This window comes from Melospiza melodia, chromosome 4 (assembly GCF_035770615.1).
Source record: "Melospiza melodia melodia isolate bMelMel2 chromosome 4, bMelMel2.pri, whole genome shotgun sequence".
In the NCBI taxonomy this organism is placed as follows: Eukaryota; Metazoa; Chordata; class Aves; order Passeriformes; family Passerellidae; genus Melospiza; species Melospiza melodia.
Window position 1 is genome coordinate 32,370,307 of NC_086197.1, and position 144,179 is coordinate 32,514,485.

Sequence of the window (144,179 nt, forward strand, 5' to 3'; positions counted from 1 at the left end):
GTCACAATCCTGCCTATCGTAGCCTTTCAGGAGCCAGCCGGTCACTCCCAGCCATAGGCCCCCAGACACAAACCTCGGCCCGTTTCCCTGGCAAACAAAAGTAAGCTGCCACGCTTCTGGATGGCAGATTGCAGGAAACACTTGGTACTATCAAACCAGCCCAACTTGGGACTGGTGCCACCTTGGGTCTGGGAACCATCCTGCGTATCGTGGATTCTAAGGAGCCAGCCGGCCACTCCCAGCCACAGGCCCCCAAACACAAACAACGACGCTTTTCCCTGGAAAACAAAACTCGCCTGCCAACTTTTTGATGGCAGATTGCAGGAACCACTTGGTACTATCAAACCAGCCCAACTTGGCACTGGTGCCACCTTGGGTCTGGGAACCATGCTGCGTATCGTGGATTCTAAGGAGCCAGCCGGCCACTCCAGCCACAGGCCCGCAGACAAAAACAACGGCGCTTTTCCCGGGAAAACAAAACTCGCCTGCCGACTTTTTGATGGCAGATTGCAGGAGCCACTTGGTACTATGAAATCAGCCGAACATGGCACTGGTGCCACCATGGGTCTGGTCACCATCCTGCCTATCGTAGCTTTTCAGGAGCCAGCCGGTCACTCCCTCCCATAGGCCCCGAGACACAAAGCTCGGCCCGTTTCCCTGGCAAACAAAAGTAAGCTGCCCCGCTTCTGGATGGTAGATTGCAGGAACCATTTGCTACAATCAAACCAGCCCAACTTGGCACTGGTGCCACCTCAGGTCTGGGTACCATCCTCCGTATTTTGGATTCTAAGGAGCCAGCCGGCCACTCCCAGCCACAGGCCCCCAAACACAAACAACGGCGCTTTTCCCTGGAAAACAAAACTCGCCTGCCAACATTTTGATGGCAGATTGCAGGAGCCACTTGGTACTATCAAACCAGCCCAACTTGGCACTGGTGCCACCATGGGTCTGGTCACCATCCTGCCTATCGTAGTTTCTCAGGAGCCAGCCGGTCACTCCCTTCCATAGGCCCCCAGACAAAACCTCGGCCCGTTTCCCTGGCAAACAAAAGTAAGCTGCCCCGCTTCTGGATGGCAGATTGCAGGACGCACTTGGTAGTATCAAACCAGCCCGACTTGGCACTGGTGCCACCTCAGGTCTGGGAACCATGCTGCGTATCGTGGATTCTAATTAGCCATCTGGCCACTCCCAGCCACAGGCCCCCAAACAAAAACAACGGCGCTTTTACCTGGATAACAAACTCGCCTGCCAACTTTTTGATGGCAGTTTGCAGGAGCCACTTGGTACTATCAAACCAGCCCAACTTGGCACTGGTGCCACCATGGGTCTGGTCACCATCCTGCCTATCGTAGCTTTTCAGGAGACAGCCGGTCACTCCCAGCCATAGGCCCCCAGACAAAAACCTCGGCCCTTTTCCCTGGCAAACAAAAGTAAGTTAACCCGCTTCTGGATGGCAAATTGCAGGAGACACTTTTCACCATCAAACTAGCCTGACTTGGCACTGGTGTCACCTCTGGTCTGGGAACCATCCTGCCTGTCGTGGATTCTAATCAGCCAGCCGGCCACTCCCAGCCACAGGCCCCCAAACACAAACAACGGCGCTTTTCCCTGGGAAACAAAACTCGCCTGCCAACTTTTTGATGGCAGATTGCAGGAGCCACTTGGTACTATCAAACCAGCCCAACTTGGCACTGGTGCCACCATGGGTCTGGTCACAATCCTGCCTATCGTAGCCTTTCAGGAGCCAGCCGGTCACTCCCAGCCATAGGCCCCCAGACACAAACCTCGGCCCGTTTCCCTGGCAAACAAAAGTAAGCTGCCACGCTTCTGGATGGCAGATTGCAGGAAACACTTGGTACTATCAAACCAGCCCAACTTGGGACTGGTGCCACCTTGGGTCTGGGAACCATCCTGCGTATCGTGGATTCTAAGGAGCCAGCCGGCCACTCCCAGCCACAGGCCCCCAAACACAAACAACGACGCTTTTCCCTGGAAAACAAAACTCGCCTGCCAACTTTTTGATGGCAGATTGCAGGAACCACTTGGTACTATCAAACCAGCCCAACTTGGCACTGGTGCCACCTTGGGTCTGGGAACCATGCTGCGTATCGTGGATTCTAAGGAGCCAGCCGGCCACTCCAGCCACAGGCCCGCAGACAAAACAACGGCGCTTTTCCCGGGAAAACAAAACTCGCCTGCCGACTTTTTGATGGCAGATTGCAGGAGCCACTTGGTACTATGAAATCAGCCGAACATGGCACTGGTGCCACCATGGGTCTGGTCACCATCCTGCCTATCGTAGCTTTTCAGGAGCCAGCCGGTCACTCCCAGCCATAGGCCCCCTGACACAAAGCTCGGCCCGTTTCCCTGGCAAACAAAAGTAAGCTGCCCCGCTTCTGGATGGCAGATTGCAGGACGCACTTGGTACTATAAAACCAGCCCGACTTGGCACTGGTGCCACCTCAGGTCTGGGAACCATCCTGCGTATCGTGGATTCTAAGGAGCCAGCCGGCCACTCCCAGCCACAGGCCCCCAAACACAAACAACGGCGCTTTTCCCTGGAAAACAAAACTCGCCTGCCAGCTTTTTGATGGCAGATTGCAGGAGCCACTTGGTACTATCAAACCAGCCTAACTTGGCACTGGTGCCACCTTGGGTCTGGGAACCATCCTGCCTATCGTAGCTTTTCAGGAGCCAGCCGGTCACTCCCAGCCATAGGCCCCGAGACACAAAGCTCGGACCGTTTCCCTGGCAAACAAAAGTAAGCTGCCCCGCTTCTGGATGGCAGATTGCAGGAGCCACTTTGCACCATCATACTAGCCCGACTTGGCATTGGTGCCACCTTGGGTCTGGGAACCATCCTGCGTATCGTGGATTCTAAGCAGCCAGCCGGCCACTCCCAGCCACAGGCCCCCAAACACAAACAACGGCGCTTTCCCCTGGAAAATAAAAACTCGCCTGCCAAATTTTGACGGCAGATTGCAGGAGCCACTTGGTTTTATCAAATCAGCCCAACTTGGCACTGGTGCCACCATGGGTCTGGTCACCATCCTGCCTATCTTAGCTTTTCAGGAGCCAGCCGGTCACTCCCAGCCATAGGCCCCCAGACAAAAAGCTCGGCCCGTTTCCCTGGCAAACAAAAGTAAGCTACCCCGCTTCTGGATGGCAGATTGCAGGAGCCACTTTGCACCATCAAACTAGCCCGTCTTGGCACTGGTGCCACCTCTGGTCTGGGAACCATCCTGCGTATCGTGGATTCTAATTATCCAGCCGGCCACTCCCTACCACAGGCCCCCAAACACAAACAACGGCGCTTTTCCCTGGAAAACAAAACTGGCCTGCCAACTTTTTGATGGCAGATTGCAGGAGCCACTTGGTACTATCAAACCAGCCCAACTTGGCACTTGTGCCACCATGGGTCTGGTCACAATCCTGCCTATCGTAACTTTTCAGGAGCCAGCCGGTCACTCCCAGCCATAGGTCCCCAGTTACAAACCTCGGCCCGTTTCCCTGGCAAACAAAAGTAAGCTGCCCCGCTTCTGGATGGCAGATTGCAGGAGCCACTTGGTACTATCAAACCAGCCCGACTTGGCACTGGTGCCACCTCTGGTCTGGGACCCATCCTGCGTATCGTGGATTCTAAGGAGCCAGTCGGCCACTCCCAGCCACAGGCCCCCAAACACAAACAACGGCCCGTTTCCGTGGCAAACAAAAGTAAGCTGCCCCGTTTCAGGATGGCAGATTGCAGGAACCACTTGGCAGTATCAAACCAGCACAACTTGGCACTGGTGGCACCTCTTGTCTGGTAACCATGCTGCGTATCGTGGTTTCTAAGGAGCCAGCCGGGCACTCCCAACCACAGGTCCCCAAACAAAAACAATGGCGCTTTTCCCTGGAAAACAAAACTCGCCTGCCAACTTTTTGATGGCAGATTGCAGGAGCCACTTGGTACTATCAAACCAGCCCAACTTGGCACTGGTGCCACCATGGGTCTGGTCACCATCCTGCCTATCGTAGCTTTTCAGGAGCCAGCCGGTCACTCCCAGCCATAGGCCCCGAGACAGAAAGCCCGGCCCGTTTCCCTTGCAAACAAAAGTAAGCTGCCCCGCTTCTGGATGGCAGATTGCAGGAGCCACTTTGCACCATCAAACTAGCCCGACTTGGCACTGGTGCCACCTTGGCTCTGGGAACCATGCTGCGTAACCCGGATTCTAAGACGACAGGCAGCCACTCCCAGCCACAGGCCCCCAAACACAAACAACGGCGCTTTTCCCTGGAAAATAAAAACTCGCCTGCCAAATTTTGACGGCAGATTGCAGGACCCACTTGGTACTATCAAATCAGCCCAACTTGGGACTGGTGCCACCATGGGTCTGGTAAACGTCCTGCGTATCGTGGATTCTTAGGAGCCAGCAGGCCACTCCTAGCCACAGGCCCCCAAACAAAAACCTAGGCCTATTTCTCTGGCAAACAAAAGTAAGCTGCCCCGCTTCTGGATGGCAGATTGCAGGAGACACTTGGGACTATCAAACCAGCCCAACTTGGCACTGGTGCCACCTTGGATCTGGGAACCAGGTTGTGTATCGTGGATTTTCAGGGGCCACCCGGCCACTCTCAGCCATATGTCCCCAAACAGAAACCTCGGCCCGTTTCTCTGGCAAACAAAACTCAACTGCCCCTCTTCTGGATGGCAAATTGCAGGATGAACTTGATACTAAAACCACAGGCCGACTTGGTAGTGGTGACACCTTGGGCCTGGGAACCATCATGCGTATCGAGCATTTTAAGGAGCCAGCCGGCCACTCCCAGCAATATGCCCCCAAAAACAATCCACGGAATTTTTCTCTGGCAAACAAAAATCAGCTGCCCCGCTTCTGGATGGCAGATTGCAGGAGCCACTTTGCACCATCAAACCAGCCCGACTTGGCACTGGTGCCACCTTGCATCTGGGAACCATGCTGCCTAGCGTGGATTTTCAGGGGCCAGCGGGCCACTCTCAGCTATATGCCCCCAAACAAAACCCACGGCCCGTTTCCCTGGCAAACAAAAGTAAGCTGCCCTGCTTCTGGATGGCAGATTGCAGGAACCACTTGGTAGTATCAAACCAGCCCGACTTGGCACTGGTGCCACCTTGGGTCTGGGAACCATCCTGCGTATCGTGGATTCTAAGGAGCCAGCCGGCCACTCCCAGCCACAGGCCCCCAAACACAAACAACGGCGCTTTTCCCTGGAAAACAAAACTCGCCTGCCAACTTTTTGATGGCAGATTGCAGGAGCAACTTGGTACTATCAAACCAGCCCAACTTGGCACTGGTGCCACCATGGGTCTGGTCACCATCCTGCCTATTGTAGCTTTCCAGGAGCCAGCCGGTCACTCCCAGCCATAGGCCCCCAAACACAAACCTCGGCCCGTTTCCCTGGCAAACAAAAGTAAGCTGCCCCGCTTCTGGATGGCAGATTGCAGGAGCCACTTGGTACTATCAAACCAGCCCAACTTGGAACTGGTGCCACCTTGGGTCTGGGAACCATGCTGCGTATCGCAGATTCTAAGGCGCCAGTCGGCCACTCCCAGCCACAAGCCCCCAAACACAAACAACGGCGCTTTTCTCTGGCAAACAAAACTCAACTGCCCCTCTTCTGGATGGCAAATTGCAGGACGCACTTGGTACTATAAAAACAGCCCGACTTGGCACTGGTGCCACCTTGGGTCTGGGAACCATCCTGCGTATCGATCTTTTTAATGAGACAGCCGGCCACTCCCAGCGATATGCCCCCAAACACAACCCACGGCCCTTTCCTCTGGCAAACAAAACTCAGCTGCACCGCTTCTGGATGGCAGATTGCAGGAGCCACTTGGTACTATCAAACCAGCAAGACTTGGCACTGGTGCCACCTTGGGTCTGGGAACCATCCTGCGTATTGTGGATTGTCAGGAGCCAGCTGAACATTCTCGGCCACAGACCCCAATCAAAAACAACGGCCCGTTTCACAGGCAAACAAAACTCAGCTGCCCCGCTTCTGGATGGGAGATTGCAGGAGGCACTTGACACTGTGAAACCAGCCCCACTTGGCACTGGTGCCACCTTGGGTCTGGGAACCATGCTGCGTATCATGGATTTTCAGGAGCCAGCCGGCCACTCCCAGCCATAGGCCCCCAAACAAAAACCATAGCCTTTTTCTCTGGCAAACAAAATTCAGCTGCCCCACTTCTGGATGGCAGATTGCAGGAGCCACTTGGGACTATCACACCAGCACAACATGGCACTGCTGCCACCTTGGATCTGGGAACCATCCTTCCTATCGTGGATTTTCAGGGGCCAGCCGGTCACTCTCAGCCATAGGCCCCAAACACAAACCACGGCCCTTTTCTCTGGAAAACAAAACTCAACTGCCCCTCTTCTGGATGGCAGATTGCAGGAGCCAGTGGGTACTATGAAACTAGCCCTACTTGGCACTGGTGCCACCTTGGGTCTGGGAACCATGCTGCGTATCATGGATTTTCAGGAGCCAGCCGTCCACTGCCAGCCACAGGCCCCGAAACACAAACAACAGCCTTTTTCTCTGGCAAACAAAATTCAGCTGCCCCGCTTCTGGATGGCAGATTGCAGGAACCACTTGGTACTAACAAACCAGCCCGACTTGGCACTGGTGCCACCTTGGGTCTGGGAACCATCCTGCGTATCGTGGATTCTAAGGAGCCAGCTGGCCACTCCCAGCCACAGGCCCCAAAATACACACAACGGAGCTTTTCCCTGGAAAACAAAACTCGCCTGCCAACTTTTTGATGGCAGATTGCAGGAGCCACTTGGTACTATCAAACCAGCCCAACTTGGCACTGGTGCCACCATGGGTCTGGTCACCATCCTGCCTATCGTAGCTTTTCAGGAGCCAGGCGGTCACTCCCAGCCATAGGCCCCCAGACACAAACCTCGGCCCGTTTCCCTGGCAAACAAAAGTAAGCTGCCCCGCTTCTGCATGGCAGATTGCAGGTGCTATTTAGTACTATCAAACCAGCCCGACTTGGCACTGGTGCCACCTCTGGTCTGGGAACCATCCTGCCTATCGTGGATTTTCAGGGGCCAGACGGCCACTATCAGCCATATGCCCCCAAAAACAAACCACGGCCCTTTTCTCTGGTAAACAAAACTCAACTGCCCCTCTTCTGGATGGCAAATTTTAGGACGCACTTTGTACTACGAAAACCGCCCGACTTGGCACTGGTGCCACCTTGGGTCAGGGAACCATCCTGCCTATCGTAGCTTTTCAGGAGCCAGCCGGTCACTCCCAGCCATAGGTCCCCAGACAAATACCTCGGCCCGTTTCCCTGGCAAACAAAAGTAAGCTGCCCCGCTTCTGGATGGCAGATTGCAGGAGCCACTTGGTACTATCAAACCAGCCCAACTTGACACTGGTGCCACCTTGGCTCTGGGAACCATGCTGCGTAACCCGGATTCTAAGACGACAGGCAGCCACTGCCAGCCACAGGCCTCCAAACAAAATCAACGGCGCTTTTCCCTGGAAAACAAAACTCGCCTGACAACTTTTAGATGGCAGATTGCAGGAGCCAGTTGGTACCATCAAACCAGCCCAACTTGGCACTGGTGCCACCTTGGGTCTGGGAACCATCCTGCCTAATGTTGCTTTTCAGGAGCCAGCCGGTCACTTCTAGCCCTAGGCCCCCAGTCATAAACCTCGGCCCGTTTCCCTGGCACACAAATGTAAGCTACCCCGCTTCAGGATGGCAGATTGCAGGAGCCACTTTTCACCATCAAACCAGCCCGACTTGGCACTGGTGCCACCTTGGGTCTGGGAACCATCCTGCGTATCGTGTGTTCTAAGGAGCCAGCTGGCCACTCCCAGCCACAGTCCCCCAAACACAAACAACGGCGCTTTTCCCTGGAAAACAAAACTGGCCTGCCAACTTTTTGATGGCAGATTGCAGGAGCCACTTGGTACTATCAAACCAGCCCAACTTGGCACTGGTGCCACCTTGGGTCTGGGAACCATCTAGCCTACTGTTGCTTTTCAGGAGCCAGCCGGTCACTTCTAGCCCTAGGCCCCCAGTCATAAACCTCGGCCCGTTTCCCTGGCACACAAATGTAAGCTACCCCGCTTCAGGATGGCAGATTGCAGGAGCCACTTTTCACCATCAAACCAGCCCGACTTGGCACTGGTGCCACCTTGGGTCTGGGAACCATCCTGCGTATCGTGTGTTCTAAGGAGCCAGCCGGCCACTCCCAGCCACAGTCCCCCAAACACAAACAACGGCGCTTTTCCCTGGAAAACAAAACTGGCCTGCCAACTTTTTGATGGCAGATTGCAGGAGCCACTTGGTACTATCAAACCAGCCCAACTTGGCACTGGTGCCACCATGGGTCTGGTCACCATCCTGCCTATCGTAGCTTTTCAGGAGCCAGGCGGTCACTCCCAGCCATAGGCCCCCAGACACAAACCTCGGCCCGTTTCCCTGGCAAACAAAAGTAAGCTGCCCCGCTTCTGCATGGCAGATTGCAGGTGCTATTTAGTACTATCAAACCAGCCCGACTTGGCACTGGTGCCACCTCTGGTCTGGGAACCATCCTGCCTATCGTGGATTTTCAGGGGCCAGACGGCCACTATCAGCCATATGCCCCCAAAAACAAACCACGGCCCTTTTCTCTGGTAAACAAAACTCAACTGCCCCTCTTCTGGATGGCAAATTTTAGGACGCACTTTGTACTACGAATACCGCCCGACTTGGCACTGGTGCCACCTTGGGTCAGGGAACCATCCTGCCTATCGTAGCTTTTTAAGGAGCCAGCAGGCCACGCCCAGCCATATAGCCCCAAAAACAAACCACGGACCATTTCTCTTGGAAACAAAAATCCGCTGCCCCGCGTCAGGATGGCAGATTGCAGGAGCCACTTTGCACCATCAAACCACCCCGACTTGGCACTGGTGCCATCTTGGATCTGGGAACCATCCTGCCTATCGTAGCTTTTCAGGAGCCAGCCGGTTACTCCCAACCATAGCCCCCAGACAGAAAGCTCTGCCCGTTTCCGTGGCAAACAAAAGTAAGCTGCCCCGCTTCTGGATGGCAGATTGCAGGAGCCACTTGGTACTATCAAACCAGCCCAACTTGGCACTGGTGCCACCATGGGTCTGGTCACCATCCTGCCTATCGTAGCTTTTCAGGAGCCAGCCGGTCACTCCCAGCCATAGGCCCCCAGACAAATACCTCGGCCCGTTTCCCTGGCAAACAAATGTAAGCTGCCCTGCTTCTGGATGGCAGATTGCAGGAGCCACATGGTACTATCAAACCAGGCCAACATGGCACTGGTGCCACCTTTGCTCTGGGAACCATCCTGCCTATCGTGGATTTTCAGGCGCCAGCCGGCCACTCTCAGCCATATGCCCCCAAACACAAACCACGGCCCTTTTCTCTGGTAAACAAAACTCAACTGCCCCTCTTCTGGATGGCAAATTGCAGGACGCACTTGGTACTACGAAAACAGCCCGACTTGGCAGTGATGCCACCTTGGGTCAGGGAACCATCCTGCGTATCGATGTTTTTAAGGAGTCAGCCGGCAACGTCCAGCCATATACCCCCAAAAAAAACCCACGGAACCTTTCTCCAGCAAGCAAAAATCCGCTGCCCCGCGTCTGGATGGCAGATTGCAGGAGCTATTTAGTATTATCAAACCAGCCCGACTTGGCACTGGTGCCACCATCGGTCTGGTCACCATCCTGCCTATCGTAGCTTTTCAGGAGCCAGCCGGTCACTCTCAGCCATAGGCCCCAAACACAAACCACGGCCCTTTTCTCTGGAAAACAAAACTCAACTGCCCCTCTTCTGGATGGCAGATTGCAGGAGCCACTGGGTACTATGAAACCAGCCCTACTTGGCACTGGTGCCACCTTGGGTCTGGGAACCATGCTGCGTATCATGGATTTTCAGGAGCCAGCCGTCCACTGCCAGCCACAGGCCCCGAAACACAAACAACAGCCTTTTTCTCTGGCAAACAAAATTCAGCTGCCCCGCTTCTGGATGGCAGATTGCAGGAACCACTTGGTACTAACAAACCAGCCCGACTTGGCACTGGTGCCACCTTGGGTCTGGGAACCATCCTGCGTATCGTGGATTCTAAGGAGCCAGCTGGCCACTCCCAGCCACAGGCCCCAAAACACACACAACGGCGCTTTTCCCTGGAAAACAAAACTCGCCTGCCAACTTTTTGATGGCAGATTGCAGGAGCCACTTGGTACTATCAAACCAGCCCAACTTGGCACTGGTGCCACCATGGGTCTGGTCACCATCCTGCCTATCGTAGCTTTTCAGGAGCCAGCCGGTCACTCCCAGCCATAGGCCCCCAGACACAAAGCTCGGCCTGTTTCCCTGGCACACAAAAGTAAGCTACCGCACTTCTGGATGGCAGATTGCAGGAGCCACTTTGCACCATCAAATCAGCCCAACTTGGCACTGGTGCCACCTTGGCTCTGGGAACCATGCTGCGTAACCCGGATTCTAAGACGACAGGCAGCCACTGCCAGCCACAGGCCTCCAAACAAAATCAACGGCGCTTTTCCCTGGAAAACAAAACTCGCCTGACAACTTTTAGATGGCAGATTGCAGGAGCCAGTTGGTACCATCAAACCAGCCCAACTTGGCACTGGTGCCACCTTGGGTCTGGGAACCATCCTGCCTATTGTTGCTTTTCAGGAGCCAGCCGGTCACTCCTAGCCCTAGGCCCCCAGTCATAAACCTCGGCCCGTTTCCCTGGCACACAAAAGTAAGCTACCCCGCTTCAGGATGGCAGATTGCAGGAGCCACTTTTCACCATCAAACCAGCCCGACGTGGCACTGGTGCCACCGTGGGTCTGGGAACCATCCTGCGTATCGTGTGTTCTAAGGAGCCAGCCGGCCACTCCCACCAACAGTCCCCCAAACACAAACAACGGCGCTTTTCCCTGGAAAACAAAACTCGCCTGACAACTTTTTGATGGCAGATTGCAGGAGCCACTTGGTACTATCAAACCAGCCCAACTTGGCACTGGTGCCACCATGGGTCTGGTCACCATCCTGCCTATCGTAGCTTTTCAGGAGCCAGCCGGTCACTCCCAGCCATAGGCCCCCAGACACAAACCTCGGCCCGTTTCCCTGGCAAACAAAAGTAAGCTGCCCCGCTTCTGCATGGCAGATTGCAGGTGCTATTTAGTACTATCAAACCAGCCCGACTTGGCACTGGTGCCACCTCTGGTCTGGGAACCATCCTGCCTATCGTGGATTTTCAGGCGCCAGACGGCCACTATCAGCCATATGCCCCCAAAAACAAACCACGGCCCTTTTCTCTGGTAAACAAAACTCAACTGCCCCTCTTCTGGATGGCAAATTTTAGGACGCACTTTGTACTACGAAAACCGCCCGACTTGGCACTGGTGCCACCTTGGGTCAGGGAACCATCCTGCCTATCGTAGCTTTTTAAGGAGCCAGCAGGCCACGCCCAGCCATATAGCCCCAAAAACAAACCACGGACCATTTCTCTTGGAAACAAAAATCCGCTGCCCCGCGTCAGGATGGCAGATTGCAGGAGCCACGTTGCACCATCAAACCACCCCGACTTGGCACTGGTGCCATCTTGGATCTGGGAACCATCCTGCATATCGTAGCTTTTCAGGAGCCAGCCGGTTACTCCCAACCATAGGCCCCCAGACAGAAAGCTCTGCCCGTTTCCCTGGCAAACAAAAGTAAGCTACCCCGCTTCTGGATGGCAGATTGCAGGAGCCACTTGGTACTATCAAACCAGCCCAACTTGACACTGGTGCCACTTTGAGTCTGGGAACCATGCTGCGTAACGTAGATTCTAAGGCGCCAGGCGGCCACTCCCAGCCACAGGCCCCCAAATACAAACAACGGCGCTTTTCCCTGGAAAACAAAACTCGCCTGCCAGCTTTTTGATGGCAGATTGCAGGAGCCACTTGGTACTATCAAATCATCCCAACTTGGCACTGGTGCCACTATGGGTCTGGGAACCATCCTGCCAATTGTACCATTTCAGGAGCCAGCCGGTCACTCCCAGCCATAGGCCCCCATCACAAACCTCGGACCGTTTCCCTGGCAAACAAAATTAAGCTGCCCCGATTCTGGATGGCAGATTGCAGGAGCCACTTGGTAGTGTCAAAACAGCCCGACTTGGCACTGGTGCCACCTTGGGTCTGGGAACCATCCTGCGTATCGTGGATTCTAAGCAGCCACCCGGCCACTCCGTGCCACAGGCGCCCAAACACAAACAACGGCGCTTTTCCCTGGAAAACAAAATTCGCCTGCCAACATTTTGATGGCAGATTGCAGGAGCCACTTGGTACTATCAAACCAGCCCAACTTGGCACTGGTGCCACCATGGGTCTGGTCACCATCCTGCCTATCGTAGCTTTTCACTAGCCAGCCGGTCACTCCCAGCCATAAACCCCCAGACACAAACCTCGGCCCGTTTCCCTGGAAAACAAAAGTAAGCACCCCCGATTCTGGATGGCAGATTGCAGGAGCCACTTGCTAGTATCAAATTAGCCCAACTTGGCACTGGTGCCATCATGGGTCTGGTAAACATCCTGCCTATCTTAGCTTTTCAGGAGCCGGCCGGTCACTCCCTGCCATAGGCCCCCAGAGAAATACCTCGGCCCGTTTCCCTGGCAAACAAAAGTAAGCTGCCCCTCTTCTGGATGGCAGATTGCAGGAACCACTTGCTACTATCAAACCAGCCCAACTTGGCACTGGTGCCACCTTGGCTCTGGGAACCATGCTGCGTAACGTAGATTCTAAGAGGACAGGCGGACACTCCCAGCCACAGGCCTCTAAACAAAAACAACAGCGCGTTACCCTGGAAAACAAAACTCGCCTGCCAACTTTTTGATGGCAGATTGCAGGAGCCACTTGGTACTATCAAACCAGCCCAACTTGGCACTGGTGCCACCATGGGTCTGGTCACCATCCTGCCTATCGTAGCTTTTCAGGAGCCAGCCGGTCACTCCCAGCCATAGGCCCCCAGACAAATACCTCGGCCCGTTTCCCTGGCAAACAAAAGTAAGCTGCCCCGCTTCTGGATGGCAGATTGCAGGAGCCACATGGTACTATCAAACCAGGCCAACATGGCACTGGTGCCACCTTGGCTCTGGGAACCATCCTGCCTATCGTGGATTTTCAGGCGCCAGCCGGCCACTCTCAGCCATATGCCCCAAAACACAAACCACGGCCCTTTTCTCTGGTAAACAAAACTCAACTGCCCCTCTTCTGGATGGCAAATTGCAGGACGCACTTGGTACTACGAAAACAGCCCGACTTGGCAGTGATGTCACCTTGGGTCAGGGAACCATCCTGCGTATCGATGTTTTTAAGGAGTCAGCCGGCAACGTCCAGCCATATACCCCCAAAAAAAACCCACGGAACTTTTCTCCAGCAAGCACAAATCCGCTGCCCCGCGTCTGGATGGCAGATTGCAGGAGCTATTTAGTATTATCAAACCAGCCCGACTTGGCACTGGTGCCACCATCGGTCTGGTCACCATCCTGCCTATCGTAGCTTTTCAGGAGCCAGCCGGTCACTCTCAGCCATAGGCCCCAAACACAAACCACGGCCCTTTTCTCTGGAAAACAAAATTCAACTGCCCCTCTTCTGGATGGCAGATTGCAGGAGCCACTGGGTACTATGAAACCAGCCCGACTTGGCACTGGTGCCACCTTGGGTCTGGGAACCATGCTGCGTATCATGGATTTCCAGGAGCCAGCCATCCACTGCCAGCCACAGGCCCCGAAACACAAACAACAGCCTTTTTCTCTGGCAAACAAAATTCAGCTGCCCCGCTTCTGGATGGCAGATTGCAGGAACCACTTGGTACTAACAAACCAGCCCGACTTGGCACTGGTGCCACCTTGGGTCTGGGAACCATCCTGCGTATCGTGGATTCTAAGGAGCCAGCTGGCCACTCCCAGCCACAGGCCCCAAAACACAAACAACGGCGCTTTTCCCTGGAAAACAAAACTCGCCTGCGTCCTTTTTGATGGCAGATTGCAGGAGCCACTTGGTACTATCAAACCAGCCCAACTTGGCACTGGTGCCACCATGGGTCTGGTCACCATCCTGCCTATCGTAGCTTTTCAGGAGCCAGCCGGTCACTCCCAGCCATAGGCCCCCAGACACAAAGCTCGGCCTGTTTCCCTGGCAAACAAAAGTAAGCTGCCCCGCTTCTGGATGGCAGATTGCAGGATCCACTTGTTATTATCAAACCAGCCCGACTTGGTACTGGTGCCACCTCTGGTCTGGGAACCATCCTGGGTATCGTGGATCCTAAGGAGCCAGCCGGCCACTCCCAGCCACAGGCCCCCAAACAAAAACAACGGCGATTTTCCCTGGAAAACAAAACTCGCCTGACAACTTTTTGATGGCAGATTGCAGGAACCACTTGGTACTATCAAACCAGCCCAACTTGGCACTGGTGCCACCTTGGGTCTGGGAACCATGCTGCGTATTGTGGATTCTAAGGAGCCAGCCGGCCACTCCAGCCACAGGCCCGCAGACACAAACAACGGCGCTTTTCCCTGGAAAACAAAACTCGCCTGCCAACATTTTGATGGCAGATTGCAGGAGCCACTTGGTACTATGAAATCAGCCGAACATGGCACTGGTGCCACCATGGGTCTGGTCACCATCCTGCCTATCGTAGCTTTTCAGGAGCCAGCCGGTCACTCCCAGCCATAGGCCCCCAGACACAAAGCTCGGCCCGTTTCCCTGGCAAACAAAAGTAAGCTACCCCGCTTCTGGATGGTAGATTGCAGGAAACATTTGCTACAATCAAACCAGCCCAACTTGGCACTGGTGCCACCTCAGGTCTGGGAACCATCCTGCGTATTTTGGATTCTAAGGAGCCAGCCGGCCACTCCCAGCCACAGGCCCCCAAACACAAACAACGGCGCTTTTCCATGGAAAACAAAACTCGCCTGCCAACATTTTGATGGCAGATTGCAGGAGCCACTTGGTACTATCAAACCAGCCCAACTTGGCACTGGTGCCACCATGGGTCTGGTCACCATCCTGCCTATCGTAGTTTTTCAGGAGCCAGCCGGTCACTCCCTGCCATAGGCCCCCAGACAAAACCTCGGCCCGTTTCCCTGGCAAACAAAAGTAAGCTGCCCCGCTTCTGGATGGCAGATTGCAGGACGCACTTGGTAGTATCAAACCAGCCCAACTTGGCACTGGTGCCACCTCAGGTCTGGGAACCATGCTGCGTATCGTGGATTCTAATTAGCCATCCGGCCACTCCCAGCCACAGGCCCCCAAACAAAAACAACGGCGCTTTTCCCTGGATAACAAACTCGCCTGCCAACTTTTTGATGGCAGATTGCAGGAGCCACTTGGTACTATCAAACCAGCCCAACTTGGCACTGGTGCCACCATGGGTCTGGTCACCATCCTGCCTATCGTAGCCTTTCAGGAGCCAGCCGGTCACTCCCAGCCATAGGCCCCCAGACACAAACCTCGGCCCGTTTCCCTGGCAAACAAAAGTAAGCTGCCCCGCTTCTGGATGGCAGATTGCAGGAACCACTTTTCACCATCAAACCAGCCCGACGTGGCACTGGTGCCACCTTGGGTCTGGGAACCATCCTGCGTATCCTGTGTTCTAAGGAGCCAGCCGGCCACTCCCAGCCACAGGCCCCCAAACACAAACAACGGCGCTTTTCCCTGGGAAACAAAACTTGCCTGCCAAGTTTTTGATGGCAGATTAGTGGAGCCACTTGGTACTATCAAACCAGCCCAACTTGGCACTGGTGCCACCATGGGTCTGGTCACCATCCTGCCTATCGTAGCCTTTCAGGAGCCAGCCGGTCACTCCCAGCCATAGGCCCCCAGACACAAACCTCGGCCCGTTTCCCTGGCAAACAAAAGTAAGCTGCCCCGCTTCTGGATGGCAGATTGCAGGAACCACTTGGTACAATCAAACCAGCCCAACATGGCACTGGTGCCACCTTGGGTCTGGGAACCATCCTGCGTATCGTGGATTCTAAGAAGCCAGCCGGCCACTCCCAGCCACAGGCCCCCAAACACAAACAACGACGCTTTTCCCTGGAAAACAAAACTCGCCTGCCAACTTTTTGATGGCAGATTGCAGGAACCACTTGGTACTATCAAACCAGCCCGACTTGGCACTGGTGCCACCTTGGGTCTGGGAACCATGCTGCGTATCGTGGATTCTAAGGAGCCAGCCGGTCACTCCAGCCACAGGCCCGCAGACAAAAACAACGGCGCTTTTCCCTGGAAAACAAAACTCGCCTGCCGACTTTTTGATGGCAGATTGCAGGAGCCACTTGGTACTATGAAATCAGCCGAACATGGCACTGGTGCCACCATGGGTCTGGTCACCATCCTGCCTATCGTAGCTTTTCAGGAGCCAGCCGGTCACTCCCAGCCATAGGCCCCCTGACACAAAGCTCGGCCCGTTTCCCTGGCAAACAAAAGTAAGCTGCCCCGCTTCTGGATGGCAGATTTCAGGACGCACTTGGTACTATAAAACCAGCCCGACTTGGCACTGGTGCCACCTCAGGTCTGGGAACCATCCTGCGTATCGTGGATTCTAAGGAGCCAGCCGGCCACTCCCAGCCACAGGCCCCCAAACACAAACAACGGCGCTTTTCCCCGGAAAACAAAACTCGCCTGTCGACATTTTGATGGCAGATTGCAGGAGCCACTTGGTACTATCAAACCAGCCCAACTTGGCACTGGTGCCACCATGGGTCTGGTCACCATCCTGCCTATCGTAGCTTTTCAGGAGCCAGCCGGTCACTCCCAGCCATAGGCCCCGAGACACAAAGCTCGGACCGTTTCCCTGGCAAACAAAAGTCAGCTGCCCCGCTTCTGGATGGCAGATTGCAGGAGCCACTTTGCACAATCATACTAGCCCGACTTGGCACTGGTGCCACCTTGGGTCTGGGAACCATCCTGCGTATCGTGGATTCTAAGCAGCCAGCCGGCCACTCCCAGCCACAGTCCCCCAAACACAAACAACGGCGCTTTTCCCTGGAAAATAAAAACTCGCCTGCCAAATTTTGACGGCAGATTGCAGGAGCCACTTGGTACTATCAAATCAGCCCAACTTGGGACTGGTGCCACCATGGGTCTGGTCACCATCCTGCCTATCGTAGCTTTTCAGGAGCCAGCCGGTCACTCCCAGCCATAGGCCCCCAGACAAAAACCTCGGCCCGTTTCCCTGGCAAACAAAAGTAAGCTGCCCTGCTTCTGGATGGCAGATTGCAGGAACCACTTGGTACTATCAAACCAGCAAAACTTGGCACTGGTGCCACCTTGGGTCTGGATACCATGCTGCGTATCGTGGATTCTAAGGAGCCAGCCGGCCACTCCCAGCCACACGCCCCCAAACACAAACAACGGCGCTTTTCCCTGGAAAACAAAACTCTCCTGCCAACTTTTTGATGGCAGATTGCAGGAGCCACTTGGTTTTATCAAATCAGCCCAACTTGGCACTGGTGCCACCATGGGTCTGGTCACCATCCTGCCTATCTTATCTTTTCAGGAGCCAGCCGGTCACTCCCCGCCATCGGCCCCCAGAGAAAAACCTCGGCCCGTTTCCCTGGCAAACAAAAGTAAGCTACCCCGCTTCTGGATGGCAGATTGCAGGAGCCACTTTGCACCATCAAACTAGCCCGTCTTGGCACTGGTGCCACCTCTGGTCTGGGAACCATCCTGCGTATCGTGGATTCTAATTAGCCAGCCGGCCACTCCCTACCACAGGCCCCCAAACACAAACAACGGCGCTTTTCCCTGGAAAACAAAACTCGCCTACCAACTATTTGATGGCAGATTACAGGAGCCACTTGGTACTATCAAACCAGCCCAACTTGGCACTGGTGCCACCATGGGTCTGGTCACAATCCTGCCTATCGTAACTTTTCAGGAGCCAGCCGGTCACTCCCAGCCATAGGTCCCCAGTCACAAACCTCGGCCCGTTTCCCTGGCAAACAAAAGTAAGCTGCCCCGCTTCTGGATGGCAGATTGCAGGAGCCACTTGGTACTATCAAACCAGCCCGACTTGGCACTGGTGCCACCTCTGGTCTGGGACCCATCCTGCGTATAATGGATTCTAAGGAGCCAGTCGGCCACTCCCAGCCACAGGCCCCCAAACACAAACAATGGCGCTTTTCCCTGGAAAACAAAACTCGCCTGCCAACTTTTTGATGGCAGATTGCAGGAGCCACTTGGTACTATCAAACCAGCCCAACTTGGCACTGGTGCCACCATGGGTCTGGTCACCATCCTGCCTATCGTAGCTTTTCAGGAGCCAGCCGGTCACTCCCAGCCATAGGCCCCGAGACAGAAAGCCCGGCCCGTTTCCCTGGCAAACAAAAGTAAGATGCCCCGCTTCTGGATAGCAGATTGCAGGAGCCACTTGGTACTATCAAACCAGCCCGACTTGGCACTGGTGCCACCTCTGGTCTGGGAACCATGCTGCGTATCGTGGATTTTAAGGAGCCAGTCGGCCACTCCCAGCCATACGCCTCCAAACACAAACAACGGTCCATTTCCCTGGCAAACAAAAGTAAGCTGCCCCGCTTCTGGATGTCAGATTGCAGGAACCACTTGATGCCAAGTTGGGGTGGTTTGATAGTACCAAGTGGCTCCTGCAATCTGCCATCAAAAAGTTGGCAAGCGAGTTTTGTTTTCCAGGGAAAAGCGCCGTTGTTTGTGTTTGGGGGCCTGTGGCTGGGAGTGGCCAGCTGTCTCCTTAGAATCCACGATACGCAGGATGGGTCCCAGACCAGAGGTGGCACCAGTGCCAAGTCGGGCTGGTTTGATGGTGCAAAGTGACTCCTGCAATCTGCCATCCAGAAGCGGGGTAACTTACTTTTGTTTCCCAGGGAAACGGGCCGAGATATTTGTCTGGGGGCCTATGGCTGGGAGTGAGCAGCTGGCTCCTGAAAAGCTACGATAGGCAGGATGGTGACCAGACCCATGGTGGCATCAGTGCCAAGTTGGGCTGGTTTGATAGTACCAAGTGGCTCCTGCAATCTGCCATCAAAAAGTTGTCAGGCGACTTTTGTTTTCCAGGGAAAAGCGCCGTTGTTCTTGTTTAGAGGCCTATGGCTGGGAGTGGCCGGCTGCCTCCTTTGAACCCAGGATACGCAGGATGGTTCCCAGAGCCAAGGTGGCACCAGTGCCAAGTTGGGCTGGTTTGATAGTACCAAGTGGCTCCTGCAATCTGCCATCCAGAAGCGGGTCAGCTTACTTTTGTTTCCCAGGGAAACGGGCCGAGGTTTGTGTCTGGGGGCCTATGGCTGGGAGTGACCGGCTGGCTACTGAAAAGCTACGATAGGCAGGATGGTTACCAGACTCATGGTGGCACCAGTGCCAAGTCGGGCTGGTTTGATAATACTAAATAGCTCCTGAAATCTGCCATTCAGACGCGGGGCAGCGGATTTTTGTTTGCTGGAGAAAAGTTCCGTGGTTTGTTTTTGGGGGTATATGGCTGGACGTGGCCGGCTGGCTCCTTAAAAAGATCGATACGCAGGATTGTTCCCTGACCCAAGGTGGCATCACTGCCAAGTCGGGCTGTTTTCGTAGTACCAAGTGCGTCCTGCAATTTGCCATCCAGAAGAGGGGCAGTTGAGTTTTGTTTGCCAGAGCAAAGGGCCGTGGTATGTGTTTGGGGGCATATGGCTGAGAGTGGCCGGCTGGCGCCTGAAAATCCACGATAGGCAGGATGGTTCCCAGAGCCAAGGTGGCACCAGTGCCATGTTGGCCTGGTTTGATAGTACCATGTGGCTGCTGTAATCTGCCATCCAGAAGCGGGGCAGCTTACTTTTGTTTGCCAGGGAAACGGGCCGAGATATTTGTCTGGGGGCCTATGGCTGGGAGTGACCGGCTGGCTCCTGAAAAGCTACGATAGGCAGGATGGTTACCAGACCCATGGTGGCACCAGTACCAAGTTGGGCTGGTTTGATAGTACCAAGTGGCTCCTGCAATCTGCCATCAAAAATTTGGCAGGCGAGTTTTGTTTTCCAGGGAAAAGCGCCGTTGTTTTTGTTTAGAGGCCTGTGGCTGGGAGTGGCCGCCTGTCCTCGTAGAATCTACGTTACGCAGCATGGTTCCCAGAGCCAAGGTTGCACGAGGGCCAAGTCGGGCAGGTTTGATAGTACCAAATGCATCCTGCAATCTGCCATCCAAAAGCGGGGCAGTTTACTTTGGTTTGCCAGGGAAACGGGCCGAGGTTTGTGTCTGGGGGCCTATGGCAGGGAGTGACCGGCTGGCTCCTGAAAAGCTACGATAGGCAGGATGTTTACCAGACCCATGGTGGCACCAGTGCCAAGTTGGGCTGATTTGATAGTACCAAGTGGCTCCTGCAATCTGCCATCCAGAATCGGGGCAGCTTACTTTTGTTTTCCAGGGAAACGGGCCGAGGTTTGTGTCTGGGGGTCTATGGCTGGGAGTGACCGGCTGGCTCCTGAAAAGCTACGATAGGCAGGATGGTGACCAGACCCATGGTGGCACCAGTGCCAAGTTGGGCTGGTTTGATAGCACCAAGTGGCTCCTGCAATCTGCCATCAAAATGTTGGCAGGCGAGTTTTGTTTTCCAGGGAAAAGCGCCGTTGTTTTTGTTTGGGGGCCTGTGGCTGGGAGTGGCCGGCTGGCTCCTTAGAATCCACGATATGCAGGATTGTTCCCAGACCCATGGTGGCACCAGTGCCAAGTCGGGCTGGTTTGATGGTGCAAAGTGGCTCCTGCAATCTGCCATCCAGACGCGGGGCAGCGGATTTTTGTTTCCATGAGAAATGATCCGTGGTTTGTTTTTGGGGGTATATGGCTGGGCGTGGCCGGCTGGCCCCTTAAAAAGCTCGATATGCAGGATGGTTCCCTGACACAAGGTGGCACCAGTGCCACGTCGGGCGGTTTTCGTAGTACAAAGTGCGTCCTAAAATTTGCCATCCAGAAGAGGGGCAGTTGAGTTTTGTTTGCCAGAGAAAAGGGCCGTGGTTTGTTTTTGGGGGCATATGGCTTAGAGTGGCCGGCTGGCCCCTGAAAATCCACGATAGGCAGGATGGTTCCCAGACCAGAGGTGTCACCAGTGCCAAGTCGGGCTGGTTTGATAGTACTAAATAGCTCCTGCAATCTGCCATGCAGAAGCGGGGCAGCTTACTTTTGTTTGCCAGGGAACCGGGCCGAGGTTTGTGTCTGGGGGCCTATTGCTGGGAGTGACCAACTGGCTCCTGAAAAGCTACGATAGGCAGGATGGTGACCAGACCCATTGTGGCACCAGTGCCACGTTGGGCTGGTTTGATAGTACCAAGTGGCTCCGGCAATCTGCCATCAAAAAGTTGGCAGGCGAGTTTTGTTTTCCAGGGAAAAGCGCCGTTGTTTGTGTTTGGGGGCCTGTGGCTGGGAGTGGCCAGCTGGCTCCTTAGAACCCACGATACGCAGGATGGTTCCCAGACCAGAGGTGGCACCAGTGCCAAGTTGGGCTGGTTTGATGGTGCAAAGTGGCTCCTGCAATCTGCCATCCAGAAGTGGGGCAGCTTACTTTTGTTTGCCAGGGAAACAGGCCGAGGTTTGTGTCTGGGGACCTATGGCTGGGAGTGACCGGCTGGCTCCTGAAAAGCTACGATAGGCAGGATGGTGACCAGACCCATGGTGGCACCAGTGCCAAGTTGGGCTGGTTTGATAGTACCAAGTGGCTCCTGCAATCTGCCATCAAAAAGTTGTAAGGCGAGTTTTGTTTTCCAGGGAAAAGCGCCGTTGTTTGTATTTGGGGGCCTGTGGCTGGCAGTGGCCGGCTGGCTCCTTTGAACCCACAATACGCAGGATGGTTCCCAGACCCAAGGTGGCACCAGTGCCAAGTCGGGCTGGTTTGATACTACCAAGTGCGTCCTGCAATCTGCCATCCAGAAGCGGGGCAGCTTAATTTTGTTTGCCAGGGAAATGGGCCGTGGGTTTTGTTTGGGGGCCTATGGCTGAGAGTGGCCGGCTGGCTCCTGAAAATCCACGCTAGGCAGCATGGTTCCCAGATGCAAGGTGGCACCAGTGCCAAGTCGGGCTGGTTTGATGGTGCAAAGTGGCTCCTGCAATCTGCCATCCAGAAGCGGGGCAGCTGATTTTTGTTTGCCAGAGAAAAATTCCGTGGATTGTTTTTGGGGGCATATTGCTGGGAGTGGCCGGCTGGCTCCTTAAAATGCTCGATACGCATGATGGTTCCCAGGTCCAAGGTGTCACCACTACCAAGTCGGCCTGCGGTTTTAGTATCAAGTTCATCCTGCAATTTGCCATCCAGAAGAGGGGCAGTTGAGTTTTGTTTGCCAGAGAAACGGGCCGAGGTTTCTGTTTGGGGACATATGGCTGAGAGTGGCCGGCTGGCCCCTGAATATCCACGATACACAGCATGGTTCCCAGATCCAAGGTGGCACCAGTGCCAAGTTGGGCTGGTTTGATAGTACCAAGTGTCTCCTGCAATCTGCCATCCAGAAGCGGGGCAGCTTACTTTTGTTTGCCAGAGAAATAGGCCTAGGTTTTTGTCTGGGGGCCTGTGGCTAGGAGTGGCCGGCTGGCTCCTAAGAATCCACGATACGCAGGATGTTTCCCAGACCCAAGGTGGCACCAGTGCCAAGTCGGGCTGGTTTGATAGTATCAAGTGGCTCCTGCAAACTCCATCAAAAAGTTGGCAGGCGTGTTTTGTTTTCCAGGGAACAGCGCCTTTGATTTTGTTTGGGGGCCTGTGGCTGGGAGTGGCCGGCTGGCTCCTTAGAATCCACGATACGCAGGATGGTTCCCAGACCCAAGGTGGCACCAGTGCCAAGTCGGGCTGGTTTGATTACACCAAGTGGCTCCTGCAATCTGCCATCCAGAAGTGAGGCAGCTAAGTTTTGTTTGCCAGAAAAAAGGGCCGTGGTTTTTGTTGGGGGCCTGTGGCTGGGAGTGGCCGGCTGGCTCCTTAGAATCCACCATACGCAGGATGGTTCCCAGACCCAAGGTGGCACCAGTGCCAAGTCGGGCTGGTTTGATAGTCCCAAGTGGCTCCTGCAAACTGCCATCCAGAAACGGGGCAGCTGAGTTTTGTTTGCCAGGGAAATGGGCCGTTGTTTGTGTTTGGGGGCCTGTGGCTGGGAGTGTTCGGCTGGTTCCTGAATATGTACGATACGCAGGATTGTTCCCAGACCCAAGGTGGCACCAGTGCCAAGTCGGGCTGGTTTGATGGTGCAAAGTGGCTCCTGCAATCTGCCATCCAGACGCGGGGCAGCGGATTTTTGTTTCCATGAGAAATGATCCGTGGTTTGTTTTTGGGGGTATATGGCTGGGCCTGGCCGGCTGGCTCCTTAAAAAGCTCGATATGCAGGATGGTTCCCTGACACAAGGTGGCACCAGTGCCACGTCGGGCGGTTTTCGTAGTACAAAGTGCGTCCTAAAATTTGCCATCCAGAAGAGGGGCAGTTGAGTTTTGTTTGCCAGAGAAAAGGTCCGTGGTTTGTTTTTGGGGGCATATGGCTGAGAGTGGCTGGCTGGCCCCTGAAAATCCACGATACACAGGATGGTTCCCAGATCCAAGGTGGCACCTGTGCCAAGTCGGGCTGATTTGATAGTACTAAGTAGCTCCTGCAATCTGCCATCCAGAAGCGGGGCAGCTTACTTTTGTTTGCCAGGGAAACGGGCCGAGGTATTTGTCTGGGGACCTATGGCTGGGAGTGACCGGCTGGCTCCTGAAAAGCTACAATAGGCAGGATGGTTCCCAGAGCCAAGGTGGCACCAGTGCCAAGTTGGGCTGGTTTGATAGTACCAAGTGGCTCCTGCAATCTGCCATCCAGAAGCAGGGCAGCTGAGTTTTGTTTGCCAGAGAAAAGGGCTTGGTTTGTGTTTGGGGGCATATGGCTGTGTGTGGCCAGCTGGCTCCTTAAAATGCACGATATGCAACATGGCTCCCAGACCCATAGTGGCACCAGTGCCAAGTCGGGCTGGTTTGATAGTACCAAGTGGCTCCTGCAATCTTCCATGATCACGTGGAGAAATACTTTCTGGTTTCAGCCTCATGCTCTTTCTTCTCTCCCTCAACTTCTCTATCACCTCTCATCTGGTTCACATGCGCTGTCTTCAAGGTCCACAGGCTACTTTTCACAGAATCTTCTGGCCTGATGAAGTAAGAATGATGAATAGAACAGAGCTGGGATCTATTTTCCAGTTTGGATAAAATGCATTCTGCACACAAATCCAAGGAGAACGGGCTGCCCCGATGCCCAGAAAATCTTTCACTCCTGCTAGTGTTCTACGTCAACCGCAACTTAGTCTGAAAGAAAAGCTTTTTCTCTGAGAGCATCTGAGAGGTTTGCATGAAGCACTGATATCTGACATATGCAATTTTGAATAGGAGAGGAAAAAGAAAATGGCAAGGAGTTTTTAATTTTAGTGGTTTCAATTTTAATTTCCGTGCACTTTTTCAAAACTTGTCAGCTCAAATGCCCATCAACATCTTTTAGTCATCTGTAAGTCAGTATTCATATAAAATGTGCTTCAAATCCAAAGAATTTCAAATTTGCACTCCAAGCTTCTATGCCTAGATTTATGATTTCCTACACATATTAGATGAAAGGAAGGCCTTTTTTACTGTGGGAGTGCTGGAACACTGGAACAGGTTGCCCAGAGAAGTTGTGGGTGTCCCATCCCTGAAAGTATTCAAGGTCACCTTGGACGGGGCTTGGAGCAGCAACAAAGGAGAAGCTTGATGGTAGAGAAACAAAGTTGGACTATAGAAGAAACTCGGATTGAAGTATAGGATCAAGTTTTCTCTCAGCTCTTGGGGTAAATTCAAAGTTGTACAAAATGACATTTATCTGTGCTATTCACTACTGTAACAGAAAGTTTCATGAAAACTGTACAGAAGATAGTAAATTTTAAAAGAGATAAGAATTACAGCATAAAATCCATGGGATAGGTTACAACATGAGACACTCTCTAAGAGAAAATCTCTTTGTTTCAGCACTTCATCGGGGTAAGATTTCATGAAGTGCCAAAGAAGGCGGCAAAATATCATTCGGGACATTATTTACTGGAATTCAGCCTGGCCATTAGTAGGAACTGCCTTTGAACATATCATGTAGATATACCACACACACTTTCCCTTCACTGAAAAATTACTGTTTACAACAAATAAGCAATTGACGATCAAAATTGATTGAAAGCATCTTAAACATGTCAAGTATTTCATTGTAGATGATCTGTGATCCAAATGCTTCTTCCACCTTCGAGAGGGACAGAAGAATTCTTCCATATCATGATGGTTTAAAATTGTATCAACCAATGTTTTCTGCTGAAAAGATATCATCTATTTTTTTCTATTTTTGGAAGAAAATATTCCTAGACATACAACAGGTGAGAACTAAGTAATTTTAAAGAAACAAATGAAATGAAAATATTCTGTAAATAGAATGAAATGAAAAGCTGTGTTTTAAATAGGAGCTAAATATTAAACAGAATTTTTGTACCAGGCATTTGAATTACTGCACCAGCTCTTTTGCCCATCAAGAGAGGCATTTAGCATTTCAGTCTTTTCCAAGGTGTTCATGATCTGCTATGCTGATCTCTGTGTGTGCCTAGGTGTGTGTGGAGGGGGGGGCATATGAAGGGGAGTGTGTATGTTTGCTTTACAATTGTTGTGGCAGATTCATGCCTCAGCTCCACATTTTGTTTTAAAAAGGTCACACCGAGTGGATATGAAGTTTACTATCAACAAGAGATCGATTCCCAAATCATCCATTTGACTCTCCCTTATAAATCATGTGCTTTGTTGCATATTTTATCAAATATACTTTCAAGCCAGATGGAGGAAGGAGGATGTGGGAATCCCTCCACCATCTTGCAACTTTTATGTAAGTAGGTTTTCAAGAAAATCATCATTTCTCTTTTAAATATGTCTGGAACAGGCATGATGGTAGTGTCAACCTGTTGGAGTTTTTGTTGCTGGAAGAAGTTGTACAAAAGGATTGGTTTTTACATTGACCAGTTACTGAATCAAGCGCAGGAATACATTGGAAATTTAGCTGGGGGTTCCTTTTCCCAGCAGACTACTTCTAGAACGAGCTTGTACACTGAAGCTGACTCTTTTGCTCTCTTTTTGTTTCTTTCCTATTTTCTTGGCTTCTTTGCCACTATCTAGACAATTTTGGAACTTTGTTCCCAACTAAAATGGTTTCAATAGTCTGATTGTGATCATACATTTTTACAAGGAATTTTTAAAATCTTTCCTCGAGTCCAGAAAGTCAAGGACTTAGATCTTTTTCTTCCCTTATCAATATTGCCATGAAATTGATAAATAAAGACCAACTCTTTATTTTTGTTTTTAACCCACGTAGATAATTCCCATCCATTAATCCATTTTGTGGACCAATAGCTGCCATTCTGATGGAAGCTGTCACTTCTTAACAATAGGCATTCTGTGACTATGTTGACTGCACTTTGGGTGAAGATCCTAACTGGTCTTAGATATACATAGGGAGAAATTTGCTCAGCCAGTGTCAGTCTTAAGCATGCGTATCAGAAGATCTTTCTAGAGCTGGGAATTTTCCCATGAAAGGGATTCAGTTAGGGAAGAGACACTTGTGCCAGAGTTTTACATTCTTCTTGAACACTGCTTAAGGAACTTAGATGCCATGTCCATTTGGATCTCTGTCTGCACAGAACTTTGTCATGCCAGCGCTTTGAAATGCATCTTGAAGAGAATTCACTAGCACAGAATGAAAGAGAGTGGAAGGGGTTGGTGGGGCTAACCAGGCCCAACCCCCCTGCCTAAACCAGGATACCTAGAGCCTCTTGCCCAGGATTCTATCTGGGTGTACTTTTAATGTCTTCGAAGATCCAGGCTCCACAATCTTTCTGGGCAGTCTGTGCCGTGGTTCAGTCACCCTGACAGTAAAGAAACATTTACTGATGTTCAAAGGCAATCTCCTGTATTTCAGTGTGTGCCCACTGCCTCTTGTCTTTTCCCTCAGCATCACTGAAAAGACACTGATTCCCTCCCCTTTGCACTATTGCTTCCATATGTATGTGTGATGCCATGTAGAGGTATGTCAAAAACCTCCCTGAAGCCCAGGCAGATAATATTCCCTTCATCTACCAGTCAAGTTGATTCATCAGAGGAGTTTAAAGTGATGTTCAGCATGAAATTCCCCTGAAAAATCATGCTAACTACATTATTTGGTCATCTGTCATGTGCCTGGCAAGGATTTCCAGGAAGAGCTGCTTCATCAACTTCCTGGGGATAAAAAAGAGGCTGGCTGGTTTGTACTATGGCGAGTCCTCTTAATTGCCTTTTTTGAAGATGGGTGTCATTTGCTAACATCCACTCTTTTGCTCCTCTTCTCATCTACACCTCGGCAAAAAGCTTTTCCACTATGTCTGGCTAGGAAAAACTGTGCCAGCACAGAAAACATCTCCCATCGTGTTCTAGAAGTTGCACGGATGTCTGCCAAGTGTTTGGCAGGAAGAAAAGAAAAGTTGTCCAAAACAGCTTCCAATCGAATGTTCCTGTGATTGGAAAAGTCAGGAGAGTGCAAAGGTACTGTTTTCTATCAGTTGGCAAGGTGCGCACACAATCCCAGTGTTGTACAGCTTGCTTCTTCACCTTCCCGAAGCTGCCGCTCTCGCCGGCTGCCGGAGCCCAAGAAGCGGCTTCTTCGCGCAAAGACGATTGTGCCGCTCACAGTGCTCTCCTTAGCGCGGCTTCTGCCGAAAGACGCCCGGCAGCGGCTCTTACCTCCGGAGAGCATCCTACCTTCGTCTTTCGCGTCTTATGTAGTCTACATCTTAGCAAAACGCTTCTCCACTATGTCTGGCTAGGAAAAACTGTGCCAGCACAGAAAACATCTCCCATCGTGTTCTAGAAGTTGCACGGATGTCTGCCAAGTGTTTGGCAGGAAGAAAAGAAAAGTTGTCCAAAACAGCTTCCAATCGAATGTTCCTGTGATTGGAAAAGTCAGGAGAGTGCAAAGGTACTGTTTTCTATCAGTTGGCAAGGTGCGCACACAATCCCAGTGTTGTACAGCTTGCTTCTTCACCTTCCCGAAGCTGCCGCTCTCGCCGGCTGCCGGAGCCCAAGAAGCGGCTTCTTCGCGCAAAGACGATTGTGCCGCTCACAGTGCTCTCCTTAGCGCGGCTTCTGCCGAAAGACGCCCGGCAGCGGCTCTTACCTCCGGAGAGCATCCTACCTTCGTCTTTCGCGTCTTTTGTAGTCTACATCTTAGCAAAACGCTTTTCCACTATGTCTGGCTAGGAAAAACTGTGCCAGCACAGAAAACATCTCCCATCGTGTTCTAGAAGTTGCACGGATGTCTGCCAAGTGTTTGGCAGGAAGAAAAGAAAAGTTGTCCAAAACAGCTTCCAATCGAATGTTCCTGTGATTGGAAAAGTCAGGAGAGTGCAAAGGTACTGTTTTCTATCAGTTGGCAAGGTGCGCACACAATCCCAGTGTTGTACAGCTTGCTTCTTCACATTCCCGAAGCTGCCGCTCTCGCCGGCTGCCGGAGCCCAAGAAGCGGGTTCTTCGCGCAAAGACGATTGTGCCGCTCACAGTGCTCCCCTTAGCGCGGCTTCTGCCGAAAGACGCCCGGCAGCGGCTCTTACCTCCTGAGAGTGGCAGCTTCGGGAAGGTGAAGAAGCAAGCTGTACAACACTGGGATTGTGTGCGCACCTTGCCAACTGATAGAAAACAGTACCTTTGCACTCTCCTGACTTTTCCAATCACAGGAACATTCGATTGGAAGCTGTTTTGGACAACTTTTCTTTTCTTCCTGCCAAACACTTGGCAGACATATCTGCAACTTCTAGAAAACGATGGGAGATGTTTTCTGGGCTGGCACGGTTTTTCCTAGCCAGACATAGTGGAAAAGCGTTTTGCTAAGATGTAGACTACATAAGACGCGAAAGACGAAGGTAGGATGCTCTCCGGAGTTAAGAGCCGCTGCCGGGCGTCTTTCGGCAGAAGCCGCGCTAAGGAGAGCCCTGTGAGCGGCACAATCGTCTTTGCGCGAAGAAGCCGCTTCTTCGGTTCCGGGAGCCGGCGAGAGCGGCAGCTTCGGGAAGGTGAAGAAGCAAGCTGTACAACACTGGGATTGTGTGCGCACCTTGCCAACTGATAGAAAACAGTACCTTTGCACTCTCCTGACTTTTCCAATCACATGAACATTCGATTGGAAGCTGTTTTGAACAACTTTTCTTTTCTTCCTGCCAAACACTTGGCAGACATCCGTGCAACTTCTAGAACACGATGGGAGATGTTTTCTGTGCTGGCACAGTTTTTCCTAGCCAGACATAGTGGAAAAGCGTTTTGCTAAGATGTAGACTACAAAAGACGCGAAAGACGAAGGTAGGATGCTCTCCGGAGGTAAGAGCCGCTGCCGGGCGTCTTTCGGCAGAAGCCGCGCTAAGGAGAGCACTGTGAGCGGCACAATCGTCTTTGCGCGAAGAAGCCGCTTCTTGGGCTCCGGCAGCCGGCGAGAGCGGCAGCTTCGGGAAGGTGAAGAAGCAAGCTGTACAACACTGGGATTGTGTGCGCACCTTGCCAACTGATAGAAAACAGTACCTTTGCACTCTCCTGACTTTTCCAATCACAGGAACATTCGATTGGAAGCTGTTTTGGACAACTTTTCTTTTCTTCCTGCCAAACACTTGGCAGACATCCGTGCAACTTCTAGAACACGATGGGAGATGTTTTCTGTGCTGGCACAGTTTTTCCTAGCCAGACATAGTGGAAAAGCGTTTTGCTAAGATGTAGACGACAACAGAGGCTAAAGAGTGGATGTTAGCAAATGACACCCATCTTCAAAAAAGGCAATTAAGAGGACTCGCCATAGTACAAACCAGCCAGCCTCTTTTTTATCCCCAGGAAGTTGATGAAGCAGCTCTTCCTGGAAATCCTTGCCAGGCACATGACAGATGACCAAATAATGTAGTTAGCATGATTTTTCAGGGGAATTTCATGCTGAACATCACTTTAAACTCCTCTGATGAATCAACTTGACTGGTAGATGAAGGGAATATTATCTGCCTGGGCTTCAGGGAGGTTTTTGACATACCTCTACATGGCATCACACATACATATGGAAGCAATAGTGCAAAGGGGAGGGAATCAGTGTCTTTTCAGTGATGCTGAGGGAAAAGACAAGAGGCAGTGGGCACACACTGAAATACAGGAGATTGCCTTTGAACATCAGTAAATGTTTCTTTACTGTCAGGGTGACTGAACCACGGCACAGACTGCCCAGAAAGATTGTGGAGCCTGGATCTTCGAAGACATTAAAAGTACACCCAGATAGAATCCTGGGCAAGAGGCTCTAGGTATCCTGGTTTAGGCAGGGGGGTTGGGCCTGGTTAGCCCCACCAACCCCTTCCACTCTCTTTCATTCTGTGCTAGTGAATTCTCTTCAAGATGCATTTCAAAGCGCTGGCATGACAAAGTTCTGTGCAGACAGAGATCCAAATGGACATGGCATCTAAGTTCCTTAAGCAGTGTTCAAGAAGAATGTAAAACTCTGGCACAAGTGTCTCTTCCCTAACTGAATCCCTTTCATGGGAAAATTCCCAGCTCTAGAAAGATCTTCTGATACGCATGCTTAAGACTGACACTGGCTGAGCAAATTTCTCCCTATGTATATCTAAGACCAGTTAGGATCTTCACCCAAAGTGCAGTCAACATAGTCACAGAATGCCTATTGTTAAGAAGTGACAGCTTCCATCAGAATGGCAGCTATTGGTCCACAAAATGGATTAATGGATGGGAATTATCTACGTGGGTTAAAAACAAAAATAAAGAGTTGGTCTTTATTTATCAATTTCATGGCAATATTGATAAGGGAAGAAAAAGATCTAAGTCCTTGACTTTCTGGACTCGAGGAAAGATTTTAAAAATTCCTTGTAAAAATGTATGATCACAATCAGACTATTGAAACCATTTTAGTTGGGAACAAAGTTCCAAAATTGTCTAGATAGTGGCAAAGAAGCCAAGAAAATAGGAAAGAAACAAAAAGAGAGCAAAAGAGTCAGCTTCAGTGTACAAGCTCGTTCTAGAAGTAGTCTGCTGGGAAAAGGAACCCCCAGCTAAATTTCCAATGTATTCCTGCGCTTGATTCAGTAACTGGTCAATGTAAAAACCAATCCTTTTGTACAACTTCTTCCAGCAACAAAAACTCCAACAGGTTGACACTACCATCATGCCTGTTCCAGACATATTTAAAAGAGAAATGATGATTTTCTTGAAAACCTACTTACATAAAAGTTGCAAGATGGTGGAGGGATTCCCACATCCTCCTTCCTCCATCTGGCTTGAAAGTATATTTGATAAAATATGCAACAAAGCACATGATTTATAAGGGAGAGTCAAATGGATGATTTGGGAATCGATCTCTTGTTGATAGTAAACTTCATATCCACTCGGTGTGACCTTTTTAAAACAAAATGTGGAGCTGAGGCATGAATCTGCCACAACAATTGTAAAGCAAACATACACACTCCCCTTCATATGCCCCCCCTCCACACACACCTAGGCACACACAGAGATCAGCATAGCAGATCATGAACACCTTGGAAAAGACTGAAATGCTAAATGCCTCTCTTGATGGGCAAAAGAGCTGGTGCAGTAATTCAAATGCCTGGTACAAAAATTCTGTTTAATATTTAGCTCCTATTTAAAACACAGCTTTTCATTTCATTCTATTTACAGAATATTTTCATTTCATTTGTTTCTTTAAAATTACTTAGTTCTCACCTGTTGTATGTCTAGGAATATTTTCTTCCAAAAATAGAAAAAAATAGATGATATCTTTTCAGCAGAAAACATTGGTTGATACAATTTTAAACCATCATGATATGGAAGAATTCTTCTGTCCCTCTCGAAGGTGGAAGAAGCATTTGGATCACAGATCATCTACAATGAAATACTTGACATGTTTAAGATGCTTTCAATCAATTTTGATCGTCAATTGCTTATTTGTTGTAAACAGTAATTTTTCAGTGAAGGGAAAGTGTGTGTGGTATATCTACATGATATGTTCAAAGGCAGTTCCTACTAATGGCCAGGCTGAATTCCAGTAAATAATGTCCCGAATGATATTTTGCCGCCTTCTTTGGCACTTCATGAAATCTTACCCCGATGAAGTGCTGAAACAAAGAGATTTTCTCTTAGAGAGTGTCTCATGTTGTAACCTATCCCATGGATTTTATGCTGTAATTCTTATCTCTTTTAAAATTTACTATCTTCTGTACAGTTTTCATGAAACTTTCTGTTACAGTAGTGAATAGCACAGATAAATGTCATTTTGTACAACTTTGAATTTACCCCAAGAGCTGAGAGAAAACTTGATCCTATACTTCAATCCGAGTTTCTTCTATAGTCCAACTTTGTTTCTCTACCATCAAGCTTCTCCTTTGTTGCTGCTCCAAGCCCCGTCCAAGGTGACCTTGAATACTTTCAGGGATGGGACACCCACAACTTCTCTGGGCAACCTGTTCCAGTGTTCCAGCACTCCCACAGTAAAAAAGGCCTTCCTTTCATCTAATATGTGTAGGAAATCATAAATCTAGGCATAGAAGCTTGGAGTGCAAATTTGAAATTCTTTGGATTTGAAGCACATTTTATATGAATACTGACTTACAGATGACTAAAAGATGTTGATGGGCATTTGAGCTGACAAGTTTTGAAAAAGTGCACGGAAATTAAAATTGAAACCACTAAAATTAAAAACTCCTTGCCATTTTCTTTTTCCTCTCCTATTCAAAATTGCATATGTCAGATATCAGTGCTTCATGCAAACCTCTCAGATGCTCTCAGAGAAAAAGCTTTTCTTTCAGACTAAGTTGCGGTTGACGTAGAACACTAGCAGGAGTGAAAGATTTTCTGGGCATCGGGGCAGCCCGTTCTCCTTGGATTTGTGTGCAGAATGCATTTTATCCAAACTGGAAAATAGATCCCAGCTCTGTTCTATTCATCATTCTTACTTCATCAGGCCAGAAGATTCTGTGAAAAGTAGCCTGTGGACCTTGAAGACAGCGCATGTGAACCAGATGAGAGGTGATAGAGAAGTTGAGGGAGAGAAGAAAGAGCATGAGGCTGAAACCAGAAAGTATTTCTCCACGTGATCATGGAAGATTGCAGGAGCCACTTGGTACTATCAAACCAGCCCAACTTGGCACTGGTGCCACCTTGGGTCTGGGAGCCATGTTGCATATCGTGCATTTTAAGGAGCCAGCTGGCCACACACAGCCATATGCCCCCAAACACAAACCAAGGCCCTTTTCTCTGGCAAACAAAACTCAGCTGCCCTGCTTCTGGATGGCAGATTGCAGGAACCACTTGGTACTATCAAACCAGCCCAACTTGGCACTGGTGCCACCATGGGTCTGGTCACCATCCTGCCTATTGTAGCTTTTCAGGAGCCAGCCGGTCACTCTCAGCCATAGGCCCGCAAACACAAACCTCGGCCCGTTTCCCTGGCAAACAAAAGTAAGCTGCCCCGCTTCTGGATGGCAGATTGCAGGAGCTACTTAGTACTATCAAATCAGCCCGACTTGGCACAGGTGCCACCTTGGATCTGGGAACCATCCTGTGTATCGTGGATTTTCAGGGGCCAGCCAGCCACTCTCAGCCATATGCCCCCAAAAACAAACCACGGCCCTTTTCTCTGGCAAACAAAACTCAACTGCCCCTCTTCTGGATGGCAAATTTTAGGACGCACTTTGTACTACGAAAACCGCCCGACGTGGCACTGGTGCCACCTTGTGTCAGGGAACCATCCTGCATATCGAGCTTTTTAAGGAGCCAGCCGGCCAGGCCCAGCCATATACCCCCAAAAACAAACCACGGACCATTTCTCATGGAAACAAAAATCCGCTGCCCCGCGTCTGGATGGCAGATTGCAGGAGTCACTTTGAACCATACAACCAGCCTTACTTGGCACTGGTGCCACCTTGTATCTGGGAACCATCCTGCCTATCGTTGATTTTCAGGGGCCAGCCTACCACTCTCGGCCATAGGCCCCCAAACACAAACCACAGCCCTTTTCTCTAGCAAACAAAATTTAGCTGCCCCGCTTCTGGATGGCAAATTGCAGGAGCCACGGGGTACTACAAAAACAGCCCGACTTGGCACTGGTGCCACCTTGCGTCTGGTTACCATGCGGCGTATCGTGCATTTTAAGGAGCCAGGTGGCCACTCCCAGCCATATGCCCCCAAACACAACCCACGGCCCTTTTCTCTGGCAAACAAAACTCAGCTGCCCCGCTTCTGGATGGCAGAGTGCAGGAGACACTTGGTACTATCAAACCAGCCCGACTTGGCACTGGTGCCACCTTTGGTCTGGGAACCATCCTGCGTATTGTGGATTGTCAGGAGACAGCCGACCACTCTCGGCCACAGACCCCAATCAAAAACAAAGGTCCGTTTCCCTGGCAAAAAAAACTCAGCTGCCCCGCTTCTGGATGGGAGATTGCAGGAGGCACTTGACACTGTCAAACGAGCCCCACTTTGTACTGGTGCCACCTTGGGTCTGGGAACCATGCTGCGTATCGTGGATTTTCAGGAGCCAGCCGGCCACTGCCAGCCACAGGCCCCCAAACAAAAACCACAGCCTTTTTCTCTGGCAATAAAAACTCAGCTGCCCCGCTTCTGGATGGCAGATTGCAGGAGCCACTTGGTACTATCAAACCAGCCCGACTTGGCACTGGTGCCACCTTGGGTCTGGGAACCATCCTGCCTATCGTGGATTTTAAGGAGCCAGCCGGCTACTCCCAGCCACAGGCCCCCAACAAAAACCACGGCCCTTTTTTCTCGCAAACAAAACTTAGCTGCCTCACTTCTGGATGGCAGATTGCAGGAGTCACTTGGTGTAATCAAACCAGCCCGACTTGGCACTGGTGCCACCTTGGGTCTGGGAACCATCCTGCGTATCGTGGATTCTAAGGAGCCAGCCGGCCACTCCCAGCCACAGGCCCCCAAACAAAATCAACGGCGCTGTTCCCTGGAAAACAAAACACGCCTGCCAACTTTTTGATGGAGTTTGCAGGAGCCACTTGGTACTATCAAACCAGCCCAACTTGGCACTGGTGCCACCATGGGTCTGGTAAACATCCTGCGTATCGTGGATTCTTAGGAGCCAGCCGGCCACTCCTTGCCACAGGCCCCCAAACAAAAACCTAGGCCTATTTCTCTGGCAAACAAAAGTAAGCTGCCCCGCTTCTGGATGGCAGATTGCAGGAGACACTTGGGACTATCAAACCAGCCCAACTTGGCACTGGTGCCACCTTGGATCTGGGAACCATGCTGTGTATCGTGGATTTTCAGGGGCCAGCCGGCCACTCTCAGCCATATGCCCCCAAACAGAAACCTCGGCCCGTTTCTCTGGCAAACAAAACTCAACTGCCCCTCTTCTGGATGGCAAATTGCAAGATGAACTTGATACTAAAACCGCAGGCCGACTTGGTAGTGGTGACACCTTGGGCCTGGGAACCATCATGCGTATCGAGCATTTTAAGGAGCCAGCCGGCCACTCCCAGCAATATGCCCCCAAAAACAATCCACGGAATTTTTCTCTGGCAAACAAAAATCAGCTGCCCCGCTTCTGGATGGCAGATTGCAGGAGCCACTTTGACCCATCAAACCAGCCCGACTTGGCACTGGTGCCACCTTGCATCCTGGAACCATGCTGCCTAGCGTGGATTTTCAGGGGCCAGCGGGCCACTCTCAGCTATATGCCCCCAAACAAAACCCACGGCCCGTTTCCCTGGCAAACAAAAGTAAGCTGCCCCGCTTCTGGATGGCAGATTGCAGGAACCACTTGGTAGTATCAAACCAGCCCGACTTGGCACTGGTGCCACCTTGGGTCTGGGAACCATCCTGCGTATCGTGGATTCTAAGGAGCCAGCCGGCCACTCCCAGCCACAGGCCCCCAAATACAAACAACGGCGCTTTTCCCTGGAAAACAAAACTCGCCTGCCAACTTTTTGATGGCAGATTGCAGGAGCAACTTGGTACTATCAAACCAGCCCAACTTGGCACTGGTGCCACCATGGGTCTGGTAACCATCCTGCCTATTGTAGCTTTTCAGGAGCCAGCCGGTCACTCCCAGCCATAGGCCCCCAGTCACAAACCTCGGCCCGTTTCCCTGGCAAACAAAAGTAAGCTGCCCCGCTTCTGGATGGCAGATTGCAGGAGCCACTTGGTACTATCAAACCAGCCCGACTTGGCACTGGTACCACCTTGGGTCTGGGAACCATGCTGCGTATCGCAGATTCTAAGGCGCCAGTCGGCCACTCCCAGCCACAAGACCACAAACACAAACAACGGCGCTTTTCTCTGGCAAACAAAACTCAACTGCCCCTCTTCTGGATGGCAAATTGCAGGACGCACTTGGTACTATCAAACCAGCACGACTTGGCACTGGTGCCACCTTGGGTCTGGGAACCATCTTGCGTATTGTGGATTGTCAGGAGCCAGCTGGACACTCTCGGCCACAGACCCCAATCAAAAACAACGGCCCGTTTCACAGGCAAACAAAACTCAGCTGCCCCGCTTCTGGATGGGAGATTGCAGGAGGCACTTGACACTGTGAAACCAGCCCCACTTGGCACTGGTGCCACCTTGGGTCTGGGAACCATGCTGCGTATCATGGATTTTCAGGAGCCAGCCGGCCACTCCCAGCCATAGGCCCCCAAACAAAAACCACAGCCTTTTTCTCTGGCAAACAAAATTCAGCTGCCCCGCTTCTGGATGGCAGATTGCAGGAGCCACTTGGGACTATCACACCAGCACAACATGGCACTGGTGCCACCTTGGATCTGGGAATCATCCTTCCTATCGTGGATTTTCAGGGGCCAGCCGGTCACTCTCAGCCATAGGCCCCAAACACAAACCACGGCCCTTTTCTCTGGAAAACAAAACTCAACTGCCCCTCTTCTGGATGGCAGATTGCAGGAGCCACTGGGTACTATGAAACCAGCCCTACTTGGCACTGGTGCCACCTTGGGTCTGGGAACCATGCTGCGTATCATGGATTTTCAGGAGCCAGCCGTCCACTGCCAGCCACAGGCCCCGAAACACAAACAACAGCCTTTTTCTCTGGCAAACAAAATTCAGCTGCCCCGCTTCTGGATGGCAGATTGCAGGAACCACTTGGTACTAACAAACCAGCCCGACTTGGCACTGGTGCCACCTTGGGTCTGGGAACCATCCTGCGTATCGTGGATTCTAAGGAGCCAGCTGGCCACTCCCAGCCACAGGCCCCAAAACACACACAACGGCGCTTTTCCCTGGAAAACAAAACTCGCCTGCCAACTTTTTGATTGCAGATTGCAGGAGCCACTTGGTACTATCAAACCAGCCCAACTTGCCACGGGTGCCACCATGGGTCTGGTCACCATCCTGCCTATCGTAGCTTTTCAGGAGCCAGCCGGTCACTCCCTGCCATAGGCCCCGAGACACAAAGCTCGGCCCGTTTCCCTGGCAAACAAAAGTAAGCTGCCCCGCTTCTGGATGGCAGATTGCAGGAGCCACTTGGTACTATCAAACCAGCCCGACTTGGCACTGGTACCACCTTGGGTCTGGGAACCATCCTGCCTATCGTGGATTTTAAGGAGCCAGCCGGCTACTCCCAGCCACAGGCCCCCAACAAAAACCACGGCCCTTTTTTCTGGCAAACAAAACTTAGCTGCCTCACTTATGGATGGCAGATTGCAGGAGCCACTTGGTGTAATCAAACCAGCCCGACTTGGCACTGGTGTCACCTTGGGTCTGGGAACCATCCTGCGTATCGTGGATTCTAAGGAGCCAGCCGGCCACTCCCAGCCACAGGCCCCCAAACAAAATCAACGGCGCTGTTCCCTGGAAAACAAAACACGCCTGCCAACTTTTTGATGGAGTTTGCAGGAGCCACTTGGTACTATCAAACCAGCCCAACTTGGCACTGGTGCCACCATGGGTCTGGTAAACATCCTGCGTATCTTGGATTCTTAGGCGCCAGCAGGCCACTCCTAGCCACAGGCCCCCAAACAAAAACCTAGGCCTATTTCTCTGGCAAACAAAAGTAAGCTGCCCCGCTTCTGGATGGCAGATTGCAGGAGACACTTGGGACTATCAAACCAGCCCAACTTGGCACTGGTGCCACCTTGGATCTGGGTACCATGTTGTGTATCGTGGATTTTCAGGGGCCAGCCGGCCACTCTCAGCCATATGTCCCCAAACAGAAACCTCGGCCCGTTTCTCTGGCAAACAAAACTCAACTGCCCCTCTTCTGGATGGCAAATTGCAGGATGAACTTGATACTAAAACCGCAGGCCGACTTGGTAGTGGTGACACCTTGGGCCTGGGAACCATCATGCGTATCGAGCATTTTAAGGAGCCAGCCGGCCACTCCCAGCAATATGCCCCCAAAAACAATCCACGGAATTTTTCTCTGGCAAACAAAAATCAGCTGCCCCGCTTCTGGATGGCAGATTGCAGGAGCCACTTTGCACCATCAAACCAGCCCGACTTGGCACTGGTGCCACCTTGCATCTGGGAACCATGCTGCCTAGCGTGGATTTTCAGGGGCCAGCGGGCCACTCTCAGCTATATGCCCCCAAACAAAACCCACGGCCCGTTTCCCTGGCAAACAAAAGTAAGCTGCCCTGCTTCTGGATGGCAGATTGCAGGAACCACTTGGTAGTATCAAACCAGCCCGACTTGGCACTGGTGCCACCTTGGGTCTGGGAACCATCCTGCGTATCGTGGATTCTAAGGAGCCAGCCGGCCACTCCCAGCCACAGGCCCCCAAACACAAACAACGGCGCTTTTCCCTGGAAAACAAAACTCGCCTGCCAACTTTTTGATGGCAGATTGCAGGAGCAACTTGGTACTATCAAACCAGCCCAACTTGGCACTGGTGCCACCATGGGTCTGGTCACCATCCTGCCTATTGTAGCTTTCCAGGAGCCAGCCGGTCACTCCCAGCCATAGGCCCCCAGACACAAACCTCGGCCCGTTTCCCTGGCAAACAAAAGTAAGCTGCCCCGCTTCTGGATGGCAGATTGCAGGAGCCACTTGGTACTATCAAACCAGCCCAACTTGGAAATGGTGCCACCTTGGGTCTGGGAACCATGCTGCGTATCGCAGATTCTAAGGCGCCAGTCGGCCACTCACAGCCACAAGCCCCCAAACACAAACAACGGCGCTTTCTCTGGCAAACAAAACTCAACTGCCCCTCTTCTGGATGGCAAATTGCAGGACGCACTTGGTACTATAAAAACAGCCCGACTTGGCACTGGTGCCACCTTGGGTCTGGGAACCATCCTGCGTATCGATCTTTTTAATGAGACAGCCGGCCACTCCCAGCCATATGCCCCCAAACACAACCCACGGCCCTTTCCTCTGGCAAACAAAACTCAGCTGCACCACTTCTGGATGGCAGATTGCAGGAGCCACTTGGTACTATCAAACCAGCAAGACTTGGCACTGGTGCCACCTTGGGTCTGGGAACCATCCTGCATATTGTGGATTGTCAGGAGCCAGCTGAACATTCTCGGCCACAGACCCCAATCAAAAACAACGGCCCGTTTCACAGGCAAACAAAACTCAGCTGCCCCGCTTCTGGATGGGAGATTGCAGGAGGCACTTGACACTGTGAAACCAGCCCCACTTGGCACTGGTGCCACCTTGGGTCTGGGAACCATGCTGCCTAGAGTGGATTTTCAGGAGCCAGCCGGCCACTCCCAGCCATAGGCCCCCAAACAAAAACCACAGCCTTTTTCTCTGGCAAACAAAATTCAGCTGCCCCACTTCTGGATGGCAGATTGCAGGAGCCACTTGGGACTATCACACCAGCACAACTTGGCACTGCTGCCACCTTGGATCTGGGAACCATCCTTCCTATCGTGGATTTTCAGGGGCCAGCCGGTCACTCTCAGCCATAGGCCCCAAACACAAACCACGGCCCTTTTCTCTGGAAAACAAAACTCAACTGCCCCTCTTCTGGATGGCAGATTGCAGGAGCCACTGGGTACTATGAAACTAGCCCTACTTGGCACTGGTGCCACCTTGGGTCTGGGAACCATGCTGCGTATCATGGATTTTCAGGAGCCAGCCGTCCACTGCCAGCCACAGGCCCCGAAACACAAACAACAGCCTTTTTCTCTGGCAAACAAAATTCAGCTGCCCCGCTTCTGGATGGCAGATTGCAGGAACCACTTAGTACTAACAAACCAGCCCGACTTGGCACTGGTGCCACCTTGGGTCTGGGAACCATCCTGCGTATCGTGGATTCTAAGGAGCCAGCTGGCCACTCCCAGCCACAGGCCCCAAAATACACACAACGGCGCTTTTCCCTGGAAAACAAAACTCGCCTGCCAACTTTTTGATGGCAGATTGCAGGAGGCACTTGGTACTATCAAACCAGCCCAACTTGGCACTGGTGCCACCATGGGTCTGGTCACCATCCTGCCTATCGTAGCTTTTCAGGAGCCAGCCGGTCATTCCCAGCCATAGGTCCCCAGAAAAATACCTCGGCCCGTTTCCCTGGCAAACAAAAGTAAGCTGCCCCGCTTCTGGATGGCAGATTGCAGGAGCCACTTGGTACAATCAAACCAGCCCAACTTGACACTGGTGCCACCTTGGCTCTGGGAACCATGCTGCGTAACCCGGATTCTAAGACGACAGGCAGCCACTGCCAGCCACAGGCCTCCAAACAAAATCAACGGCGCTTTTCCCTGGAAAACAAAACTCGCCTGACAACTTTTAGATGGCAGATTGCAGGAGCCAGTTGGTACCATCAAACCAGCCCAACTTGGCACTGGTGCCACCTTGGGTCTGGGAACCATCCTGCCTATTGTTGCTTTTCAGGAGCCAGCCGGTCACTTCTAGCCCTAGGCCCCCAGTCATAAACCTCGGCCCGTTTCCCTGGCACACAAATGTAAGCTACCCCGCTTCAGGATGGCAGATTGCAGGAGCCACTTTTCACCATCAAATCAGCCCGACGTGGCACTGGTGCCACCTTGGGTCTGGGAACCATCCTGCGTATCGTGTGTTCTAAGGAGCCAGCCGGCCACTCCCAGCCACAGTCCCCCAAACACAAACAACGGCGCTTTTCCCTGGAAAACAAAACTGGCCTGCCAACTTTTTGATGGCAGATTGCAGGAGCCACTTGGTACTATCAAACCAGCCCAACTTGGCACTGGTGCCACCATGGGTCTGGTAACCATCCTGCCTATCGTAGCTTTTCAGGAGCCAGGCGGTCACTCCCAGCCATAGGCCCCCAGACACAAACCTCGGCCCGTTTCCCTGGCAAACAAAATAAGCTGCCCCGCTTCTGCATGGCAGATTGCAGGTGCTATTTAGTACTATCAAACCAGCCCGACTTGGCACTGGTGACACCTCTGGTCTGGGAACCATCCTGCCTATCGTCGATTTTCAGGGGCCAGACGGCCACTATCAGCCATATGCCCCCAAAAACAAACCACGGCCCTTTTCTCTGGTAAACAAAACTCAACTGCCCCTCTTCTGGATGGCAAATTTTAGGACGCACTTTGTACTACGAAAACCGCCCGACTTGGCACTGGTGCCACCTTGGGTCAGGGAACCATCCTGCCTATCGTAGCTTTTCAGGAGCCAGCCAGTCACTCCCAGCCATAGGTCCCCAGACAAATACCTCGGCCCGTTTCCCTGGCAAACAAAAGTAAGCTGCCCCGTTTCTGGATGGCAGATTGCAGGAGCCACTTGGTACTATCAAACCAGCCCAACTTGACACTGGTGCCACCTTGGCTCTGGGAACCATGCTGCGTAACCCGGATTCTAAGACGACAGGCAGCCACTGCCAGCCACAGGCCTCCAAACAAAATCAACGGCGCTTTTCCCTGGAAAACAAAACTCGCCTGACAACTTTTAGATGGCAGATTGCAGGAGCCACTTGGTACCATCAAACCAGCCCAACTTGGCACTGGTGCCACCTTGGGTCTGGGAACCATCCTGCCTATTGTTGCTCTTCAGGAGCCAGCCGGTCACTTCTAGCCCTAGGCCCCCAGTCATAAACCTCGGCCCGTTTCCCTGGCACACAAATGTAAGCTACCCCGCTTCAGGATGGCAGATTGCAGGAGCCACTTTTCACCATCAAACCAGCCCGACGTGGCACTGGTGCCACCTTGGGTCTGGGAACCATCCTGCGTATCGTGTGTTCTAAGGAGCCAGCCGTCCACTGCCAGCCACAGTCCCCCAAACACAAACAACGGCGCTTTTCCCTGGAAAACAAAACTGGCCTGCCAACTTTTTGATGGCAGATTGCAGGAGCCACTTGGTACTATCAAACCAGCCCAACTTGGCACTGGTGCCACCATGGGTCTGGTAACCATCCTGCCTATCGTAGCTTTTCAGGAGCCAGGCGGTCACTCCCAGCCATAGGCCCCCAGACACAAACCTCGGCCCGTTTCCCTGGCAAACAAAAGTAAGCTGCCCCGCTTCTGCATGGCAGATTGCAGGTGCTATTTAGTACTATCAAACCAGCCCGACTTGGCACTGGTGCCACCTCTGGTCTGGGAACCATCCTGCCTATCGTGGATTTTCAGGCGCCAGACGGCCACTATCAGCCATATGCCCCCAAAAACAAACCACGGCCCTTTTCTCTGGTAAACAAAACTCAACTGCCCCTCTTCTGGATGGCAAATTTTAGGACGCACTTTGTACTACGAATACCGCCCGACTTGGCACTGGTGCCACCTTGGGTCAGGGAACCATCCTGCCTATCGTAGCTTTTTAAGGAGCCAGCAGGCCACGCCCAGCCATATAGCCCCAAAAACAAACCACGGACCATTTCTCTTGGAAACAAAAATCCGCTGCCCCGCGTCAGGATGGCAGATTGCAGGAGCCACTTTGCACCATCAAACCACCCCGACTTGGCACTGGTGCCATCTTGGATCTGGGAACCATCCTGCCTATCGTAGCTTTTCAGGAGCCAGCCGGTTACTCCCAACCATAGGCCCCCAGACAGAAAGCTCTGCCCGTTTCCCTGGCAAACAAAAGTAAGCTACCCCGCTTCTGGATGGCAGATTGCAGGAGCCACTTGGTACTATCAAACCAGCCCAACTTGACACTGGTGCCACTTTGGGTCTGGGAACCATGCTGCGTAGCGTAGATTCTAAGGCGCCAGGCGGCCACTCCCAGCCACAGGCCCCCAAATACAAACAACGGCGCTTTTCCCTGGAAAACAAAACTCGCCTGCCAGCTTTTTGATGGCAGATTGCAGGAGCCACTTGGTACTATCAAATCATCCCAACTTGGCACTGGTGCCACTATGGGTCTGGGAACCATCCTGCCAATTGTACCATTTCAGGAGCCAGCCGGTCACTCCCAGCCATAGGCCCCCATCACAAACCTCGGCCCGTTTCCCTGGCAAACAAAATTAAGCTGCCCCGATTCTGGATGGCAGATTGCAGGAGCCACTTGGTAGTGTCAAAACAGCCCGACTTGGCACTGGTGCCACCTTGGGTCTGGGAACCATCCTGCGTATCGTGGATTCTAAGCAGCCACCCGGCCACTCCGTGCCACAGGCGCCCAAACACAAACAACGGCGCTTTTCCCTGGAAAACAAAACTCGCCTGCCAACATTTTGATGGCAGATTGCAGGAGCCACTTGGTACTATCAAACCAGCCCAACTTGACACTGGTGCCACCTTGGCTCTGGGAACCATGCTGCGTAACGTAGATTCTAAGAGGACAGGCGGACACTCCCAGCCACAGGCCTCTAAACAAAAACAACGGCGCGTTACCCTGGAAAACAAAACTCGCCTGCCAACATTTTGATGGCAGATTGCAGGAGCCACTTGGTACTATCAAACCAGCCCAACTTGACACTGGTGCCACCATGGGTCTGGTCACCATCCTGCCTATCGTAGCTTTTCAGGAGCCAGCCGGTCACTCCCAGCCATAGGCCCCCAGACAAATACCTCGGCCCGTTTCCCTGGCAAACAAAAGTAAGCTGCCCCGCTTCTGGATGGCAGATTGCAGGAGCCACATGGTACTATCAAACCAGGCCAACATGGCACTGGTGCCACCTTGGCTCTGGGAACCATCCTGCCTATCGTGGATTTTCAGGCGCCAGCCGGCCACTCTCAGCCATAGGCCCCCAAACACAAACCACGGCCCTTTTCTCTGGTAAACAAAACTCAACTGCCCCTCTTCTGGATGGCAAATTGCAGGACGCACTTGGTACTACGAAAACAGCCCGACTTGGCACTGATGCCACCTTGGGTCAGGGAACCATCCTGCGTATCGATGTTTTTAAGGAGTCAGCCGGCAACGTCCAGCCATATACCCCCAAAAAAAACACACGGAACTTTTCTCCAGCAAGCAAAAATCCGCTGCCCCGCGTCTGGATGGCAGATTGCAGGACCTATTTAGTATTATCAAACCAGCCCGACTTGGCACTGGTGCCACCATCGGTCTGGTCACCATCCTGCCTATCGCAGCTTTTCAGGAGCCAGCCGGTCACTCTCAGCCATAGGCCCCAAACACAAACCACGGCCCTTTTCTCTGGAAAACAAAATTCAACTGCCCCTCTTCTGGATGGCAGATTGCAGGAGCCACTGGGTACTATGAAACCAGCCCGACTTGGCACTGGTGCCACCTTGGGTCTGAGAACCATGCTGCGTATCATGGATTTTCAGGAGCCAGCCGTCCACTGCCAGCCACAGGCCCCGAAACACAAACAACAGCCTTTTTCTCTGGCAAACAAAATTCAGCTGCCCCGCTTCTGGATGGCAGATTGCAGGAACCACTTGGTACTAACAAACCAGCCCGACTTGGCACTGGTGCCACCTTGGGTCTGGGAACCATCCTGCGTATCGTGGATTCTAAGGAGCCAGCTGGCCACTCCCAGCCACAGGCCCCAAAACACACACAACGGCGCTTTTCACTGGAAAACAAAACTCGCCTGCCAACTTTTTGATGGCAGATTGCAGGAGCCACTTGGTACTATCAAACCAGCCCAACTTGGCACTGGTGCCACCATGGGACTGGTCACCATCCTGCCTATCGTAGCTTTTCAGGAGCCAGCCGGTCACTCCCAGCCATAGGCCCCCAGACACAAAGCTCGGACCGTTTCCCTGGCAAACAAAAGTAAGCTGCCCCGCTTCTGGATGGCAGATTGCAGGATCCACTTGTTATTATCAAACCAGCCCGACTTGGTACTGGTGCCACCTCTGGTCTGGGTACCATCCTGGGTATCGTGGATCCTAAGGAGCCAGCCGGCCACTCCCAGCCACAGGCCCCCAAACAAAAACAACGGCGATTTTCCCTGGAAAACAAAACTCGCCTGACAACTTTTTGATGGCAGATTGCAGGAACCACTTGGTACTATCAAACCAGCCCAACTTGGCACTGGTGCCACCTTGGGTCTGGGAACCATGCTGCGTATTGTGGATTCTAAGGAGCCAGCCGGCCACTCCAGCCACAGGCCCGCAGACACAAACAACGGCGCTTTTCCCTGGAAAACAAAACTCGCCTGCCAACTTTTTGATGGCAGATTGCAGGAGCCACTTGGTACTATGAAATCAGCTGAACATGGCACTGGTGCCACCATGGGTCTGGTCACCATCCTGCCTATCGTAGCTTTTCAGGAGCCAGCCGGTCACTCCCAGCCATAGGCCCCCAGACACAAAGCTCGGCCCGTTTCCCTGGCAAACAAAAGTAAGCTGCCCCGCTTCTGGATGGTAGATTGCAGGAACCATTTGCTACAATCAAACCAGCCCAACTTGGCACTGGTGCCACCTCAGGTCTGGGAACCATCCTGCGTATTTTGGATTCTAAGGAGCCAGCCGGCCACTCCCAGCCACAGGCCCCCAAACACAAACAACGGCGCTTTTCCCTGGAAAACAAAACTCGCCTGCCAACATTTTGATGGCAGATTGCAGGAGCCACTTGGTACTATCAAACCAGCCCAACTTGGCACTGGTGCCACCATGGGTCTGGTCACCATCCTGCCTATCGTAGTTTCTCAGGAGCCAGCCGGTCACTCCCTGCCATAGGCCCCCAGACAAAACCTCGGCCCGTTTCCCTGGCAAACAAAAGTAAGCTGCCCCGCTTCTGGATGGCAGATTGCAGGACGCACTTGGTAGTATCAAACCAGCCCAACTTGGCACTGGTGCCACCTCAGGTCTGGGAACCATGCTGCGTATCGTGGATTCTAATTAGCCATCCGGCCACTCCCAGCCACAGGCCCCCAAACAAAAACAACGGCGCTTTTCCCTGGATAACAAACTCGCCTGCCAACTTTTTGATGGCAGATTGCAGGAGCCACTTGGTACTATCAAACCAGCCCAACTTGGCACTGGTGCCACCATGGGTCTGGTCACCATCCTGCCTATCGTAGCTTTTCACGAGACAGCCGGTCACTCCCAGCCATAGGCCCCCAGACAAAAACCTCGGCCCTTTTCCCTGGCAAACAAAAGTAAGTTAACCCGCTTCTGGATGGCAGATTGCAGGAGCCACTTTTCACCATCAAACTAGCCCGACTTGGCACTGGTGTCACCTCTGGTCTGGGAACCATCCTGCCTGTCGTGGATTCTAATTAGCCAGCCGGCCACTCCCAGCCACAGGCCCCCAAACACAAACAACGGCGCTTTTCCCTGGGAAACAAAACTCGCCTGCCAAGTTTTTGATGGCAGATTGCAGGAGCCACTTGGTACTATCAAACCAGCCCAACTTGGCACTGGTGCCACCATGGGTCTGGTCACAATCCTGCCTATCGTAGCCTTTCAGGAGCCAGCCGGTCACTCCCAGCCATAGGCCCCCAGACAAATACCTCGGCCCGTTTCCCTGGCAAACAAAAGTAAGCTGCCCCGCTTCTGGATGGCAGATTGCAGGAAACACTTGGTACTATCAAACCAGCCCAACTTGGGACTGGTGCCACCTTGGGTCTGGGAACCATCCTGCGTATCGTGGATTCTAAGGAGCCAGCCGGCCACTCCCTACCACAGGCCCCCAAACACAAACAACGGCGCTTTTCCCTGGAAAACAAAACTCGCCTACCAACTATTTGATGGCAGATTACAGGAGCCACTTGGTACTATCAAACCAGCCCAACTTGGCACTGGTGCCACCATGGGTCTGGTCACAATCCTGCCTATCGTAACTTTTCAGGAGCCAGCCGGTCACTCCCAGCCATAGGTCCCCAGTCACAAACCTCGGCCCGTTTCCCTGGCAAACAAAAGTAAGCTGCCCCGCTTCTGGATGGCAGATTGCAGGAGCCACTTGGTACTATCAAACCAGCCCGACTTGGCACTGGTGCCACCTCTGGTCTGGGACCCATCCTGCGTATCGTGGATTCTAAGGAGCCAGTCGGCCACTCCCAGCCACAGGCCCCCAAACACAAACAACGGCCCGTTTCCGTGGCAAACAAAAGTAAGCTGCCCCGTTTCTGGATGGCAGATTGCAGGAACCACTTGGCAGTATCAAACCAGCACAACTTGGCACTGGTGGCACCTCTTGTCTGGTAACCATGCTGCGTATCGTGGTTTCTAAGGAGCCAGCCGGGCACTCCCAACCACAGGTCCCCAAACACAAACAATGGCGCTTTTCCCTGGAAAACAAAACTCGCCTGCCAACTTTTTGATGGCAGATTGCAGGAGCCACTTGGTACTATCAAACCAGCCCAACTTGGCACTGGTGCCACCATGGGTCTGGTCACCATCCTGCCTATCGTAGCTTTTCAGGAGCCAGCCGGTCACTCCCAGCCATAGGCCCCGAGACAGAAAGCCCGGCCCGTTTCCCTGGCAAACAAAAGTAAGCTGCCCCGCTTCTGGATGGCAGATTGCAGGAGCCACTTTGTACTATCAAACCAGCCCGACTTGGCACTGGTGCCACCTCTGGTCTGGGAACCATGCTGCGTATCGTGGATTTTAAGGAGCCAGTCGGCCACTCCCAGCCATACGCCTCCAAACGCAAACAACCGTCCATTTCCCTGGCAAACAAACGTAAGCTGCCCCGCTTCTGGATGTCAGATTGCAGGAACCACTTGTTGCCAAGTTGGGGTGGTTTGATAGTACCAAGTGGCTCCTGCAATCTGCAATCAAAAAGTTGGCAGGTGAGTTTTGTTTTCCAGGGAAAAGCACCGTTGTTTGTGTTTGGGGGCCTGTGGCTGGGAGTGGCCAGCTGTCTCCTTAGAATCCACGATACGCAGGATGGGTCCGAGACCAGAGGTGGCACCAGTGCCATGTTGGCCTGGTTTGATAGTACCATGTGGCTCCTGCAATCTGCCATCCAGAAGCGGGGCTGCTTACTTTTGTTTGCCAGGGAAACGGGCCGAGATATTTGTCTGGGGGCCTATGGCTGGGAGTGAGCGGCTGGCTCCTGAAAAGCTACGATAGGCAGGATGGTGACCAGACCCATGGTGGCACCAGTGCCAAGTTGGGCTGGTTTGATAGTACCAAGTGGCTCCTGCAATCTGCCATCAAAAAGTTGGCAGGCGACTTTTGTTTTCCAGGGAAAAGCGCCGTTGTTCTTGTTTAGAGGCATGTGGCTGGGAGTGGCCGGCTGCCTCCTTTGAACCCAGGATACGCAGGATGGTTCCCAGAGCCAAGGTGGCACCAGTGCCAAGTTGGGCTGGTTTGATAGTACCAAGTGGCTCCTGCAATCTGCCATCCAGAAGCGGGTCAGCTTACTTTTGTTTCCCAGGGAAACGGGCCGAGGTTTGTGTCTGGGGGCCTATGGCTGGGAGTGACCGGCTGGCTACTGAAAAGCTACGATAGGCAGGATGGTTACCAGACTCATGGTGGCACCAGTGCCAAGTCGGGCTGGTTTGATAATACTAAATAGCTCCTGAAATCTGCCATTCAGACGCGGGGCAGCGGATTTTTGTTTGCTGGAGAAAAGTTCCGTGGTTTTTTTTTGGGGGTATATGGCTGGACGTGGCCGGCTGGCTCCTTAAAAAGATCGATACGCAGGATTGTTCCCTGACCCAAGGTGGCATCACTGCCAAGTCGGGCTGTTTTCGTAGTACCAAGTGGCTCCTGCAATTTGCCATCCAGAAGAGGGGCAGTTGAGTTTTGTTTGCCAGAGCAAAGGGTTGTGGTATGTGTTTGGGGGCATATGGCTGAGAGTGGCCGGCTGGCCCCTGAAAATCCACGATAGGCAGGATGGTTCCCAGAGCCAAGGTGGCACCAGTGCCATGTTGGCCTGGTTTGACACTACCAAGTGGCTCCTGCAATCTGCCATCCAGAATTGGGGCAGCTTAATTTTGTTTGCCAGGGAAACGGTCCGAGGTTTGTGTCTGGGGGCCTATGGCTGGGAGTGACCGGCTGGCTCCTGAAATGCTACAATAGGCAGGATGGTTCCCAGACCCATAGTGGCACCAGTGCCAAGTTGGGATGATTTGATAGTACCAAGTGGCTCCTGCAATCTGCCATCAAAAAGCTGGCAGGCGAGTTTTGTTTTCCAGGGAAAAGGGCCGTTGTTTGTGTTTGGGGGCCTGTGGCTGGGAGTGGCCGGCTGGCTCCTTAGAATCCACGATATGCAGGATTGTTCCCAGACCCAAGGTGGCACCAGTGCCAAGTCGGGCCGGTTTGATGGTGCAAAGTGGCTCCTGCAATCTGCCATCCAGACGCGGGGCAGCGGATTTTTGTTTCCATGAGAAATGGTCCGTGGTTTGTTTTTGGGGGTATATGGCTGGGCGTGGCCGGCTGGCTCCTTAAAAAGCTCGATATGCAGGATGGTTCCCTGACACAAGGTGGCACCAGTGCCACGTCGGGCGGTTTTCGTAGTACAAAGTGCGTCCTAAAATTTGCCATCCAGAAGAGGGGCAGTTGAGTTTTGTTTGCCAGAGAAAAGGGCCGTGGTTTGTTTTTGGGGGCATATGGCTGAGAGTGGCCGGCTGGCCCCTGAAAATCCACGATAGGCAGGATGGTTCCCAGACCAGAGGTGTCACCAGTGCCAAGTCGGGCTGGTTTGATAGTACTAAATAGCTCCTGCAATCTGCCATGCCGAAGCGGGGCAGCTTACTTTTGTTTGCCAGGGAAACGGGCCGAGGTTTGTGTCTGGGGGCCTATGGCTGGGAGTGACCGGCTGGCTCCTGAAAAGCTACGATAGGCAGGATGGTGACCAGACCCATGGTGGCACCAGTGCCAAGTTGGGCTGGTTTGATAGTACCAAGTGGCTCCGGCAATCTGCCATCAAAAAGTTGGCAGGCGAGTTTTGTTTTCCAGGGAAAAGCGCCGTTGTTTGTGTTTGGGGGCCTGTGGCTGGGAGTGGCCAGCTGGCTCCTTAGAACCCACGATACGCAGGATGGTTCCCAGACCAGAGGTGGCACCAGTGCCAAGTTGGGCTGGTTTGATGGTGCAAAGTGGCTCCTGCAATCTGCCATCCAGAAGCGGGGTAGCTTACTTTTGTTTGCCAGGGAAACGGGCCGAAATATTTGTCTAGGGGCCTCTGGCTGGGGGTGGCTGGCTGGCACCTGAAAAGCTACGATAGGCAGGATGGTGACCAGACCCATGGTGGCACCAGTGCCAAGTTGGGCTGGTTTGATAGTACCAAGTGGCTCCTGCAATCTGCCATCAAATGTTTGGCAGGCGAGTTTTGTTTTCCAGGGAAAAGCACCGTTGTGTGTGTTTTGGGGCCTGTGGCTGGGAGTGGCCAGCTGGCTCCTTAGAATCCACGATACGCAGGATGGTTCCCAGACCCAAGGTGGCACCAGTGCCAAGTCGGGCTGGTTTGTTAGTACCAAGTGGTTCCTGCAATCTGCCATCCAGAAGCGGGGCAGCTGAATTTTGTTTGCCAGAGAAAAAGGCTGTTGTTTGTGTTTCGGGGCCTGTGGCTGGCAGTGGACGGCTGGCTCCTGAAAATCCATGATACGCAGCATGGTTCCCAGACCCAAGGTGGCACCAGTGCCAAGTCGGGCTGGTTTGATTACACCAAGTGGCTCCTGCAATCTGCCATCCAGAAGTGAGGCAGCTAAGTTTTGTTTGCCAGAAAAAAGGGCCGTGGTTTTTGTTGGGGGCCTGTGGCTGGGAGTAGCCGGCTGGCTCCTTAAAATCCACGATAGGCTGGATGGTTCCCAGACCCAAGGTGGCACCAGTGCCAAGTCGGGCTGGTTTGATAGCACCAAGTGGCTCCTGCAATCTGCCATCCAGAAGCGGTGCAGTTGAGTTTTGTTTGCCAGAGAAAAGGGCCGTGGGTTGTGTTTGGGGGCATATGGCTGGGAGTGGCCGGCTGTCTCATTAAAAAGATCGATACGCAGGATGGTTCCCAGACCCAAGGTGGCACCAGTGCCAAGTCGGGCTGTTTTTATAGTACCAAGTGCGTCCTGCAATTTGCCATCCAGAAGAGGGGCAGTGGAGTTTTGTTTGCCAGAGAATAGCGCCGTTGTTTGTGTTTGGGGGCTTGTGGCTGGGAGTGGCCGACTGGCGCCTTAGAATCTGTGTTACGCAGCATGGTTCCCAGACCAGAGGTGGCACCAGTGCCAAGTTGGGCTGGTTTGATAGTACCAAGTGGCTCCTGCAATCTGCCATCAAAAAGTTGGCAGACGAGTTTTGTTTTCCAGGGAAAAGCGCCGTTGTTTGTATTTGGGGGCCTGTGGCTGGGAGTGGTCGGCTGGCTCCTTTGAACCCACGATACGCAGGATGGTTCCCAGACCCAAGGTGGCACCAGTGCCAAGTCGGGCTGGTTTGATACTACCAAGTGCGTCCTGCAATCTGCCATCCAGAAGCGGGGCAGCTTAATTTTGTTTGCCAGGGAAACGGGCCGTGGGTTTTGTTTGGGGGCCTATGGCTGAGAGTGGCCGGCTGGCTCCTGAAAATCCACGCTAGGCAGCATGGTTCCCAGATGCAAGGTGGCACCAGTGCCAAGTCGGGCTGGTTTGATGGTGCAAAGTGGCTCCTGCAATCTGCCATCCAGAAGCGGGGCAGCTGATTTTTGTTTGCCAGAGAAAAATTCCGTGGATTGTTTTTGGGGGCATATTGCTGGGAGTGGCCGGCTGGCTCCTTAAAATGCTCGATACGCATGATGGTTCCCAGGTCCAAGGTGTCACCACTACCAAGTCGGCCTGCGGTTTTAGTATCAAGTTCATCCTGCAATTTGCCATCCAGAAGAGGGGCAGTAGAGTTTTGTTTGCCAGAGAAACGGGCCGAGGTTTCTGTTTGGGGACATGTGGCTGAGAGTGGCCGGCTGGCCCCTGAATATCCACGATACACAGCATGGTTCCCAGATCCAAGGTGGCACCAGTGCCAAGTTGGGCTGGTTTGATAGTACCAAGTGTCTCCTGCAATCTGCCATCCAGAAGCGGGGCAGCTTACTTTTGTTTGCCAGAGAAATAGGCCTAGGTTTTTGTCTGGGGGCCTGTGGCTAGGAGTGGCCGGCTGGCTCCTAAGAATCCACGATACGCAGGATGTTTCCCAGACCCAAGGTGGCACCAGTGCCAAGTCGGGCTGGTTTGATAGTACCAAGTGGCTCCTGCAAACTCCATCAAAAAGTTGGCAGGCGTGTTTTGTTTTCCAGGGAACAGCGCCGTTGATTTTGTTTGGGGGCCTGTGGCTGGGAGTGGCCGGCTGGCTCCTTAGAATCCACGATACGCAGGATGGTTCCCAGACCCAAGGTGGCACCAGTGCCAAGTCGGGCTGGTTTGATTACACCAAGTGGCTCCTGCAATCTGCCATCCAGAAGTGAGGCAGCTAAGTTTTGTTTGCCAGAAAAAAGGGCCGTGGTTTTTGTTGGGGGCCTGTGGCTGGGAGTGGCCGGCTGGCTCCTTAGAATCCACCATACGCAGGATGGTTCCCAGACCCAAGGTGGCACCAGTGCCAAGTCGGGCTGGTTTGATAGTACCAAGTGGCTCCTGCAATCTGCCATCCAGAAGCGGTGCAGTTGAGTTTTGTTTGCCAGAGAAAAGGGCCGTGGGTTGTGTTTGGGGGCATATGGCTGGGAGTGGCCGGCTGTCTCATTAAAAAGATCGATACGCAGGATGGTTCCCAGACCCAAGGTGGCACCAGTGCCAAGTCGGGCTGTTTTTATAGTACCAAGTGCGTCCTGCAATTTGCCATCCAGAAGAGGGGCAGTGGAGTTTTGTTTGCCAGAGAATAGCGCCGTGGTTTGTGTTTGGGGGCTTGTGGCTGGGAGTGGCCGACTGGCGCCGTAGAATCTGTGTTACGCAGCATGGTTCCCAGACCAGAGGTGGCACCAGTGCCAAGTTGGGCTGGTTTGATAGTACCAAGTGGCTCCTGCAATCTGCCATCCAGAAGCGGGGCAGCTTACTTTTGTTTGCCAGGGAAACGGGCCGAGGTTTGTGACTGGGGACCTATGGCTGGGAGTGACCGGCTGGCTCCTGAAAAGCTACGATAGGCAGGATGGTGACCAGACCCATGGTGGCACCAGTGCCAAGTTGGGCTGGTTTGATAGTACCAAGTGGCTCCTGCAATCTGCCATCAAAAAGTTGTCAGGCGAGTTTTGTTTTCCAGGGAAAAGCGCCGTTGTTTGTATTTGGGGGCCTGTGGCTGGGAGTGGCCGGCTGGCTCCTTTGAACCCACAATACGCAGGATGGTTCCCAGACCCAAGGTGGCACCAGTGCCAAGTCGGGCTGGTTTGATACTACCAAGTGCGTCCTGCAATCTGCCATCCAGAAGCGGGGCAGCTTAATTTTGTTTGCCAGGGAAACGGGCCGTGGGTTTTGTTTGGGGGCCTATGGCTGAGAGTGGCCGGCTGGCTCCTGAAAATCCACGCTAGGCAGCATGGTTCCCAGATGCAAGGTGGCACCAGTGCCAAGTCGGGCTGGTTTGTTGGTGCAAAGTGGCTCCTGCAATCTGCCATCCAGAAGCGGGGCAGCTGATTTTTGTTTGCCAGAGAAAAATTCCGTGGATTGTTTTTGGGGGCATATTGCTGGGAGTGGCCGGCTGGCTCCTTAAAATGCTCGATACGCATGATGGTTCCCAGGTCCAAGGTGTCACCACTACCAAGTCGGCCTGCGGTTTTAGTATCAAGTTCATCCTGCAATTTGCCATCCAGAAGAGGGGCAGTTGAGTTTTGTTTGCCAGAGAAACGGGCCGAGGTTTCTGTTTGGGGACATATGGCTGAGAGTGGCCGGCTGGCCCCTGAATATCCACGATACACAGCATGGTTCCCAGATCCAAGGTGGCACCAGTGCCAAGTTGGGCTGGTTTGATAGTACCAAGTGTCTCCTGCAATCTGCCATCCAGAAGCGGGGCAGCTTACTTTTGTTTGCCAGAGAAATAGGCCTAGGTTTTTGTCTGGGGGCCTGTGGCTAGGAGTGGCCGGCTGGCTCCTAAGAATCCACGATACGCAGGATGTTTCCCAGACCCAAGGTGGCACCAGTGCCAAGTCGGGCTGGTTTGATAGTACCAAGTGGCTCCTGCAAACTCCATCAAAATGTTGGCAGGCGTGTTTTGTTTTCCAGGGAACAGCGCCGTTGATTTTGTTTGGGGGCCTGTGGCTGGGAGTGGCCGGCTGGCTCCTTAGAATCCACGATACGCAGGATGGTTCCCAGACCCAAGGTGGCACCAGTGCCAAGTCGGGCTGGTTTGATTACACCAAGTGGCTCCTGCAATCTGCCATCCAGAAGTGAGGCAGCTAAGTTTTGTTTGCCAGAAAAAAGGGCCGTGGTTTTTGTTGGGGGCCTGTGGCTGGGAGTGGCCGGCTGGCTCCTTAGAATCCACCATACGCAGGATGGTTCCCAGACCCAAGGTGGCACCAGTGCCAAGTCGGGCTGGTTTGATAGTCCCAAGTGGCTCCTGCAATCTGCCATCCAGAAGCGGGGCAGCTGAGTTTTGTTTGCCAGGGAAATGGGCCGTTGTTTGTGTTTGGGGGCCTGTGGCTGGGAGTGTTCGGCTGGTTCCTGAATATGTACGATACGCAGGATTGTTCCCAGACCCAAGGTGGCACCAGTGCCAAGTCGGGCTGGTTTGATGGTGCAAAGTGGCTCCTGCAATCTGCCATCCAGACGCGGGGCAGCGGATTTTTGTTTCCATGAGAAATGGTCCGTGGTTTGTTTTTGGGGGTATATGGCTGGGCCTGGCCGGCTGGCTCCTTAAAAAGCTCGATATGCAGGATGGTTCCCTGACACAAGGTGGCACCAGTGCCACGTCGGGCGGTTTTCGTAGTACAAAGTGCGTCCTAAAATTTGCCATCCAGAAGAGGGGCAGTTGAGTTTTGTTTGCCAGAGAAAAGGTCCGTGGTTTGTTTTTGGGGGCATATGGCTGAGAGTGGCTGGGTGGCCCCTGAAAATCCACGATACACAGGATGGTTCCCAGATCCAAGGTGGCACCTGTGCCAAGTCGGGCTGATTTGATAGTACTAAGTAGCTCCTGCAATCTGCCATCCAGAAGTGGGGCAGCTTACTTTTGTTTGCCAGGGAAACGGGCCGAGGTTTGTGTTTGGGGGCCTATGGCTGAGAGTGAGCGGCTGGCTCCTGAAAAGCTACAATAGGCAGGATGGTGACCAGACCCATGGTGGCACCAGTGCCAAGTTGGGCTGGTTTGATAGTACCAAGTGGTTCCTGCAATCTGCCATCCAGAAGCAGGGCAGCTGAGTTTTGTTTGCCAGAGAAAAGGGCCTTGGTTTGTGTTTGGGGGCATATGGCTGGGTGTGGCCAGCTGGCTCCTTAAAATGCACGATATGCAACATGGCTCCCAGACCCAAGGTGGCACCAGTGCCAAGTTGGGCTGGTTTGATAGTACCAAGTGGCTCCTGCAATCTTCCATGATCACGTGGAGAAATACTTTCTGGTTTCAGCCTCATGCTCTTTCTTCTCTCCCTCAACTTCTCTATCACCTCTCATCTGGTTCACATGCGCTGTCTTCAAGGTCCACAGGCTACTTTTCACAGAATCTTCTGGCCTGATGAAGTAAGAATGATGAATAGAACAGAGCTGGGATCTATTTTCCAGTTTGGATAAAATGCATTCTGCACACAAATCCAAGGAGAACGGGCTGCCCCGATGCCCAGAAAATCTTTCACTCCTGCTAGTGTTCTACGTCAACCGCAACTTAGTCTGAAAGAAAAGCTTTTTCTCTGAGAGCATCTGAGAGGTTTGCATGAAGCACTGATATCTGACATATGCAATTTTGAATAGGAGAGGAAAAAGAAAATGGCAAGGAGTTTTTAATTTTAGTGGTTTCAATTTTAATTTCCGTGCACTTTTTCAAAACTTGTCAGCTCAAATGCCCATCAACATCTTTTAGTCATCTGTAAGTCAGTATTCATATAAAATGTGCTTCAAATCCAAAGAATTTCAAATTTGCACTCCAAGCTTCTATGCCTAGATTTATGATTTCCTACACATATTAGATGAAAGGAAGGCCTTTTTTACTGTGGGAGTGCTGGAACACTGGAACAGGTTGCCCAGAGAAGTTGTGGGTGTCCCATCCCTGAAAGTATTCAAGGTCACCTTGGACGGGGCTTGGAGCAGCAACAAAGGAGAAGCTTGATGGTAGAGAAACAAAGTCGGACTATAGAAGAAACTCGGATTGAAGTATAGGATCAAGTTTTCTCTCAGCTCTTGGGGTAAATTCAAAGTTGTACAAAATGACATTTATCTGTGCTATTCACTACTGTAACAGAAAGTTTCATGAAAACTGTACAGAAGATAGTAAATTTTAAAAGAGATAAGAATTACAGCATAAAATCCATGGGATAGGTTACAACATGAGACACTCTCTAAGAGAAAATCTCTTTGTTTCAGCACTTCATCGGGGTAAGATTTCATGAAGTGCCAAAGAAGGCGGCAAAATATCATTCGGGACATTATTTACTGGAATTCAGCCTGGCCATTAGTAGGAACTGCCTTTGAACATATCATGTAGATATACCACACACGCTTTCCCTTCACTGAAAAATTACTGTTTACAACAAATAAGCAATTGACGATCAAAATTGATTGAAAGCATCTTAAACATGTCAAGTATTTCATTGTAGATGATCTGTGATCCAAATGCTTCTTCCACCTTCGAGAGGGACAGAAGAATTCTTCCATATCATGATGGTTTAAAATTGTATCAACCAATGTTTTCTGCTGAAAAGATATCATCTATTTTTTTCTATTTTTGGAAGAAAATATTCCTAGACATACAACAGGTGAGAACTAAGTAATTTTAAAGAAACAAATGAAATGAAAATATTCTGTAAATAGAATGAAATGAAAAGCTGTGTTTTAAATAGGAGCTAAATATTAAACAGAATTTTTGTACCAGGCATTTGAATTACTGCACCAGCTCTTTTGCCCATCAAGAGAGGCATTTAGCATTTCAGTCTTTTCCAAGGTGTTCATGATCTGCTATGCTGATCTCTGTGTGTGCCTAGGTGTGTGTGGAGGGGGGGGCATATGAAGGGGAGTGTGTATGTTTGCTTTACAATTGTTGTGGCAGATTCATGCCTCAGCTCCACATTTTGTTTTAAAAAGGTCACACCGAGTGGATATGAAGTTTACTATCAACAAGAGATCGATTCCCAAATCATCCATTTGACTCTCCCTTATAAATCATGTGCTTTGTTGCATATTTTATCAAATATACTTTCAAGCCAGATGGAGGAAGGAGGATGTGGGAATCCCTCCACCATCTTGCAACTTTTATGTAAGTAGGTTTTCAAGAAAATCATCATTTCTCTTTTAAATATGTCTGGAACAGGCATGATGGTAGTGTCAACCTGTTGGAGTTTTTGTTGCTGGAAGAAGTTGTACAAAAGGATTGGTTTTTACATTGACCAGTTACTGAATCAAGCGCAGGAATACATTGGAAATTTAGCTGGGGGTTCCTTTTCCCAGCAGACTACTTCTAGAACGAGCTTGTACACTGAAGCTGACTCTTTTGCTCTCTTTTTGTTTCTTTCCTATTTTCTTGGCTTCTTTGCCACTATCTAGACAATTTTGGAACTTTGTTCCCAACTAAAATGGTTTCAATAGTCTGATTGTGATCATACATTTTTACAAGGAATTTTTAAAATCTTTCCTCGAGTCCAGAAAGTCAAGGACTTAGATCTTTTTCTTCCCTTATCAATATTGCCATGAAATTGATAAATAAAGACCAACTCTTTATTTTTGTTTTTAACCCACGTAGATAATTCCCATCCATTAATCCATTTTGTGGACCAATAGCTGCCATTCTGATGGAAGCTGTCACTTCTTAACAATAGGCATTCTGTGACTATGTTGACTGCACTTTGGGTGAAGATCCTAACTGGTCTTAGATATACATAGGGAGAAATTTGCTCAGCCAGTGTCAGTCTTAAGCATGCGTATCAGAAGATCTTTCTAGAGCTGGGAATTTTCCCATGAAAGGGATTCAGTTAGGGAAGAGACACTTGTGCCAGAGTTTTACATTCTTCTTGAACACTGCTTAAGGAACTTAGATGCCATGTCCATTTGGATCTCTGTCTGCACAGAACTTTGTCATGCCAGCGCTTTGAAATGCATCTTGAAGAGAATTCACTAGCACAGAATGAAAGAGAGTGGAAGGGGTTGGTGGGGCTAACCAGGCCCAACCCCCCTGCCTAAACCAGGATACCTAGAGCCTCTTGCCCAGGATTCTATCTGGGTGTACTTTTAATGTCTTCAAAGATCCAGGCTCCACAATCTTTCTGGGCAGTCTGTGCCGTGGTTCAGTCACCCTGACAGTAAAGAAACATTTACTGATGTTCAAAGGCAATCTCCTGTATTTCAGTGTGTGCCCACTGCCTCTTGTCTTTTCCCTCAGCATCACTGAAAAGACACTGATTCCCTCCCCTTTGCACTATTGCTTCCATATGTATGTGTGATGCCATGTAGAGGTATGTCAAAAACCTCCCTGAAGCCCAGGCAGATAATATTCCCTTCATCTACCAGTCAAGTTGATTCATCAGAGGAGTTTAAAGTGATGTTCAGCATGAAATTCCCCTGAAAAATCATGCTAACTACATTATTTGGTCATCTGTCATGTGCCTGGCAAGGATTTCCAGGAAGAGCTGCTTCATCAACTTCCTGGGGATAAAAAAGAGGTTGGCTGGTTTGTACTATGGCGAGTCCTCTTAATTGCCTTTTTTGAAGATGGGTGTCATTTGCCAACATCCACTCTTTAGCTCCTCTTCTAATCTACACCTCGGCAAAAAGCTTTTCCACTATGTCTGGCTAGGAAAAACTGTGCCAGCACAGAAAACATCTCCCATCGTGTTCTCGAAGTTGCACGGATGTCTGCCAAGTGTTTGGCAGGAAGAAAAGAAAAGTTGTCCAAAACAGCTTCCAATCGAATGTTCATGTGATTGGAAAAGTCAGGAGAGTGCAAAGGTACTGTTTTCTATCAGTTGGCAAAGTGCGCACACAATCCCAGTGTTGTACAGCTTGCTTCTTCACCTTCCCGAAGCTGCCGCTCTCGCCGGCTGCCGGAGCCCAAGAAGCGGCTTCTTCGCGCAAAGACGATTGTGCCGCTCACAGGGCTCTCCTTAGCGCGGCTTCTGCCGAAAGACGCCCGGCAGCGGCTCTTACCTCCGGAGAGCATCCTACCTTCGTCTTTCGCGTCTTTTGTAGTCTACATCTTAGCAAAACGCTTTTCCACTATGTCTGGCTAGGAAAAACTGTGCCAGCACAGAAAACATCTCCCATCGTGTTCTAGAAGTTGCACGGATGTCTGCCAAGTGTTTGGCAGGAAGAAAAGAAAAGTTGTCCAAAACAGCTTCCAATCGAATGTTCCTGTGATTGGAAAAGTCAGGAGAGTGCAAAGGTACTGTTTTCTATCAGTTGGCAAGGTGCGCACACAATCCCAGTGTTGTACAGCTTGCTTCTTCACCTTCCCGAAGCTGCCGCTCTCGCCGGCTCCCGGAACCGAAGAATCGGCTTCTTCGCGCAAAGACGATTGTGCCGCTCACAGGGCTCTCCTTAGCGCGGCTTCTGCCGAAAGACGCCCGGCAGCGGCTCTTACCTCCGGAGAGCATCCTACCTTCGTCTTTCGCGTCTTTTGTAGTCTACATCTTAGCAAAACGCTTTTCCACTATGTCTGGCTAGGAAAAACTGTGCCAGCACAGAAAACATCTCCCATCGTGTTCTAGAAGTTGCACGGATGTCTGCCAAGTGTTTGGCAGGAAGAAAAGAAAAGTTGTCCAAAACAGCTTCCAATCGAATGTTCCTGTGATTGGAAAAGTCAGGAGAGTGCAAAGGTACTGTTTTCTATCAGTTGGCAAGGTGCGCACACAATCCCAGTGTTGTACAGCTTGCTTCTTCACCTTCCCGAAGCTGCCGCTCTCGCCGGCTGCCGGAGCCCAAGAAGCGGCTTCTTCGCGCAAAGACGATTGTGCCGCTCACAGTGCTCTCCTTAGCGCGGCTTCTGCCGAAAGACGCCCGGCAGCGGCTCTTACCTCCGGAGAGCATCCTACCTTCGTCTTTCGCGTCTTATGTAGTCTACACCTCGGCAAAAAGCTTTTCCACTATGTCTGGCTAGGAAAAACTGTGCCAGCACAGAAAACATCTCCCATCGTGTTCTAGAAGTTGCACGGATGTCTGCCAAGTGTTTGGCAGGAAGAAAAGAAAAGTTGTCCAAAACAGCTTCCAATCGAATGTTCCTGTGATTGGAAAAGTCAGGAGAGTGCAAAGGTACTGTTTTCTATCAGTTGGCAAGGTGCGCACACAATCCCAGTGTTGTACAGCTTGCTTCTTCACCTTCCCGAAGCTGCCGCTCTCGCCGGCTGCCGGAGCCCAAGAAGCGGCTTCTTCGCGCAAAGACGATTGTGCCGCTCACAGTGCTCTCCTTAGCGCGGCTTCTGCCGAAAGACGCCCGGCAGCGGCTCTTACCTCCGGAGAGCATCCTACCTTCGTCTTTCGCGTCTTTTGTAGTCTACATCTTAGCAAAACGCTTTTCCACTATGTCTGGCTAGGAAAAACTGTGCCAGCACAGAAAACATCTCCCATCGTGTTCTAGAAGTTGCACGGATGTCTGCCAAGTGTTTGGCAGGAAGAAAAGAAAAGTTGTCCAAAACAGCTTCCAATCGAATGTTCCTGTGATTGGAAAAGTCAGGAGAGTGCAAAGGTACTGTTTTCTATCAGTTGGCAAGGTGCGCACACAATCCCAGTGTTGTACAGCTTGCTTCTTCACCTTCCCGAAGCTGCCGCTCTCGCCGGCTGCCGGAGCCCAAGAAGCGGCTTCTTCGCGCAAAGACGATTGTGCCGCTCACAGGGCTCTCCTTAGCGCGGCTTCTGCCGAAAGACGCCCGGCAGCGGCTCTTACCTCCGGAGAGCATCCTACCTTCGTCTTTCGCGTCTTTTGTAGTCTACATCTTAGCAAAACGCTTTTCCACTATGTCTGGCTAGGAAAAACTGTGCCAGCACAGAAAACATCTCCCATCGTGTTCTAGAAGTTGCACGGATGTCTGCCAAGTGTTTGGCAGGAAGAAAAGAAAAGTTGTCCAAAACAGCTTCCAATCGAATGTTCCTGTGATTGGAAAAGTCAGGAGAGTGCAAAGGTACTGTTTTCTATCAGTTGGCAAGGTGCGCACACAATCCCAGTGTTGTACAGCTTGCTTCTTCACCTTCCCGAAGCTGCCGCTCTCGCCGGCTGCCGGAGCCCAAGAAGCGGCTTCTTCGCGCAAAGACGATTGTGCCGCTCACAGTGCTCTCCTTAGCGCGGCTTCTGCCGAAAGACGCCCGGCAGCGGCTCTTACCTCCGGAGAGCATCCTACCTTCGTCTTTCGCGTCTTTTGTAGTCTACATCTTAGCAAAACGCTTTTCCACTATGTCTGGCTAGGAAAAACTGTGCCAGCACAGAAAACATCTCCCATCGTGTTCTAGAAGTTGCACGGATGTCTGCCAAGTGTTTGGCAGGAAGAAAAGAAAAGTTGTCCAAAACAGCTTCCAATCGAATGTTCCTGTGATTGGAAAAGTCAGGAGAGTGCAAAGGTACTGTTTTCTATCAGTTGGCAAGGTGCGCACACAATCCCAGTGTTGTACAGCTTGCTTCTTCACCTTCCCGAAGCTGCCGCTCTCGCCGGCTGCCGGAGCCCAAGAAGCGGCTTCTTCGCGCAAAGACGATTGTGCCGCTCACAGTGCTCCCCTTAGCGCGGCTTCTGCCGAAAGACGCCCGGCAGCGGCTCTTACCTCCTGAGAGTGGCAGCTTCGGGAAGGTGAAGAAGCAAGCTGTACAACACTGGGATTGTGTGCGCACCTTGCCAACTGATAGAAAACAGTACCTTTGCACTCTCCTGACTTTTCCAATCACAGGAACATTCGATTGGAAGCTGTTTTGGACAACTTTTCTTTTCTTCCTGCCAAACACTTGGCAGACATCCGTGCAACTTCTAGAACACGATGGGAGATGTTTTCTGTGCTGGCACAGTTTTTCCTAGCCAGACATAGTGGAGAAGCGTTTTGCTAAGATGTAGACTACAAAAGACGCGAAAGACGAAGGTAGGATGCTCTCCGGAGGTAAGAGCCGCTGCCGGGCGTCTTTCGGCAGAAGCCGCGCTAAGGAGAGCACTGTGAGCGGCACAATCGTCTTTGCGCGAAGAAGCCGCTTCTTGGGCTCCGGCAGCCGGCGAGAGCGGCAGCTTCGGGAAGGTGAAGAAGCAAGCTGTACAACACTGGGATTGTGTGCGCACCTTGCCAACTGATAGAAAACAGTACCTTTGCACTCTCCTGACTTTTCCAATCACAGGAACATTCGATTGGAAGCTGTTTTGGACAACTTTTCTTTTCTTCCTGCCAAACACTTGGCAGACATCCGTGCAACTTCTAGAACACGATGGGAGATGTTTTCTGTGCTGGCACAGTTTTTCCTAGCCAGACATAGTGGAGAAGCGTTTTGCTAAGATGTAGACTACAAAAGACGCGAAAGACGAAGGTAGGATGCTCTCCGGAGGTAAGAGCCGCTGCCGGGCGTCTTTCGGCAGAAGCCGCGCTAAGGAGAGCACTGTGAGCGGCACAATCGTCTTTGCGCGAAGAAGCCGCTTCTTGGGCTCCGGCAGCCGGCGAGAGCGGCAGCTTTGGGAAGGTGAAGAAGCAAGCTGTACAACACTGGGATTGTGTGCGCACCTTGCCAACTGATAGAAAACAGTACCTTTGCACTCTCCTGACTTTTCCAATCACAGGAACATTCGATTGGAAGCTGTTTTGGACAACTTTTCTTTTCTTCCTGCCAAACACTTGGCAGACATCCGTGCAACTTCTAGAACACGATGGGAGATGTTTTCTGTGCTGGCACAGTTTTTCCTAGCCAGACATAGTGGAAAAGCTTTTTGCCGAGGTGTAGACTACATAAGACGCGAAAGACGAAGGTAGGATGCTCTCCGGAGGTAAGAGCCGCTGCCGGGCGTCTTTCGGCAGAAGCCGCGCTAAGGAGAGCCCTGTGAGCGGCACAATCGTCTTTGCGCGAAGAAGCCGCTTCTTGGGCTCCGGCAGCCGGCGAGAGCGGCAGCTTCGGGAAGGTGAAGAAGCAAGCTGTACAACACTGGGATTGTGTGCGCACCTTGCCAACTGATAGAAAACAGTACCTTTGCACTCTCCTGACTTTTCCAATCACAGGAACATTCGATTGGAAGCTGTTTTGGACAACTTTTCTTTTCTTCCTGCCAAACACTTGGCAGACATCCGTGCAACTTCTAGAACACGATGGGAGATGTTTTCTGTGCTGGCACAGTTTTTCCTAGCCAGACATAGTGGAAAAGCGTTTTGCTAAGATGTAGACTACAAAAGACGCGAAAGACGAAGGTAGGATGCTCTCCGGAGGTAAGAGCCGCTGCCGGGCGTCTTTCGGCAGAAGCCGCGCTAAGGAGAGCACTGTGAGCGGCACAATCGTCTTTGCGCGAAGAAGCCGCTTCTTGGGCTCCGGCAGCCGGCGAGAGCGGCAGCTTCGGGAAGGTGAAGAAGCAAGCTGTACAACACTGGGATTGTGTGCGCACCTTGCCAACTGATAGAAAACAGTACCTTTGCACTCTCCTGACTTTTCCAATCACAGGAACATTCGATTGGAAGCTGTTTTGGACAACTTTTCTTTTCTTCCTGCCAAACACTTGGCAGACATCCGTGCAACTTCTAGAACACGATGGGAGATGTTTTCTGTGCTGGCACAGTTTTTCCTAGCCAGACATAGTGGAAAAGCGTTTTGCCGAGGTGTAGACTACATAAGACGCGAAAGACGAAGGTAGGATGCTCTCCGGAGGTAAGAGCCGCTGCCGGGCGTCTTTCGGCAGAAGCCGCGCTAAGGAGAGCACTGTGAGCGGCACAATCGTCTTTGCGCGAAGAAGCCGCTTCTTCGGTTCCGGGAGCCGGCGAGAGCGGCAGCTTCGGGAAGGTGAAGAAGCAAGCTGTACAACACTGGGATTGTGTGCGCACCTTGCCAACTGATAGAAAACAGTACCTTTGCACTCTCCTGACTTTTCCAATCACAGGAACATTCGATTGGAAGCTGTTTTGGACAACTTTTCTTTTCTTCCTGCCAAACACTTGGCAGACATCCGTGCAACTTCTAAAACACGATGGGAGATGTTTTCTGTGCTGGCACAGTTTTTCCTAGCCAGACATAGTGGAAAAGCGTTTTGCCGAGGTGTAGATGAGAAGAGGAGCTAAAGACGAAGGTAGGATGCTCTCCGGAGGTAAGAGCCGCTGCCGGGCGTCTTTCGGCAGAAGCCGCGCTAAGGAGAGCACTGTGAGCGGCACAATCGTCTTTGCGCGAAGAAGCCGCTTCTTGGGCTCCGGCAGCCGGCGAGAGCGGCAGCTTCGGGAAGGTGAAGAAGCAAGCTGTACAACACTGGGATTGTGTGCGCACCTTGCCAACTGATAGAAAACAGTACCTTTGCACTCTCCTGACTTTTCCAATCACAGGAACATTCGATTGGAAGCTGTTTTGGACAACTTTTCTTTTCTTCCTGCCAAACACTTGGCAGACATCCGTGCAACTTCTAGAACACGATGGGAGATGTTTTCTGTGCTGGCACAGTTTTTCCTAGCCAGACATAGTGGAAAAGCGTTTTGCCGAGGTGTAGATGAGAAGAGGAGCTAAAGAGTGGATGTTAGCAAATGACACCCATCTTCAAAAAAGGCAATTAAGAGGACTCGCCATAGTACAAACCAGCCAGCCTCTTTTTTATCCCCAGGAAGTTGATGAAGCAGCTCTTCCTGGAAATCCTTGCCAGGCACATGACAGATGACCAAATAATGTAGTTAGCATGATTTTTCAGGGGAATTTCATGCTGAACATCACTTTAAACTCCTCTGATGAATCAACTTGACTGGTAGATGAAGGGAATATTTTCTGCCTGGGCTTCAGGGAGGTTTTTGACATACCTCTACATGGCATCACACATACATATGGAAGCAATAGTGCAAAGGGGAGGGAATCAGTGTCTTTTCAGTGATGCTGAGGGAAAAGACAAGAGGCAGTGGGCACACACTGAAATACAGGAGATTGCCTTTGAACATCAGTAAATGTTTCTTTACTGTCAGGGTGACTGAACCACGGCACAGACTGCCCAGAAAGATTGTGGAGCCTGGATCTTTGAAGACATTAAAAGTACACCCAGATAGAATCCTGGGCAAGAGGCTCTAGGTATCCTGGTTTAGGCAGGGGGGTTGGGCCTGGTTAGCCCCACCAACCCCTTCCACTCTCTTTCATTCTGTGCTAGTGAATTCTCTTCAAGATGCATTTCAAAGCGCTGGCATGACAAAGTTCTGTGCAGACAGAGATCCAAATGGACATGGCATCTAAGTTCCTTAAGCAGTGTTCAAGAAGAATGTAAAACTCTGGCACAAGTGTCTCTTCCCTAACTGAATCCCTTTCATGGGAAAATTCCCAGCTCTAGAAAGATCTTCTGATACGCATGCTTAAGACTGACACTGGCTGAGCAAATTTCTCCCTATGTATATCTAAGACCAGTTAGGATCTTCACCCAAAGTGCAGTCAACATAGTCACAGAATGCCTATTGTTAAGAAGTGACAGCTTCCATCAGAATGGCAGCTATTGGTCCACAAAATGGATTAATGGATGGGAATTATCTACGTGGGTTAAAAACAAAAATAAAGAGTTGGTCTTTATTTATCAATTTCATGGCAATATTGATAAGGGAAGAAAAAGATCTAAGTCCTTGACTTTCTGGACTCGAGGAAAGATTTTAAAAATTCCTTGTAAAAATGTATGATCACAATCAGACTATTGAAACCATTTTAGTTGGGAACAAAGTTCCAAAATTGTCTAGATAGTGGCAAAGAAGCCAAGAAAATAGGAAAGAAACAAAAAGAGAGCAAAAGAGTCAGCTTCAGTGTACAAGCTCGTTCTAGAAGTAGTCTGCTGGGAAAAGGAACCCCCAGCTAAATTTCCAATGTATTCCTGCGCTTGATTCAGTAACTGGTCAATGTAAAAACCAATCCTTTTGTACAACTTCTTCCAGCAACAAAAACTCCAACAGGTTGACACTACCATCATGCCTGTTCCAGACATATTTAAAAGAGAAATGATGATTTTCTTGAAAACCTACTTACATAAAAGTTGCAAGATGGTGGAGGGATTCCCACATCCTCCTTCCTCCATCTGGCTTGAAAGTATATTTGATAAAATATGCAACAAAGCACATGATTTATAAGGGAGAGTCAAATGGATGATTTGGGAATCGATCTCTTGTTGATAGTAAACTTCATATCCACTCGGTGTGACCTTTTTAAAACAAAATGTGGAGCTGAGGCATGAATCTGCCACAACAATTGTAAAGCAAACATACACACTCCCCTTCATATGCCCCCCCCTCCACACACACCTAGGCACACACAGAGATCAGCATAGCAGATCATGAACACCTTGGAAAAGACTGAAATGCTAAATGCCTCTCTTGATGGGCAAAAGAGCTGGTGCAGTAATTCAAATGCCTGGTACAAAAATTCTGTTTAATATTTAGCTCCTATTTAAAACACAGCTTTTCATTTCATTCTATTTACAGAATATTTTCATTTCATTTGTTTCTTTAAAATTACTTAGTTCTCACCTGTTGTATGTCTAGGAATATTTTCTTCCAAAAATAGAAAAAAATAGATGATATCTTTTCAGCAGAAAACATTGGTTGATACAATTTTAAACCATCATGATATGGAAGAATTCTTCTGTCCCTCTCGAAGGTGGAAGAAGCATTTGGATCACAGATCATCTACAATGAAATACTTGACATGTTTAAGATGCTTTCAATCAATTTTGATCGTCAATTGCTTATTTGTTGTAAACAGTAATTTTTCAGTGAAGGGAAAGTGTGTGTGGTATATCTACATGATATGTTCAAAGGCAGTTCCTACTAATGGCCAGGCTGAATTCCAGTAAATAATGTCCCGAATGATATTTTGCCGCCTTCTTTGGCACTTCATGAAATCTTACCCCGATGAAGTGCTGAAACAAAGAGATTTTCTCTTAGAGAGTGTCTCATGTTGTAACCTATCCCATGGATTTTATGCTGTAATTCTTATCTCTTTTAAAATTTACTATCTTCTGTACAGTTTTCATGAAACTTTCTGTTACAGTAGTGAATAGCACAGATAAATGTCATTTTGTACAACTTTGAATTTACCCCAAGAGCTGAGAGAAAACTTGATCCTATACTTCAATCCGAGTTTCTTCTATAGTCCGACTTTGTTTCTCTACCATCAAGCTTCTCCTTTGTTGCTGCTCCAAGCCCCGTCCAAGGTGACCTTGAATACTTTCAGGGATGGGACACCCACAACTTCTCTGGGCAACCTGTTCCAGTGTTCCAGCACTCCCACAGTAAAAAAGGCCTTCCTTTCATCTAATATGTGTAGGAAATCATAAATCTAGGCATAGAAGCTTGGAGTGCAAATTTGAAATTCTTTGGATTTGAAGCACATTTTATATGAATACTGACTTACAGATGACTAAAAGATGTTGATGGGCATTTGAGCTGACAAGTTTTGAAAAAGTGCACGGAAATTAAAATTGAAACCACTAAAATTAAAAACTCCTTGCCATTTTCTTTTTCCTCTCCTATTCAAAATTGCATATGTCAGATATCAGTGCTTCATGCAAACCTCTCAGATGCTCTCAGAGAAAAAGCTTTTCTTTCAGACTAAGTTGCGGTTGACGTAGAACACTAGCAGGAGTGAAAGATTTTCTGGGCATCGGGGCAGCCCGTTCTCCTTGGATTTGTGTGCAGAATGCATTTTATCCAAACTGGAAAATAGATCCCAGCTCTGTTCTATTCATCATTCTTACTTCATCAGGCCAGAAGATTCTGTGAAAAGTAGCCTGTGGACCTTGAAGACAGCGCATGTGAACCAGATGAGAGGTGATAGAGAAGTTGAGGGAGAGAAGAAAGAGCATGAGGCTGAAACCAGAAAGTATTTCTCCACGTGATCATGGAAGATTGCAGGAGCCACTTGGTACTATCAAACCAGCCCAACTTGGCACTGGTGCCACCTTGGGTCTGGGAGCCATGTTGCATATCGTGCATTTTAAGGAGCCAGCTGGCCACACCCAGCCATATGCCCCCAAACACAAACCAAGGCCCTTTTCTCTGGCAAACAAAACTCAGCTGCCCTGCTTCTGGATGGCAGATTGCAGGAACCACTTGGTACTATCAAACCAGCCCAACTTGGCACTGGTGCCACCATGGGTCTGGTCACCATCCTGCCTATTGTAGCTTTTCAGGAGCCAGCCGGTCACTCTCAGCCATAGGCCCCCAAACACAAACCTCGGCCCGTTTCCCTGGCAAACAAAAGTAAGCTGCCCCGCTTCTGGATGGCAGATTGCAGGAGCTACTTAGTACTATCAAATCAGCCCGACTTGGCACAGGTGCCACCTTGGATCTGGGAACCATCCGGTGTATCGTGGATTTTCAGGGGCCACCCAGCCACTCTCAGCCATATGCCCCCAAAAACAAACCACGGACCTTTTCTCTGGCAAACAAAACTCAACTGCCCCTCTTCTGGATGGCAAATTTTAGGACGCACTTTGTACTACGAAAACCGCCCGACGTGGCACTGGTGCCACCTTGTGTCAGGGAACCATCCTGCATATCGAGCATTTTAAGGAGCCAGCCGGCCAGGCCCAGCCATATACCCCCAAAAACAAACCACGGACCATTTCTCATGGAAACAAAAATCCGCTGCCCCGCGTCTGGATGGCAGATTGCAGGAGCCACTTTGCACCATCAAACCAGCCCGACTTGGCACTGGTGCCACCTTGGGTCTGGGAACAATCCTGCGTATCGTACATATTCAGGAACCAGCCGAACACTCCCAGCCACAGGCACCCAAACACAAACAACGGCCCATTTCCCTGGCAAACAAAACTCAGCTGCCCCGCTTCTGGATGGCAGTTTGCAGGAGCCACTTGGGACTATCAAACCAGCCCGACTTGGCACTGGTGCCACCTTGGGTCTGGGAACCATCCTGCGTATGGTGGATTCTAAGGAGCCAGCCGGCCACTCCCAGCCACAGGCCCCCAACAAAAACCACGGCCCTTTTTTCTGGCAAACAAAACTTAGCTGCCTCACTTCTGGATGGCAGATTGCAGGAGCCACTTGGTGTAATCAAACCAGCCCGACTTGGCACTGGTGCCACCTTGGGTCTGGGAACCATCCTGCGTATCGTGGATTCTAAGGAGCCAGCCGGCCACTCCCAGCCACAGGCCCCCAAACAAAATCAACGGCGCTGTTCCCTGGAAAACAAAACACGCCTGCCAACTTTTTGATGGAGTTTGCAGGAGCCACTTGGTACTATCAAACCAGCCCGACTTGGCACTGGTGCCACCTTGGGTCTGGGAAACATCCTGCGTATCGTGGATTCTTAGGAGCCAGCCGGCCACTCCTAGCCACAGGCCCCCAGACAAAAACCTAGGCCTATTTCTCTGGCAAACAAAAGTAAGCTGCCCCGCTTCTGGATGGCAGATTGCAGGAGACACTTGGTACTATCAAACCAGCCCAACTTGGCACTGGTGCCACCTTGGATCTGGGAACCATGCTGTGTATCGTGGATATTCAGGGGCCAGCCGGCCACTCTCAGCCATATGTCCCCAAACAGAAACCTCGGCCCGTTTCTCTGGCAAACAAAACTCAACTGCCCCTCTTCTGGATGGCAAATTGCAGGATGAACTTGATACTAAAACCGCAGGCCGACTTGGTAGTGGTGACACCTTGGACCTGGGAACCATCATGCGTATCGAGCATTTTAAGGAGCCAGCCGGCCACTCCCAGCAATATGCCCCCAAAAACAATCCACGGAATTTTTCTCTGGCAAACAAAAATCAGCTGCCCCGCTTCTGGATGGCAGATTGCAGGAGCCACTTTGCACCATCAAACCAGCCCGACTTGGCACTGGTGCCACCTTGCATCTGGGAACCATGCTGCCTAGCGTGGATTTTCAGGAGCCAGCCGGCCACTCTCAGCCATAGGCCCCCAAACAAAACCCACGGCCCGTTTCCCTGGCAAACAAAATTAAGCTGCCCCGCTTCTGGATGGCAGATTGCAGGACGCACTTGGTAGTATCAAACCAGCCCGACTTGGCACTGGTGCCACCTTGGGTCTGGGAACCATCCTGCGTATTGTGGGTTCAAAGGAGCCAGCCGGCCACTCCCAGCCACAGGCCCCCAAATACAAACAACGGCGCTTTTCCCTGGAAAACAAAACTCGCCTGACAACTTTTTGATGGCAGATTGCAGGAGCCACTTGGTACTATCAAACCAGCCCAATTTGGCACTGGTGCCACCATGGGTCTGGTCACCATCCTGCCTATCGTAGATTTTCAGGAGCCAGCCGGTCACTCCCAGCCATAGGTCCCCAGTCACAAACCTCGGCCCATTTCCCTGGCAAACAAAAGTAAGCTGCCCCGCTTCTGGATGGCAGATTGCAGGAGCCACTTGGTACTATCAAACCAGCCCAACTTGGCACTGGTGCCACCTCTGGTCTGGGAACCATGCTGCGTAACACAGATTCTACGGCGCCAGTCGGCCACTCCCAGCCACAAGCTCCCAAACACAAACAACGGCGCTATTCTCTGGCAAACAAAACTCCACTGCCCCTCTTCTGGATGGCAAATTGCAGGACGCACTTGGTACTATAAAAACAGCCCGACTTGGCACTGGTGCCACCTTGGGTCTGGGAACCATCCTGCGTATCGATCTTTTTAATGAGACAGCCGGCCACTCCCAGCCATATGCCCCCAAACACAACCCACGGCCCTTTTCTCTGGCAAACAAAACTCAACTGCACCGCTTCTGGATGGCAGATTGCAGGAGCCACTTGGTACTATCAAACCAGCCCGACTTGGCACTGGTGCCACCTTGGGTCTGGGAACCATCCTGCGTATGGTGGATTCTAAGGAGCCAGCCGGCCACTCCCAGCCACAGGCCCCCAACAAAAACCACGGCCCTTTTTTCTGGCAAACAAAACTTAGCTGCCTCACTTCTGGATGGCAGATTGCAGGAGCCACTTGGTGTAATCAAACCAGCCCGACTTGGCACTGGTGCCACCTTGGGTCTGGGAACCATCCTGCGTATCGTGGATTCTAAGGAGCCAGCCGGCCACTCCCAGCCACAGGCCCCCAAACAAAATCAACGGCGCTGTTCCCTGGAAAACAAAACACGCCTGCCAACTTTTTGATGGAGTTTGCAGGAGCCACTTGGTACTATCAAACCAGCCCGACTTGGCACTGGTGCCACCTTGGGTCTGGGAAACATCCTGCGTATCGTGGATTCTTAGGAGCCAGCCGGCCACTCCTAGCCACAGGCCCCCAGACAAAAACCTAGGCCTATTTCTCTGGCAAACAAAAGTAAGCTGCCCCGCTTCTGGATGGCAGATTGCAGGAGACACTTGGTACTATCAAACCAGCCCAACTTGGCACTGGTGCCACCTTGGATCTGGGAACCATGCTGTGTATCGTGGATATTCAGGGGCCAGCCGGCCACTCTCAGCCATATGTCCCCAAACAGAAACCTCGGCCCGTTTCTCTGGCAAACAAAACTCAACTGCCCCTCTTCTGGATGGCAAATTGCAGGATGAACTTGATACTAAAACCGCAGGCCGACTTGGTAGTGGTGACACCTTGGACCTGGGAACCATCATGCGTATCGAGCATTTTAAGGAGCCAGCCGGCCACTCCCAGCAATATGCCCCCAAAAACAATCCACGGAATTTTTCTCTGGCAAACAAAAATCAGCTGCCCCGCTTCTGGATGGCAGATTGCAGGAGCCACTTTGCACCATCAAACCAGCCCGACTTGGCACTGGTGCCACCTTGCATCTGGGAACCATGCTGCCTAGCGTGGATTTTCAGGAGCCAGCCGGCCACTCTCAGCCATAGGCCCCCAAACAAAACCCACGGCCCGTTTCCCTGGCAAACAAAATTAAGCTGCCCCGCTTCTGGATGGCAGATTGCAGGACGCACTTGGTAGTATCAAACCAGCCCGACTTGGCACTGGTGCCACCTTGGGTCTGGGAACCATCCTGCGTATTGTGGGTTCAAAGGAGCCAGCCGGCCACTCCCAGCCACAGGCCCCCAAATACAAACAACGGCGCTTTTCCCTGGAAAACAAAACTCGCCTGACAACTTTTTGATGGCAGATTGCAGGAGCCACTTGGTACTATCAAACCAGCCCAACTTGGCACTGGTGCCACCATGGGTCTGGTCACCATCCTGCCTATCGTAGCTTTTCAGGAGCCAGCCGGTCACTCCCAGCCATAGGTCCCCAGTCACAAACCTCGGCCCGTTTCCCTGGCAAACAAAAGTAAGCTGCCCCACTTCTGGATGGCAGATTGCAGGAGCCACTTGGTACTATCAAACCAGCCCAACTTGGCACTGGTGCCACCTCTGGTCTGGGAACCATGCTGCGTAACACAGATTCTAAGGCGCCAGTCGGCCACTCCCAGCCACAAGCCCCCAAACACAAACAACGGCGCTATTCTCTGGCAAACAAAACTCCACTGCCCCTCTTCTGGATGGCAAATTGCAGGACGCACTTGGTACTATAAAAACAGCCCGACTTGGCACTGGTGCCACCTTGGGTCTGGGAACCATCCTGCGTATCGATCTTTTTAATGAGACAGCCGGCCACTCCCAGCCATATGCCCCCAAACACAACCCACGGCCCTTTTCTCTGGCAAACAAAACTCAACTGCACCGCTTCTGGATGGCAGATTGCAGGAGCCACTTGGTACTATCAAACCAGCCCGACTTGGCACTGGTGCCACCTTGGGTCTGGGAACCATCCAGCCTATCGTGGATTTTAAGGAGCCAGCCGGCTACTCCCAGCCACAGGCCCCCAACAAAAACCACGGCCCTTTTTTCTGGCAAACAAAACTTAGCTGCCTCACTTCTGGATGGCAGATTGCAGGAGCCACTTGGTGTAATCAAACCAGCCCGACTTGGCACTGGTGCCACCTTGGGTCTGGGAACCATCCTGCGTATCGTGGATTCTAAGGAGCCAGCCGGCCACTCCCAGCCACAGGTCCCCAAACAAAATCAACGGCGCTGTTCCCTGGAAAACAAAACACGTCTGCCAACATTTTGATGGAGTTTGCAGGAGCCACTTGGTACTATCAAACCAGCCCGACTTGGCACTGGTGCCACCTTGGGTCTGGGAAACATCCTGCGTATCGTGGATTCTAAGGAGCCAGCCGGCCACTCCTAGCCACAGGCCCCCAGACAAAAACCTAGGCCTATTTCTCTGGCAAACAAAAGTAAGCTGCCCCGCTTCTGGATGGCAGATTGCAGGAGACACTTGGGACTATCAAACCAGCCCAACTTGGCACTGGTGCCACCTTGGATCTGGGAACCATGCTGTGTATCGTGGATATTCAGGGGCCAGCCGGCCACTCTCAGCCATATGTCCCCAAACAGAAACCTCGGCCCGTTTCTCTGGCAAACAAAACTCAACTGCCCCTCTTCTGGATGACAAATTGCAGGATGAACTTGATACTAAAACCGCAGGCCGACTTGGTAGTGGTGACACCTTGGGCCTGGGAACCATCATGCGTATCGAGCATTTTAAGGAGCCAGCCGGCCACTCCCAGCAATATGCCCCCAAAAACAATCCACGGAATTTTTCTCTGGCAAACACAAATCAGCTGCCCCGCTTCTGGATGGCAGATTGCAGGAGCCACTTTGCACCATCAAACCAGCCCGACTTGGCACTGGTGCCACCTTGCATCTGGGAACCATGCTGCCTAGCGTGGATTTTCAGGAGCCAGCCGGCCACTCTCAGCCATAGGCCCCCATACAAAACCCACGGCCCGTTTCCCTGGCAAACAAAATTAAGCTGCCCCGCTTCTGGATGGCAGATTGCAGGACGCACTTGGTAGTATCAAACCAGCCCGACTTGGCACTGGTGCCACCTTGGGTCTGGGAACCATGCTGCGTATCATGGATTTTCAGGAGCCAGCCGTCCACTGCCAGCCACAGGCCCCGAAACACAAACAACAGCCTTTTTCTCTGGCAAACAAAATTCAGCTGCCCCGCTTCTGGATGGCAGATTGCAGGAACCACTTGGTACTAACAAACCAGCCCGACTTGGCACTGGTGCCACCTTGGGTCTGGGAACCATCCTGCGTATCGTGGATTCTAAGGAGCCAGCTGGCCACTCCCAGCCACAGGCCCCCAAACACAAACAACGGTGCTTTTCCCTGGAAAACAAAACTCGCCTGCCAAACATTTGATGGCAGATTGCAGGAGCCACTTGGTACTATCAAACCAGCCCAACTTGGCACTGGTGCCACCATGGGTCTGGTCACCATCCTGCCTATCGTAGCTTTTCAGGTGCCAGCCAGCCACCCCCAGCCAGAGGCCCCTAGACAAAAATTTCGGCCCGTTTCCCTGGCAAACAAAAGTAAGCTACCCCGCTTCTGGATGGCAGATTGCAGGAGCCACTTTGCACCATCAAACCAGCCCAACTTGGCACTGGTGCCACCTCTGGTCTGGGAACCATCCTGCGTATCGTGGGTTCTAAGGAGCCAGCTGGCCACTCCCAGCCACAGGCCCCCAAACACAAACAACGGCGCTTTTCCCTGGAAAACAAAACTCGCCTGCCAACTTTTTGATGGCAGATTGCCGGAGCCACTTGGTACTATCAAACCAGCCCAACTTGGCACTGGTGCCACCATGGGTCTGGTCACCATCCTGCCTATCGTAGCTTTTCAGGAGCCAGTCGGTCACTCCCAGCCATAGGCCCCCAGACACAAACCTCGGCCCGTTTCCCTGGCAAACAAAAGTAAGCTGCCCCGCTTCTGGATGGCAGATTGCAGGAGCTACTTAGTACTATCAAATCAGCCCGACTTGGCACAGGTGCCACCTTGGATCTGGGAACCATCCTGCGTATCGTGGATTTTCAGGGGCCACCCAGCCACTCTCAGCCATATGCCCCCAAAAACAAACCACGGACCTTTTCTCTGGCAAACAAAACTCAACTGCCCCTCTTCTGGATGGCAAATTTTAGGACGCACTTTGTACTACGAAAACCGCCCGACGTGGCACTGGTGCCACCTTGTGTCAGGGAACCATCCTGCATATCGAGCTTTTTAAGGGGCCAGCCGGCCACGCCCAGCCATATACCCCCAAAAACAAACCACGGACCATTTCTCATGGAAACAAAAATCCGCTGCCCCGCGTCTGGATGGCAGATTGCAGGAGCCACTTTGCACCATCAAACCAGCCCGACTTGGCACTGGTGCCACCTTGGGTCTGGGAACAATCCTGCATATCGTGGATTCTAAGGAGCCAGCCGGCCACTCCCAGCCACAGGCCCCCAAACACAAACAACGGCGCTTTTCCCTGGAAAACAAAACTCGCCTGCCAGCTTTTTGATGGCAGATTGCAGGAGCCACTTGGTACTATCAAATCATCCCAACTTGGCACTGGTGCCACTATGGGTCTGGGAACCATCCTGCCTATTGTAGCATTTCAGGAGCCAGCCGGTCACTCCCAGCCATAGTCCCCCAGACACAAACCTCGGACCGTTTCCCTGGCAAACAAAATTTGGCTGCCCCGATTCTGGATGGCAGATTGCAGGAGCCACATGGTAGTGTCAAACCAGCCCGACTTGGCACTGGTGCCACCTTGGGTCTGGGAACCATCCTGCGTATCGTGGATTCTAAGCAGCCACCCGGCCACTCTGAGCCACAGGCGCCCAAACACAAACAACGGCGCTTTTCCCTGGAAAACAAAACTCGCTTGCCAACATTTTGATGGCAGAATGCAGGAGCCACTTGGTGCTATCAAACCAGCCCAACTTGGCACTTGTGCCACCATGGGTCTGGTCACCATCCTGCCTATCGTAGCTTTTCAGGAGCCAGCCGGTCACTCCCAGCCATAGACCCCCAGACACAAACCTCGGCCCGTTTCCCTGGAAAACAAAAGTAGTCTGCCCCGATTCTGGATGGCAGATTGCAGGAGCCACTTGGTACTATCAAATCAGCCCAACTTGGCACTGGTGCCACCATGGGTCTGGTAAACCTCCTGCCTATCGCAGCTTTTCAGGAGCCAGCCGGTAACTCCCTGCCATAGGCCCCCAGACACAAACCTCGGCCCGTTTCCCTGGCAAACAAAAGTAAACTGCCCCGCTTTTGGATGGCAGATTGCAGGATGCATTTGGTACTATCAAACCTGCCCGACTTGGCCCTCGTGCAACCTTGGCTCTGGGAACCATGCTGCGTAACGTAGATTCTACGAGGACAGGCGGCCATTCCCAGCCACAGGCCTCTAAACAAAAACAACGGCGCTTTTCCCTGGAAAACAAAACTCGCCTGCCAACTTTTTGATGGCAGATTGCAGGAGCCACTTGGTACTATCAAACCAGCCCAACTTGGTACTGGTGCCACCATGGGTCTGGTAACCATCCTGCCTATCGTAGCTTTTCAGGAGCCAGCCGGTCACTCCCACCCATAGGCCCCCAGACACATATCTCGGCCCGTTTCCCTGGCAAACAAAAGTAAGCTGCCCCGCTTCTGGATGGCAGATTACAGCAGCCACATGGTACTATCAAACCAGGCCAACATGGCACTGGTGCCACCTTGGCTCTGGGAACCATCCTGCCTATCGTGGATTTTCAGGGGCCAGCCGGCCAATCTCAGCCATATGCCCCCAAACACATACCACGGCCCTTTGCTCTGGCAAACAAAACTCAACTGCCCCTCTTCTGGATGGCAAATTGCAGGACGCACTTGGTACTACGAAAACAGCCCGACTTGGCAGTGATGCCACCTTGGGTCAGGGAACAATCCTGCGTATCGATCTTTTTAAGGAGCCAGCCGGCCACGTCCAGCCATATACCCCCAAAAACAAACCACGGAACTTTTCTCCAGCAAACAAAAATCCGCTGCCCCGCGTCTGAATGGCAGATTTCAGGAGCTATTTAGTATTATCAAACCAGCCCGACTTGGCACTGGTGCCACCATGAGTCTGGTAACCATCCTGCCTATCGTAGCTTTTCAGTAGCCAGCCGGTCACTCCCAGCCATAGGCCCCCAGACACAAACCTCGGCCCGTTTCCCTGGGAAACAAAAGTAAGCTGACCCGCTTCTGGATGGCAGATTGCAGGAGCCACTTGGTACTATCAAACCAGCCCAACTTGGCACTGGTGCCACCTTGGCTCTGGGAACCATCCTGCGTATCCTGGGTTCAAAGGAGGCAGCCGGCCACTCCCAGCCACAGGCCTCTAAACAAGAACAACGGCGCTTTTCCCTGGAAAACAAAAGTCGCCTGACAACTTTTTGATGGCAGATTGCAGGAGCCACTTGGTACTATCAAACCAGCCCAACTTGGCACTGGTGCCACCATGGGTCTGGTCACCATCCTGCCTATCGTAGCTTTTCAGGAGCCAGCCGCTCACTCCCAGCCATAGGCCCCCAGACAAATATCTCGGCCCGTTTCCCTGGCAAACAAAAGTGAGCAGCCCCGCTTCTGGATGGCAGATTGCAGGAGCCACATGGTACTATCAAACCAGGCCAACATGGCACTGGTGCCACCTCTGGTCTGGGAACCATCCTGCGTATCGTGGATTCTAAGGAGACAGCTGGCCACTCCCAGCCACAGGCCCCCAAACACAAACAACGGCGCTTTTCCCTGGAAAACAAAACTCGCTTGCCAACTTTTTGATGGCAGATTGCAGGAGCCACTTGGTACTATCAAACCACCCCAACTTGGCAACAAGTGGTTCCTGCAATCTGACATCCAGAAGCGGGGCAGCTTACTTTTGTTTGCCAGGGAAATGGACCGTTGTTTGTGTTTGGAGGCGTATGGCTGGGAGTGGCCGACTGGCTCCTTAAAATCCACGATACGCAGCATGGTTCCCAGACCAGAGGTGGCACCAGTGCCAAGTCGGGCTGGTTTGATAGTACAAAGTGGCTCCTGCAATCTGCCATCCAGAAGCGGGGCAGCTTACTTTTGTTTGCCAGGGAAACGGGCCGGGCTTTCTGTCTCGGGGCCTATGGCAGGGAGTGACCGGCTGGCTCCTGAAAAGCTACGATAGGCAGGATGGTGACCAGACCCATGGTGGCACCAGTGCCAAGTTGGGCTGGTTTGATAGTACCAAGTGGCTCCTGCAATCTGCCATCAAAAAGTTGGCAGGCGAGTTTTGTTTTCCAGGGAAAAGCGCCATTGTTTGTGTTTGGGGACCTGTGGTTGGGAGTGCCCGGCTGGCTCCTTAGAAACCACGATACGCAGCATGGTTACCAGACAAGAGGTGCCACCAGTGCCAAGTTGTGCTGGTTTGATACTACCAAGTGGTTCCTGCAATCTGCCATCCAGAAGAGGGGCAGCTTACTTTTGTTTGCCACGGAAACGGGCCGTTGTTTGTGTTTGGGGGCCTGTGGCTGGGAGTGGCCGACTGGCTCCTTAGAATCCATGATACGCAGGATGGGTCCCAGACCAGAGGTGGCACCAGTGCCAAGTCGGGCTGGTTTGATAATACCAAGTGGCTCCTGCAATCTGCCATCCAGAAGCGGGGCAGCTTACTTTTGTTTGCCAGGGAAACGGGCCGAGGTTTGTGACTGGGGACCTATGGCTGGGAGTGACCGGCTGGCTCCTGAAAAGTTACGATAGGCAGGATTGTGACCAGACCCATGGTGGCACCAGTGCCAAGTTGGGCTGGTTTGATAGTACCAAGTGGCTCCTGTAATCTGCCATCAAATAGTTGGTAGGCGAGTTTTGTTTTCCAGGGAAAAGCGCCGTTGTTTGTGTTTGGGGGCCTGTGGTAGGGAGTGGCCGGCTGGCTAATTAGAATCCACGATACGCAGGATGGTTCCCAGACCAGAGGTGGCACCAGTGCCAAGACGGGCTAGTTTGATGGTGCAAAGTGGCTCCTGCAATCTGCCATCCAGAAGCGGGGTAGCTTACTTTTGTTTGCCAGGGAAACGGGCCGAGGTTTTTCTCTGGGGGCCTATGGCGGGGAGTGACCGGCTGGCTCCTGAAAAGATAAGATAGGCAGGATGGTGACCAGACCCATGGTGGCACCAGTGCCAAGTTGGGCTGATTTGATAAAACCAAGTGGCTCCTGCAATCTGCCATCAAAAAGTTGGCAGGAGAGTTTTGTTTTCCAGGGAAAAGCGCCGTTGTTTGTGTTTGGGGTCCTGTGGCTGGGAGTGGCCGGCTGGCTCCTTAGAATCCACGATACGCAGCATGGTATCCAGACCCAAGGTGGCACCAGTGCCAAGTTTTGCTGGTTTGATAGTACCAAGTGGTTCCTGCAATCTGCCATCCAGAAGCAGGGCAGCTTACTTTTGTTTGCCAGGGAAACGGGCCGAGGTTTTTGTCTGGGGGCCTATGGCTGGGAGTGACCGGCTGGCTCCTGAAAAGCTACGATAGGCAGGATGGTGACCAGACCCATGGTGGCACCAGTCCCAAGTTGGGCTGATTTGATAGTACCAAGTGGCTCCTGCAATCTGCCGTCAAAATTTGGCAGGCGAGATTTTATTTTCCAGGGAAAAGCGCCGTTGTTTGTGTTTGGGGGCCTGTGGCTGGGAGTGGCCGGCTGGCTGCTTAGAATCCACGATACGCAGGATGGTTCCCAGACCCAAGGTGGCACCAGTGCCAAGTCGGGCTAGTATGATGGTGCAAAGTGGCTCCTGCAATCTGCCATCCAGAAGCGGGGCAGCTTACTTTTGTTTGCCAGGGAAACGGTCCGAGCTTTGTGTCTCGGGGCCTATGGCTGGGAGTGACCGGCTGGCTCCTGAAAAGCTACGATAGGCAGGATGGTGACCAGACCCATGGTGGCACCAGTGCCAAGTTGGGCTGGTTTGATAGTACCAAGTGGCTCCTGCAATCTGCCATCAAAAAGTTGGCAGGCGAGTTTTGTTTTCCAGGGAAAAGCGCCGTTGTTTGTGTTTGGGGGCCTGTGGCTGGGAGTGGCCGGCTGGCTCCTTAGAATCCACGATACGCAGGATGGTTCCCAGACCTGAGGTGGCACCAGTGCCAAGTCGGGCTGGTTTTATAGTACCAAGTGCGTCCTGCAATCTGCCATCCAGAAGCGGGGCAGCTTACTTTTGTTTGCCTGGGAAACGGGCCGAGCTTTGTGTCAGGGGGCCTATGGCTGGGAGTGACCGGCTGGCTCCTGAAAAGCTACGATAAGCAGGATGGTGACCAGACCCATGGTGGCACCAGTGCCATGTTCGGCTGATTTCATAGTACCAAGTGGCTCCTGCAATCTGCCATCAAAAAGTCGGCAGGCGAGTTTTGTTTTCCAGGGAAAAGCGCCGTTGTTTGTGTCTGCGGGCCTGTGGCTGGAGTGACCGGCTGGCTCCTTAGAATCCACGATACGCAGCATGGTTCCCAGACCCAAGGTGGCACCAGTGCCAAGTCGGGCTGGTTTGATAGTACCAAGTGGTTCCTGCAATCTGCCATCAAAAAGTTGGCAGGCGAGTTTTGTTTTCCAGGGAAAAGCGTCGTTGTTTGTGTTTGGGGGCCTGTGGCTGGGAGTGGCCGGCTGGCTCCTTAGAATCCACGATACGCAGGATGGTTCCCAGACCCAAGGTGGCACCAGTCCCAAGTTGGGCTGGTTTGATAGTACCAAGTGGTTCCTGCAATCTGCCATCCAGAAGCGGGGCAGCTTACTTTTGTTTGCCAGGGAAACGGGCCGAGGTTTGTGTCTGGGGGCCTATGGCTGGGAGTGACCGGCTGGCTCCTGAAAGGCTACGATAGGCAGGATGGTGACCAGACCCATTGTGGCACCAGTGCCACGTTGGGCTGGTTTGATAGTACCAAGTGGCTCCTGCAATCTGCCATCAAAAACTTGGCAGGCAAGTTTTGTTTCCCAGGGAAAAGCGCCGTTGTTTGTGTTTGGGGGCCTGTGGCTGGGAGTGGCCGGCTGGCTAATTAGAATCCACGACAGGCAGGATGGTTCCCAGACCAGAGGTGACACCAGTGCCAAGTCGGGCTAGTTTGATGGTGAAAAGTGGCTCCTGCAATCTGCCATCCAGAAGCGGGTTAACTTACTTTTGTTTGCCAGGGAAAAGGGCCGAGGTTTTTGTCTGGGGGCCTATGGCTGGGAGTGACCGGCTGTCTCCTGAAAAGCTACGATAGGCAGGATGGTGACCAGACCCATGGTGGCACCAGTGCCAAGTTGGGCTGGTTTCATAGTACCAAGTGGCTCCTGCAATCTGCCATCAAAAAGTTGGCAGGCGAGTTTGTTATCCAGGGAAAAGCGCCGTTGTTTTTGTTTGGGGGCCTGTGGCTGGGAGTGGACGGATGGCTAATTAGAATCCACGATACGCAGCATGGTTCCCAGACCTGAGGTGGCACCAGTGCCAAGTTGGGCTGGTTTGATACTACCAAGTGCGTCCTGCAATCTGCCATCCAGAAGCGGGGCAGCTTACTTTTGTTTGCCAGGGAAACGGGCCGAGGTTTTGTCTGGGGGCCTATGGCAGGGAGTGACCGGCTGGCTCCTGAAAAACTACGATAGGCAGGATGGTGACCAGACCCATGGTGGCACCAGTGCCAAGTTGGGCTGGTTTGATAGTACCAAGTGGCTCCTGCAATCTGCCATCAAAATGTTGGCAGGCGAGTTTTGTTTTCTATGGAAAAGCGCCGTTGTTTGTGTTTGGGGGCCTGTGGCTGGGAGTGGCCGGCTGGCTCCTTAGAATCCAAAATACGCAGGATGGTTCCCAGACCTGAGGTGGCACCAGTGCCAAGTTGGGCTGGTTTGATTGTAGCAAATGGTTCCTGCAATCTACCATCCAGAAGCGGGGCAGCTTACTTTTGTTTGCCAGGGAAACGGGCCGAGCTTTGTGTCTGGGGGCCTATGGCTGGGAGTGACCGGCTGGCTCCTGAAAAGCTACGATAGGCAGGATGGTGACCAGACCCATGGTGGCACCAGTGCCATGTTCGGCTGATTTCATAGTACCAAGTGGCTCCTGCAATCTGCCATCAAAATGTTGGCAGGCGAGTTTTGTTTTCCAGGGAAAAGCGCCGTTGTTTGTATTTGGGGGCCTGTGGCTGGAGTGGCCGGCTGGCTCCTTAGAATCCACAATACGCAGCATGGTTCCCAGACCCAAGGTGGCACCAGTGCCAAGTTGGGCTGGTTTGATAGTACCAAGTGGTTCCTGCAATCTGCCATCAAAAAGTTGTCAGGCGTGTTTTGTTTTCAGGGAAAATCGCCGTTGATTTGTTTGGGGGCCTGTGGCTGGGAGTGGCCGGCTGGCTCCTTAGAACACACGATACGCAGGATGGTTCCCAGACCCAAGGTGGCACCAGTACCAAGTCGGGCTGGTTTGATAATAAAACGTGGATCCTGCAATCTGCCATCCAGAAGCGGGGCAGCTTACTTTTGTTTGCCAGGGAAACGGGCCGAGCTTTGTGTCTGGGGGCCTATGGCTGGGAGTGACCGGCTGGCTCCTGAAAAGCTACGATAGGCAGGATGGTGACCAGACCCATGGTGGCACCAGTGCCAAGTTGGGCTGGTTTGATAGTACCAAGTGGCTCCTGCAATCTGCCATCAAAAAGTTGGCAGGCGAGTTTTGTTTTCCAGGGAAAAGCGCCGTTGTGTGTGTTTTGGGGCCTGTGGCTGGGAGTGGCCAGCTGGCTCCTTAGAATCCACGATACGCAGGATGGTTCCCAGACCCAAGGTGGCACCAGTGCCAAGTCGGGCTGGTTTGTTAGTACCAAGTGGTTCCTGCAATCTGCCATCCAGAAGCGGGGCAGCTGAATTTTGTTTGCCAGAGAAAAAGGCTGTTGTTTGTGTTTCGGGGCCTGTGGCTGGCAGTGGATGGCTGGCTCCTGAAAATCCATGATACGCAGCATGGTTCCCAGACCCAAGGTGGCACCAGTGCCAAGTCGGGCTGGTTTCATAGTACCCAGTGGCTCCTGCAATCTGCCATCCAGAAGAGGGGCAGTTGAATTTTGTTTTCCAGAGAAAAGGGCCGTGGTTTGTGTTTGGGGCCTATGGCTGAGAGTGACCGGCTGGCTCCTGAAAAGCTACGATAGGCAGGATGGTGACCAGACCGATGGTGGCACCAGTGCCAAGTCGGGCTGGTTTGATAATACTAAATAGCTCCTGCAATCTGCCATCCAGACGCGGGGCAGCGGATTTGTGCTTGCTGGAGAAAAGTTCCGTGGGTTTTTTTTGGGGGTATATGGCTGGACGTTGCCGGCTGACTCCTTAAAAACATCGATACGCAGGATGGTTCCCTGACCCAAGGTGGCATCACTGCCAAGTCGGGCTGTTTTCGTAGTACCAAGTGGCTCCTGCAATTTGCCATCCAGAAGAGGGGCAGTTGAGTTTTGTTTACCAGAGAAAAGGGCCGTGGTTTGTGTTTTGGGGCATATGGCTGAGAGTGGCCGGCTGGCGCCTGAAAATCCACGATAGGCAGGATGGTTCCCAGAGCCAAGGTGGCACCAGTGCCATGTTGGCCTGGTTTGATAGTACCATGTGGCTCCTGCAATCTGCCATCCAGAAGCGGGGCAGCTTACTTTTGTTTGCCAGGGAAACGGGCCGAGGTATTTGTCTGGGGGCCTATGGCTGGGAGTGACCGGCTGGCTCCTGAAAAGCTACGATAGGCAGGATGGTGACCAGACCCATGGTGGCACCAGTGCCAAGTTGGGCTGGTTTGATAGTACCAAGTGGCTCCTGCAATCTGCCATCAAAAAGTTGGCAGGCGAGTTTTGTTTTCCAGGGTAACGCGCCGTTGTTTTTGTTTAGAGGCCTGTGGCTGGGAGTGTCCGCCTGTCCTCTTAGAATCTACGTTACGCAGCATGGTTCCCAGAGCCAAGGTGGCACCAGTGCCAAGTTGGGCTGGTTTGATAGTAGCAAGTGGTTCCTGCAATCTGCCATCTAGAAGAGGGGCAGCTTACTTTTGTTTGCCAGGGAAACGGGCCGAGGTATTTCTCTGGGGGCCTATGGCAGGGAGTGACCGGCCGGCTCCTGAAAAGCTAAGATAGGCAGGATGTTTACCAGACCCATGATGGCACCAGTGCCAAGTTGGGCTAATTTGATACTACCAAGTGGCTCCTGCAATCTGCCATCCAGAATCGGGGGTGCTTACTTTTGTTTTCCAGGGAAACGGGCCGAGGTTTGTGTCTGGGGGTTTATGGCTGGGAGTGACCGGCTGGCTCCTGAAAAGCTACGATAGGCAGGATGGTGACCAGACCCATGGTGGCACCAGTGCCAAGTTGGGCTGGTTTGATAGTACCAAGTGGCTCCTGCAATCTGCCATCAAAATGTTGGCAGGCGAGTTTTGTTTTCCAGGGAAAAGCGCCGTTGTTTGTGTTTGGGCGCCTGTGGCACGGAGTGGCCGGGTGGCTGCTTAGAATCCACGATACGCAGGATGGTTCCCAGACCCAAGGTGGCACCAGTGCCAAGTCGGGCTGTTTTGACACTACCAAGTGGCTCCTGCAATCTGCCATCCAGAATCGGGGCAGCTTAATTTTGTTTGCCAGGGAAACGGGCCGAGGTTTGTGATGGGGGCCTATGGCTGGGAGTGACCGGCTGGCTCCTGAAATGGTACAATTGGCAGGATGGTTCCCAGACCCATAGTGGCACCAGTGCCAAGTTGGGATGATTTGATAGTACCAAGTGGCTCCTGCAATCTGCCATCAAAAAGCTGGCAGGCGAGTTTTGTTTTCCAGGGAAAAGCGCCGTTGTTTGTATTTGGGGGCCTGTGGCTGGGAGTGGCCGCCTGGCGCCTTAGAATCTACGTTACGCAGCATGGTTCCCAGACCCAAAGTGGCACCAGTGTCAAGTTGGGCTGGTTTGATAGTACCAAGTGGCTCCTGCAATCTGCCATCCAGAAGCGGGGTAGCTTACTTTTGTTTGCCAGGGAAACGGGCAAAGCTTTCTGTCTGGGGGCCTATGGTTGGGAGTAACCGGCTGGCTCCTGAAAAGCTACGATAGGCAGGATGGTTCCCAGATCCAAGATGGCACCAGTGCCAAGTCGGGGTGGTTTGATGGTGCAACGTGGCTCCTGCAATCTGCCATCCTGACGCGGGGCAGCGGATTTTTGTTTCCAAGAGAAATGGTCCGTGGTTTGTTTTTGGGGCTATATGGCTGGGCGTGGCCTGCTGGCTCCTTAAAAAGCTACGATAGGTAGGATGGTTCCCTGACCCAAGGTGGCACCAGTGCCAAGTCGGGCGGTTTTCGTAGTACAAAGTGCGTCCTAAAATTTGCCATCCAGAAGAGGGGCAGTTGAGTTTTGTTTACCAGAGAAAAGGGCCGTGGTTTGTTTTTGGGGGCATATGGCTGATAGTGGCCGTCTGGCCCCTGAAAATCCACGATAGGCAGGATGGTGACCAGACCAGAGGTGGCACCAGTGCCAAGTCGGGCTGGTTTGATAGTACTAAATAGCACCTGCAATCTGCCATGCAGAAGCGGGGCAGCTTACTTTTGTTTGCCAGGGAAACGGGCCGAGGTTTGTGTCTGGGGGCCTATGGCTGGGAGTGACCGCCTGGCTCCTGAAAAGCTACGATAGGCAGGATGGTTACCAGACCCATGGTGGCACCAGTGCCAAGTTGGGCTGGTTTGATAGTACCAAGTGGCTCCTGCAATCTGCCATCAAAAAGTTGTCAGGCGAGTTTTGTTTTCCAGGGAAAAGCGCCGTTGTTTGTGTTTGGGGGACTGTTGGTGGGAGTGGCCGGCTGGCTCCTTAGAACACACGATATGCAGGATGGTTCCCAGACCCAAGGTGGCACCAGTGCCACGTCGGGCTGGTTTGATGGTGAAAAGTGGCTCCTGCAATCTGCCATCCTGAAGCGGGGTAGCTTACTTTTGTGTGCCAGGGAAACGGGCCGAGGTTTATGACTGGGGGCCTAGGGCTAGGAGTGACCGGCTGGCTCCTGAAAAGCAACAATAGGCAGGATGGTTCCCAGACCCAAGGTGGCACCAGTGCCAAGTTGGGCTGGTTTGATGGTACCAACTGGCTCCTGCAATCTGCCATCTAAAAGTTGTCAGGCGAGTTTTGTTTTCCAGGGAAAAGCGCCGTTGATTTTGTTTGGAGGCCTGTGGCTGGCAGTGGCTGCCTGTCGTCTTAGAATCCGGGTTACGCAGCATGGTTCCCAGAGCCAAGGTGGCACCAGTGCCAAGTTGGGCTGATTTGATGGTGCAAAGTGGCTCCTGCAATCTGCCATCCAGAAGTGCGGTAGCTTATTTTTGTGTGCCAGGGAAACAGGCCGAGCTTTGTGTCTGGGGGCCTATGGCTGGGAGTGACCGGCTGGCTCCTGAAAAGCTACGATAGGCAGGATGGTGACCAGACCCATGGTGGCACCAGTGCCAAGTTGGGCTGGTTTGATAGTACCAAGTGGCTCCTGCAATCTGCCATCAAAAAGTTGGCAGGCGAGTTTTGTTTTCCAGGGAAAAGCGCCGTTGTGTGTGTTTTGGGGCCTGTGGCTGGGAGTGGCCAGCTGGCTCCTTAGAATCCACGATACGCAGGATGGTTCCCAGACCCAAGGTGGCACCAGTGCCAAGTCGGGCTGGTTTGTTAGTACCAAGTGGTTCCTGCAATCTGCCATCCAGAAGCGGGGCAGCTGAATTTTGTTTGCCAGAGAAAAAGGCTGTTGTTTGTGTTTCGGGGCCTGTGGCTGGCAGTGGACGGCTGGCTCCTGAAAATCCATGATACGCAGCATGGTTCCCAGACCCAAGGTGGCACCAGTGCCAAGTAGGGCTGGTTTCATAGTACCCAGTGGCTCCTGCAATCTGCCATCCAGAAGAGGGGCAGTTGAGTTTTGTTTTCCAGAGAAAAGGGCCGTGGTTTGTGTTTGGGGCCTATGGCTGAGAGTGACCGGCTGGCTCCTGAAAAGCTACGATAGGCAGGATGGTGACCAGACCCATGGTGGCACCAGTGCCAAGTCGGGCTGGTTTGATAATACTAAATAGCTCCTGCAATCTGCCATCCAGACGCGGGGCAGCGGATTTTTGCTTGCTGGAGAAAAGTTCCGTGGGTTTTTTTTGGGGGTATATGGCTGGACGTTGCCGGCTGACTCCTTAAAAACATCGATACGCAGGATGGTTCCCTGACCCAAGGTGGCATCACTGCCAAGTCGGGCTGTTTTCGTAGTACCAAGTGCGTCCTGCAATTTGCCATCCAGAAGAGGGGCAGTTGAGTTTTGTTTACCAGAGAAAAGGGCCGTGGTTTGTGTTTGGGGGCATATGGCTGAGAGTGGCCGGCTGGCGCCTGAAAATCCACGATAGGCAGGATGGTTCCCAGAGCCAAGGTGGCACCAGTGCCATGTTGGCCTGGTTTGATAGTACCATGTGGCTCCTGCAATCTGCCATCCAGAAGCGGGGCAGCTTACATTTGTTTGCCAGGGAAACGGGCCGAGGTATTTGTCTGGGGGCCTATGGCTGGGAGTGACCGCCTGGCTCCTGAAAAGCTACGATAGGCAGGATGGTGACCAGACCCATGGTGGCACCAGTGCCAAGTTGGGCTGGTTTGATAGTACCAAGTGGCTCCTGCAATCTGCCATCCAGAAGCGGGGTAGCTTACTTTTGTTTGCCAGGGAAACGGGCAGAGCTTTCTGTCTGGGGGCTATGGTTGGGAGTAACCGGCTGGCTCCTGAAAAGCTACGATAGGCAGGATGGTTCCCAGATCCAAGATGGCACCAGTGCCAAGTCGGGGTGGTTTGATGGTGCAAAGTGGCTCCTGCAATCTGCCATCCTGACGCGGGGCAGCGGATTTTTGTTTCCAAGAGAAATGGTCCGTGGTTTGTTTTTGGGGCTATATGGCTGGGCGTGGCCTGCTGGCTCCTTAAAAAGCTACGATAGGCAGGATGGTTCCCTGACCCAAGGTGGCACCAGTGCCAAGTCGGGCGGTATTCGTAGTACAAAGTGCGTCCTAAAATTTGCCATCCAGAAGAGGGGCAGTTGAGTTTTGTTTACCAGAGAAAAGGGCCGTGGTTTCTTTTTGGGGGCATATGGCTGATAGTGGCCGTCTGGCCCCTGAAAATCCACGATAGGCAGGATGGTTCCCAGACCAGAGGTGGCACCAGTGCCAAGTCGGTCTGGATTGATAGTACTAAATAGCACCTGCAATCTGCCATGCAGAAGCGGGGCAGCTTACTTTTGTTTGCCAGGGAAACGGGCCGAGGTTTGTGTCTGGGGGACTATGGCTGGGAGTGACCGGCTGGCTCCTGAAAAGCTACGATAGGCAGGATGGTTACCAGACCCATGGTGGCACCAGTGCCAAGTTGGGCTGGTTTGATAGTACCAAGTGGCTCCTGCAATCTGCCATCAAAAAGTTGGCAGGCCAGTTTTGTTTTCCAGGGAAAAGCGCCGTTGTTTGTGTTTGGGGGACTGTGGCTGGGAGTGGCCGGCTGGCTCCTTAGAACACACGATACGCAGGATGGTTCCCAGACCCAAGGTGGCACCAGTGCCACGTCGGGCTGGTTTGATGGTGAAAAGTGGCTCCTGCAATCTGCCATCCTGAAGCGGGGTAGCTTACATTTGTGTGCCAGGGAAACGGGCCGAGGTTTATGACTGGGGGCCTAGGGCTAGAAGTGACCGGCTGGCTCCTGAAAAGCAACAATAGGCAGGATGGTTCCCAGACCCAAGGTGGCACCAGTGCCAAGTTGGGCTGGTTTGATGGTACCAACTGGCTCCTGCAATCTGCCATCTAAAAGTTGTCAGGCGAGTTTTGTTTTCCAGGGAAAAGCGCCGTTGATTTTGTTTGGAGGCCTGTGGCTGGCAGTGGCTGCCTGTCGTCTTAGAATCCGGGTTACGCAGCATGGTTCCCAGAGCCAAGGTGGCACCAGTGTCAAGTTGGGCTGGTTTGATAGTACCAAGTGGCTCCTGCAATCTGCCATCCAGAAGCGGGGCAGCTTACTTTTGTTTGCCAGGGAAACGGGCCGAGGTATTTGTCTGGGGACCTATGGCTGGGAGTGACCGGCTGGCTCCTGAAAAGCTACGATAGGCAGGATGGTTCCCTGACCCAAGGTGGCACCAGTGCCAAGTCGGGCGGTTTTCGTAGTACAAAGTGCGTCCTAAAATTTGCCATCCAGAAGAGGGGCAGTTGAGTTTTGTTTACCAGAGAAAAGCCCGTGGTTTGTTTTTGGGGGCATATGGCTGATAGTGGCCGTCTGGCCCCTGAAAATCCACGATAGGCAGGATGGTTCCCAGACCAGAGGTGGCACCAGTGCCAAGTCGGGCTGGTTTGATAGTACTAAATAGCACCTGCAATCTGCCATGCAGAAGCGGGGCAGCTTACTTTTGTTTGCCAGGGAAACGGGCCGAGGTTTGTGTCTGGGGGCCTATGGCTGGGAGTGACCGCCTGGCTCCTGAAAAGCTACGATAGGCAGGATGGTGACCAGACCCATGGTGGCACCAGTGCCAAGTTGGGCTGGTTTGATAGTACCAAGTGGCTCCTGCAATCTGCCATCAAAAAGTTGGCAGGCCAGTTTTGTTTTCCAGGGAAAAGCGCCGTTGTTTGTGTTTGGAGGACAGTGGCTGGGAGTGGCCGGCTGGCTCCTTAGAACACACGATACGCAGGATGGTTCCCAGACCCAAGGTGGCACCAGTGCCAAGTCGGGCTGGTTTGATGGTGAAAAGTGGCTCCTGCAATCTGCCATCCTGAAGCGGGGTAGCTTACATTTGTGTGCCAGGGAAACGGGCCGAGGTTTATGACTGGGGGCCTAGGGCTAGAAGTGACCGGCTGGCTCCTGAAAAGCAACAATAGGCAGGATGGTTCCCAGACCCAAGGTGGCACCAGTGCCAAGTTGGGCTGGTTTGATGGTACCAACTGGCTCCTGCAATCTGCCATCTAAAAGTTGTCAGGCGAGTTTTGTTTTCCAGGGAAAAGCGCCGTTGATTTTGTTTGGAGGCCTGTGGCTGGCAGTGGCTGCCTGTCGTCTTAGAATCCGGGTTACGCAGCATGGTTCCCAGAGCCAAGGTGGCACCAGTGTCAAGTTGGGCTGGTTTGATAGTACCAAGTGGCTCCTGCAATCTGCCATCCAGAAGCGGGGCAGCTTACTTTTGTTTGCCAGGGAAACGGGCCGAGGTATTTGTCTGGGGACCTATGGCTGGGAGTGACCGGCTGGCTCCTGAAAAGCTACGATAGGCAGGATGGTTCCCTGACCCAAGGTGGCACCAGTGCCAAGTCGGGCGGTTTTCGTAGTACAAAGTGCGTCCTAAAATTTGCCATCCAGAAGAGGGGCAGTTGAGTTTTGTTTACCAGAGAAAAGCCCGTGGTTTGTTTTTGGGGGCATATGGCTGATAGTGGCCGTCTGGCCCCTGAAAATCCACGATAGGCAGGATGGTTCCCAGACCAGAGGTGGCACCAGTGCCAAGTCGGGCTGGTTTGATAGTACTAAATAGCACCTGCAATCTGCCATGCAGAAGCGGGGCAGCTTACTTTTGTTTGCCAGGGAAACGGGCCGAGGTTTGTGTCTGGGGGCCTATGGCTGGGAGTGACCGGCTGGCTCCTGAAAAGCTACGATAGGCAGGATGGTGACCAGACCCATGGTGGCACCAGTGCCAAGTTGGGCTGGTTTGATAGTACCAAGTGGCTCCTGCAATCTGCCATCAAAAAGTTGGCAGGCCAGTTTTGTTTTCCAGGGAAAAGCGCCGTTGTTTGTGTTTGGGGGACTGTGGCTGGGAGTGGCCGGCTGGCTCCTTAGAACACACGATACGCAGGATGGTTCCCAGACCCAAGGTGGCACCAGTGCCAAGTCGGGCTGGTTTGATGGTGAAAAGTGGCTCCTGCAATCTGCCATCCTGAAGCGGGGTAGCTTACATTTGTGTGCCAGGGAAACGGGCCGAGGTTTATGACTGGGGGCCTAGGCCTAGAAGTGACCGGCTGGCTCCTGAAAAGCAACAATAGGCAGGATGGTTCCCAGACCCAAGGTGGCACCAGTGCCAAGTTGGGCTGGTTTGATGGTACCAACTGGCTCCTGCAATCTGCCATCTAAAAGTTGTCAGGCGAGTTTTGTTTTCCAGGGAAAAGCGCCGTTGTGTGTATTTTGGGGCCTGTGGCTGGGAGTGGCCAGCTGGCTCCTGAAAATCCATGATACGCAGCATGGTTCCCAGACCCAAGGTGGCACCAGTGCCAAGTAGGGCTAGTTTCATAGTACCCAGTGGCTCCTGCAATCTGCCATCCAGAAGAGGGGCAGTTGAGTTTTGTTTTCCAGAGAAAAGGGCCGTGGTTTGTGTTTGGGGCCTATGGCTGAGAGTGACCGGCTGGCCCCTGAAAATCCACGAAAGGAAGGATGGTTCCCAGATCCAAGGTGGCAGCAGTGCCATGTTGTGCTGGTGTGATAGTCCCAAGTGGCTCCTGCAATCTGCCATCCAGAAGTGGGGCAGCTGAATTTTGTTTGCCAGAGAAAAAGGCTGTGGTTTTTGTTTGGGGGCCTATGGCTGGGAGTGGCCGGCTGGCTCCTGAAAATCCATGATACGCAGCATGGTTCCCAGACCCAAGGTGGCACCAGTGCCAAGTGGGGCTGGTTTCACAGTGTCAAGTGCCTCCTGCAATCTCCCATCCAGAAGCGGGGCAGCTGAGTTTTGTTTGCCTGTGAAACGGGCCGTTGTTTTTGATTGGGGTCTGTGGCCGAGAATGTTCAGCTGGCTCCTGACAATCCACAATACGCAGGATGGTTCCCAGACCCAAGGTGGCACCAGTGCCAAGTCTTGCTGGTTTGATAGTACCAAGTGGCTCCTGCAATCTGCCATCCAGAAGCGGTGCAGCTGAGTTTTGTTTGCCAGAGGAAAGGGCAGTGGGTTGTGTTTGGGGGCATATGGCTGGGAGTGGCCGGCTGTCTCATTAAAAAGATCGATACGCAGGATGGTTCCCAGACCCAAGGTGGCACCAGTGCCAAGTCGGGCTGTTTTTATAATACCAAGTGCGTCCTGCAATTTGCCATCCAGAAGAGGGGCAGTTGAGTTTTGTTTGCCAGAGAAAAGCGCCGTTGTTTGTGTTTGGGGGCTTGTGGCTGGGAGTGGCCGACTGGCGCCTTAGAATCTGCGATACGCAGCATGGTTCCCAGACCCAAGGTGGCACCAGTGCCAAGTTGGGCTGGTTTGATAGTACCAAGTGGCTCCTGCAATCTGCCATCCAGAAGCGGGGCAGCTTACTTTTGTTTGCCAGGGAAACGGGCCGAGGTTTGTGACTGGGGGCCTATGGCTGGGAGTGACCGGCTGGCTCCTGGAAAGCTACAATAGGCAGGATGGTGACCAGACCCATGGTGGCACCAGTGCCAAGTTGGGCTGGTTTGATAGTACCAAGTTGCTCCTGCAATCTGCCATCAAAAAGTTGGCAGGCGAATTTTGTTTTCCAGGGAAAAGCGCCGTTGTTTGTGTTTGGGGGCCTGTGGCTGGGAGTGGCCGGCTGGCTCCTTAGAATCCACGATACGCAGGATGGTTCCCAGACCCAAGGTGGCACCAGTGCCAAGTTTTGCTGGTTTGATACTACCAAGTGGTTCCTGCAATCTGCCATCCAGAAGCAGGGCAGCTTACTTTTGTTTGCCAGGGAAACGGGCCGTGGGTTTTGTTTGGGGGCATATAGCTGAGAGTGGTCCGCTGGCCCCTGAAAATCCACGCTAGGCAGCATGGTTCCCAGATGCAAGGTGGCACCAGTGCCAAGTCGGGCTGGTTTGATGGTGCAAAGTGGCTCCTGCAATCTGCCATCCAGAAGCGGGGCAGCTGATTTTTGTTTGCCAGAGAAAAATTCCGTGGATTGTTTTTGGGGGCATATTGCTGGGAGTGGCCGGCTGGCTCCTTAAAATGCTCGATACGCATGATGGTTCCCAGGCCCAAGGTGTCACCACTACCAAGTCGGCCTGCGGTTTTAGTATCAAGTTCATCCTGCAATTTGCCATCCAGAAGAGGGGCAGTTGAGTTTTGTTTGCCAGAGAAACAGGCCGAGGTTTCTGTTTGGGGACATATGGCTGAGAGTGGCCGGCTGGCCCCTGAAAATCCACGATACACAACATGGTTCCCAGATCCAAGGTGGCACCAGTGCCAAGTTGGGCTGGTTTGATAGTCCCAAGTGTCTCCTGCAATCTGCCATCCAGAAGCGGGGCAGCTTACTTTTGTTTGCCAGAGAAATAGGCCTAGGTTTTTGTTTGGGGGCCTGTGGCTAGGAGTGGCCTGCTGGCTCCTAAGAATCCACGATACGCAGGATGTTTACCAGACCCATGGTGGCACCAGTGCCAAGTTGGGCTGGTTTGATAGTACCAAGTGGCTCCTGCAAACTCCATCAAAAAGTTGGCAGGCGTGTTTTGTTTTCCAGGGAACAGCGCCGTTGATTTTGTTTGGGGGCCTGTGGCTGGGAGTGGCCGGCTGGCTCCTTAGAATCCACGATACGCAGGATGGTTCCCAGACCCAAGGTGGCACCAGTGCCAAGTCGGGCTGGTTTGATTACACCAAGTGGCTCCTGCAATCTGCCACCCAGAAGTGAGGCAGCTAAGTTTTGTTTGCCAGAAAAAAGGGCCGTGGTTTTTGTTGGGGGCCTGTGGCTGGGAGTAGCCGGCTGGCTCCTTAAAATCCACGATAGGCTGGATGGTTCCCAGACCCAAGGTGGCACCAGTGCCAAGTCGGGCTGGTTTGATAGTACCAAGTGGCTCCTGCAATCTGCCATCCAGAAGCGGGGCAGCTTACTTTTGTTTGCCAGGGAAACGGGCCGCGGTTTGTGTCTCGGGGCCTATGGCAGGGAGTGACCGGCTGGCTCCTGAAAAGCTACGATAGGCAGGATGGTGACCAGACCCATGGTGGCACCAGTGGCAAGTTGGGCTGGTTTAATAGTACCAAGTGGCTCCTGCAATCTGCCATCAAAAAGTTGGCAGGCGAGGTTGTTTTCCAGGGAAAAGCGCCGTTGTGTATGTTTTGGGGCCTGTGGCTGGGAGTGGCCAGCTGGCTCCTTAGAATCCACGATACGCAGGATGGTTCCCAGACCCAAGGTGGCACCAGTGCCAAGTCAGGCTGGTTTGATAGCACCAAGTGGCTCCTGCAATCTGCCATCCAGAAGCGGGGCAGCTTACTTTTGTTTTCCAGGGAAACGGACCGAGGTTTTTTTCTGGGGGCCTATGGCTGGGAGTGACCGGCTGGCTCCTGAAAAGCTACGATAGGCAGGATGGTGACCAGACCCATGGTGGCACCAGTGCCAAGTTGGGCTGGTTTGATAGTACCAAGTGGCTCCTGCAATCTGCCATCAAAAAGTTGGCAGGCGAGTTTTGTTTTCCAGGGAAAAGCGCCGTTGTGTGTATTTTGGGGCCTGTGGCTGGGAGTGGCCAGCTGGCTCCTTAGAATCCACGATACACAGGATGGTTCCCAGACCCAAGGTGGCACCAGTGCCAAGTCGGGCTGGTTTGTTAGTACCAAGTGGTTCCTGCAATCTGCCATCCAGAAGCGGGGCAGCTGAATTTTGTTTGCCAGAGAAAAAAGCTGTTGTTTGTGTTTCGGGGCCTGTGGCTGGCAGTGGACGGCTGGCTCCTGAAAATCCATGATACGCAGCATGGTTCCCAGACCCAAGGTGGCACCAGTGCCAAGTAGGGCTGGTTTCATAGTACCCAGTGGCTCCTGCAATCTGCCATCCAGAAGAGGGGCAGTTGAGTTTTGTTTTCCAGAGAAAAGGGCCGTGGTTTGTGTTTGGGGCCTATGGCTGAGAGTGACCGGCTGGCCCCTGAAAATCCACGATAGGAAGGATGATTCCCAGATCCAAGGTGGCACCAGTGCCATGTTGTGCTGGTGTGATAGTCCCAAGTGGCTCCTGCAATCTGCCATCCAGAAGCGGGGCAGCTGAATTTTGTTTGCCAGAGAAAAAGGCTGTGGTTTTTGTTTGGGGGCCTATGGCTGGGAGTGGCCGGCTGGCTCCTGAAAATCCATGATACGCAGCATGGTTCCCAGACCCAAGGTGGCACCAGTGCCAAGTGGGGCTGGTTTCACAGTGTCAAGTGCCTCCTGCAATCTCCCATCCAGAAGCGGGGCAGCTGAGTTTTGTTTGCCTGTGAAACGGGCCGTTGTTTTTGATTGGGGTCTGTGGCCGAGAGTGTCCAGCTGCCTCCTGACAATCCACAATACGCAGGATGGTTCCCAGACCCAAGGTGGCACCCGTGCCAAGTCGTGCTGGTTTGATAGTACCAAGTGCGTCCTGCAATTTGCCATCCAGAAGAGGGGCAGTTGAGTTTTGTTTGCCAGAGAAAAGCGCCGTTGTTTGTGTTTTGGGGCCTGTGGCTGGGAGTGGCCGACTGGCGCCTTAGAATCTGCGATACGCAGCATGGTTCCCAGACCCAAGGTGGCACCAGTGTCAAGTCGGGCTGGTTTGATACTACCAAGTGGCTCCTGCAATCTGCCATCCAGAAGCGGGGCAGCTTACTTTTGTTTGCCAGGGAAACGGGCCGAGGTTTGTGTTTGGGGGCCTATGGCTGGGAGTGACCGGCTGGCTCCTGGAAAGCTACAATAGGCAGGATGCTTACCAGACCCATGGTGGCACCAGTGCCAAGTTGGGCTGGTTTGATAGTACCAAGTTGCTCCTGCAATCTGCCATCAAAAAGTTGGCAGGCGAGTTTTGTTTTCCAGGGAAAAGCGCCGTTGTTTGTATTTGGGGGCCTGTGGCTGGGAGTGGCCGGCTGGCTCCTTAGAATGCACGATACGCAGGATGGTTCCCAGACCCAAGGTGGCACCAGTGCCAAGTCGGGCTGGTTTGATACTACCAAGTGGTTCCTGCAATCTGCCATCCAGAAGCGGGGCAGCTTACTTTTGTTTGCCAGAGAAAAATTCCGTGGATTGTTTTTGGGGGCATATTGCTGGGAGTGGCCGGCTGGCTCCTTAAAATGCTCGATACGCATGATGGTTCCCAGGCCCAAGGTGTCACCACTACCAAGTCGGCCTGCGGTTTTAGTATCAAGTTCATCTTGCAATTTGCCATCCAGAAGAGGGGCAGTTGAGTTTTGTTTGCCAGAGAAACGGGCCGAGGTTTCTGTTTGGGGGCATATGGCTGAGAGTGGCCGGCTGGCCCCTGAAAATCCACGATACACAGCATGGTTCCCAGATCCAAGGTGGCACCAGTGCCAAGTTGGGCTGGTTTGATAGTCCCAAGTGTCTCCTGCAATCTGCCATCCAGAAGCGGGGCAGCTTACTTTTGTTTGCCAGAGAAATAGGCCTAGGTTTTTGTTTGGGGGCCTGTGGCTAGGAGTGGCCTGCTGGCTCCTAAGAATCCACGATACGCAGGATGTTTACCAGACCCATGGTGGCACCAGTGCCAAGTTGGGCTGGTTTGATAGTACCAAGTGGCTCCTGAAAACTCCATCAAAAAGTTGGCAGGCGTGTTTTGTTTTCCAGGGAACAGCGCCGTTGATTTTGTTTGGGGGCCTGTGGCTGGGAGTGGCCGGCTGGCTCCTTAGAATCCACGATACGCAGGATGGTTCCCAGACCCAAGGTGGCACCAGTGCCAAGTCGGGCTGGTTTGATTACACCAAGTGACTCCTGCAATCTGCCATCCAGAAGTGAGGCAGCTAAGTTTTGTTTGCGAGAAAAAAGGGCCGTGGTTTTTGTTGGGGGCCTGTGGCTGGGAGTAGCCGGCTGGCTCCTTAAAATCCACGATAGGCAGGATGGTTCCCAGACCCAAGGTGGCACCAGTGCCAAGTCGGGCTGGTTTGATAGTACCAAGTGGCTCCTGCAATCTGCCATCCAGAAGCAGGGCAGCTGAGTTTTGTTTGCCAGAGAAAAAGGCTGTGGTTTTTGTTTGGGGGCCTGTGGCTGGCAGTGGCCGGCTGGCTCCTGAAAATCCACGATACGCAGCATGGTTCCCAGACCCAAGGTGGCACCAGTACAAAGTGGGGCTCTTTTGACAGTGTCAAGTGCCTCCTGCAATCTCCCATCCAGAAGCGGGGCAGCTGAGTTTTTTTTGCCAGGGAAACGGACCTTGGTTTTTGATTGGGGTCTGTGGCCGAGAGTGGTCGGCTGTCTCCTGACAATCCACAATACGCAGGATGGTTCCCAGACCAAAGGTGGCACCAGTGCCAAGTCGGGCTGGTTTGATAGTACCAAGTGTCTCCTGCACTCTGCCATCCAGAAGCGGGGCAGCTGAGTTTTGTTTGCCAGAGAAAAGGGCCGTGGGTTGTGTTTGGGGGCATATGGCTGGGAGTGGCCACCTGGCTCCTTAAAATGCACGATACGCCGCATGGTAACCAGACGCAAGGTGGCACCTGTGCCAAGTCGGGCTGTTTTTGTAGTACCCAGTGGCTCCTGCAATTTGCCATCCAGAAGCGGGGCAGCTAAATTTTGTTTGCTAGAGAAAAGGGCTGTGGTTTGTGTTTGGGGGCCTATGGCCGAGAGTGGTAGGCTGGCCCCTGAAAATCAACGATAGGCAGGATGGTTCCCAGATACAAGGTGGCACCAGTGCCAAGTAAGGCTGGTTGTATGGTTCAAAGTGACTCCTGCAATCTGCCATCCAGAAGCGGGACAGCTGAGATTTTTTTGCCAGAGAAAAGGTCCGTGGTTTCTTTTTGGGGCATACGGCTGGGAATTGCCGGCTGGCTCCTTAAAATGCTCGATACGCAGGATGGTTCCCAGAGCCAAGGTGGCACCACTGCCAAGTCGGGCTCTTTTTGTAGTACCAAGTGCGTCCTGCAATTTGCCATCCAGAAGAGGGGCAGTTGAGTTTTGTTTGCCAGAGAAAAGGGCCGAGGTTTGTGTTTGGGAGCATATGGCTGGGAATGACCGGCTGGCCCCTGAAAATCCACGATACGCCGGATGGTTCCCAGATCCAAGATGGTACCATTACCAAGTCGGGCTGCTTTGATAGTCCCAAGTGGCTCCTGCAAACTGCCACACCAGAAGCGGGGCAGCTGAGTTTTGTTTGCCAGGGAAATGGGCCGTTGTTTGTGTTTGGGGGCCTGTGGCTGGGAGTGTTCGGCTGGTTCCTGAATATGTACGATACGCAGGATTGTTCCCAGATCCAAGGTGGCAGCAGTGCCATGTTGTGCTGGTGTGATAGTCCCAAGTGGCTCCTGCAATCTGCCATCCAGAAGTGGGGCAGCTTACTTTTGTTTGCCAGAGAAAAGGTCCGTGGTTTGTGTTTGGGGGCATATGGCTGAGAGTGGCCGGCTGGCCCCTGAAAATCCACGATACACAGGATGGTTCCCAGATCCAAGGTGGCACCTGTGCCAAGTCGGGCTGATTTGATAGTACTAAGTAGCTCCTGCAATCTGCCATCCAGAAGCGGGGCAGCTTACTTTTGTTTGCCAGGGAAACGGGCCGAGGTTTCTGTTTGGGGGCCTATGGCTGGGAGTGACCGGCTGGCTCCTGAAAAGCTACAATAGGCAGGATGGTTCCCAGAGCCAAGGTGGCACCAGTGCCAAGTTGGGCTGGTTTGATAGTACCAAGTGGCTCCTGCAATCTGCCATCCAGAAGCAGGGCAGCTGAGTTTTGTTTGCCAGAGAAAAGGGCTTGGTTTGTGTTTGGGGGCATATGGCTGTGTGTGGCCAGCTGGCTCCTTAAAATGCACGATATGCAACATGGCTCCCAGACCCATAGTGGCACCAGTGCCAAGTCGGGCTGGTTTGATAGTACCAAGTGGCTCCTGCAATCTTCCATGATCACGTGGAGAAATACTTTCTGGTTTCAGCCATATGCTCTTTCTTCTCTCCCTCAACTTCTCTATCACCTCTCATCTGGTTCACATGCGCTGTCTTCAAGGTCCACAGGCTACTTTTCACAGAATCTTCTGGCCTGATGAAGTAAGAATGATGAATAGAACAGAGCTGGGATCTATTTTCCAGTTTGGATAAAATGCATTCTGCACACAAATCCAAGGAGAACGTGCTGCCCCAATGCCCAGAAAATCTTTCACTCCTGCTAGTGTTCTACGTCAACCGCAACTTAGTCTGAAAGAAAAGCTTTTTCTCTGAGAGCATCTGAGAGGTTTGCATGAAGCACTGATATCTGACATATGCAATTTTGAATAGGAGAGGAAAAAGAAAATGGCAAGGAGTTTTTAATTTTAGTGGTTTCAATTTTAATTTCCGTGCACTTTTTCAAAACTTGTCAGCTCAAATGCCCATCAACATCTTTTAGTCATCTGTAAGTCAGTATTCATATAAAATGTGCTTCAAATCCAAAGAATTTCAAATTTGCACTCCAAGCTTCTATGCCTAGATTTATGATTTCCTACACATATTAGATGAAAGGAAGGCCTTTTTTACTGTGGGAGTGCTGGAACACTGGAACAGGTTGCCCAGAGAAGTTGTGGGTGTCCCATCCCTGAAAGTATTCAAGGTCACCTTGGACGGGGCTTGGAGCAGCAACAAAGGAGAAGCTTGATGGTAGAGAAACAAAGTTGGACTATAGAAGAAACTCGGATTGAAGTATAGGATCAAGTTTTCTCTCAGCTCTTGGGGTAAATTCAAAGTTGTACAAAATGACATTTATCTGTGCTATTCACTACTGTAACAGAAAGTTTCATGAAAACTGTACAGAAGATAGTAAATTTTAAAAGAGATAAGAATTACAGCATAAAATCCATGGGATAGGTTACAACATGAGACACTCTCTAAGAGAAAATCTCTTTGTTTCAGCACTTCATCGGGGTAAGATTTCATGAAGTGCCAAAGAAGGCGGCAAAATATCATTCGGGACATTATTTACTGGAATTCAGCCTGGCCATTAGTAGGAACTGCCTTTGAACATATCATGTAGATATACCACACACACTTTCCCTTCACTGAAAAATTACTGTTTACAACAAATAAGCAATTGACGATCAAAATTGATTGAAAGCATCTTAAACATGTCAAGTATTTCATTGTAGATGATCTGTGATCCAAATGCTTCTTCCACCTTCGAGAGGGACAGAAGAATTCTTCCATATCATGATGGTTTAAAATTGTATCAACCAATGTTTTCTGCTGAAAAGATATCATCTATTTTTTTCTATTTTTGGAAGAAAATATTCCTAGACATACAACAGGTGAGAACTAAGTAATTTTAAAGAAACAAATGAAATGAAAATATTCTGTAAATAGAATGAAATGAAAAGCTGTGTTTTAAATAGGAGCTAAATATTAAACAGAATTTTTGTACCAGGCATTTGAATTACTGCACCAGCTCTTTTGCCCATCAAGAGAGGCATTTAGCATTTCAGTCTTTTCCAAGGTGTTCATGATCTGCTATGCTGATCTCTGTGTGTGCCTAGGTGTGTGTGGAGGGGGGGGCATATGAAGGGGAGTGTGTATGTTTGCTTTACAATTGTTGTGGCAGATTCATGCCTCAGCTCCACATTTTGTTTTAAAAAGGTCACACCGAGTGGATATGAAGTTTACTATCAACAAGAGATCGATTCCCAAATCATCCATTTGACTCTCCCTTATAAATCATGTGCTTTGTTGCATATTTTATCAAATATACTTTCAAGCCAGATGGAGGAAGGAGGATGTGGGAATCCCTCCACCATCTTGCAACTTTTATGTAAGTAGGTTTTCAAGAAAATCATCATTTCTCTTTTAAATATGTCTGGAACAGGCATGATGGTAGTGTCAACCTGTTGGAGTTTTTGTTGCTGGAAGAAGTTGTACAAAAGGATTGGTTTTTACATTGACCAGTTACTGAATCAAGCGCAGGAATACATTGGAAATTTAGCTGGGGGTTCCTTTTCCCAGCAGACTACTTCTAGAACGAGCTTGTACACTGAAGCTGACTCTTTTGCTCTCTTTTTGTTTCTTTCCTATTTTCTTGGCTTCTTTGCCACTATCTAGACAATTTTGGAACTTTGTTCCCAACTAAAATGGTTTCAATAGTCTGATTGTGATCATACATTTTTACAAGGAATTTTTAAAATCTTTCCTCGAGTCCAGAAAGTCAAGGACTTAGATCTTTTTCTTCCCTTATCAATATTGCCATGAAATTGATAAATAAAGACCAACTCTTTATTTTTGTTTTTAACCCACGTAGATAATTCCCATCCATTAATCCATTTTGTGGACCAATAGCTGCCATTCTGATGGAAGCTGTCACTTCTTAACAATAGGCATTCTGTGACTATGTTGACTGCACTTTGGGTGAAGATCCTAACTGGTCTTAGATATACATAGGGAGAAATTTGCTCAGCCAGTGTCAGTCTTAAGCATGCGTATCAGAAGATCTTTCTAGAGCTGGGAATTTTCCCATGAAAGGGATTCAGTTAGGGAAGAGACACTTGTGCCAGAGTTTTACATTCTTCTTGAACACTGCTTAAGGAACTTAGATGCCATGTCCATTTGGATCTCTGTCTGCACAGAACTTTGTCATGCCAGCGCTTTGAAATGCATCTTGAAGAGAATTCACTAGCACAGAATGAAAGAGAGTGGAAGGGGTTGGTGGGGCTAACCAGGCCCAACCCCCCTGCCTAAACCAGGATACCTAGAGCCTCTTGCCCAGGATTCTATCTGGGTGTACTTTTAATGTCTTCGAAGATCCAGGCTCCACAATCTTTCTGGGCAGTCTGTGCCGTGGTTCAGTCACCCTGACAGTAAAGAAACATTTACTGATGTTCAAAGGCAATCTCCTGTATTTCAGTGTGTGCCCACTGCCTCTTGTCTTTTCCCTCAGCATCACTGAAAAGACACTGATTCCCTCCCCTTTGCACTATTGCTTCCATATGTATGTGTGATGCCATGTAGAGGTATGTCAAAAACCTCCCTGAAGCCCAGGCAGATAATATTCCCTTCATCTACCAGTCAAGTTGATTCATCAGAGGAGTTTAAAGTGATGTTCAGCATGAAATTCCCCTGAAAAATCATGCTAACTACATTATTTGGTCATCTGTCATGTGCCTGGCAAGGATTTCCAGGAAGAGCTGCTTCATCAACTTCCTGGGGATAAAAAAGAGGCTGGCTGGTTTGTACTATGGCGAGTCCTCTTAATTGCCTTTTTTGAAGATGGGTGTCATTTGCTAACATCCACTCTTTAGCTCCTCTTCTCATCTACACCTCGGCAAAACGCTTTTCCACTATGTCTGGCTAGGAAAAACTGTGCCAGCACAGAAAACATCTCCCATCGTGTTCTAGAAGTTGCACGGATGTCTGCCAAGTGTTTGGCAGGAAGAAAAGAAAAGTTGTCCAAAACAGCTTCCAATCGAATGTTCCTGTGATTGGAAAAGTCAGGAGAGTGCAAAGGTACTGTTTTCTATCAGTTGGCAAGGTGCGCACACAATCCCAGTGTTGTACAGCTTGCTTCTTCACCTTCCCGAAGCTGCCGCTCTCGCCGGCTGCCGGAGCCCAAGAAGCGGCTTCTTCGCGCAAAGACGATTGTGCCGCTCACAGTGCTCTCCTTAGCGCGGCTTCTGCCGAAAGACGCCCGGCAGCGGCTCTTACCTCCGGAGAGCATCCTACCTTCGTCTTTCGCGTCTTTTGTAGTCTACATCTTAGCAAAACGCTTTTCCACTATGTCTGGCTAGGAAAAACTGTGCCAGCACAGAAAACATCTCCCATCGTGTTCTAGAAGTTGCACGGATGTCTGCCAAGTGTTTGGCAGGAAGAAAAGAAAAGTTGTCCAAAACAGCTTCCAATCGAATGTTCCTGTGATTGGAAAAGTCAGGAGAGTGCAAAGGTACTGTTTTCTATCAGTTGGCAAGGTGCGCACACAATCCCAGTGTTGTACAGCTTGCTTCTTCACCTTCCCGAAGCTGCCGCTCTCGCCGGCTCCCGGAACCGAAGAAGCGGCTTCTTCGCGCAAAGACGATTGTGCCGCTCACAGTGCTCTCCTTAGCGCGGCTTCTGCCGAAAGACGCCCGGCAGCGGCTCTTACCTCCGGAGAGCATCCTACCTTCGTCTTTCGCGTCTTTTGTAGTCTACATCTTAGCAAAACGCTTTTCCACTATGTCTGGCTAGGAAAAACTGTGCCAGCACAGAAAACATCTCCCATCGTGTTCTAGAAGTTGCACGGATGTCTGCCAAGTGTTTGGCAGGAAGAAAAGAAAAGTTGTCCAAAACAGCTTCCAATCGAATGTTCCTGTGATTGGAAAAGTCAGGAGAGTGCAAAGGTACTGTTTTCTATCAGTTGGCAAGGTGCGCACACAATCCCAGTGTTGTACAGCTTGCTTCTTCACCTTCCCGAAGCTGCCGCTCTCGCCGGCTGCCGGAGCCCAAGAAGCGGCTTCTTCGCGCAAAGACGATTGTGCCGCTCACAGTGCTCTCCTTAGCGCGGCTTCTGCCGAAAGACGCCCGGCAGCGGCTCTTACCTCCGGAGAGCATCCTACCTTCGTCTTTCGCGTCTTTTGTAGTCTACATCTTAGCAAAACGCTTTTCCACTATGTCTGGCTAGGAAAAACTGTGCCAGCACAGAAAACATCTCCCATCGTGTTCTAGAAGTTGCACGGATGTCTGCCAAGTGTTTGGCAGGAAGAAAAGAAAAGTTGTCCAAAACAGCTTCCAATCGAATGTTCCTGTGATTGGAAAAGTCAGGAGAGTGCAAAGGTACTGTTTTCTATCAGTTGGCAAGGTGCGCACACAATCCCAGTGTTGTACAGCTTGCTTCTTCACCTTCCCGAAGCTGCCGCTCTCGCCGGCTGCCGGAGCCCAAGAAGCGGCTTCTTCGCGCAAAGACGATTGTGCCGCTCACAGTGCTCTCCTTAGCGCGGCTTCTGCCGAAAGACGCCCGGCAGCGGCTCTTACCTCCGGAGAGCATCCTACCTTCGTCTTTCGCGTCTTATGTAGTCTACACCTCGGCAAAAAGCTTTTCCACTATGTCTGGCTAGGAAAAACTGTGCCAGCACAGAAAACATCTCCCATCGTGTTCTAGAAGTTGCACGGATGTCTGCCAAGTGTTTGGCAGGAAGAAAAGAAAAGTTGTCCAAAACAGCTTCCAATCGAATGTTCCTGTGATTGGAAAAGTCAGGAGAGTGCAAAGGTACTGTTTTCTATCAGTTGGCAAGGTGCGCACACAATCCCAGTGTTGTACAGCTTGCTTCTTCACCTTCCCGAAGCTGCCGCTCTCGCCGGCTCCCGGAACCGAAGAAGCGGCTTCTTCGCGCAAAGACGATTGTGCCGCTCACAGTGCTCTCCTTAGCGCGGCTTCTGCCGAAAGACGCCCGGCAGCGGCTCTTACCTCCGGAGAGCATCCTACCTTCGTCTTTCGCGTCTTATGTAGTCTACACCTCGGCAAAACGCTTTTCCACTATGTCTGGCTGGGAAAAACTGTGCCAGCACAGAAAACATCTCCCATCGTGTTTTAGAAGTTGCACGGATGTCTGCCAAGTGTTTGGCAGGAAGAAAAGAAAAGTTGTCCAAAACAGCTTCCAATCGAATGTTCCTGTGATTGGAAAAGTCAGGAGAGTGCAAAGGTACTGTTTTCTATCAGTTGGCAAGGTGCGCACACAATCCCAGTGTTGTACAGCTTGCTTCTTCACCTTCCCGAAGCTGCCGCTCTCGCCGGCTGCCGGAGCCCAAGAAGCGGCTTCTTCGCGCAAAGACGATTGTGCCGCTCACAGTGCTCTCCTTAGCGCGGCTTCTGCCGAAAGACGCCCAGCAGCGGCTCTTACCTCCGGAGAGCATCCTACCTTCGTCTTTCGCGTCTTTTGTAGTCTACATCTTAGCAAAACGCTTTTCCACTATGTCTGGCTAGGAAAAACTGTGCCAGCACAGAAAACATCTCCCATCGTGTTCTAGAAGTTGCACGGATGTCTGCCAAGTGTTTGGCAGGAAGAAAAGAAAAGTTGTCCAAAACAGCTTCCAATCGAATGTTCCTGTGATTGGAAAAGTCAGGAGAGTGCAAAGGTACTGTTTTCTATCAGTTGGCAAGGTGCGCACACAATCCCAGTGTTGTACAGCTTGCTTCTTCACCTTCCCGAAGCTGCCGCTCTCGCCGGCTGCCGGAGCCCAAGAAGCGGCTTCTTCGCGCAAAGACGATTGTGCCGCTCACAGTGCCCTCCTTAGCGCGGCTTCTGCCGAAAGACGCCCGGCAGCGGCTCTTACCTCCGGAGAGCATCCTACCTTCGTCTTTCGCGTCTTTTGTAGTCTACACCTCGGCAAAAAGCTTTTCCACTATGTCTGGCTAGGAAAAACTGTGCCAGCACAGAAAACATCTCCCATCGTGTTCTAGAAGTTGCACGGATGTCTGCCAAGTGTTTGGCAGGAAGAAAAGAAAAGTTGTCCAAAACAGCTTCCAATCGAATGTTCCTGTGATTGGAAAAGTCAGGAGAGTGCAAAGGTACTGTTTTCTATCAGTTGGCAAGGTGCGCACACAATCCCAGTGTTGTACAGCTTGCTTCTTCACCTTCCCGAAGCTGCCGCTCTCGCCGGCTGCCGGAGCCCAAGAAGCGGCTTCTTCGCGCAAAGACGATTGTGCCGCTCACAGTGCTCTCCTTAGCGCGGCTTCTGCCGAAAGACGCCCGGCAGCGGCTCTTACCTCCGGAGAGCATCCTACCTTCGTCTTTCGCGTCTTTTGTAGTCTACATCTTAGCAAAACGCTTTTCCACTATGTCTGGCTAGGAAAAACTGTGCCAGCACAGAAAACATCTCCCATCGTGTTCTAGAAGTTGCACGGATGTCTGCCAAGTGTTTGGCAGGAAGAAAAGAAAAGTTGTCCAAAACAGCTTCCAATCGAATGTTCCTGTGATTGGAAAAGTCAGGAGAGTGCAAAGGTACTGTTTTCTATCAGTTGGCAAGGTGCGCACACAATCCCAGTGTTGTACAGCTTGCTTCTTCACCTTCCCGAAGCTGCCGCTCTCGCCGGCTGCCGGAGCCCAAGAAGCGGCTTCTTCGCGCAAAGACGATTGTGCCGCTCACAGGGCTCCCATTAGCGTGGCTTCTGCCGAAAGACGTCCGGCAGCGGCTCTTACCTCCTGAGAGTGGCAGCTTCGGGAAGGTGAAGAAGCAAGCTGTACAACACTGGGATTGTGTGCGCACCTTGCCAACTGATAGAAAACAGTACCTTTGCACTCTCCTGACTTTTCCAATCACAGGAACATTCGATTGGAAGCTGTTTTGGACAACTTTTCTTTTCTTCCTGCCAAACACTTGGCAGACATCCGTGCAACTTCTAGAACACGATGGGAGATGTTTTCTGTGCTGGCACAGTTTTTCCTAGCCAGACATAGTGGAAAAGCGTTTTGCTAAGATGTAGACTACAAAAGACGCGAAAGACGAAGGTAGGATGCTCTCCGGAGGTAAGAGCCGCTGCCGGGCGTCTTTCGGCAGAAGCCGCGCTAAGGAGAGCCCTGTGAGCGGCACAATCGTCTTTGCGCGAAGAAGCCGCTTCTTGGGCTCCGGCAGCCGGCGAGAGCGGCAGCTTCGGGAAGGTGAAGAAGCAAGCTGTACAACACTGGGATTGTGTGCGCACCTTGCCAACTGATAGAAAACAGTACCTTTGCACTCTCCTGACTTTTCCAATCACAGGAACATTCGATTGGAAGCTGTTTTGGACAACTTTTCTTTTCTTCCTGCCAAACACTTGGCAGACATCCGTGCAACTTCTAGAACACGATGGGAGATGTTTTCTGTGCTGGCACAGTTTTTCCTAGCCAGACATAGTGGAAAAGCTTTTTGCCGAGGTGTAGACTACATAAGACGCGAAAGACGAAGGTAGGATGCTCTCCGGAGGTAAGAGCCGCTGCCGGGCGTCTTTCGGCAGAAGCCGCGCTAAGGAGAGCACTGTGAGCGGCACAATCGTCTTTGCGCGAAGAAGCCGCTTCTTGGGCTCCGGCAGCCGGCGAGAGCGGCAGCTTCGGGAAGGTGAAGAAGCAAGCTGTACAACACTGGGATTGTGTGCGCACCTTGCCAACTGATAGAAAACAGTACCTTTGCACTCTCCTGACTTTTCCAATCACAGGAACATTCGATTGGAAGCTGTTTTGGACAACTTTTCTTTTCTTCCTGCCAAACACTTGGCAGACATCCGTGCAACTTCTAGAACACGATGGGAGATGTTTTCTGTGCTGGCACAGTTTTTCCTAGCCAGACATAGTGGAAAAGCGTTTTGCTAAGATGTAGACTACAAAAGACGCGAAAGACGAAGGTAGGATGCTCTCCGGAGGTAAGAGCCGCTGCCGGGCGTCTTTCGGCAGAAGCCGCGCTAAGGAGAGCACTGTGAGCGGCACAATCGTCTTTGCGCGAAGAAGCCGCTTCTTGGGCTCCGGCAGCCGGCGAGAGCGGCAGCTTCGGGAAGGTGAAGAAGCAAGCTGTACAACACTGGGATTGTGTGCGCACCTTGCCAACTGATAGAAAACAGTACCTTTGCACTCTCCTGACTTTTCCAATCACAGGAACATTCGATTGGAAGCTGTTTTGGACAACTTTTCTTTTCTTCCTGCCAAACACTTGGCAGACATCCGTGCAACTTCTAGAACACGATGGGAGATGTTTTCTGTGCTGGCACAGTTTTTCCTAGCCAGACATAGTGGAAAAGCGTTTTGCTAAGATGTAGACTACAAAAGACGCGAAAGACGAAGGTAGGATGCTCTCCGGAGGTAAGAGCCGCTGCCGGGCGTCTTTCGGCAGAAGCCGCGCTAAGGAGAGCACTGTGAGCGGCACAATCGTCTTTGCGCGAAGAAGCCGCTTCTTGGGCTCCGGCAGCCGGCGAGAGCGGCAGCTTCGGGAAGGTGAAGAAGCAAGCTGTACAACACTGGGATTGTGTGCGCACCTTGCCAACTGATAGAAAACAGTACCTTTGCACTCTCCTGACTTTTCCAATCACAGGAACATTCGATTGGAAGCTGTTTTGGACAACTTTTCTTTTCTTCCTGCCAAACACTTGGCAGACATCCGTGCAACTTCTAGAACACGATGGGAGATGTTTTCTGTGCTGGCACAGTTTTTCCTAGCCAGACATAGTGGAAAAGCGTTTTGCTAAGATGTAGACTACAAAAGACGCGAAAGACGAAGGTAGGATGCTCTCCGGAGGTAAGAGCCGCTGCCGGGCGTCTTTCGGCAGAAGCCGCGCTAAGGAGAGCACTGTGAGCGGCACAATCGTCTTTGCGCGAAGAAGCCGCTTCTTGGGCTCCGGCAGCCGGCGAGAGCGGCAGCTTCGGGAAGGTGAAGAAGCAAGCTGTACAACACTGGGATTGTGTGCGCACCTTGCCAACTGATAGAAAACAGTACCTTTGCACTCTCCTGACTTTTCCAATCACAGGAACATTCGATTGGAAGCTGTTTTGGACAACTTTTCTTTTCTTCCTGCCAAACACTTGGCAGACATCCGTGCAACTTCTAGAACACGATGGGAGATGTTTTCTGTGCTGGCACAGTTTTTCCTAGCCAGACATAGTGGAAAAGCGTTTTGCTAAGATGTAGACTACATAAGACGCGAAAGACGAAGGTAGGATGCTCTCCAGAGGTAAGAGCCGCTGCCGGGCGTCTTTCGGCAGAAGCCGCGCTAAGGAGAGCACTGTGAGCGGCACAATCGTCTTTGCGCGAAGAAGCCGCTTCTTGGGCTCCGGCAGCCGGCGAGAGCGGCAGCTTCGGGAAGGTGAAGAAGCAAGCTGTACAACACTGGGATTGTGTGCGCACCTTGCCAACTGATAGAAAACAGTACCTTTGCACTCTCCTGACTTTTCCAATCACAGGAACATTCGATTGGAAGCTGTTTTGGACAACTTTTCTTTTCTTCCTGCCAAACACTTGGCAGACATCCGTGCAACTTCTAGAACACGATGGGAGATGTTTTCTGTGCTGGCACAGTTTTTCCTAGCCAGACATAGTGGAAAAGCGTTTTGCCGAGGTGTAGATGAGAAGAGGAGCTAAAGACGAAGGTAGGATGCTCTCCGGAGGTAAGAGCCGCTGCCGGGCGTCTTTCGGCAGAAGCCGCACTAAGGAGAGCCCTGTGAGCGGCACAATCGTCTTTGCGCGAAGAAGCCGCTTCTTGGGCTCCGGCAGCCGGCGAGAGCGGCAGCTTCGGGAAGGTGAAGAAGCAAGCTGTACAACACTGGGATTGTGTGCGCACCTTGCCAACTGATAGAAAACAGTACCTTTGCACTCTCCTGACTTTTCCAATCACAGGAACATTCGATTGGAAGCTGTTTTGGACAACTTTTCTTTTCTTCCTGCCAAACACTTGGCAGACATCCGTGCAACTTCTAGAACAAGATGGGAGATGTTTTCTGTGCTGGCACAGTTTTTCCTAGCCAGACATAGTGGAAAAGCGTTTTGCTAAGATGTAGACGGCAACAGAGGCTAAAGAGTGGATGTTAGCAAATGACACCCATCTTCAAAAAAGGCAATTAAGAGGACTCGCCATAGTACAAACCAGCCAGCCTCTTTTTTATCCCCAGGAAGTTGATGAAGCAGCTCTTCCTGGAAATCCTTGCCAGGCACATGACAGATGACCAAATAATGTAGTTAGCATGATTTTTCAGGGGAATTTCATGCTGAACATCACTTTAAACTCCTCTGATGAATCAACTTGACTGGTAGATGAAGGGAATATTATCTGCCTGGGCTTCAGGGAGGTTTTTGACATACCTCTACATGGCATCACACATACATATGGAAGCAATAGTGCAAAGGGGAGGGAATCAGTGTCTTTTCAGTGATGCTGAGGGAAAAGACAAGAGGCAGTGGGCACACACTGAAATACAGGAGATTGCCTTTGAACATCAGTAAATGTTTCTTTACTGTCAGGGTGACTGAACCACGGCACAGACTGCCCAGAAAGATTGTGGAGCCTGGATCTTTGAAGACATTAAAAGTACACCCAGATAGAATCCTGGGCAAGAGGCTCTAGGTATCCTGGTTTAGGCAGGGGGGTTGGGCCTGGTTAGCCCCACCAACCCCTTCCACTCTCTTTCATTCTGTGCTAGTGAATTCTCTTCAAGATGCATTTCAAAGCGCTGGCATGACAAAGTTCTGTGCAGACAGAGATCCAAATGGACATGGCATCTAAGTTCCTTAAGCAGTGTTCAAGAAGAATGTAAAACTCTGGCACAAGTGTCTCTTCCCTAACTGAATCCCTTTCATGGGAAAATTCCCAGCTCTAGAAAGATCTTCTGATACGCATGCTTAAGACTGACACTGGCTGAGCAAATTTCTCCCTATGTATATCTAAGACCAGTTAGGATCTTCACCCAAAGTGCAGTCAACATAGTCACAGAATGCCTATTGTTAAGAAGTGACAGCTTCCATCAGAATGGCAGCTATTGGTCCACAAAATGGATTAATGGATGGGAATTATCTACGTGGGTTAAAAACAAAAATAAAGAGTTGGTCTTTATTTATCAATTTCATGGCAATATTGATAAGGGAAGAAAAAGATCTAAGTCCTTGACTTTCTGGACTCGAGGAAAGATTTTAAAAATTCCTTGTAAAAATGTATGATCACAATCAGACTATTGAAACCATTTTAGTTGGGAACAAAGTTCCAAAATTGTCTAGATAGTGGCAAAGAAGCCAAGAAAATAGGAAAGAAACAAAAAGAGAGCAAAAGAGTCAGCTTCAGTGTACAAGCTCGTTCTAGAAGTAGTCTGCTGGGAAAAGGAACCCCCAGCTAAATTTCCAATGTATTCCTGCGCTTGATTCAGTAACTGGTCAATGTAAAAACCAATCCTTTTGTACAACTTCTTCCAGCAACAAAAACTCCAACAGGTTGACACTACCATCATGCCTGTTCCAGACATATTTAAAAGAGAAATGATGATTTTCTTGAAAACCTACTTACATAAAAGTTGCAAGATGGTGGAGGGATTCCCACATCCTCCTTCCTCCATCTGGCTTGAAAGTATATTTGATAAAATATGCAACAAAGCACATGATTTATAAGGGAGAGTCAAATGGATGATTTGGGAATCGATCTCTTGTTGATAGTAAACTTCATATCCACTCGGTGTGACCTTTTTAAAACAAAATGTGGAGCTGAGGCATGAATCTGCCACAACAATTGTAAAGCAAACATACACACTCCCCTTCATATGCCCCCCCCTCCACACACACCTAGGCACACACAGAGATCAGCATAGCAGATCATGAACACCTTGGAAAAGACTGAAATGCTAAATGCCTCTCTTGATGGGCAAAAGAGCTGGTGCAGTAATTCAAATGCCTGGTACAAAAATTCTGTTTAATATTTAGCTCCTATTTAAAACACAGCTTTTCATTTCATTCTATTTACAGAATATTTTCATTTCATTTGTTTCTTTAAAATTACTTAGTTCTCACCTGTTGTATGTCTAGGAATATTTTCTTCCAAAAATAGAAAAAAATAGATGATATCTTTTCAGCAGAAAACATTGGTTGATACAATTTTAAACCATCATGATATGGAAGAATTCTTCTGTCCCTCTCGAAGGTGGAAGAAGCATTTGGATCACAGATCATCTACAATGAAATACTTGACATGTTTAAGATGCTTTCAATCAATTTTGATCGTCAATTGCTTATTTGTTGTAAACAGTAATTTTTCAGTGAAGGGAAAGCGTGTGTGGTATATCTACATGATATGTTCAAAGGCAGTTCCTACTAATGGCCAGGCTGAATTCCAGTAAATAATGTCCCGAATGATATTTTGCCACCTTCTTTGGCACTTCATGAAATCTTACCCCGATGAAGTGCTGAAACAAAGAGATTTTCTCTTAGAGAGTGTCTCATGTTGTAACCTATCCCATGGATTTTATGCTGTAATTCTTATCTCTTTTAAAATTTACTATCTTCTGTACAGTTTTCATGAAACTTTCTGTTACAGTAGTGAATAGCACAGATAAATGTCATTTTGTACAACTTTGAATTTACCCCAAGAGCTGAGAGAAAACTTGATCCTATACTTCAATCCGAGTTTCTTCTATAGTCCAACTTTGTTTCTCTACCATCAAGCTTCTCCTTTGTTGCTGCTCCAAGCCCCGTCCAAGGTGACCTTGAATACTTTCAGGGATGGGACACCCACAACTTCTCTGGGCAACCTGTTCCAGTGTTCCAGCACTCCCACAGTAAAAAAGGCCTTCCTTTCATCTAATATGTGTAGGAAATCATAAATCTAGGCATAGAAGCTTGGAGTGCAAATTTGAAATTCTTTGGATTTGAAGCACATTTTATATGAATACTGACTTACAGATGACTAAAAGATGTTGATGGGCATTTGAGCTGACAAGTTTTGAAAAAGTGCACGGAAATTAAAATTGAAACCACTAAAATTAAAAACTCCTTGCCATTTTCTTTTTCCTCTCCTATTCAAAATTGCATATGTCAGATATCAGTGCTTCATGCAAACCTCTCAGATGCTCTCAGAGAAAAAGCTTTTCTTTCAGACTAAGTTGCGGTTGACGTAGAACACTAGCAGGAGTGAAAGATTTTCTGGGCATCGGGGCAGCCCGTTCTCCTTGGATTTGTGTGCAGAATGCATTTTATCCAAACTGGAAAATAGATCCCAGCTCTGTTCTATTCATCATTCTTACTTCATCAGGCCAGAAGATTCTGTGAAAAGTAGCCTGTGGACCTTGAAGACAGCGCATGTGAACCAGATGAGAGGTGATAGAGAAGTTGAGGGAGAGAAGAAAGAGCATGAGGCTGAAACCAGAAAGTATTTCTCCACGTGATCATGGAAGATTGCAGGAGCCACTTGGTACTATCAAACCAGCCCAACTTGGCACTGGTGCCACCTTGGGTCTGGGAGCCATGTTGCATATCGTGCATTTTAAGGAGCCAGCTGGCCACACCCAGCCATATGCCCCCAAACACAAACCAAGGCCCTTTTCTCTGGCAAACAAAACTCAGCTGCCCTGCTTCTGGATGGCAGATTGCAGGAACCACTTGGTACTATCAAACCAGCCCAACTTGGCACTGGTGCCACCATGGGTCTGGTCACCATCCTGCCTATTGTAGCTTTTCAGGAGCCAGCCGGTCACTCTCAGCCATAGGCCCCCAAACACAAACCTCGGCCCGTTTCCCTGGCAAACAAAAGTAAGCTGCCCCGCTTCTGGATGGCAGATTGCAGGAGCTACTTAGTACTATCAAATCAGCCCGACTTGGCACAGGTGCCACCTTGGATCTGGGAACCATCCTGTGTATCGTGGATTTTCAGGGGCCAGCCAGCCACTCTCAGCCATATGCCCCCAAAAACAAACCACGGCCCTTTTCTCTGGCAAACAAAACTCAACTGCCCCTCTTCTGGATGGCAAATTTTAGGACGCACTTTGTACTACGAAAACCGCCCGACGTGGCACTGGTGCCACCTTGGGTCAGGGAACCATCCTGCATATCGAGCTTTTTAAGGAGCCAGCCGGCCAGGCCCAGCCATATACCCCCAAAAACAAACCACGGACCATTTCTCATGGAAAAAAAAATCCGCTGCCCCGCGTCTGGATGGCAGATTGCAGGAGCCACTTTGCACCATCAAACCACCCCGACTTGGCACTGGTGCCATCTTGGATCTGGGAACCATCCTGCCTATCGTAGCTTTTCAGGAGCCAGCCGGTCACTCCCAGCCATAGGCCCCCAAACAGAAACCTCGGCCCGTTTCCCTGGCAAACAAAAGTAAGCTGCCCCGCTTCTGGATGGCAGATTGCAGGAGCTACTTAGTACTATCAAATCAGCCCGACTTGGCACAGGTGCCACCTTGGATCTGGGAACCATCCTGTGTATCGTGGATTTTCAGGGGCCAGCCGGCCACTCTCAGCCATATGCCCCCAAACACAAACCACGGACCTTTTCTCTGGCAAACAAAAATCAGCTGCCCCACTTCTGGATGGCAGATTGCAGGAGCCACTTGGGACTATCACACCAGCACAACATGGCACTGCTGCCACCTTGGATCTGGGAACAATCCTGCGTATCGTACATATTCAGGAACCAGCCGAACACTCCCAGCCACAGGCCCCCAAACACAAACAACGGCCCATTTCCCTGGCAAACAAAACTCAGCTGCCCCGCTTCTGGTGTGGCAGTTTGCAGGAGCCACTTGGGACTATCAAAGCAGCCCGACTTGGTAATGGTACCATCTTGGATCTGGGAACCATCCGGCGTATCGTGGATTTTCAGGGGCCAGCCGGTCATTCCCAGCCATATGCTCCCAAACACAAACCTCGGCCCTTTTCTCTGGCAAACAAAACTCAACTGCCCCTCTTCTGGATGGCAAATTGCAGGACGCACTTGGTACTACAAAAAGAGCCCGACTTGGCAGTGGTGCCACCTTGGCTCTGGGAACCATCCTGCGTATCGAGCATTTTAAGGAGCCAGCCGGCAATTCCCAGCCGTATGCCCCAAAAAGAAACCACGGACCTTTTCTCTGGCAAAAAAAACTCAGCTGTCCCGCTTCTGGATGGCAGATTGCAGGAGTCACTTTGAACCATACAACCAGCCTTACTTGGCACTGGTGCCACCTTGGATCTGGGAACCATCCTGCCTATCGTTGATTTTCAGGGGCCAGCCTACCACTCTCGGCCATAGGCCCCCAAACACAAACCACAGCCCTTTTCTCTAGCAAACAAAATTTAGCTGCCCCGCTTCTGGATGGCAAATTGCAGGAGCCACTGGGTACTACAAAAACAGCCCGACTTGGCACTGGTGCCACCTTGCGTCTGGTTACCATGCGGCGTATCGTGCATTTTAAGGAGCCAGGTGGCCACTCCCAGCCATATGCCCCCAAACACAACCCACGGCCCTTTTCTCTGGCAAACAAAACTCAGCTGCCCCGCTTCTGGATGGCAGATTGCAGGAACCACTTGGTACTATCAAACCAGCCCGACTTGGCACTGGTGCCACCTTTGGTCTGGGAACCATCCTGCGTATTGTGGATTGTCAGGAGACAGCCGACCACTCTCGGCCACAGACCCCAATCAAAAACAAAGGTCCGTTTCCCTGGCAAAAAAAACTCAGCTGTCCCGCTTCTGGATGGGAGATTGCAGGAGGCACTTGACACTGTCAAACGAGCCCCACTTTGTACTGGTGCCACCTTGGGTCTGGGAACCATGCTGCGTATCGTGGATTTTCAGGAGCCAGCCGGCCACTGCCAGCCACAGGCCCCCAAACAAAAACCACAGCCTTTTTCTCTGGCAATAAAAACTCAGCTGCCCCGCTTCTGGATGGCAGATTGCAGGAGCCACTTGGTACTATCAAACCAGCCCGACTTGGCACTGGTGCCACCTTGGGTCTGGGAACCATCCTGCCTATCGTGGATTTTAAGGAGCCAGCCGGCTACTCCCCGCCACAGGCCCCCAACAAAAACCACGGCCCTTTTTTCTCGCAAACAAAACTTAGCTGCCTCACTTCTGGATGGCAGATTGCAGGAGTCACTTGGTGTAATCAAACCAGCCCGACTTGGCACTGGTGCCACCTTGGGTCTGGGAACCATCCTTCCTATCGTGGATTCTAAGGAGCCAGCCGGCCACTCCCAGCCACAGGCCCCCAAACAAAATCAACGGCGCTGTTCCCTGGAAAACAAAACACGCCTGCCAACTTTTTGATGGAGTTTGCAGGAGCCACTTGGTACTATCAAACCAGCCCAACTTGGCACTGGTGCCACCATGGGTCTGGTAAACATCCTGCGTATCGTGGATTCTTAGGAGCCAGCCGGCCACTCCTAGCCACAGGCCCCCAAACAAAAACCTAGGCCTATTTCTATGGCAAACAAAAGTAAGCTGCCCCGCTTCTGGATGGCAGATTGCAGGAGACACTTGGGACTATCAAACCAGCCCAACTTGGCACTGGTGCCACCTTGGATCTGGGAACCATGCTGTGTATCGTGGATTTTCAGGGGCCAGCCGGCCACTCTCAGCCATATGCCCCCAAACAGAAACCTCGGCCCGTTTCTCTGGCAAACAAAACTCAACTGCCCCTCTTCTGGATGGCAAATTGCAAGATGAACTTGATACTAAAACCGCAGGCCGACTTGGTAGTGGTGACACCTTGGGCCTGGGAACCATCATGCGTATCGAGTATTTTAAGGAGCCAGCCGGCCACTCCCAGCAATATGCCCCCAAAAACAATCCACGGAATTTTTCTCTGGCAAACAAAAATCAGCTGCCCCGCTTCTGGATGGCAGATTGCAGGAGCCACTTTGACCCATCAAACCAGCCCGACTTGGCACTGGTGCCACCTTGCATCCTGGAACCATGCTGCCTAGCGTGGATTTTCAGGGGCCAGCCGGCCACTCTCAGCTATATGCCCCCAAACAAAACCCACGGCCCGTTTCCCTGGCAAACAAAATTCAGCTGCCCCGCTTCTGGATGGCAGATTGCAGGAGCCACTTGGGACTATCACACCAGCACAACATGGCACTGGTGCCACCTTGGATCTGGGAATCATCCTTCCTATCGTGGATTTTCAGGGGCCAGCCGGTCACTCTCAGCCATAGGCCCCAAACACAAACCACGGCCCTTTTCTCTGGAAAACAAAACTCAACTGCCCCTCTTCTGGATGGCAGATTGCAGGAGCCACTGGGTACTATGAAACCAGCCCTACTTGGCACTGGTGCAACCTTGGGTCTGGGAACCATGCTGCGTATCATGGATTTTCAGGAGCCAGCCGTCCACTGCCAGCCACAGGCCCCGAAACACAAACAACAGCCTTTTTCTCTGGCAAACAAAATTCAGCTGCCCCGCTTCTGGATGGCAGATTGCAGGAACCACTTGGTACTAACAAACCAGCCCGACTTGGCACTGGTGCCACCTTGGGTCTGGGAACCATCCTGCGTATCGTGGATTCTAAGGAGCCAGCTGGCCACTCCCAGCCACAGGCCCCAAAACACACACAACGGCGCTTTTCCCTGGAAAACAAAACTCGCCTGCCAACTTTTTGATGGCAGATTGCAGGAGCCACTTGGTACTATCAAACCAGCCCAACTTGCCACTGGTGCCACCATGGGTCTGGTCACCATCCTGCCTATCGTAGCTTTTCAGGAGCCAGCCGGTCACTCCCTGCCATAGGCCCCGAGACACAAAGCTCGGCCCGTTTCCCTGGCAAACAAAAGTAAGCTGCCCCGCTTCTGGATGGCAGATTGCAGGAGCCACTTGGTACTATCAAACCAGCCCGACTTGGCACTGGTACCACCTTGGGTCTGGGAACCATCCTGCCTATCGTGGATTTTAAGGAGCCAGCCGGCTACTCCCCGCCACAGGCCCCCAACAAAAACCACGGCCCTTTTTTCTGGCAAACAAAACTTAGCTGCCTCACTTCTGGATGGCAGATTGCAGGAGCCACTTGGTGTAATCAAACCAGCCCGACTTGGCACTGGTGTCACCTTGGGTCTGGGAACCATCCTGCGTATCGTGGATTCTAAGGAGCCAGCCGGCCACTCCCAGCCACAGGCCCCCAAACAAAATCAACGGCGCTGTTCCCTGGAAAACAAAACACGCCTGCCAACTTTTTGATGGAGTTTGCAGGAGCCACTTGGTACTATCAAACCAGCCCAACTTGGCACTGGTGCCACCATGGGTCTGGTAAACATCCTGCGTATCGTGGATTCTTAGGCGCCAGCAGGCCACTCCTAGCCACAGGCCCCCAAACAAAAACCTAGGCCTATTTCTCTGGCAAACAAAAGTAAGCTGCCCCGCTTCTGGATGGCAGATTGCAGGAGACACTTGGGACTATCAAACCAGCCCAACTTGGCACTGGTGCCACCTTGGATCTGGGAACCATGTTGTGTATCGTGGATTTTCAGAGGCCAGCCGGCCACTCTCAGCCATATGTCCCCAAACAGAAACCTCGGCCCGTTTCTCTGGCAAACAAAACTCAACTGCCCCTCTTCTGGATGGCAAATTGCAGGATGAACTTGATACTAAAACCGCAGGCCGACTTGGTAGTGGTGACACCTTGGGCCTGGGAACCATCATGCGTATCGAGCATTTTAAGGAGCCAGCCGGCCACTCCCAGCAATATGCCCCCAAAAACAATCCACGGAATTTTTCTCTGGCAAACAAAAATCAGCTGCCCCGCTTCTGGATGGCAGATTGCAGGAGCCACTTTGCACCATCAAACCAGCCCGACTTGGCACTGGTGCCACCTTGCATCTGGGAACCATGCTGCCTAGCGTGGATTTTCAGGGGCCAGCGGGCCACTCTCAGCCATATGCCCCCAAAAACAAACCACGGCCCTTTTCTCTGGCAAACAAAACTCAACTGCCCCTCTTCTGGATGGCAAATTTTAGGACGCACTTTGTACTACGAAAACCGCCCGACGTGGCACTGGTGCCACCTTGGGTCAGGGAACCATCCTGCATATCGAGCTTTTTAAGGAGCCAGCCGGCCAGGCCCAGCCATATACCCCCAAAAACAAACCACGGACCATTTCTCATGGAAAAAAAAATCCGCTGCCCCGCGTCTGGATGGCAGATTGCAGGAGCCACTTTGCACCATCAAACCAGCCCGACTTGGCACTGGTGCCACCTTGGGTCTGGGAACAATCCTGCGTATCGTACATATTCAGGAACCAGCCGAACACTCCCAGCCACAGGCCCCCAAACACAAACAACGGCCCATTTCCCTGGCAAACAAAACTCAGCTGCCCCGCTTCTGGATGGCAGTTTGCAGGAGCCACTTGGGACTATCAAACCAGCCCGACTTGGCACTGGTGCCACCTTGGGTCTGGGAACCATCCTGCGTATGGTGGATTCTAAGGAGCCAGCCGGCCACTCCCAGCCACAGGCCCCCAACAAAAACCACGGCCCTTTTTTCTGGCAAACAAAACTTAGCTGCCTCACTTCTGGATGGCAGATTGCAGGAGCCACTTGGTGTAATCAAACCAGCCCGACTTGGCACTGGTGCCACCTTGGGTCTGGGAACCATCCTGCGTATCGTGGATTCTAAGGAGCCAGCCGGCCACTCCCAGCCACAGGCCCCCAAACAAAATCAACGGCGCTGTTCCCTGGAAAACAAAACACGCCTGCCAACTTTTTGATGGAGTTTGCAGGAGCCACTTGGTACTATCAAACCAGCCCGACTTGGCACTGGTGTCACCTTGGGTCTGGGAAACATCCTGCGTATCGTGGATTCTTAGGAGCCAGCCGGCCACTCCTAGCCACAGGCCCCCAGACAAAAACCTAGGCCTATTTCTCTGGCAAACAAAAGTAAGCTGCCCCGCTTCTGGATGGCAGATTGCAGGAGCCACTTGGTACTATCAAACCAGCCCAACTTGGCACTGGTGCCACCTTGGCTCTGGGAACCATCCTGCCTATTGTAGCTTTTCAGGAGCCAGCCGGTCACTCCCAGCCATAGGCCCCCAAACAGAAACCTCGGCCCGTTTCCCTGGCAAACAAAAGTAAGCTGCCCCGCTTCTGGATGGCAGATTGCAGGAGCTACTTAGTACTATCAAATCAGCCCGACTTGGCACAGGTGCCACCTTGGATCTGGGAACCATCCTGTGTATCGTGGATTTTCAGGGGCCAGCCGGCCACTCTCAGCCATATGCCCCCAAACACAAACCACGGACCTTTTCTCTGGCAAACAAAAATCAGCTGCCCCACTTCTGGATGGCAGATTGCAGGAGCCACTTGGGACTATCACACCAGCACAACATGGCACTGCTGCCACCTTGGATCTGGGAACAATCCTGCGTATCGTACATATTCAGGAACCAGCCGAACACTCCCAGCCACAGGCCCCCAAACACAAACAACGGCCCATTTCCCTGGCAAACAAAACTCAGCTGCCCCGCTTCTGGTGTGGCAGTTTGCAGGAGCCACTTGGGACTATCAAAGCAGCCCGACTTGGTAATGGTACCATCTTGGATCTGGGAACCATCCGGCGTATCGTGGATTTTCAGGGGCCAGCCGGTCATTCCCAGCCATATGCTCCCAAACACAAACCTCGGCCCTTTTCTCTGGCAAACAAAACTCAACTGCCCCTCTTCTGGATGGCAAATTGCAGGACGCACTTGGTACTACAAAAAGAGCCCGACTTGGCAGTGGTGCCACCTTGGCTCTGGGAACCATCCTGCGTATCGAGCATTTTAAGGAGCCAGCCGGCAATTCCCAGCCGTATGCCCCAAAAAGAAACCACGGACCTTTTCTCTGGCAAAAAAAACTCAGCTGTCCCGCTTCTGGATGGCAGATTGCAGGAGTCACTTTGAACCATACAACCAGCCTTACTTGGCACTGGTGCCACCTTGGATCTGGGAACCATCCTGCCTATCGTTGATTTTCAGGGGCCAGCCTACCACTCTCGGCCATAGGCCCCCAAACACAAACCACAGCCCTTTTCTCTAGCAAACAAAATTTAGCTGCCCCGCTTCTGGATGGCAAATTGCAGGAGCCACTGGGTACTACAAAAACAGCCCGACTTGGCACTGGTGCCACCTTGCGTCTGGTTACCATGCGGCGTATCGTGCATTTTAAGGAGCCAGGTGGCCACTCCCAGCCATATGCCCCCAAACACAACCCACGGCCCTTTTCTCTGGCAAACAAAACTCAGCTGCCCCGCTTCTGGATGGCAGATTGCAGGAACCACTTGGTACTATCAAACCAGCCCGACTTGGCACTGGTGCCACCTTTGGTCTGGGAACCATCCTGCGTATTGTGGATTGTCAGGAGACAGCCGACCACTCTCGGCCACAGACCCCAATCAAAAACAAAGGTCCGTTTCCCTGGCAAAAAAAACTCAGCTGTCCCGCTTCTGGATGGGAGATTGCAGGAGGCACTTGACACTGTCAAACGAGCCCCACTTTGTACTGGTGCCACCTTGGGTCTGGGAACCATGCTGCGTATCGTGGATTTTCAGGAGCCAGCCGGCCACTGCCAGCCACAGGCCCCCAAACAAAAACCACAGCCTTTTTCTCTGGCAATAAAAACTCAGCTGCCCCGCTTCTGGATGGCAGATTGCAGGAGCCACTTGGTACTATCAAACCAGCCCGACTTGGCACTGGTGCCACCTTGGGTCTGGGAACCATCCTGCCTATCGTGGATTTTAAGGAGCCAGCCGGCTACTCCCCGCCACAGGCCCCCAACAAAAACCACGGCCCTTTTTTCTCGCAAACAAAACTTAGCTGCCTCACTTCTGGATGGCAGATTGCAGGAGTCACTTGGTGTAATCAAACCAGCCCGACTTGGCACTGGTGCCACCTTGGGTCTGGGAACCATCCTTCCTATCGTGGATTCTAAGGAGCCAGCCGGCCACTCCCAGCCACAGGCCCCCAAACAAAATCAACGGCGCTGTTCCCTGGAAAACAAAACACGCCTGCCAACTTTTTGATGGAGTTTGCAGGAGCCACTTGGTACTATCAAACCAGCCCAACTTGGCACTGGTGCCACCATGGGTCTGGTAAACATCCTGCGTATCGTGGATTCTTAGGAGCCAGCCGGCCACTCCTAGCCACAGGCCCCCAAACAAAAACCTAGGCCTATTTCTATGGCAAACAAAAGTAAGCTGCCCCGCTTCTGGATGGCAGATTGCAGGAGACACTTGGGACTATCAAACCAGCCCAACTTGGCACTGGTGCCACCTTGGATCTGGGAACCATGCTGTGTATCGTGGATTTTCAGGGGCCAGCCGGCCACTCTCAGCCATATGCCCCCAAACAGAAACCTCGGCCCGTTTCTCTGGCAAACAAAACTCAACTGCCCCTCTTCTGGATGGCAAATTGCAAGATGAACTTGATACTAAAACCGCAGGCCGACTTGGTAGTGGTGACACCTTGGGCCTGGGAACCATCATGCGTATCGAGTATTTTAAGGAGCCAGCCGGCCACTCCCAGCAATATGCCCCCAAAAACAATCCACGGAATTTTTCTCTGGCAAACAAAAATCAGCTGCCCCGCTTCTGGATGGCAGATTGCAGGAGCCACTTTGACCCATCAAACCAGCCCGACTTGGCACTGGTGCCACCTTGCATCCTGGAACCATGCTGCCTAGCGTGGATTTTCAGGGGCCAGCCGGCCACTCTCAGCTATATGCCCCCAAACAAAACCCACGGCCCGTTTCCCTGGCAAACAAAATTCAGCTGCCCCGCTTCTGGATGGCAGATTGCAGGAGCCACTTGGGACTATCACACCAGCACAACATGGCACTGGTGCCACCTTGGATCTGGGAATCATCCTTCCTATCGTGGATTTTCAGGGGCCAGCCGGTCACTCTCAGCCATAGGCCCCAAACACAAACCACGGCCCTTTTCTCTGGAAAACAAAACTCAACTGCCCCTCTTCTGGATGGCAGATTGCAGGAGCCACTGGGTACTATGAAACCAGCCCTACTTGGCACTGGTGCAACCTTGGGTCTGGGAACCATGCTGCGTATCATGGATTTTCAGGAGCCAGCCGTCCACTGCCAGCCACAGGCCCCGAAACACAAACAACAGCCTTTTTCTCTGGCAAACAAAATTCAGCTGCCCCGCTTCTGGATGGCAGATTGCAGGAACCACTTGGTACTAACAAACCAGCCCGACTTGGCACTGGTGCCACCTTGGGTCTGGGAACCATCCTGCGTATCGTGGATTCTAAGGAGCCAGCTGGCCACTCCCAGCCACAGGCCCCAAAACACACACAACGGCGCTTTTCCCTGGAAAACAAAACTCGCCTGCCAACTTTTTGATGGCAGATTGCAGGAGCCACTTGGTACTATCAAACCAGCCCAACTTGCCACTGGTGCCACCATGGGTCTGGTCACCATCCTGCCTATCGTAGCTTTTCAGGAGCCAGCCGGTCACTCCCTGCCATAGGCCCCGAGACACAAAGCTCGGCCCGTTTCCCTGGCAAACAAAAGTAAGCTGCCCCGCTTCTGGATGGCAGATTGCAGGAGCCACTTGGTACTATCAAACCAGCCCGACTTGGCACTGGTACCACCTTGGGTCTGGGAACCATCCTGCCTATCGTGGATTTTAAGGAGCCAGCCGGCTACTCCCCGCCACAGGCCCCCAACAAAAACCACGGCCCTTTTTTCTGGCAAACAAAACTTAGCTGCCTCACTTCTGGATGGCAGATTGCAGGAGCCACTTGGTGTAATCAAACCAGCCCGACTTGGCACTGGTGTCACCTTGGGTCTGGGAACCATCCTGCGTATCGTGGATTCTAAGGAGCCAGCCGGCCACTCCCAGCCACAGGCCCCCAAACAAAATCAACGGCGCTGTTCCCTGGAAAACAAAACACGCCTGCCAACTTTTTGATGGAGTTTGCAGGAGCCACTTGGTACTATCAAACCAGCCCAACTTGGCACTGGTGCCACCATGGGTCTGGTAAACATCCTGCGTATCGTGGATTCTTAGGCGCCAGCAGGCCACTCCTAGCCACAGGCCCCCAAACAAAAACCTAGGCCTATTTCTCTGGCAAACAAAAGTAAGCTGCCCCGCTTCTGGATGGCAGATTGCAGGAGACACTTGGGACTATCAAACCAGCCCAACTTGGCACTGGTGCCACCTTGGATCTGGGAACCATGTTGTGTATCGTGGATTTTCAGAGGCCAGCCGGCCACTCTCAGCCATATGTCCCCAAACAGAAACCTCGGCCCGTTTCTCTGGCAAACAAAACTCAACTGCCCCTCTTCTGGATGGCAAATTGCAGGATGAACTTGATACTAAAACCGCAGGCCGACTTGGTAGTGGTGACACCTTGGGCCTGGGAACCATCATGCGTATCGAGCATTTTAAGGAGCCAGCCGGCCACTCCCAGCAATATGCCCCCAAAAACAATCCACGGAATTTTTCTCTGGCAAACAAAAATCAGCTGCCCCGCTTCTGGATGGCAGATTGCAGGAGCCACTTTGCACCATCAAACCAGCCCGACTTGGCACTGGTGCCACCTTGCATCTGGGAACCATGCTGCCTAGCGTGGATTTTCAGGGGCCAGCGGGCCACTCTCAGCTATATGCCCCCAAACAAAACCCACGGCCCGTTTCCCTGGCAAACAAAAGTAAGCTGCCCTGCTTCTGGATGGCAGATTGCAGGAACCACTTGGTAGTATCAAACCAGCCCGACTTGGCACTGGTGCCACCTTGGGTCTGGGAACCATCCTGCGTATCGTGGATTCTAAGGAGCCAGCCGGCCACTCCCAGCCACAGGCCCCCAAACACAAACAACGGCGCTTTTCCCTGGAAAACAAAACTCGCCTGCCAACTTTTTGATGGCAGATTGCAGGAGCAACTTGGTACTATCAAACCAGCCCAACTTGGCACTGGTGCCACCATGGGTCTGGTCACCATCCTGCCTATTGTAGCTTTCCAGGAGCCAGCCGGTCACTCCCAGCCATAGGCCCCCAAACACAAACCTCGGCCCGTTTCCCTGGCAAACAAAAGTAAGCTGCCCCGCTTCTGGATGGCAGATTGCAGGAGCCACTTGGTACTATCAAACCAGCCCAACTTGGAACTGGTGCCACCTTGGGTCTGGGAACCATGCTGCGTATCGCAGATTCTAAGGCGCCAGTCGGCCACTCCCAGCCACAAGCCCCCAAACACAAACAACGGCGCTTTTCTCTGGCAAACAAAACTCAACTGCCCCTCTTCTGGATGGCAAATTGCAGGACGCACTTGGTACTATAAAAACAGCCCGACTTGGCACTGGTGCCACCTTGGGTCTGGGAACCATCCTGCGTATCGATCTTTTTAATGAGACAGCCGGCCACTCCCAGCCATATGCCCCCAAACACAACCCACGGCCCTTTCCTCTGGCAAACAAAACTCAGCTGCACCGCTTCTGGATGGCAGATTGCAGGAGCCACTTGGTACTATCAAACCAGCAAGACTTGGCACTGGTGCCACCTTGGGTCTGGGAACCATCCTGCATATTGTGGATTGTCAGGAGCCAGCTGAACATTCTCGGCCACAGACCCCAATCAAAAACAACGGCCCGTTTCACAGGCAAACAAAACTCAGCTGCCCCGCTTCTGGATGGGAGATTGCAGGAGGCACTTGACACTGTGAAACCAGCCCCACTTGGCACTGGTGCCACCTTGGGTCTGGGAACCATGCTGCGTATCATGGATTTTCAGGAGCCAGCCGGCCACTCCCAGCCATAGGCCCCCAAACAAAAACCACAGCCTTTTTCTCTGGCAAACAAAATTCAGCTGCCCCACTTCTGGATGGCAGATTGCAGGAGCCACTTGGGACTATCACACCAGCACAACATGGCACTGCTGCCACCTTGGATCTGGGAACCATCCTTCCTATCGTGGATTTTCAGGGGCCAGCCGGTCACTCTCAGCCATAGGCCCCAAACACAAACCACGGCCCTTTTCTCTGGAAAACAAAACTCAACTGCCCCTCTTCTGGATGGCAGATTGCAGGAGCCACTGGGTACTATGAAACTAGCCCGACTTGGCACTGGTGCCACCTTGGGTCTGGGAACCATGCTGCGTATCATGGATTTTCAGGAGCCAGCCGTCCACTGCCAGCCACAGGCCCCGAAACACAAACAACAGCCTTTTTCTCTGGCAAACAAAATTCAGCTGCCCCGCTTCTGGATGGCAGATTGCAGGAACCACTTGGTACTAACAAACCAGCCCGACTTGGCACTGGTGCCACCTTGGGTCTGGGAACCATCCTGCGTATCGTGGATTTTCAGGGGCCAGCCGGCCACTCTCAGCCATATGCCCCCAAACAGAAACCTCGGCCCGTTTCTCTGGCAAACAAAACTCAACTGCCCCTCTTCTGGATGGCAAATTGCAAGATGAACTTGATACTAAAACCGCAGGCCGACTTGGTAGTGGTGACACCTTGGGCCTGGGAACCATCATGCGTATCGAGCATTTTAAGGAGCCAGCCGGCCACTCCCAGCAATATGCCCCCAAAAACAATCCACGGAATTTTTCTCTGGCAAACAAAAATCAGCTGCCCCGCTTCTGGATGGCAGATTGCAGGAGCCACTTTGACCCATCAAACCAGCCCGACTTGGCACTGGTGCCACCTTGCATCCTGGAACCATGCTGCCTAGCGTGGATTTTCAGGGGCCAGCCGGCCACTCTCAGCTATATGCCCCCAAACAAAACCCACGGCCCGTTTCCCTGGCAAACAAAAGTAAGCTGCCCCGCTTCTGGATGGCAGATTGCAGGAACCACTTGGTAGTATCAAACCAGCCCGACTTGGCACTGGTGCCACCTTGGGTCTGGGAACCATCCTGCGTATCGTGGATTCTAAGGAGCCAGCCGGCCACTCCCAGCCACAGGCCCCCAAATACAAACAACGGCGCTTTTCCCTGGAAAACAAAACTCGCCTGCCAACTTTTTGATGGCAGATTGCAGGAGCAACTTGGTACTATCAAACCAGCCCAACTTGGCACTGGTGCCACCATGGGTCTGGTAACCATCCTGCCTATTGTAGCTTTCCAGGAGCCAGCCGGTCACTCCCAGCCATAGGCCCCCAGTCACAAACCTCGGCCCGTTTCCCTGGCAAACAAAAGTAAGCTGCCCCGCTTCTGGATGGCAGATTGCAGGAGCCACTTGGTACTATCAAACCAGCCCAACTTGGCACTGGTGCCACCTTGGGTCTGGGAACCATGCTGCGTATCGCAGATTCTAAGGCGCCAGTCGGCCACTCCCAGCCACAAGACCCCAAACACAAACAACGGCGCTTTTCTCTGGCAAACAAAACTCAACTGCCCCTCTTCTGGATGGCAAATTGCAGGTCGCACTTGGTACTATCAAACCAGCACGACTTGGCACTGGTGCCACCTTGGGTCTGGGAACCATGCTGCGTATTGTGGATTGTCAGGAGGCAGCTGGACACTCTCGGCCACAGACCCCAATCAAAAACAACGGCCCGTTTCACAGGCAAACAAAACTCAGCTGCCCCGCTTCTGGATGGGAGATTGCAGGAGGCACTTGACACTGTGAAACCAGCCCCACTTGGCACTGGTGCCACCTTGGGTCTGGGAACCATGCTGCGTATCATGGATTTTCAGGAGCCAGCCGGCCACTCCCAGCCATAGGCCCCCAAACAAAAACCACAGCCTTTTTCTCTGGCAAACAAAATTCAGCTGCCCCGCTTCTGGATGGCAGATTGCAGGAGCCACTTGGGACTATCACACCAGCACAACATGGCACTGGTGCCACCTTGGATCTGGGAATCATCCTTCCTATCGTGGATTTTCAGGGGCCAGCCGGTCACTCTCAGCCATAGGCCCCAAACACAAACCACGGCCCTTTTCTCTGGAAAACAAAACTCAACTGCCCCTCTTCTGGATGGCAGATTGCAGGAGCCACTGGGTACTATGAAACCAGCCCTACTTGGCACTGGTGCCACCTTGGGTCTGGGAACCATGCTGCGTATCATGGATTTTCAGGAGCCAGCCGTCCACTGCCAGCCACAGGCCCCGAAACACAAACAACAGCCTTTTTCTCTGGCAAACAAAATTCAGCTGCCCCGCTTCTGGATGGCAGATTGCAGGAACCACTTGGTACTAACAAACCAGCCCGACTTGGCACTGGTGCCACCTTGGGTCTGGGAACCATCCTGCGTATCGTGGATTCTAAGGAGCCAGCTGGCCACTCCCAGCCACAGGCCCCAAAACACACACAACGGCGCTTTTCCCTGGAAAACAAAACTCGCCTGCCAACTTTTTGATGGCAGATTGCAGGAGCCACTTGGTACTATCAAACCAGCCCAACTTGCCACTGGTGCCACCATGGGTCTGGTCACCATCCTGCCTATCGTAGCTTTTCAGGAGCCAGCCGGTCACTCCCTGCCATAGGCCCCGAGACACAAAGCTCGGCCCGTTTCCCTGGCAAACAAAAGTAAGCTGCCCCGCTTCTGGATGGCAGATTGCAGGAGCCACTTGGTACTATCAAACCAGCCCGACTTGGCACTGGTACCACCTTGGGTCTGGGAACCATCCTGCCTATCGTGGATTTTAAGGAGCCAGCCGGCTACTCCCCGCCACAGGCCCCCAACAAAAACCACGGCCCTTTTTTCTGGCAAACAAAACTTAGCTGCCTCACTTATGGATGGCAGATTGCAGGAGCCACTTGGTGTAATCAAACCAGCCCGACTTGGCACTGGTGTCACCTTGGGTCTGGGAACCATCCTGCGTATCGTGGATTCTAAGGAGCCAGCCGGCCACTCCCAGCCACAGGCCCCCAAACAAAATCAACGGCGCTGTTCCCTGGAAAACAAAACACGCCTGCCAACTTTTTGATGGAGTTTGCAGGAGCCACTTGGTACTATCAAACCAGCCCAACTTGGCACTGGTGCCACCATGGGTCTGGTAAACATCCTGCGTATCGTGGATTCTTAGGAGCCAGCAGGCCACTCCTAGCCACAGGCCCCCAAACAAAAACCTAGGCCTATTTCTCTGGCAAACAAAAGTAAGCTGCCCCGCTTCTGGATGGCAGATTGCAGGAGACACTTGGGACTATCAAACCAGCCCAACTTGGCACTGGTGCCACCTTGGATCTGGGAACCATGTTGTGTATCGTGGATTTTCAGAGGCCAGCCGGCCACTCTCAGCCATATGTCCCCAAACAGAAACCTCGGCCCGTTTCTCTGGCAAACAAAACTCAACTGCCCCTCTTCTGGATGGCAAATTGCAGGATGAACTTGATACTAAAACCGCAGGCCGACTTGGTAGTGGTGACACCTTGGGCCTGGGAACCATCATGCGTATCGAGCATTTTAAGGAGCCAGCCGGCCACTCCCAGCAATATGCCCCCAAAAACAATCCACGGAATTTTTCTCTGGCAAACAAAAATCAGCTGCCCCGCTTCTGGATGGCAGATTGCAGGAGCCACTTTGCACCATCAAACCAGCCCGACTTGGCACTGGTGCCACCTTGCATCTGGGAACCATGCTGCCTAGCGTGGATTTTCAGGGGCCAGCGGGCCACTCTCAGCTATATGCCCCCAAACAAAACCCACGGCCCGTTTCCCTGGCAAACAAAAGTAAGCTGCCCTGCTTCTGGATGGCAGATTGCAGGAACCACTTGGTAGTATCAAACCAGCCCGACTTGGCACTGGTGCCACCTTGGGTCTGGGAACCATCCTGCGTATCGTGGATTCTAAGGAGCCAGCCGGCCACTCCCAGCCACAGGCCCCCAAACACAAACAACGGCGCTTTTCCCTGGAAAACAAAACTCGCCTGCCAACTTTTTGATGGCAGATTGCAGGAGCAACTTGGTACTATCAAACCAGCCCAACTTGGCACTGGTGCCACCATGGGTCTGGTCACCATCCTGCCTATTGTAGCTTTCCAGGAGCCAGCCGGTCACTCCCAGCCATAGGCCCCCCAAACACAAACCTCGGCCCGTTTCCCTGGCAAACAAAAGTAAGCTGCCCCGCTTCTGGATGGCAGATTGCAGGAGCCACTTGGTACTATCAAACCAGCCCAACTTGGAACTGGTGCCACCTTGGGTCTGGGAACCATGCTGCGTATCGCAGATTCTAAGGCGCCAGTCGGCCACTCCCAGCCACAAGCCCCCAAACACAAACAACGGCGCTTTTCTCTGGCAAACAAAACTCAACTGCCCCTCTTCTGGATGGCAAATTGCAGGACGCACTTGGTACTATAAAAACAGCCCGACTTGGCACTGGTGCCACCTTGGGTCTGGGAACCATCCTGCGTATCGATCTTTTTAATGAGACAGCCGGCCACTCCCAGCCATATGCCCCCAAACACAACCCACGGCCCTTTCCTCTGGCAAACAAAACTCAGCTGCACCGCTTCTGGATGGCAGATTGCAGGAGCCACTTGGTACTATCAAACCAGCAAGACTTGGCACTGGTGCCACCTTGGGTCTGGGAACCATCCTGCATATTGTGGATTGTCAGGAGCCAGCTGAACATTCTCGGCCAATAACCCCAATCAAAAACAACGGCCCGTTTCACAGGCAAACAAAACTCAGCTGCCCCGCTTCTGGATGGGAGATTGCAGGAGGCACTTGACACTGTGAAACCAGCCCCACTTGGCACTGGTGCCACCTTGGGTCTGGGAACCATGCTGCGTATCATGGATTTTCAGGAGCCAGCCGGCCACTCCCAGCCATAGGCCCCCAAACAAAAACCACAGCCTTTTTCTCTGGCAAACAAAATTCAGCTGCCCCACTTCTGGATGGCAGATTGCAGGAGCCACTTGGGACTATCACACCAGCACAACATGGCACTGCTGCCACCTTGGATCTGGGAACCATCCTTCCTATCGTGGATTTTCAGGGGCCAGCCGGTCACTCTCAGCCATAGGCCCCAAACACAAACCACGGCCCTTTTCTCTAGAAAACAAAACTCAACTGCCCCTCTTCTGGATGGCAGATTGCAGGAGCCACTGGGTACTATGAAACTAGCCCTACTTGGCACTGGTGCCACCTTGGGTCTGGGAACCATGCTGCGTATCATGGATTTTCAGGAGCCAGCCGTCCACTGCCAGCCACAGGCCCCGAAACACAAACAACAGCCTTTTTCTCTGGCAAACAAAATTCAGCTGCCCCGCTTCTGGATGGCAGATTGCAGGAACCACTTGGTAGTATCAAACCAGCCCGACTTGGCACTGGTGCCACCTTGAGTCTGGGAACCATCCTGCGTATCGTGGATTCTAAGGAGCCAGCTGGCCACTCCCAGCCACAGGCCCCAAAATACACACAACGGCGCTTTTCCCTGGAAAACAAAACTCGCCTGCCAACTTTTTGATGGCAGATTGCAGGAGCCACTTGGTACTATCAAACCAGCCCAACTTGGCACTGGTGCCACCTTGGGTCTGGGAACCATCCTGCCTATCGTAGCTTTTCAGGAGCCAGCCGGTCACTCCCAGCCATAGGCCCCCAGAAAAAAACCTCGGTCCGTTTCCCTGGAAAACAAAAGTTAGCTGCCCCGCTTCTGGATGGCAGATTGCAGGAGCCACTTGGTGCTATCAAACCAGCCCGACTTGGCACTGGTGCCACCTTGGGTCTGGGAACCATCCTGCCTATCCTGTGTTCTAAGGAGCCAGCCGGCCACTCCCAGCCACAGTCCCCCAAACAGAAACAACGGCGCTTTTCCCTGGAAAACAAAACTGACCTGCCGAGTTTTTGATGGCAGATTGCAGGAGACACTTGGTACTATCAAACCAGCCCAACTTGGCACTGGTGCCACCATGGGTCTGGTCACCATCCTGCCTATCGTAGCTCTTCAGGAGCCAGCCGGTCACTCCCAGCCATAGGTCCCCAGACAAAAAGCTCGGCCCGTTTCCCTGGCAAACAAAAGTAAGCTGCCCCGCTTCTGGATGGCAGATTGCAGGAGCCACTTGGTACTATCAAACCAGCCCAACTTGACACTGGTGCCACCTTGGCTCTGGGAACCATGCTGCGTAACCCGGATTGTAAGACGACAGGCAGCCACTGCCAGCCACAGGCCTCCAAACAAAATCAACGGCGCTTTTCCCTGGAAAACAAAACTCGCCTGACAACTTTTAGATGGCAGATTGCAGGAGCCAGTTGGTACCATCAAACCAGCCCAACTTGGCACTGGTGCCACCTTGGGTCTGGGAACCATCCTGCCTATTGTTGCTTTTCAGGAGCCAGCCGGTCACTTCTAGCCCTAGGCCCCCAGTCATAAACCTCGGCCCGTTTCCCTGGCACACAAATGTAAGCTACCCCGCTTCAGGATGGCAGATTGCAGGAGCCACTTTTCACCATCAAACCAGCCCGACGTGGCACTGGTGCCACCTTGGGTCTGGGAACCATCCTGCGTATCGTGTGTTCTAAGGAGCCAGCCGGCCACTCCCACCAACAGTCCCCCAAACACAAACAACGGCGCTTTTCCCTGGAAAACAAAACTGGCCTGCCAACTTTTTGATGGCAGATTGCAGGAGCCACTTGGTACTATCAAACCAGCCCAACTTGGCACTGGTGCCACCATGGGTCTGGTCACCATCCTGCCTATTGTAGCTTTTCAGGAGCCTGGCGGTCACTCCCAGCCATAGGCCCCCAGACACAAACCTCGGCCCGTTTCCCTGGCAAACAAAAGTAAGCTGCCCCGCTTCTGCATGGCAGATTGCAGGTGCTATTTAGTACTATCAAACCAGCCCAACTTGGCACTGGTGCCACCTCTGGTCTGGGAACCATCCTGCCTATCGTGGATTTTCAGGCGCCAGACGGCCACTATCAGCCATATGCCCCCAAAAACAAACCACGGCCCTTTTCTCTGGTAAACAAAACTCAACTGCCCCTCTTCTGGATGGCAAATTTTAGGACGCACTTTGTACTACGAAAACCGCCCGACTTGGCACTGGTGCCACCTTGGGTCAGGGAACCATCCTGCCTATCGTAGCTTTTCAGGAGCCAGCCGGTCACTCCCAGCCATAGGTCCCCAGACAAATACCTCGGCCCGTTTCCCTGGCAAACAAAAGTAAGCTGCCCCGCTTCTGGATGGCAGATTGCAGGAGCCACTTGGTACTATCAAACCAGCCCAACTTGACACTGGTGCCACCTTGGCTCTGGGAACCATGCTGCGTAACCCGGATTGTAAGACGACAGGCAGCCACTGCCAGCCACAGGCCTCCAAACAAAATCAACGGCGCTTTTCCCTGGAAAACAAAACTCGCCTGACAACTTTTAGATGGCAGATTGCAGGAGCCAGTTGGTACCATCAAACCAGCCCAACTTGGCACTGGTGCCACCTTGGGTCTGGGAACCATCCTGCCTATTGTTGCTTTTCAGGAGCCAGCCGGTCACTTCTAGCCCTAGGCCCCCAGTCATAAACCTCGGCCCGTTTCCCTGGCACACAAATGTAAGCTACCCCGCTTCAGGATAGCAGATTGCAGGAGCCACTTTTCACCATCAAACCAGCCCGACGTGGCACTGGTGCCACCTTGGGTCTGGGAACCATCCTGCGTATCGTGTGTTCTAAGGAGCCAGCCGGTCACTCCCAGCCACAGTCCCCCAAACACAAACAACGGCGCTTTTCCCTGGAAAACAAAACTGGCCTGCCAACTTTTTGATGGCAGATTGCAGGAGCCACTTGGTACTATCAAACCAGCCCAACTTGGCACTGGTGCCACCATGGGTCTGGTAACCATCCTGCCTATCGTAGCTTTTCAGGAGCCAGGCGGTCACTCCCAGCCATAGGCCCCCAGACACAAACCTCGGCCCGTTTCCCTGGCAAACAAAAGTAAGCTGCCCCGCTTCTGCATGGCAGATTGCAGGTGCTATTTAGTACTATCAAACCAGCCCAACTTGGCACTGGTGCCACCTCTGGTCTGGGAACCATCCTGCCTATCGTGGATTTTCAGGCGCCAGACGGCCACTATCAGCCATATGCCCCCAAAAACAAACCACGGCCCTTTTCTCTGGTAAACAAAACTCAACTGCCCCTCTTCTGGATGGCAAATTTTAGGACGCACTTTGTACTACGAATACCGCCCGACTTGGCACTGGTGCCACCTTGGGTCAGGGAACCATCCTGCCTATCGTAGCTTTTTAAGGAGCCAGCAGGCCACGCCCAGCCATATAGCCCCAAAAACAAACCACGGACCATTTCTCTTGGAAACAAAAATCCGCTGCCGCGCGTCAGGATGGCAGATTGCAGGAGCCACTTTGCACCATCAAACCACCCCGACTTGGCACTGGTGCCATCTTGGATCTGGGAACCATCCTGCCTATCGTAGCTTTTCAGGAGCCAGCCGGTTACTCCCAACCATAGGCCCCCAGACAGAAAGCTCTGCCCGTTTCCCTGGCAAACAAAAGTAAGCTACCCCGCTTCTGGATGGCAGATTGCAGGAGCCACTTGGTACTATCAAACCAGCCCAACTTGGCACTGGTGCCACCATGGGTCTGGTCACCATCCTGCCTATCGTAGCTTTTCAGGAGCCAGGCGGTCACTCCCAGCCATAGGCCCCCAGACAAATACCTCGGCCCGTTTCCCTGGCAAACAAATGTAAGCTGCCCCGCTTCTGGATGGCAGATTGCAGGAGCCACATGGTACTATCAAACCAGGCCAACATGGCACTGGTGCCACCTTGGCTCTGGGAACCATCCTGCCTATCGTGGATTTTCAGGCGCCAGCCGGCCACTCTCAGCCATATGCCCCCAAACACAATCCACGGCCATTTTCTCTGGCAAACAAAACTCAGCTGCCCCGCTTCTGGATGGCAGATTGCAGGAACCACTTGGTACTATCAAACCAGCCCGACTTGGCACTGGTGCCACCTTTGGTCTGGGAACCATCCTGCGTATTGTGGATTGTCAGGAGACAGCCGACCACTCTCGGCCACAGACCCCAATCAAAAACAAAGGTCCGTTTCCCTGGCAAAAAAAACTCAGCTGTCCCGCTTCTGGATGGGAGATTGCAGGAGGCACTTGACACTGTCAAACGAGCCCCACTTTGTACTGGTGCCACCTCGGGTCTGGGAACCATGCTGCGTATCGTGGATTTTCAGGAGCCAGCCGGCCACTGCCAGCCACAGGCCCCCAAACAAAAACCACAGCCATTTTCTCTGGCAATAAAAACTCAGCTGCCCCGCTTCTGGATGGCAGATTGCAGGAGCCACTTGGTACTATCAAACCAGCCCGACTTGGCACTGGTGCCACCTTGGGTCTGGGAACCATCCTGCCTATCGTGGATTTTAAGGAGCCAGCCGGCTACTCCCAGCCACAGGCCCCCAACAAAAACCACGGCCCTTTTTTCTCGCAAACAAAACTTAGCTGCCTCACTTCTGGATGGCAGATTGCAGGAGTCACTTGGTGTAATCAAACCAGCCCGACTTGGCACTGGTGCCACCTTGGGTCTGGGAACCATCCTGCGTATCGTGGATTCTAAGGAGCCAGCCGGCCACTCCCAGCCACAGGCCCCCAAACAAAATCAACGGCGCTGTTCCCTGGAAAACAAAACACGCCTGCCAACTTTTTGATGGAGTTTGCAGGAGCCACTTGGTACTATCAAACCAGCCCAACTTGGCACTGGTGCCACCATGGGTCTGGTAAACATCCTGCGTATCGTGGATTCTTAGGAGCCAGCCGGCCACTCCTAGCCACAGGCCCCCAAACAAAAACCTAGGCCTATTTCTCTGGCAAACAAAAGTAAGCTGCCCCGCTTCTGGATGGCAGATTGCAGGAGACACTTGGGACTATCAAACCAGCCCAACTTGGCACTGGTGCCACCTTGGATCTGGGAACCATGCTGTGTATCGTGGATTTTCAGGGGCCAGCCGGCCACTCTCAGCCATATGCCCCCAAACAGAAACCTCGGCCCGTTTCTCTGGCAAACAAAACTCAACTGCCCCTCTTCTGGATGGCAAATTGCAAGATGAACTTGATACTAAAACCGCAGGCCGACTTGGTAGTGGTGACACCTTGGGCCTGGGAACCATCATGCGTATCGAGCATTTTAAGGAGCCAGCCGGCCACTCCCAGCAATATGCCCCCAAAAACAATCCACGGAATTTTTCTCTGGCAAACAAAAATCAGCTGCCCCGCTTCTGGATGGCAGATTGCAGGAGCCACTTTGACCCATCAAACCAGCCCGACTTGGCACTGGTGCCACCTTGCATCCTGGAACCATGCTGCCTAGCGTGGATTTTCAGGGGCCAGCCGGCCACTCTCAGCTATATGCCCCCAAACAAAACCCACGGCCCGTTTCCCTGGCAAACAAAAGTAAGCTGCCCCGCTTCTGGATGGCAGATTGCAGGAACCACTTGGTAGTATCAAACCAGCCCGACTTGGCACTGGTGCCACCTTGGGTCTGGGAACCATCCTGCGTATCGTGGATTCTAAGGAGCCAGCCGGCCACTCCCAGCCACAGGCCCCCAAATACAAACAACGGCGCTTTTCCCTGGAAAACAAAACTCGCCTGCCAACATTTTGATGGCAGATTGCAGGAGCAACTTGGTACTATCAAACCAGCCCAACTTGGCACTGGTGCCACCATGGGTCTGGTAACCATCCTGCCTATTGTAGCTTTCCAGGAGCCAGCCGGTCACTCCCAGCCATAGGCCCCCAGTCACAAACCTCGGCCCGTTTCCCTGGCAAACAAAAGTAAGCTGCCCCGCTTCTGGATGGCAGATTGCAGGAGCCACTTGGTACTATCAAACCAGCCCAACTTGGCACTGGTGCCACCTTGGGTCTGGGAACCATGCTGCGTATCGCAGATTCTAAGGCGCCAGTCGGCCACTCCCAGTCACAAGACCCCAAACACAAACAACGGCGCTTTTCTCTGGCAAACAAAACTCAACTGCCCCTCTTCTGGATGGCAAATTGCAGGTCGCACTTGGTACTATCAAACCAGCACGACTTGGCACTGGTGCCACCTTGGGTCTGGGAACCATCCTGCGTATTGTGGATTGTCAGGAGGCAGCTGGACACTCTCGGCCACAGACCCCAATCAAAAACAACGGCCCGTTTCACAGGCAAACAAAACTCAGCTGCCCCGCTTCTGGATGGGAGATTGCAGGAGGCACTTGACACTGTGAAACCAGCCCCACTTGGCACTGGTGCCACCTTGGGTCTGGGAACCATGCTGCGTATCATGGATTTTCAGGAGCCAGCCGGCCACTCCCAGCCATAGGCCCCCAAACAAAAACCACAGCCTTTTTCTCTGGCAAACAAAATTCAGCTGCCCCGCTTCTGGATGGCAGATTGCAGGAGCCACTTGGGACTATCACACCAGCACAACATGGCACTGGTGCCACCTTGGATCTGGGAATCATCCTTCCTATCGTGGATTTTCAGGGGCCAGCCGGTCACTCTCAGCCATAGGCCCCAAACACAAACCACGGCCCTTTTCTCTGGAAAACAAAACTCAACTGCCCCTCTTCTGGATGGCAGATTGCAGGAGCCACTGGGTACTATGAAACTAGCCCTACTTGGCACTGGTGCCACCTTGGGTCTGGGAACCATGCTGCGTATCATGGATTTTCAGGAGCCAGCCGTCCACTGCCAGCCACAGGCCCCGAAACACAAACAACAGCCTTTTTCTCTGGCAAACAAAATTCAGCTGCCCCGCTTCTGGATGGCAGATTGCAGGAACCACTTGGTACTAACAAACCAGCCCGACTTGGCACTGGTGCCACCTTGGGTCTGGGAACCATCCTGCGTATCGTGGATTCTAAGGAGCCAGCTGGCCACTCCCAGCCACAGGCCCCAAAACACACACAACGGCGCTTTTCCCTGGAAAACAAAACTCGCCTGCCAACTTTTTGATGGCAGATTGCAGGAGCCACTTGGTACTATCAAACCAGCCCAACTTGCCACTGGTGCCACCATGGGTCTGGTCACCATCCTGCCTATCGTAGCTTTTCAGGAGCCAGCCGGTCACTCCCTGCCATAGGCCCCGAGACACAAAGCTCGGCCCGTTTCCCTGGCAAACAAAAGTAAGCTGCCCCGCTTCTGGATGGCAGATTGCAGGAGCCACTTGGTACTATCAAACCAGCCCGACTTGGCACTGGTACCACCTTGGGTCTGGGAACCATCCTGCCTATCGTGGATTTTAAGGAGCCAGCCGGCTACTCCCCGCCACAGGCCCCCAACAAAAACCACGGCCCTTTTTTCTGGCAAACAAAACTTAGCTGCCTCACTTATGGATGGCAGATTGCAGGAGCCACTTGGTGTAATCAAACCAGCCCGACTTGGCACTGGTGTCACCTTGGGTCTGGGAACCATCCTGCGTATCGTGGATTCTAAGGAGCCAGCCGGCCACTCCCAGCCACAGGCCCCCAAACAAAATCAACGGCGCTGTTCCCTGGAAAACAAAACACGCCTGCCAACTTTTTGATGGAGTTTGCAGGAGCCACTTGGTACTATCAAACCAGCCCAACTTGGCACTGGTGCCACCATGGGTCTGGTAAACATCCTGCGTATCGTGGATTCTTAGGCGCCAGCAGGCCACTCCTAGCCACAGGCCCCCAAACAAAAACCTAGGCCTATTTCTCTGGCAAACAAAAGTAAGCTGCCCCGCTTCTGGATGGCAGATTGCAGGAGACACTTGGGACTATCAAACCAGCCCAACTTGGCACTGGTGCCACCTTGGATCTGGGAACCATGTTGTGTATCGTGGATTTTCAGAGGCCAGCCGGCCACTCTCAGCCATATGTCCCCAAACAGAAACCTCGGCCCGTTTCTCTGGCAAACAAAACTCAACTGCCCCTCTTCTGGATGGCAAATTGCAGGATGAACTTGATACTAAAACCGCAGGCCGACTTGGTAGTGGTGACACCTTGGGCCTGGGAACCATCATGCGTATCGAGCATTTTAAGGAGCCAGCCGGCCACTCCCAGCAATATGCCCCCAAAAACAATCCACGGAATTTTTCTCTGGCAAACAAAAATCAGCTGCCCCGCTTCTGGATGGCAGATTGCAGGAGCCACTTTGCACCATCAAACCAGCCCGACTTGGCACTGGTGCCACCTTGCATCTGGGAACCATGCTGCCTAGCGTGGATTTTCAGGGGCCAGCGGGCCACTCTCAGCTATATGCCCCCAAACAAAACCCACGGCCCGTTTCCCTGGCAAACAAAAGTAAGCTGCCCTGCTTCTGGATGGCAGATTGCAGGAACCACTTGGTAGTATCAAACCAGCCCGACTTGGCACTGGTGCCACCTTGGGTCTGGGAACCATCCTGCGTATCGTGGATTCTAAGGAGCCAGCCGGCCACTCCCAGCCACAGGCCCCCAAACACAAACAACGGCGCTTTTCCCTGGAAAACAAAACTCGCCTGCCAACTTTTTGATGGCAGATTGCAGGAGCAACTTGGTACTATCAAACCAGCCCAACTTGGCACTGGTGCCACCATGGGTCTGGTCACCATCCTGCCTATTGTAGCTTTCCAGGAGCCAGCCGGTCACTCCCAGCCATAGGCCCCCAAACACAAACCTCGGCCCGTTCCCTTGGCAAACAAAAGTAAGCTGCCCCGCTTCTGGATGGCAGATTGCAGGAGCCACTTGGTACTATCAAACCAGACCAACTTGGAACTGGTGCCACCTTGGGTCTGGGAACCATGCTGCGTATCGCAGATTCTAAGGCGCCAGTCGGCCACTCCCAGCCACAAGCCCCCAAACACAAACAACGGCGCTTTTCTCTGGCAAACAAAACTCAACTGCCCCTCTTCTGGATGGCAAATTGCAGGACGCACTTGGTACTATAAAAACAGCCCGACTTGGCACTGGTGCCACCTTGGGTCTGGGAACCATCCTGCGTATCGATCTTTTTAATGAGACAGCCGGCCACTCCCAGCCATATGCCCCCAAACACAACCCACGGCCCTTTCCTCTGGCAAACAAAACTCAGCTGCACCGCTTCTGGATGGCAGATTGCAGGAGCCACTTGGTACTATCAAACCAGCAAGACTTGGCACTGGTGCCACCTTGGGTCTGGTAACCATCCTGCATATTGTGGATTGTCAGGAGCCAGCTGAACATTCTCGGCCACAGACCCCAATCAAAAACAACGGCCCGTTTCACAGGCAAACAAAACTCAGCTGCCCCGCTTCTGGATGGGAGATTGCAGGAGGCACTTGACACTGTGAAACCAGCCCCACTTGGCACTGGTGCCACCTTGGGTCTGGGAACCATGCTGCGTATCATGGATTTTCAGGAGCCAGCCGGCCACTCCCAGCCATAGGCCCCCAAACAAAAACCACAGCCTTTTTCTCTGGCAAACAAAATTCAGCTGCCCCGCTTCTGGATGGCAGATTGCAGGAACCACTTGGTACTAACAAACCAGCCCGACTTGGCACTGGTGCCACCTTGGGTCTGGGAACCATCCTGCGTATCGTGGATTTTCAGGGGCCAGCCGGCCACTCTCAGCCATATGCCCCCAAACAGAAACCTCGGCCCGTTTCTCTGGCAAACAAAACTCAACTGCCCCTCTTCTGGATGGCAAATTGCAAGATGAACTTGATACTAAAACCGCAGGCCGACTTGGTAGTGGTGACACCTTGGGCCTGGGAACCATCATGCGTATCGAGCATTTTAAGGAGCCAGCCGGCCACTCCCAGCAATATGCCCCCAAAAACAATCCACGGAATTTTTCTCTGGCAAACAAAAATCAGCTGCCCCGCTTCTGGATGGCAGATTGCAGGAGCCACTTTGACCCATCAAACCAGCCCGACTTGGCACTGGTGCCTCCTTGCATCCTGGAACCATGCTGCCTAGCGTGGATTTTCAGGGGCCAGCCGGCCACTCTCAGCTATATGCCCCCAAACAAAACCCAGGGCCCGTTTCCCTGGCAAACAAAAGTAAGCTGCCCCGCTTCTGGATGGCAGATTGCAGGAACCACTTGGTAGTATCAAACCAGCCCGACTTGGCACTGGTGCCACCTTGGGTCTGGGAACCATCCTGCGTATTGTGGATTGTCAGGAGGCAGCTGGACACTCTCGGCCACAGACCCCAATCAAAAACAACGGCCCGTTTCACAGGCAAACAAAACTCAGCTGCCCCGCTTCTGGATGGGAGATTGCAGGAGGCACTTGACACTGTGAAACCAGCCCCACTTGGCACTGGTGCCACCTTGGGTCTGGGAACCATGCTGCGTATCATGGATTTTCAGGAGCCAGCCGGCCACTCCCAGCCATAGGCCCCCAAACAAAAACCACAGCCTTTTTCTCTGGCAAACAAAATTCAGCTGCCCCGCTTCTGGATGGCAGATTGCAGGAGCCACTTGGGACTATCACACCAGCACAACATGGCACTGGTGCCACCTTGGATCTGGGAATCATCCTTCCTATCGTGGATTTTCAGGGGCCAGCCGATCACTCTCAGCCATAGGCCCCAAACACAAACCACGGCCCTTTTCTCTGGAAAACAAAACTCAACTGCCCCTCTTCTGGATGGCAGATTGCAGGAGCCACTGGGTACTATGAAACTAGCCCTACTTGGCACTGGTGCCACCTTGGGTCTGGGAACCATGCTGCGTATCATGGATTTTCAGGAGCCAGCCGTCCACTGCCAGCCACAGGCCCCGAAACACAAACAACAGCCTTTTTCTCTGGCAAACAAAATTCAGCTGCCCCGCTTCTGGATGGCAGATTGCAGGAACCACTTGGTACTAACAAACCAGCCCGACTTGGCACTGGTGCCACCTTGGGTCTGGGAACCATCCTGCGTATCGTGGATTCTAAGGAGCCAGCTGGCCACTCCCAGCCACAGGCCCCAAAACACACACAACGGCGCTTTTCCCTGGAAAACAAAACTCGCCTGCCAACTTTTTGATGGCAGATTGCAGGAGCCACTTGGTACTATCAAACCAGCCCAACTTGCCACTGGTGCCACCATGGGTCTGGTCACCATCCTGCCTATCGTAGCTTTTCAGGAGCCAGCCGGTCACTCCCTGCCATAGGCCCCGAGACACAAAGCTCGGCCCGTTTCCCTGGCAAACAAAAGTAAGCTGCCCCGCTTCTGGATGGCAGATTGCAGGAGCCACTTGGTACTATCAAACCAGCCCGACTTGGCACTGGTACCACCTTGGGTCTGGGAACCATCCTGCCTATCGTGGATTTTAAGGAGCCAGCCGGCTACTCCCCGCCACAGGCCCCCAACAAAAACCACGGCCCTTTTTTCTGGCAAACAAAACTTAGCTGCCTCACTTATGGATGGCAGATTGCAGGAGCCACTTGGTGTAATCAAACCAGCCCGACTTGGCACTGGTGTCACCTTGGGTCTGGGAACCATCCTGCGTATCGTGGATTCTAAGGAGCCAGCCGGCCACTCCCAGCCACAGGCCCCCAAACAAAATCAACGGCGCTGTTCCCTGGAAAACAAAACACGCCTGCCAACTTTTTGATGGAGTTTGCAGGAGCCACTTGGTACTATCAAACCAGCCCAACTTGGCACTGGTGCCACCATGGGTCTGGTAAACATCCTGCGTATCGTGGATTCTTAGGCGCCAGCAGGCCACTCCTAGCCACAGGCCCCCAAACAAAAACCTAGGCCTATTTCTCTGGCAAACAAAAGTAAGCTGCCCCGCTTCTGGATGGCAGATTGCAGGAGACACTTGGGACTATCAAACCAGCCCAACTTGGCACTGGTGCCACCTTGGATCTGGGAACCATGTTGTGTATCGTGGATTTTCAGAGGCCAGCCGGCCACTCTCAGCCATATGTCCCCAAACAGAAACCTCGGCCCGTTTCTCTGGCAAACAAAACTCAACTGCCCCTCTTCTGGATGGCAAATTGCAGGATGAACTTGATACTAAAACCGCAGGCCGACTTGGTAGTGGTGACACCTTGGGCCTGGGAACCATCATGCGTATCGAGCATTTTAAGGAGCCAGCCGGCCACTCCCAGCAATATGCCCCCAAAAACAATCCACGGAATTTTTCTCTGGCAAACAAAAATCAGCTGCCCCGCTTCTGGATGGCAGATTGCAGGAGCCACTTTGCACCATCAAACCAGCCCGACTTGGCACTGGTGCCAGCTTGCATCTGGGAACCATGCTGCCTAGCGTGGATTTTCAGGGGCCAGCGGGCCACTCTCAGCTATATGCCCCCAAACAAAACCCACGGCCCGTTTCCCTGGCAAACAAAAGTAAGCTGCCCTGCTTCTGGATGGCAGATTGCAGGAACCACTTGGTAGTATCAAACCAGCCCGACTTGGCACTGGTGCCACCTTGGGTCTGGGAACCATCCTGCGTATCGTGGATTCTAAGGAGCCAGCCGGCCACTCCCAGCCACAGGCCCCCAAACACAAACAACGGCGCTTTTCCCTGGAAAACAAAACTCGCCTGCCAACTTTTTGATGGCAGATTGCAGGAGCAACTTGGTACTATCAAACCAGCCCAACTTGGCACTGGTGCCACCATGGGTCTGGTCACCATCCTGCCTATTGTAGCTTTCCAGGAGCCAGCCGGTCACTCCCAGCCATAGGCCCCCAAACACAAACCTCGGCCCGTTTCCCTGGCAAACAAAAGTAAGCTGCCCCGCTTCTGGATGGCAGATTGCAGGAGCCACTTGGTACTATCAAACCAGACCAACTTGGAACTGGTGCCACCTTGGGTCTGGGAACCATGCTGCGTATCGCAGATTCTAAGGCGCCAGTCGGCCACTCCCAGCCACAAGCCCCCAAACACAAACAACGGCGCTTTTCTCTGGCAAACAAAACTCAACTGCCCCTCTTCTGGATGGCAAATTGCAGGACGCACTTGGTACTATAAAAACAGCCCGACTTGGCACTGGTGCCACCTTGGGTCTGGGAACCATCCTGCGTATCGATCTTTTTAATGAGACAGCCGGCCACTCCCAGCCATATGCCCCCAAACACAACCCACGGCCCTTTCCTCTGGCAAACAAAACTCAGCTGCACCGCTTCTGGATGGCAGATTGCAGGAGCCACTTGGTACTATCAAACCAGCAAGACTTGGCACTGGTGCCACCTTGGGTCTGGTAACCATCCTGCATATTGTGGATTGTCAGGAGCCAGCTGAACATTCTCGGCCACAGACCCCAATCAAAAACAACGGCCCGTTTCACAGGCAAACAAAACTCAGCTGCCCCGCTTCTGGATGGGAGATTGCAGGAGGCACTTGACACTGTGAAACCAGCCCCACTTGGCACTGGTGCCACCTTGGGTCTGGGAACCATGCTGCGTATCATGGATTTTCAGGAGCCAGCCGGCCACTCCCAGCCATAGGCCCCCAAACAAAAACCACAGCCTTTTTCTCTGGCAAACAAAATTCAGCTGCCCCACTTCTGGATGGCAGATTGCAGGAGCCACTTGGGACTATCACACCAGCACAACATGGCACTGCTGCCACCTTGGATCTGGGAACCATCCTTCCTATCGTGGATTTTCAGGGGCCAGCTGGTCACTCTCAGGCATAGGCCCCAAACACAAACCACGGCCCTTTTCTCTGGAAAACAAAACTCAACTGCCCCTCTTCTGGATGGCAGATTGCAGGAGCCACTGGGTACTATGAAACTAGCCCTACTTGGCACTGGTGCCACCTTGGGTCTGGGAACCATGCTGCGTATCATGGATTTTCAGGAGCCAGCCGTCCACTGCCAGCCACAGGCCCCGAAACACAAACAACAGCCTTTTTCTCTGGCAAACAAAATTCAGCTGCCCCGCTTCTGGATGGCAGATTGCAGGAACCACTTGGTACTAACAAACCAGCCCGACTTGGCACTGGTGCCACCTTGGGTCTGGGAACCATCCTGCGTATCGTGGATTTTCAGGGGCCAGCCGGCCACTCTCAGCCATATGCCCCCAAACAGAAACCTCGGCCCGTTTC